Here is a 108,739-nt window from a genome sequence, read left to right as displayed (position 1 = left end):
CTCAGCCTCCTGAGTAGCTGGGACTGCAGGCATGCGCCACCACCCCCAGCTAATTTTGTATTTTTAGTAGAAATGGGGTTTCTCCATGTTGGTCAGGCTGGTCTCAAACTCTCGACTCCAGGTGATCCACCCACCTCGGACTCACAAAGTGCTGGGATTACAGGCGTGAGCCACTGAGCTTGGTCTGGTTATTACTTCTTACATTAAATGGTCAAACTTATGTTAAAGGTGTTATGGTCAGAATGGCATGTATTGGTTCGACAGCTGTCAAGTAGATCTGTAAATAGAATAGAGATTGCATAAACATATGTAGGTATTTGTTAGGACTTAATATATGACAAAGATGGCACTGTAATCATTGACAAACTATGGTTTATGTAATAAATAGTGTAACATAATTGGTTATGTATGTGAAAGTAAGAGGTTTCCTTCCTCATCCCATATAGATAGGTAAGTTTTATCTTTAAAATTCACTTAAAATGTAAAAACAAACCTATACAGATATATGAAAAAATGTAGAAAAGTATTTTTATAGCGTCATGGTGGAGTTGACCTTAAGCAATGTGGGAAATTCAGAAACAACAACTGAATGTTGGCAGAATTGACTACTATCTCATGTTTAAGAATTTATCCTATACGAAAAAGTCAGTTAACCATGACCAAAGAGTCCAGTCTTAAGGATGGATGAGAATAGGCTGGGCGCGGTGGCTCTTGCCTGTAAGTAATCCCGGCACTTTGGGAGGCCGAGGCGAGCGGATCACGAGGTCAGGAGATCGAGACCATCCTGGCTAACACGGTGAAACCCCGTCTCTACTAAAAATACAAAAAATTAGCCGGGCGTGGTGGCCGGCGCCTGTGATCCCAGCTACTTGGGAGGCTGAGGCAGGAGAATGGCGTGAACCTGGGAGGCGGAGCTTGCAGTGAGCCGAGATGGCGCCACTGCACTCCAGCCTGGGCAACAGGGCGAGACTGCATCTCAAAAAAAAAAAAAGAAGATGAATGAGAATAATGATTTGGATTCTGTTTAAGTCTGCTTAAACTAATAGTTACCTTGAAGTTCTATATAAGATAAAAATGCAAGTAGGTAGATGTGGTTTCCCATTGCCTCCTTTGTCTTTTTATGGAAAAGTCTCCAAAGGTCAGAGATGCTAACAATCAGTTGTTAGCATAGATATAGAATGACATGTCTGCCTGGTGAGAGAATCACAACAATGTAGGATTGAGGTCTTTTATATCCTCAAGAAGGTCAGCTCCCAAAATTATACTTACTATTGTAAAAAGTAACCATCCTTGGAAAGGCACATCATCCCTGAACCAAATGGCTGCATTCTAGAACATGTAATTCTTGCTGTATTTTCATTGAAACAATCTTTCCTCATCTGTTCTCGTGCGGAAGAATTTTTTTTTTTTTAATTTTCCTTATTTTGGGGCTTTCCATGGGCTACCCTCTCTTGGCCTAGCCAGCCAGTACATAATACACAAAAAATCCTGGCATAGTGACTGGTATACAATAAATGTTTGGTAACTTTTAGCATTATAATTAGACTTGTTACAGACAACATGCACTACTTTTGTAATTAGAAAAAAAGCTCCCTAAATAGAAAAATAGAGGAAAGAAATACTAAAAAATGTTTAATATGTTTGCACATTGACACTGTAATTCCAGTTCTAAAAATTTTTCTTCAGAAAGAATCACACAAGTACACAAAGATGTGCATAAAAGGTTGATTGTATCAGCATTGTTTGCTATAGGAAAAATTATAAACAGCCTAAAAGTTCAGGCATTGGTTAAATAACGTATAATATATTAATTATAGAGAATACAACATAATCTTATATATACACACTAAATGTGATATACTAAAGTAAAAAATATACATGCAGAACATTACTTTAATCATTTAATCAATGAATATTTATTGAATGATTACTATGCATTAGACACTGCCAAAAATTAGGGATATAGTGTTAGAGAAAACAGACAAACCCTCATGAAGCTTATGTATACATATCAACAGCAGTGGTGGCCTTTGCTTTGTAGAATTGGGGCTGGAAGGAAAGTGGATTTTGTAAATTTTTACTCTTTCTTTTTTTTTTTGAGATGGAGTCCCACTCTGTCACCCAGGCTGGAGTGCAGTGGTGTGACCTCAGCTCACTGCAACCTCTGCCTCCCCGGTTCAAGCGATTCTTCTGCCTCAGTCTCCTGAGTAGCTGGGACTACAGGTGTGCGCCACCACGCCCAGCTAATTTTTGTATTTTTAGTAGAGACTGGCCAGGCTGGTCTTGAACTCCTGAGCTTGTGGTCCGCCTGCGTTGGCCTTCCAAAGTACTTGGATTACAGGTGTGAACCACTGCGCCTGGCCATTTTTACTCTTTTTACTTTTTATTCTTAGCTTATACAACATTGTATCATAAGACATTTTCTAGAATGATTGTATAATTTAAAACCCAACAGATTTTTTTTTTTTTGAAACAGAGTTTTGCTCTATGGCCCAGGCTGGACTGCAGTGGCATGATCTCTGCTCACTGCAACCTCTGCCTCCTGGGTTCAAGCAATTCTCCTGCCTCAGCCTCCCGAGTAGCTGGGACTACAGGAACGAGCCACCATGCCTGGCTAATTTTTGTATTTTTATTAGAGATGGGGTTTCACCATGTTGGCCAGGCTTGTCCCAAACTCCTGACCTCAAGTCATCCGCCTGCCTTGGCCTCTCAAAGTGCTGGGATTATAGGCATGAGCCACGGTGCCTGGCCCCAGTAGACATATTTTTTAAAATTTTAGTTATTTCTGTCTAAGTCTGTCTGTGCTGCTATAACAGAATACTAAAAATGAGTAATTGATAAAGACTGTAAATTTCTTTCTTTCAGTTCCGAAGGTGGGAAAGTTCAAGATCAAGGCACCAGCATTGGTATCGTGTGAGGGCTGCTGTCTGCTCCTAAGACGTCACCATGTTGCTGTGTTCTCAAGTGGTGGAAGGCGGAAGAGCAAGAGAACAAAAAGGACCTAAGCTAGTTCCCTCCATTCATGAGGGCAGATCCCCCAGGACCTAATCACTTCCCAAGAGGTCCCAGCTCTTAATAGCACCACTATGTTTGAACATGCATTTTTGAGAGGACCCACATTCAAACCACAGCAATTCCTATCTAGTGGATTAAGATATCTATCTCACAGTTTGAGAATACTCATTAAAGAGGCTAGTTATTGTAAATGATGTTGTACCACACTTGAGTTCAAAGCTTTCTTAAAACAACCTTGTGAAGCCCATGGTGGGTCATGTGATAGCAGAGGTACACAATTGCTGCAAAAGAGACTGGTATGGTTTGGATCTGTGTCTCCACCAAATCTTGTTTCGACTTGTAGTTCCCAGTGTTGGAGGTGGGAGCTTGTTGGAGGTGTTTGGATCATGGGGGTAGAGTTCTCATGAATGGGTTAGCACCATCCCCTGGTGCTGTTCTTGTGATAGCAAGTGAGTTATTGTGAGATCTGGTTGTTTAAAAATGTGGAGCACCTCCTCACTCTCTCTGTTCTTCCTGCTCAGCCATGTGGGGTGCTTGCTTCCCCTTTGCCTTCTGCCATGATTGTAAGTTTCCTGAGGCCTCATCAAAAGCTGAGCAGAAGCTGTCATGTTTCCTGTACCGCCTGCCGAACCCTGAGCCAATTAAGCCTCTTTTCTTTATAAATTACCCAGTCTCAGGTATTTCTTTATAACAGTTCGAGAGCAGATTAATGCAGAGACCAATAAGCTGAATGACTCATTTTTCATAGGGATTAAAAATGAAAGCTCAGGTTTTTTATAGAGAAAAAAGAAAAAGAAATAAAATAAAACAAGGCTGGAGACAGAATGTGCAAAAACTAAAAGACATCGTGAGCAAATTCATGCTATGTTTCTCAAAGTGTCATCTTTGAACCACTAGTTTATCGTGCAGGAAATGTTAAAATGCAAATTCCCAGCCTCATCTCAGATCCTCAATGTCCTCCACCACACATAATACCTCCCCTGGGGCTGTGGGGAGCTGTATTGCAAACAAACACTTCCTGTGACACTGTTAAACAGTTCTGGGAGCTCGCACACATGGAAGAATGGCTCTGCCCTTTCTCAGTCAACCTTACTCTTTATTTATTTATTTATTCATTTATTTTCGTATCTTCAGAGCAATCAGGTATTTGGTGTCAATTAGTCTTTTTTTTTTTTTTTTTTTTACTTCTCTGAGGGGTTTATCGGTTCCTGTGAAATCTGTGAAGGCCACAAACACTCCATAGCCAGAGAATGACAACATATGATTTTCTTTTCAGTCTTGTAGTATCCACAGTAGTGATGTCTGTCCACGTACACGTGTCTGTCCAAACACCCATTAAATTCCATGCCTGCTCTGTGTGTCATGGGGACAGGGACAGAAGACAGATTCACTGGTGGTACTTTCAAACAACGCGGTAGGCCTTTCCTTTGGGGTCTGCCATGACAACGATACCCCAGGTGGCAATGCTGAGGCCGGTGACCATCTTCGTAATGGTCCATGGACTCGGGGGGTGTCCCATCTTCATGGGCTTCCGTGCCACCCAGTACACGTACCCGCCCGCCCCCATCAGCCCCAACCCAGAAAGCACGCGACAGCTCCAGCAGGTCTTCAACAGGCGGTGTTCCGCTGGGGAGGTCGGCGCTCCGGGTGTAGCTGGGGGCGCAGGCTTGGCGGGCGCGGCGGCGGTACCGGGAGGCTTAGCGATATTGAAGGACTCAAAAGGCTGAGACAACCGAGACCCCATGTTCTGGAACTCCTGGTGTCAATTAGTCTTATTCCCCTTATTCCAAAAGGTCTCTTGGCTGTCTTGTTACCTCCAACCACTTGACGGTTGGGGCTAAATTTCATGAAGAAGATACTGCAATTTCTGTTAACTACTACTAGTATTACTTCTTCTTCTCCTCCTCTTCTTTTGAGACAGGGTCTTGCTCTGTCACTCAGGGTAGAGTGCAATGTGCCATGACAATCATAAACCCACTGTAACCTTGAATTCCTGGGCTCAAGCAATCTTCCCACCTCAGCTTCCTAGTGGCTGGAACTACAGGCATGCCACTACCATGCCTGGCTGATTCTTTTATGTTTTGTAGAGGCAAGGTCTTGCTATATTGCCCAAACTCGTCTCAAACTCCTGACCTCAGGCCATCCTCCCTCCTTGGCCTCCCAAAGCACTGGGATTACAGATATGAACCACCACGCCTGGCCACTGGTAATTAATTTAAAAAAAAAAATTATTATGTTAAAACTTTTGTGGGTACATAGTAGCTGTATATATTTATGGGGTACATGACATAGGCATGCAATAAGCAATAATCACATTATGGAAAATGAGGTATCCATCCCCTCAAGCATTTATCCTTTGTATTACAGACAATCCAATTACACTCTTTTAGATATTTTTAAATGTACAATTAAATATCATTGACTATAATCACCCTTTCGTGCTATCAAATACTAGGTCTTACTCATTCTTTCTAACTGTATATACACTTTTTGTACCCACTAACCACCCGCAGGCTGGGCGGAGTGGCTCAAGCCTGTAATCCCAGCACTTTGGGAGGCCCAGGCAGGCAGATCACTTGAGGCCAATAATTCAAGACCAGCCTGGCCAACATGGCGAAATCCTGTCTCTGCTAAAAATACAAAAATTGGCAGGGTGTAGTGGTGGGTGCCTGTAACCCCAGCTACTTGGGACGCTGAGGCATGAGAACTGCTTGAACCTGGGAGGTGGAGGCTGCAGTGAGCCAACATCATGCCACTGCACTCCAGCCTGTGACAGTGTGTGATTCTGTCTCAAAACAAAAACTATCTCCGCTTACCCCCAACCCCTCACTACCCTTCCCAGCCTCTGGTAACTATCCTTCTACTCTCTATCTCCGTAAGTTCAATTGTACTGATTTTTAGCACCCACAAATAAATAAGAACATGTGAAGTTTGTCTTTCTGTGTTTGACTTATTTCACTTAAGATAATGATCCCCAGTTCCACACATGTTGTTACAAATGACAGAATCTCATTCTTTTCATGGCTGCACAGTACTCCATTGTATATATGTATCATATTTTCTTTATCCAGTGATATCTTGATGAACATTTAGGTTCCTTCCAAATCTTGGCTATTGTGAACAATGCTGCAACAAACATGGAGGTGATAGCTAATATACTGATTTCCTTTCTTTTGGGTATATACCCAGCAGTGGGATTGCTGGATGGCATGATAGCTCTATTTTTAGGGTTTTTTTGAGGAACCTCCAAACTGTTGTCTATAATGGCTGTACTAATTTATATACCCACCAACAGTGTATGAGGGTTCCCTTTCCTCCACATCCTCACCAACATTTGTTATTGCCTGTCTTTCAGAGATAAGCCATTTTAACTGGAGTGAAATGATATCTCACTGTAGTTTTGATTTGCATTTCTCTGATGATCAATGATGTTGAGCACATTTTTATATGCCTGTTTGCCATTTGCATGGCTTCTTTGGAGAAATGACTATTCAAATCTTTTGACCATTTTTAAATCAGATTATTAAATTTTTCCTACAGAGAGGTTTGAGCTCCTTATATATTCTGGTTATTAATCTCTTGTCAGATGAGTAGTTAGCAAATTTTTTTTCCCATTCTGTGGGTTGTCTCTTGACTTTGTTGATTGTTTCCTTGGCTGTGCAGAAGCTTTTTAACTCGATGTGATCCCATTTGTCCATTTTTGTTTGGTTGCCTATCCTTGTGGGGTATTACTCAAGAATTTTTTTGCCCAGACCAATGTCCTGGAGAGTTTCCTCAGTGTTTTCCTGTAGTAATTTCATAGTTTGAGGTCTTAAGATCAAGTCTTTAATCCATTTTAATTTGATTTTTTTATATGATGAGTGGTAGGGGTCTAGTTTTATTTTTCTGTATATGGATATCCAGTTTTCCCAGCACCATTTATTGAAGAGACTGTCCTTGCTCCAATGTATATTCTTGGCAACTTTGTCAAAAATGAGTTAACTGTAGGTGTGTAGATTTGTTTCTGGCTTCTTTATTCTGTTCAATTGGTCTTTGTGTCTGTTTTTATGCCAGTACCATGCTGTTTTGATTACTATAGCTTTGTAGTATAATTTGAAGTCAGGTAATGTGATTTCTCCAGTTTTGTTCTTTTTGCTCAGGATAGCTTTGGTGAATCTGGGTCTTTGTGGTCCCATATAAATTTTAGGGTTGTTTTCTCTATTCCTGTGAAGAATGTCATTGGTATTTTGATAGGGATTGTATTTAATCTGTAGACCACCTTGGTAGAATGGACATTTTAACAATAATGATTCTTCCAATACATGAATATGGAATATGTTTCTATTTTTAAGTGTCCTCTTCCACTCCTTTCGTCAGTGTTTTATAGTTTTTATTGTAGAGATCTTTCACATCTTTGGTTAACTCCTGGGTGTTTAATTTTATTTGTGGCTATTGTAAATGGGATTCCATTTCTGATTCTTTTTCAGATTGTTCACTGTTGGCATACAAAAATGCTGCAGATTTTTGTATGTTGATTTTGTATCCTGTAACTTTACTGAATTTGTTTATTAGTTCTAATAGTTTTTTGGTGGTCTTTAGGTTTTTTTTTTAATATAAGATCATATCATCTACATACAAGGATAATTTGACTTCTTTCTTTCCAATTTGGAGGCCGTTTATCTTTCTCTTGTTTAATTTTTCCATTTAGGACTTCCAGTACTTTCCATTGGTGAAAGTGGACATACTTGTTGTGCTCCAGATCTTAGAGAAAGGCTTTCAGTTTTTCCCCATTCAGTATGATACTAGCTGTGAGTCTGTCATATATGGCTTTTATTATATTGAGGTATGTTCCTTCTATTCCCACCTTTTGGAGGGTTTTTATCATGAAGGAATGTTGAATTCTATCTAATGCTTTCTCAGCATCAATTGAAATGACCACATGGTTTTTGTCTTTCATTCTGTTGATATGATGTGTTATATCACATTGATTGGTTTGCGTATGTTTGACCATTCTTGCATCCCTGGGATAAATCTTACTTCATCATGATGAATGAATAAGCCTTTTTAGTGTATTGCTGAATTAGCTTGCTCATATTTTTTTGAGAATTTTTGCAACAATATTCATTAGAGGTATTGGCCTGTAGTTTTCTTTTTTTGATGTGTCTTTGTCTGGTTTTGGTATCAGGATGATACTGGCCTTGTAGAATGAGTTTGGAAGTATTTCCCTGTCCTCTATTTTTTCAGTTCATTTTGAGGAGGATTGGTATTATTTCTTCTTTAAATGTTTGGCAGAATTCAGCAGAGAAGCTATTAGGTCCTGGGCTTCTCTTTGCTGGGAGACCTTTTAATTATGGCTTTGACCTCATTATTTGTTATTGGTCTGTTCAGGTTTTGGATTTCCTCATGGTTCAATCTTGGTAGGTAGGTTGTATGTGTCTAGGAATTTATCCATTTCCTCTAGATTTTCCAATGTGTTGGCATACAGTTGCTCATAGTAGCCACTAATGATCCATTGAATTTCTGTGATATCAGTTGTAATGCCTCCTTTTTCATCTCTGATTTTATTTATTTTTGTCTTCTTTCTTTTTATCTTTTAGTCTGGATAATGATTTGCCGATTTTATATTTTCAGAAAACCAACTTTTTGTTCTATAGATCTTTTGTATTTTTCCTTCATTTTAAATTCATTCATTTCTTCTTTGATCTTTTTTTTTTTTTTTTTCGAGATGGAGTCTGGCTCTGTCACTCAGGAGGCACAAAGGTGTGATTTTGGCTCACTGCAACCTCCACCTCCTGGGTTCAAGCTATTCTCCTGCCTCAGCCTCTTGTGTAGCTGGGATTACAAGTGCACGTCACCATACCCAGCCAATTTTTGTATTTTCAGTAGAGACTGGGTTTCACCATGTTGGCCAGGCTGGTCTTGAACTCCTGACCTCAGGTGATTTGCCTGCCTTGGCCTCCCAAAGTGCTGGGATTACAGACGTCAGCCACCACGCCCCATCTGCTCTGATCTTTATTATTTCTTTTCTTCTGCTAATTTTGAGTTTGGTTTGCTCTTGCTTTTGTAGTTCTTTAACACGTACCATTAGGTTATTTATGGTTATTAGATTAGTTTTTCTTCTTTTTAAATGTAGATACTTATAATTATAAAATTCCCTGTTAGTACTGCTTTTGCTGTATTCCATAGGTTTTGGTATGTTCTGTTTCCATTATCATTTGTTTCAACAAATTTTTCAATTTCCCTTTTAATTTCTTCATTGACCCACTGGTCATTCAGGAGCATATTGTTTAATTGCTGTGTATTTGTATAGCTTCCAAATCTCTAGTTTTGTTACATTGTGGTCAGAGAAGATGCCTGACATTATTTCAATTTTTTTGAATTTTTTAAAGCCTTTTTTTGTGACTTAACATATGGTCTATCCTTGAGAATTATCCATGTGCTGAGGAGAAGAATGTGTATTCTGCAGCCTTAGGATGAAATGATCTGTAAATATCTATTAGGTCCATTTGTTCTATAGTGCAGTTTAAGCCTGATGTTTCCTTGTTGATTTTCTGTCTAGAAGATCTGTCCATTGGTGAAAGCGGGATGTTACAGTCTCCAGAAATTATTGTACTGAGGGCTGTCTTTTTACCTTAAATAATATTTGCTGCTTCATATATCTGGATGCTCCAGTGTTGGGTGCATATATAATTGTTATATCCTCTTGCTAAACTGACTCCTTGATTATTATATAATGACCTTCTTTGTTTCTGCCTCCTATAGAGACAAAGAAGGTTATTATATAATGTTGAAAGAGTCCATTTTTTTGTTGTTGTTGTCATTTTTTGAGATGAAATCTCACTCTTTCACTCAGGCTGGAGTGCAGTGGCACAATCTTGGCTCACTGCAATCTCTGCCTCCTAGGTTGAAATGATTCCCCTGCCTCAGCCTCCCGAGTAGCTGGGACTACAGGTGCCCACTACCGCACTTGGCTAATTTTTGTATTTTTAGTAGAGACAGGGTTTTCACCATGTTGGCCAGGCTGGTCTCCAACTCCTCATATCAAGTGATCCATCTGTCTCAACCCCCCAAAGTGCTGGGATTACAGGCGTGAGCCACTGTGCCTGGCCCATTGTATGTTTTTCAATTTGGGGTTACCATGAGGCTTGCAACTACTGTTTCATAACCCATTGTTTCAAACTGATGACAACACTGATTGCATAAACAAACAAATAAGCAAAAAGAAAACTAATAAAAACTCTAACTTCATCTTCCTGCTTTTTAACTTTTTGTTGTTTTTCTTCATGTCTTATTGTACTGTCTGTCATGACAAATTGTTGTAGTTATTATTTTTGATTAGTTCATTGCTTAGTCTTTCTGCTCGAGTATTTGAACACCATAATTAAAGTGTTATAATATTCTATGTCTTTCTGTGTGCTATTACCAGTGAGTTTTGTACCTTCACGTGACTTCCTATTGCTCATCAATGTCCTTTTCTTTCAGATGTAAGAACTTTCTTTAGCATTTCTTTTTTTTTTTTTTTTTTTTTTTTTTTTTTGAGATGGAGTCTCACTCTTTTGCCCAGGCTGGAGTGCAGCGGCATGATCTCAGCTCACTGCAACCTCGGCCTCCCATGTTCAAGCAATTATCGTGCCTCAGCCTCCCAAGTAGTTGGGTCTCCAGGCATGCGCCACCACACCCGGCTAATTTTTGTATTTTTAGTAGAGACACCTGACCATGTTGGTCAGGCTGATCTGGAACTCCTGGCCTCAAGCAATCCACTCGCCTCAGCCTCACAAAGTGCTGGGATTACACGCATGAGCCACCACGCTTGGCCTCCTTTAGCATTTCTTATAGGACAGGTCTGGTGTTGATGAAAATCCCTTAGCTTTTGTTTGTCTGGGAAGGTCTTTATTTCCCCTTCATGCTTAAAAGATATTTTTTGCTGAATATATTATTCTAGGGTTAAAGTTTTTTTTTTCCCTTCAGCATTTAAAATACGTCATGCTAGTTTCTCCTGGCCTGTAAGGTTTCCACTGAAAAGTCTGAGGCCAGATGTATTGGATCTCTATTATATTTTATTTGTTTCTTTTCTCTTGCTGTTTTTAAGATCCTTTCTTTATCTTTGACCTTTGAGAGTCTGATTATTAAATGCCTTGAGGTTGTCTCTTTTGGATTAAATCTGCCTGTTGTTCTGTAACTTTCTTGTACTTGAATATTGATCTCTTTCTCTGGGTTTGGGAAGTTATTTGTTATTGTCCCTTTCAATAAACTTTCTATCCCCATCTCTTCCTCAACCTCCTCTTTTTGGCCAATAGCGCTTAGATTTGCCCTTTTAAGGCTGTTTTCTATATCTTGTAGGCATGCTTCACTGTTTTTTACTCTTTTTGTTTGTCTCCTCTGACTGTGGATTTTCAAATAGCCTGTCTTTAAGCTCATTAATTCTTTCTTCTGCTTGATCACTTCTGTTATTAAGCGACCCAGATGCATTCTTCAGCATGGCAGTTGTACTTTTCAACACTAGAATTTCATTTTTTTTTATAACTTCAATCTCTTTGTTAAATTTTTCTGATAGAATTCTGAATTCCTGGCCAGGCACAGTGGCTCACATCTGTAATGTCAGCACTTTGGGAGGCTGATCACTTGAGGTCAGGAGTTCAAGACCAGCCTAGCCAAAATGGCAAAACTCCATGTCTACTAAAAACACAAAAATTAGTTGGGTGTGGTGGCACACACCTGTAATTCCAGCTACTTAGGAGGCTGAGGTGGGAGGATCACTTGAACCTGGGAGGCAGAGGTTGCAGTGAGCCAAGATCGTACCACTGCACTCCAGCCTGGGCGTTCATCTCAAGAAAAAAAAAAAAAAGAATTCTGAATTTCTGTTTTGTGTTTCTTAGATTTCTTTGAGTTTCCTCAACACAGCTACTTTGAATTCTCTGTCTGAAAGGTCACATATCTGTTTCTCCAGGATTGGTCCCTGGTTCCTTATTTATTTTGTTTGGTGAGGTCATTTTCTCCTGGATGGTCTTGATGCTTGTAGATGTTCGCTAATGTCTGGGCATTGAAGAGTTAGGCGTTTATTGCAGTCTTCACAGTCTGGGCTTATTTGTGCCCATCCTTCTTGGAAAGGCTTTCCGGGTATTTTGAAGGAACTTGGGCCCCAAGTCCAATAATATTATGTTTCTTGCAGACTCATAGATGTACGGCTCTGGTAGTCTTGGATAAGATCTGGAAGAATTCTCTAGATTACCGGGCAGACACTTATTTTTTTCTCTTATTTTTTCACAAGCAGAGTCTCTCCCTGACTCTGCTGAGTCTCCTGGAACTGGAGGTGGAGGGACGCAAGTACGCTGTAGCCACCAGGACTGTGCTGGCTCAGACGTGAAACCAGCACAGCACTGGGCCCCACCCAAGGCCCGCTGTAACTACTATCTCGCTACCACCCAAGTTCACTCTAGGGCCTAGGGCTTTATGATCAGCATATGGCAAAGCCAGTCTGATTTATGTCCCTCCATTCAGGGCAGTGAGTTCCTCCAGACCTAGGTTGGTCCAGAAATGCTGTCTGAGAGCCAGGGATTTAAGTCAAAAACCTGAGAAATTTACCGGGTGTTCTACTCTACTGCAGCAAAGCTGGCGCTCAAACCGTAAGACAAATCCTTCCCACTTTTCTTTCCCTGTGGCCACCACCACAAGCACCCCACGAGAGGTTCTGCCAGGCTGCCGCTGATGTTCACTTAAAGCCCAAGGGCCCTTTTGTCAGCTTGTGATGAGTGCTGCCAGACCTGAGGCTCACTCTTCAGAGGAGTGGGCTCCCTTCTGGTCCATGGCAGGTCCAGAAATGCTAACCAAGAGCCTAGGCTTGGACTTGGGGACCTGAAGAGCCTGCTTATTGCTCCACCCTACTATGGCTGAGCTGGTACCCGAAGTGCAAGACAGAGTCCCCTTTACTTTCCCCTCTGTTTTTCTCAAACAGAAAGATCTTTCACTGTAGCCACCATGGCTGGGAATGTGCTGGGTCACACTTGAAGCCAGCATGCCTCAGAGCCCAAGGCCCATAGTGTATTACCTGGGTATGGCTGGTGGTTATTCAGGGCCTAGGGGCTCTTTTGTCAGCAGGAGATGAGTCCTGCCAGGTGTCCACTGTGAGAGGGCAGCACTAAGTTCAATGTAAAGTCCCCCGGTTGCTGTGCTCTCCGTCTCCCAAGTGCAAAGATTTCTCTGCACCACATCGCCACTGCTGGGGGGTGAGGGAAGGGTGACAAAAGCACCTTCCCAAGCCACCCCGGCTGGTGTCTCAGTAGGTTTCATGCCTGCCCAGTCCACTGGCTCTGAGCCCAGCTCAGCACTAGGACTTGCCTAGGAATTGCACTCCTTGTGACTGAGACTGACCCTTAAGTTCACTGAGTGCCCCAGAGCACTCCAGCCCAGGGTAATGAGGCTTGCTGGAACTCAAGCTCCCACCACTGGGATGGACAATTTCTCTCTGGCTAGAGCTGGGCCAAATGAACATCAGCTGAGTAGAGCCTGGTTCTGCTTTCCACTGTAACAGGGGAGCACAGGGCTCAATGCAAAGCCTCACAATTGCCGCACTCTCCCTCTCCCAAGCACCCAGATTCTCTGTGCCACGTGGCCGCTGCTGGGGGATGAAGGAGGGGTGGCGTCAGTGCTTCAACGCTTTCTTTCCTGCCCTCTTCAATGTCTCTTTCAGTGATATAAAGTTAAAATCAGGTGCTATGATTGCTCACCTGATTTTTGGTTCTTATGATGGTGCTTTTTGTGTGTAGTTAGTTGTTAAAATTTGGTGTTGCTATGTGGAGGATGAACAGTATAAGCCTCTATCAGCCGTCTTGCTCTACCCCATTCTCAGTTAATTTCTCAGGCACCAATAAGTGTATGTAACTGTAATATGTCCATTACCCAATGTGCACAGCAAGTCAATGTGCTGATACATTGGGTTGCAGCAGAGAAAGAGGTTTAATCGAAGGGTTGCTGAATGAGGAAATGGGAGTAAACCTAAAATCCATCTTCCTGAGGAATTTGGGGCTAGGGTTGTTAAGGGTTTTGGAGTTGGCTGAAGTGTGGAGATATTGATCGGTCGAAGAGTGCTGGGTGAAATCATGGGCCAGGGAGATGAAAAAACGTGTTCTCATGCTGATTCAGTTCTGCTGTGGGGGTCTTCAAACTGGTTGGCATCAGCCATTCCACTGGAATTCAGAGTCTTCTTAAGCAATTCTTAAACAAGTCTTATGAATCGAATGTCAGAAATCCTATCTATAGGAAAAACAGGGCTGCAAATGGCCAGTATCTAGTGCTATGTGACTTTTGGTTACAAAGAAGTGGGTCAAAATATAGCCTGATTAATGCTTAATTATAGCTATATTTCTGTCCAAAATTCTTATTAACCCTGTGAGAATGGCTTTATTAGTAATTGGTAAGTCAAGTCCGTGCTTTCTAGCAATAGCACTGGGTACTTCTACCCTAGTAGAAGGCACCCACATATAGCCAATGTCTTATCCTTGCTTCTCTGCTCTTCTATGTGTTGAATTAATTTTAGCTGGGCTGGGAACAGTGACCTTCAACATGGCTCCAATCACTTTATACTTACCAGGGAAGCTTTTTAAACATTTTATTCCTAGGCTTCAGTTTATATGTACGTAAGTCAAAGTTCCTGGAGGCAGTGGTCTAAAATCTGTATCTTTATCTTTATCTTCCTGAATAATTTTAGGACCATATTTAGCATTTGAAAACCTCTGGCATAGGCCATGCAAACAGAAACTCTCTTAACTAACCTCTACTTAACTGGCTTTTCAATTTTGCAAAATGTAAGAAATGAGGCTCACAGCATGTTGCTACCCTTCCTGTATTCTCTAGTGGTAATTATTGCTTAGTGTGTATTCTTTCAGGCCATTTCTAATGTACTTCAATGGATACATATGTGCTTATTAAATATATACAGTAGAAAATATGCTTTTAAGAAAATGGCATGCCTGATGAATCATTCTGCAACTTGCTTTTTACACCTACCAATGGAATTTGGAGATCTTCCCAGATTAGAATACATGGCTCCATCTCATCCTTATTAATAGCTGCCTAGTTTTGCAAAGATGGACATGGTTTATTTAGGTGGTCATTTATTGATGGACATTTTAAGCTTAACATTTCTTCCTATTTTAAACAATGGTCCAATGAATATGCTTATACATTTTTTCTTGTGTGCATGGAGGTTAAAATGCAGACATTGAGTGTGCATTTTAAACATTTCAGTAGAATCTGTCAAATTCCACTTACAGGTTACTGCACCAATATATATTCCCACCAGCAGAGCATGAAATATCTATTTTCTCCATGGTCTTGCCAATATTTGATAATACCAAACTTGATTATTTATTTATTTGACACAGGGTCTTGCTCTGTCGCCCAGGCTGGAGTGCAGTGGTGCGATCACTGCTCACTGCAGCCTCAACCTTCCAGGTTCAAGTGATCCTCCCACCTCAGCTTTCCAAGGAGCCGGGACTACAGGTATGCACCACTATGTCCAGCTAATTTTTGTATTTTTTTGTAGAGATGGGGTTTTGCTGTGTTGCCCAGGTTGGTCTCGAACTCCTCAGCTCAAGCAATCTGCCCACCTCAGCCTCCTAAAGTGTTGGGATTACAGGCATAAGCCACCGCATTTGGCCCAAACTTGATTTTTTTTTTCTTGCCAATATATCTAAAAAGTGTTACTTCATTTTAATAAAAATTTGCATTTTGCCATTTTTAATGAGGCTGTGTTTTCACATATGTTTATTGACCATTTCTATTTCCACTTTTTTAAACTGCCTGTTGATGCATTCTTATACATAATTGTGTCAGTAATATTTTTGTTTTTGAAAATTAAACTTTTCTCTTAATTTTTAATTTTTAAAAATGTACATTTGGGGCATATGTAATAATTTAATACATTTATATTATTTGTAAAGATCAAATCAGTGTAATTGAGATATCTATTACCTTAAATATTTGTCTTTTGTTTATGCTAGAAACACTTGCATTATTCTTTTCTAGCTATTTTGAAATATGCAATAAACTACTGAAAGCTATAGTTTACAAATATAGTCACTGTACTGATCTAGCAAACACTAGATCCTATTTCTTCTATCAGACTGTATATTTGTACCCATTAACCTACCTTTCTTCATTCCCCTCACCCTTCCTGGCCTCTGGTAATGACAAATTTATTTTCATCTTCATGAGATCCACTTTTTAAGCTCCCACACTGAAATGAGAACATGTGATATTTGCCTTTCTGTGCTTGGCTTATTTTGCTTAACATAGTAACCTCTAGTTCCATCCAAGCTCCTATAAATGACAGGATGTCATTCTGTTTTATAGATTAACAATATTCCATTGTGTATATATACCACATTTTCTTTATCCTTTTGCCCAATGAAGGGTACTTAGGTTGATTCCATAGTTTGGTTATTGTGAATAGTGCTCCAGTAAACATGAAAGTGCAGATATCTCTTTGACATATTGAATTTGCTTCTTTTGTATATATACCCAGTAGTGAAATTGCTGGATCATATAGCAGTTTTTAGTTACTTGAGAAACCTCTATATATTTTTCCATAATACCTGTACTAATTTACATTCTCACCACCAGTGTATGAGTGTTCCTCTTTCTCCACATTCTCAACAGAGTTTGATATTCCTTGTCTTTTTGATAAAAGCCATTTTAACCGACTTGTGATAACTCATTGTGGTTTTGATTTGCATTTCTCTGATAATGTGTGATGTTGAACATTTTTTTATATACCTGTTGGCTATATGTATGTATTTTTTTTGAGAAATGTCTATTCAGATTGTTTGCCCATTAAAACAATTGAATCATTTGTGTGGGTTTATTTATTTATTTTTTTTTTACCATTGAGTTGTTTGAGCTCCTTATATATTCTGGTTATTAATTTCTTGTTAGGTGGATAGTCGTAAATATTTTCTCCCATTCTGTGGGTTGTCTTTTTGCTCTGTTGCTTGTTTCTTTTGCTGTGCAGAAGCTTTTTAGCTTGATATAATCTCATTTGTCTGTTGTTGCTTTGGTTGCCTGTGTTCTTGAGGTCTTACACAAAAATCTTTGCCCTGACCAATATCTTGGAGAGTTTCCCCAATGTTTTCTTCCAGTAGTTTCATGTCTTGGATTTAAGTCTTTAATCTAGTTTGGTTAGTTCTGTTGTATACTGTAAGAAATAGCGGTCTAGTTTCATTCTTCTGCATGTGGTTGTCCAGTTTTCCCAGCACCATTTATTGAAGAGACTGTCCTTTACCCATGGTATGTTCTTGGTGCCTTTGTCAAAAATGAGTTGGCTGTAATGTGTGGATTTATATCTAGGTTCCCTATTTTATTCCACTGGTGTATGCGTTTGTTTCTATGCCAGTACTATGCTGATTTGGTTACTATAGCTCTGTAGTACATTTTGAAGTCACATAATGTGATGCCTCCAGCTTTGTTCTCTTTAATTAAAAAAAAAAAATTTAGAGGCAGGTTCTTGCTCTGTCACTCTGGCTGGAGTGCAGTGGTGCGATCATGGCTCACGGCAGCCTCAACCTTCTGTGCTGAAATACTCCTCCTGCCTTGGCCTGCCAAAGTGCTGAGATTACAGGTTCAAGCCATCACACCTGGCCTAGCTTTGGTTTATTTTGCTCACGACTGCTTTGCCTATGTAAGGTCTTTTGTGGTTTCATGTAAATTTTAGGATTTTGTTTCTATTTCTGTGAAGAATGTCATTAGTATTTTCATTGAGATTGCCTTGGATCTATAAATTGGAGTAGGATTATCATTTTCATAATATTAATGATTTCAATTCATGAGCCTGGAACATCTTTCCATTCTTTGTGTCCTCTTCAATTTCTTTAATCAGTACTTTATAGTTTTCCTTATATATATATCTTTAACTTCTGTGGATATATATGGATATATTGGTTACTAGATATTTTATATTCTTTGTAGCCATTGTAAATGAGATTGCTTTTTTGATTTGTTTTTCAGATTGTTATTGCCCACTTACAGTAGTTTATGTAAGTGCTACTGATTTTTGTATGTTGATTTTGTATCCCGCAATTTTACTGACTTTGTTATTTCTAACAATGTTTAGGTGAAGTCTTTAGGTTTTTCTAAGTATAAGATTATATTGGCTAGGCATAGTGGCTCATGCCTATAATCCTAGTACTTTGGGAGGCCAAAGTGGGTGGATCACTTGAACCCAGGAGTTCGAGACCAGCCTGGGCAACAAGGCAAAATCCCATCTCTACGAAAAATACAAAAATTAGCCAGACATAATGGTGTGTGCCTGTAGTCCCAACTACGCAGGAGGCTGAGGCAGGAGGATTGCTTGAGCCTGGGAGGTTGAGGCTGGAGTGCAGTTACACCACTGTACTCCAGCCTGGGTGAGACAGAGAGGGAGACCCTATCTCAAAAAAAAATAAAAATAAAAATAAAATAAAATTATGTCATCTGTGAACCAGACTGAGTTGACTTCTTCCTTTCCCATTTGGAAGCCCTTTATTTCTATCTCTTGCCTAATTGCTGTGGCCAAAATAAAACTGTTTTTAACCCTAGAGAAAACTGAGCAGCCATAGTCTACCAGTGAGTTAGGCTTTGGAGATGGTGTGTCCCGTGTTCCGAATATTTGCATCCCTCACCAAATCCAAATGTTGAAATCCTAATCCCTGAGGCAATGGTACTAGGCGGTCGAAGCCTTTAGGAGGTGATTATATTACAAAGGTTGAACCCTCACGAATGAGATTTGTGTCCTTATAAAATAGGCCTGAGACCCCTTACTTCCACCTTGTGAGGACACAGTGAGAAGTTTCCCTCCATTAGGAAGGTGGCCCTCAACCAGACACCAAATCTGCTGTTGCCTTGATCTTGGACTTCCCAGCTTCAGAACTGTGAGAAATAAAATTTCCGTTATCTATAAGCGACCCAGTTTATGATATTTTGTGATGGCAGCCTGAGTGAACTAAAACGGTGGGGTATGACATCTTTGAGCTCATAAGGATATGCTGTGGTATAGTTAAGAGGGATTGAATTTGTAACAGTAGGACTGATCCATTGATTACGTGGCCTACTGCAGTATGCAGAAAGACAAAGGGGTAGAATCCCTCACCTTACACTAATTAGTACCTGTCAGGGTTTAGTGCAGGAAAAAAGCTATTTTAATCAGGAAGGAACTTAACAGAGAAAGTTAGATGCTTATAAAACCATTGAAAGATGGTTTTGAAAGCAGCAAAAATTGGTGACTGTGACTAGGCTTTTGGCTTCAAGGTGATACACTGCCACTTCTGGGGTCCAGAGGTCAGGAAGCCACTGTGGCAGTAGAATAGGCAATGTATTGCCCGGCACTGCCCACATTCACATCGATTGGAGCCCACGTGTGCTCTTGCACCTCCACAGGAATACAATGGCCTCCACCTCTCTTCTGCTTTCTTTTCCTAACTTCATCCCTCCCTCCCTCCCTCCCTTCCTCCCTCCCCTCTTCCCCTTTCTTTCTTTCTTTTCTTTCTTTCTTCCTTCCTTCCTTCCTTCCTTCCTTCCTTCCTTCCTTCCTTCCTTCCTTCCTTCCTTCCTTCCTTCCTTTTCCTTCCTTTCTCTTTCCTTTCTTTCTTTCATCTCTTTCTTTCTCTCTCTCTCTCTCTGTCTTTCTTTCTTTCTCTTTTGACAAGGTCTCACTATGTTGCCAAGGCTGGTCTCAGACTCCTGAGTTCAAGTGATCTGCCTTCTTCAGCCTCCCAAAGTGTTAGGATTACAGGCATGAGCCACCGTGCCCAGCCTAGCCACTGTGCCTCACCTTTTTCTATTTTCAAATGTCATGTAACTGCCTCAAAGGCAGAGACTACATCTAAACTCCTAGCTGCAAGGAAGCCTGGATACTGTATTTTTAGCTGTCAATGCAAAAAACAGAGCATGTGAAGAGAATAGCAGTGGATGCCGAATATCAAAAGTCTCCATCCTTCCAAAATACAGTCATGTGCCACATAACCATGTTTTGGTCAATGACGAACCACATGTATGATGGTGGTACCATAAGATTATAATGGAGCACATATAGAAACCTGATACCTGGCACAAGATACTGGCACTGCACATTAAGTGGGGGAAATGATTGATATTCAATAATGGTGATAGGGCATTTAGTTTTCCATATGAAGAATATATATAAATAATAATATATATACCTTCTAGGTCTGTGGAAGTACACGCTATGATCTTTGCACAATGACAAAATCTAGTGATGCGTTTCTCAGAATGTGTCCCAGTTGTTAAGCTCCGCATGACTGTATTGAAACTTAAGTTGCCATCTGGCACTTATTAGGTGCCCACCTCCTGCAAAGCATTCTCATTTATCTAATAGATGAATGAATAATCACTTAATAGGTAGAATTTCCATTAAGTGTATCAAACTCTGCTGATAGACAGTACTCAGTATCTGTAGTACTCTGCAACTCTCCCCATTCCCCATTTAAGGTATCAGGGTCTGGCAGGTGCAGAAGTGAAATGGGAGGCAACAGAAGCTCTCTTAGTCCCTTCCTCTCTCAAATCAGATCCCTTTACAGCTGCTCATCTTCAGGTCAGAGGCACTGCAACTGTATAACTTGAAATCATGATAGTCTATTTTCTAACATTTTATTATCAGTAGATCATCTTTTCTTTACTCAAATACATTATGTGTAATAGCCCTCTTCTAGCCACTCTCATGGCATATTACTCTATGAAACACTTACATCAAAGATAAAATGTGACTCTTTTTGACATCTTGAAGGCATCTACCCCCAAAACGTATCTACAGCAAACATTTATTGTTGGTGAAATCTTTCTAGTAGATTACAGTTAATACATTATTGGTTTATTATCATCTGCATATGTATGAGCAACACTACGTTTTTTTAAAAAAGGCTAGCTTGGAACCCAGGCACCACACGCCATTACTGGCTTCCTGAGTACACATCCTTTAGATCTTACCTACAATTCTCTCCTAGAAATTATTGTTTGAATGCTGTGTCCAGAAGGTAACATATATATGTGTGTACACACACACATACACACACGTATGAAAAGCTAAATTGCTGCTTAGACATATAGGAAAGTTTTCCAAATTTCTGAATTCATAAAGTCTATCAACCTGATAGCATTTCTCAAAAAATTTATTCAATGGGTAGAGGACTTGTGCTTTTCTTTTTTTTTTTTTTTTTTTTTTTTTGAGACGGAGTCTCTCTCTGTCGCCCAGGCTGGAGTGCAGTGGCACAATCTCGGCTCACTGCAAGCTCCGCCTCCCGGGTTCACGCCATTCTCCTGCCTCAGCCTCTCCAAGTAGCTGGGACTACAGGCGCCCGCCACCACGCCCGGCTAATTTTTTTTTTTTGTATTTTTAGTAGAAACGGGGTTTCACCATGGTCTCGATCTCCTGACCTCGTGATCCGCCCGCCTCGGCCTCCCAAAGTGCTGGGATCACAAGCGTGAGCCACCGCGCCCGGCCACTTATGCTTTTCTTTTATTCTACTGAGAAATTCTCAAACCTCTAAGAAATTGTGCAAAGGAAATTGAAATCATATGAAGGACATAGTCAAAATGTGTAGCTACAAGAACTACGCATTTCAATTGTTGAGAAATAGTTTACTCTCAATAATTTGTGAATGTTTGTTTTAATCTGCCAAATTCTGAGGAAGATAGTGTAAAAAGATATGCTTTTTAAGGTATTTTTAATAAACCTGGTAACTTTTTGATCAGAGGACATTCAAATAAAATGTAGAGTATAGAGCAGAAATTCAGATGCAGTTTTTTAAAAAAAGTGATGTATGGGCCGGGCTTGGTGGCTCACACCTGTAATCCCAGCACTTTGGGAGGCTGAGGCAGGCTTATCACTTGAGGTCAGGAATTCAAGACCAGCCTGGCCAACACGGTGAAACCCCATCTCTACTAAAATACAAAAATTAGCTGGGCATGGTGGTGCGTGCCTGCAGTCCCAGCTACTCAGGAGGCAGAGTTGAGAGAATCGCTTGAAACCGGGAGGTTGCAGTGAGCTTAGATCACGCCATTGCACTCCAGACTGGGTGACAGAGCGAGACTTGGTCTCAAAAAAAAAAAAAAAAAAAAAAAAATGATACATGAAGGCCTAAGTGGATTTTGAGTTTATCTAATTTATTGTTCTCTAATAGGCCTAGAATCTAAAATAAAGAAATAGGATAATACTTTTTTTTTGTATTGCTTCTGAAGTGATACAAATGAAATTATATCTTCCTCAGACCTTCTCCAAGCTATAAAAATTCATAGACTATTTGAAAATAAGCCTTGCTACTAGTCTTATCAAAAACTTCAAAATGTTTCTACTTCTTTGAAGTGCAATTGGTGGCATGAAAAGAACCCAGAACTAGAAGATAAAGGGCACAACTGGGTTTTAGCCCAGACTTTTTTTTTTTTTTTCTTTTTCAAGATGGAGTTTCACTTTTGTTGCCCAGGCTGGAGTGCACGATCTTGGCTCACTGCAACCTCCACCTCCTGGGTTCAAGTGATTCTCCTGCCTCGGCCTCCTGAGTAGCTGGGATTACAGGCTCCCGCCATCACACCCAGCTAATTTTTGTGTTTTTGGTAGAGACAGGGTTTCACCATGTTGGCCAGGCTGGTCTCGAACTCCTGACCTCTCAGGTGATCCACCCACCTTGGCCTCCCAAAGTGTTGGGATTACAGGTGTGAGCCACTGCACCCGGCCTAGGCTAGCCCTGGCTTCTTTTCTTACAAGTTGTGTGTCCTTGGGCATTTACTTAACCTTTCTGATCTACAGTTTTCTTTATCTGTAAAGTCGACAATTGTAAAGATTAAATGAGATAACTTTTGAACAGTGCTTTTCAAACTAGAAAACACCGCAAATATTTGATTATGAGGTAGGTTTGTCCAAGTCCCAACAGCTGTGGGAGGACTGAAAATAAAAGATAAAATTTTTAAACTTTCAATTGTATGTGCTAAAGGAGGATGGCCAGGATGGTGAAGTGTGCAGTGACCTTGTGGTTAGAAATGTGCTTGAAGGAACTAAGACTGTTACTCTGAAGCCTGAACACTGGGGTTGCAGAGAGGAGAATCAATATTTACAGCCTGGCCTGGTGGGAGTCCTACTGTATGACTTGGCCTTCAGCAGTGTCAGATTTTTAAAAATACTCCTGTTTTATTTAGAAATGAGTTATCACCTCACCTTGCTCATTTTCCTCTCATCTTAACATTCCCTTAATCTAAAAACCAGGAAGGATGCAGGCTTAGGTCTTCAGATGTCTCAGGCTCATCTCTCTGTGCTTATAGAATCTTTTAAGGCCAGAGGAGAGGTAGGTGACACCTGGATGTAGTCGCAAACAAAGGTCAACATGCATATCTTGGTGGAAATCTGAAGGAAGTGGAACAGGAGGAAAACAAAGACACAACGTTGAAGCACATATGGATTGGAAGATGTCTAATGGAAGGTCTGGATGCCTCTCAGAATTCTCAGAGGATATACTTTTTAAGGTATAAGTGACTCACGACAGGAGGAGTGGAGAGCTGGTGACCAATGTGAAAATTGCTCAGGAATGCGGATTGACGTTTGGAACATCAATTTCCATACTTTATATACTTTTTACTATTCAATCAAATTAAGATTGATGTTTGGAACTCCAATTTCCACAGTTTCTATTGCTTCTCTTTTCTCATAGTAGTCTTTCTACCTCTTTTTATTTAACCAAGTAAGACACAGTGAGTTTAATTAATTTGGGTTTTTTTTCCCCAGTTGGGAAGATCTGTCGATATTTCATAGGCAGCAAAAAGAGGCACTAAAAGGGACCTATTAAAATATTTTAGTCACTTCTGAAGATCCAAAGACAGGTTCTTTTTTTGCAAAGCTTTATTCTCTTTTTATGTATTCCTCTTTTTGCTGATTTGTCTTTTATTTCTTTCCTTTTTTTTTTTTTTTGAGACAGAGTTTCACTCTGTCTCCCAGGCTTGAGTGCAGTCGCATGATCTCGGCTCACTGCAAGCTCCACTTCCCGGGTTCAAGCGGTTCTCCTGCCTCTGCTTCCTGAGTAGCTGGGACTACATGCATACACCACCGTGCCCAGCTAACTTTTGTTTTTTTTGTAGAAATGGGATTTCACCATGTCGGCCAGGCTGGTCTCGAATGCCTGACCTCAAGTAATCCACCTGCCTCGGCCTCCCAAAGCACTGGGATTACAGGCGTGAGCCGCCATGCCCAGCCTGATTTGTCTTTTGTGATTACTCAAAGATCAAACAGCTCATACAATGTACGTCAGTTTTACAGACCTGGCAAGGTAGCCCTTTGGCTTGCCTTCATAGTTGTGAACCTGCAATTAAGCCATCAAAAATTTTCAGCCTGCTACCTATTTACAATGTAAACAAGTGATTGCTAGTATCAAGATATTTGTGAATACAGAATTTTTTTTTTCTTTTTTTCAGAGGGAGTGTCGCTCTGTCGCCCAGGCTGGAGTGCAGTGGCACAATCTCGGCTCACTGCAACCTCCGCCTCCTGGGTTCAAGTGATTCTCCTGCCTCAGTCTCCATGGCTGGGACTACAGGCATGCACCACCACATCCGGCTAATTTTTTGTATTTTTAGTAGAGACGGGGTTTCACCATGTTAGCCAGGCTGGTCTCGAACTTCTAACCTCAAGCAATCCACCCACCTTGGCCTCCCAAAGTGCTGGGATTACAGGCGTGAGCCACCATGCCTGGCCTGAATACAGAATTTTTGAAACATTTCTTTGGCTAAAACAGCATTTTTAAATAAGGAAATTTGCAAAAGAATTGAGGTTTCATTAGAGACATGAAGATTTAGTTTGAGTTGTAATTTTTGACATAATAAAGAGTGAAGCAAAGTTTTTCAGAGATTTGAGCTATTTCATTGTGTTGACAGGTGTAATGATTATAGCATCATAATCTACATGGATGTGGCTTCACTAAACAGAAAATATAACATTTTGTATAATTAGAAGTTTGCTGTTTTGAGTACACCTTCTTCCATCTATTTATACCCACAAGTGTACCAGGGAAACACTTTCCCTCCAAATGCAGTGGGGTAGATATGAGTTGCTCTACATACTTGGGTGTATGAATTGTCACCTTATCTATATGTTCTAAAATTAGCTCTGATTCTTAACCTCCACTAGCCAAAGCAGTGAGAAAGTCCATTTCGGATATGTTTTGGGAAATTTCCCCCTTTTGTTACAGTCACCTAAAAATCCAAGTTGAAGACTCTACTTCCAGGTATCATTCTAGCGTTTATTACTGGAAAAGTTTCTCTAAATATGTAGATCACTGGAAGTAAGAGGAAGAACACGGTTCTCTGAGTGAAGATGGCTTTTGGAATTACTTGGCTGCAACTGTCATTTGCTACTTTAAGATTTTATTTATTGATTTTTTTTGAAACAGAGTCTCACTCTGTTGCCCAGTCTGGAGTGCAGTGGTGCGATCTCAGCTCACTGCAACCTCTGCCTCCGGGGTTCAAGCGATTCTCCTGCCATAGCCTCCTGAGTAGCTGGGACTACAGGCACACGCCACCACGCTTGGCTAATTTTGTATTTTAGTAGAGACAAGGTTTCAGCTGCTCTGCCTATGGAGTAGCCATCGTTTTATTCATTCACTTTAATAAACTTGCTTTTTTTTTTTAAAATGAAAACCGCTCTGTTGGCCAGGGTGGTCTTGAACTTCTAACCTTAAGTGTTGCACCTGCCTCAGTCTCTCAAAGTGCTGGAATTACAGGTGTGAGCCACTGTGCTCGGCCTGCCGTTTTCTATTGATAATTTTCTTCTCTTCCTTGGGGAGAGTAAGAGGGAGAGAACACAGTCTGAGTAGTTCCTGTTCAAAATAAGCTGGGGGCAGTGGCTCACGCCTGTAATCCCAGCAATTTGGGAGGCCGAGGACGGCAGAACACCTGAGGTCAGGAATTTGAGACCAGCCTGGTTAACATGGTGAAACCCCGTTTCTACTAAAAATTCAAAAAATTAGCTAGGCCTGGTGGCGCTTGCCTGTAATCCCATCTACTCGGGAGGCTGAAGCAGGAGAATTGCTTGAACCCAGGATGTGGAAGTTGCAGTGAGCTGAGATCGTGCCATTGCATTCCAGCTTGGGCAACAAGAGCAAAACTCCATCTCAAAATAAATAAATAAATACAGAAAAATAATCGAAGTTGGGAAGGGTCATTGTCCTGTTCAGCCAATGGGGTGGGGCCCAGTCTTAACTGGAAGCATTGGGTTTCGTTGCCTCAGTCTGTTCTACTACAGGGCTTTGCTACTCAAACCGGCCCTCCCTGCCCTTGGACAGGGATTCTTTCCGCAGGCTCAGGGACACTGTTCCCATGGTGTGTCCGGAATTGGTGGCTTCTTGGTCTGACTTCACGAATCAAGCCGCAGACCCTCACGGTGACTGTTACAGTTCTTAAACGTGGTGTGTCCGGAGGTTGTTCCTTCTGATGTTTGGACGTGTTCGAGTTTCTTCCTTCTGGTGGGTTCATGGTCCCGCTGGCTTCAGGAGTGAAGCTGCAGACATTCGCTGGGAGTGTTACACCTCTTAAGGCGGCACTGGAGTTGTTCATTCCTCCCAGTGGGTTCGTGATCTCACTAGCTTCAGGAGTGAAACTACATAACTTCACGTGAGTGTCACAGCTCATAAAGGCGGCAGGGACCCATAAAGTGAGCAGCAGCAAGTCTTATTGCAAAGAACAAATGAACAAAGCTTCCACAACATGGCAGAGGACCCAAGCAGATTGCTGCTACTGGCTCCGGCAGCCTGCTTTCATTCCCTTAGATCTGACTCCACCTACATCCCCTGATTCGCCCATTTTACAGAGAGCTGATTGGTCCATTTTACAAAGAGCTGATTGGTCTGTTTTACAGAGAGCTGATTGGTCCGTTTTGACAGGGTGCTGATTGGTGCGTTTGCAATCCCTGAGCTAGACACAGAGTGCTGATTGGTGTATTTACAATCCTCTAGCTAGACATAAAAGTTCTCTAAGTCCCTACTAGATTAGCTAGACACAGAGCACTGATTGGTGCATTTACAAACCTTGAGCTAGACACAGGGTGCTGATTGGTGCGTCCACGACCCCCCCACACCCCAGCTAGACACAGAATGCTCATTGGTGCATTTACAATCTTCCAGCTAGACAAAAAAGTTCTCCAAGTCCTCACTCCACTCAGGAACCCAGCTGGCTTCGCCTAGTGGATCCCGCCCCAGGGCTGCGGGCAGAGCGGCTCGCCAGTGCCCCGTGAGCGCCTGCACTCCTCAGCCCTTGGGCGATCGATGGGATCCGGCGCCTGGGAGCAGAGGGCGGGGAGGGGGCGGGGCGGCTGTACTCGGGCTCGGGGGCTCGGGGGCTCGGGCGCTCGGGCATGGCGGGCTGCCGGTCCGGAGCTATGCCTGGGGGGGAGGCAGCTGAGGCCGGACGAGCATTCGAGGGCGGACCCGGCGGGCAGGCACTGCTGGGGGACCCGGCGCACCCTCCGCAGCTGCTGGCCCGGGTGCTAAGCCCCTCACTGCCCGGTGCGGTGGCGCCGGCCGGCCGCTCCAAGTGCGGGGCCCGCCGAGCCCGCGCCCATCCGAAACTCGCGTTGGCCCACGAGCACCGGGCACAGCCCCGGTTCCCGCCTGCGCCTCTCCCTCCACACCTCCCTGCGAGCAGAAGGGTTCCTCAAGCGCGGCCAGAGTGGACACCGTGGCCTGAGGAGGTGCCGAGAGCGAGCGAGGGCTACTAGCACGTTGTCACCTCTCAGTGGGTCTCTCCACTGACCACTGCCTCAGCCCACGGACACCCTCGCTGTGGTTCCCAAGGTATTTGTGTCCCCAGCCTGGCTCTCTGGCTTCCTGAAGCCATGTCTTACTGGTGCTCCATGCATGCAAACCGTGGGCCTCTTATCACTCTCAGAGGCTCCTTCCTCTTCTCTTTCTCTGGTCTTGGAGAAATATCTCTTAAGTTTCAGCATCAGCTTCTTCTCTTTTCCCTTTATAGACTTCTATCTCACCCACCTACAAAAGAATAAACAGTGTGAGGGGCCCTGTTTTATCAGGCTTGGCAACAATAGCTGTTAGCGCAAATCTACCCATCCTAGCCCCCCACGTTCACTTAAGTAAGCCAGAGTGGAGCAGGAAATCTGGTCTACCTGGTGTAGGTATCAGGGAACAGAAATGTCACTCCTTACACCACGCCTCCTAAACAGAGAAGACAAAATATAAATGAGTGTCTCCCGTAATTGCCCCTCATACCAGTATTATTTTGCATCGTGTCTTTTTTTGTCAGAATCTGTGGGGTTTTTGTTTGTTTGAGATAAGTTCTCTCTCTGTCACCCAGGCTGGAGTACGGTGGCACAATCATGGCTTACTGCAGGTTCCACCCCCTGGTCTCAAGCAACCCTTCTGCCCCAGCCTCCCAAGTAGCTGGGACTATAGGTATGCGTCACCACACTTGGCTAGTGTTTAATTTTTTTTGTAGAGACAGCATCTCACTGTGTTGCCAAGGCTAGTCTTGAACTCCTGAGCTCAAGTGGTCCTCCTGCCTCAGCCTCCCAAGGTGCTTTTCCTACTAGATACCCTACATACCTTCCTGCTAGATCAAAAGCAGATCTAGTGGGAAAAAAGCTGGCTTCAGAGCTGTGAGTCCTCCCAGGGGCTGGGAAAACGTGGAAAGGGGAGAAACTGCTTAGCGGGTAAGGGATTTTACTTTGGTGAGATGAAGATGTTTCTGGAACTCGATAGAGGTGATGGTTGTACAATATTGCAAATGTACTCAATGCTACGGAATTGTTTACTTTTAAGTATTTATGTTATCTGAATTTTACCTCAATAACTTGTTAAAAAAGAAAAAGGCAATGAGTCCTCATGCTGGTGCCATGGGGCTTATTGGTACGAGAGCACACTGGGCTAAAAAGAGCACCCACCCGTCTCCCCCAGCTAGAAGCTAAATGACCTTGGTCCATTTCCCTAGCCCCAGTTTTCTCATATGTAAGCTGGGGATAATAATTTTCACTCGTCAAGGATGCTGTTAGGGCAAAATTAGGTCATTTGTGAGAAGCACCAGGCACAGTGCCTATCCCATTGAGGGGGTCACTTCTTCATAGCACCCGATCTCTGCTTCTTAGGCAGGTGATGTAGGTTCTGCCAATGCCTCACGTCTGGCCTGTTGGCTTTGGGGAATGAGTGGAAATGTCATCAGCTGAGGTCGAAAGAGAAAAAGGTTCTCATCAGGTGAGAACACTGGTTTGGGACATGCTGAATTTGAGATGATCGTGAGACATACTAGGTCGGAAGCTGGAGTCTGAGGCTGGCAGAGATGGCAGTCAGACTGGACATTGAGATTTCAGTCATCCAGTATATAGGCGGCCACTAGGACCCTGAAAAAGGACTTGGGCCAGGGGAGATTGGAGTGAACAGGTAGAGGGCTTGAGGTGAAAGACTGGGAAATATCATTTAAGGGTTAGGTGAATCCTGTACTCATGAGGGTTATTCAACCCTATCTGTCCCCAGGCTTACCTTGTACACCTCTCTGTCTCTGCTCACTCCATTCTAACTTACTCTGTTCTTTCATCTTTCCAGACTTCTATCTACAGAGCTTTTCCAGTCTTGACGTCTGCTTGGTTTGTTTCTCTGCCTCTTGACTCAGTGCTTCATTCTCTGGCTAGAGCACAAATTTACCCGTCCTGGTCCCCCAAGTTCCTTTCATCCAGCGTGGCATCAAGGAAGTCTGTTCATGATAACCAGGTCCAGTGCTCTCATAATTGATCTCCAAAGAGCAGTGCTTTCTAGATTAATTCTCAGCTGGGTCTTGTCTCTTCACACTTCACTTTTTTTTTTGAGATGGAGTCTCACTCTGTCACCCAGGATGCAGTGAAGTGGCGCAATCTTGGCTCATGGCAATCTCTGCTTCCCGAGTTCAAGCGATTCTCCTGCCTCAGCTTCCCAAGTAGCTGGGATTACAAGCACATGCCACCATGTCTTGCTAATTTTTGTATTTTTAGTAGAAATGGGGTTTCACCATGTTGGCCAGGTTGGCCACAACCTCCTGGCCTCAAGTGATCTGCCTGCCTCAGCCGCCCAAAGTGTTGGGATTACAGGTGTGAGCCACGATGCCCAGACTCTTTACACTTCATTTCTAACATGCCCAGTCCTACCCTCATCCTTGTTTACCTTGGCACCTGGATTTCCCTGATTTTGAACTGATTATTTGGCTCTTGATTCCTGGCCTTACTTTGTCTTTGTGGATATTTGCTTGTTCTGTCTGTTTTAATTCAGCAAATATTTATTGAGGGCCTACTATGTGCCAGGCCTTATTTTAGGGTCTAGGAATACAGCAGAAACAAAACAGAACAAAATCCCTATGTTTGTGGAAAGTAGGTGGGGAAAAAAAAGCGGGGAAGTGGGATAAGGAGTGAGTTACAAGTTTAACTAGGGTGGTCAGGGCATCCTCCCACTGAGAAGTTATCATTCAGGGCAGAGGAAAGAGCCAGTGAAAGGCCTTGAGGCAGGAGCATACCTGGAGTGTTTGGGAGCATCAAGGAGGCCAGGATGGCTACAGCAGAGAAAGTGCTAAGGCAGGTTGTCAAGGTGAGATCAGAACAGTACAGGTGGTGATGAGGACATTGTTTAGGGTCCTACAAGCCACTGTAAGAAAATCAGCATTTCCTATGAGTGATGGGGAGCCTCTGGAGCATTTTGGGGATCGGTCTGGCTTTGTGGAGACCCAGTCATCCAGCTTCCTACAGTCCACTTCTAGGCTTGCCTTCCCACTTTTTTTTGTTTGTTGTTTGGTTTTTATTCATGTCATTGTACCCAGAGAAAGTGTTTCAGCTGGACCCTGCTTCAGTTCTACTTCTAATAACGATGCCTCAATTCACGTGTCACTTGGAAAGTAAATGAAGATGTTATTACTGATTCAATCATCTGTCAAATAGACGTGTAATTATAAACTTAGAAAAGTGCTATCAAGAAAAATTGCATGAGGGCATACCAAGGAATGCCAAGAAGTGCTGGCAACCACCGGAAGCTGGGAGAGTTCAGGAATGATTCTTCCCTAGGGCCTTTGGAGAGAGTGTGGCCCTGCTAACACCTTGACTTCTAGCTCCAGAACTATGAGACAACACATTTCTGTGGTTTTAAGTCCCTCCACACCCACACCCAGAGAAGTACATGATGTTTGGCAGTGCATCATGGGGAAAGAGACTGGGTAAACAAGGCAGAGTCCCCTTGAGAAAGTACCTTGAAAAAAAAGATTTTACTAGTTTTTTAAGAGACAGGGTCTCAGACCGTCACCCAGGCTGGAGTGCAGTGGCATGATCATAGCTCACTGTAGCCTCAACCCTCTGAGTTCAAGTGATCCTCCCACTTCAGCCTCCTGAGTAGCTGGTAACCCAGGTGTGTCATCACACCCAGCTAATTTATTAAAAACAAGGTTTGAAGGATGAGTAGGAGTTAGGTAAGTGTGAATGGGGTCAGAGGCATATGTTTTTGCATGTAGACCAGTATCTACAAAGGCCCCAGAGCAAAGTGAGGCCAATTCCATTAAAGGAAGAAAGGCCAGTGTGAGGTTGAAGCACCAGGGTGGGAAGAGAGGCAAGAATTGAGCATGGGGAGGTGACACGATGTAAACAGTTGTGTTTTTAGCATTTGGCAGTGAATCTTTTAGCGTTAAATCTGTGAATATGTTTCCTGACTGTGACCGTAAATTTTTTGTGTCAACTTGACTGGGCCATGGGGTGCTCAGCTATTTGGTCCAGCTTGATTCTGGGTATGTCTGTGAGGGTGTTTCTGGATGTGATTAACATTTGAATTGGTAGAGTTAGTAAAGCAATTACCCTCCTCCAATGTGAGTGGGCCTCCTTCAATCCGGTGAAGGCCTGAATAGAATAAAAGGCTGAGTTAGAAAGGATGCTCTCTCTCTCCGCCTGTCTTTGGGCCAGGAAATTGGTTGTTTCCTGCCCTTGACCTCAGGCTCAGGCTGGATGTATACCGTCAGCTCTCCTGGATTTGGACTTCTCAGCCTCCATAACTGTGTGAGTCAATTCCTTATAACAAACAAATTTCTCTCTCTATCTCTATTTTTCTATGTCTCTGTATCCATACATCCTACTGATTCTGTCTCTCTGGAGAGCTCTGATTAATCCTGACCAATTGACATAAGCAAACAGAGAGATTATCAATCAAACCATATCAGTATCTTCTCACCCTACATGCAGGCTCTTCCCTTATCCAGACAGCACCTAGATATTTCTTTGGGGAACCTACTTCTCCCTGCCTAGGGAATTTGTAGTAGTCAAGTGCTTTGAGTAGTGTTGTGTTAGTCAATTTTGCATTGCTGAAAAAGAATACCTGAGATTGGGTAATTTATAAAGGAAAGAGGTGTATTTGGCTCATAGTTCTGCAGGCCGTACAGGCATGGCACCAGCAGCTGCTCAGCTTCTGGTGTGGCCTTAGGATGTTTTACTCGTGGCAGAAGGCTGATGGGGAGCAGGTGTGTCACATAGAAAGAAAGGGAACAAGAGAGAGAGGAGGAGGTACCAGTTTCCTTAAACGACCAGCTCTCATGTGAACTAATAGAGTGAAAACTCATTCATTACCTCAGGGCAGGCACCAAGCCATTCGTGAGGGATCCACCCCTGTGACCCAAACACCTCCCACCAGACTCCACCCGCAACACTAGGGATCACATTTCAACATGAGACTTGGAGAGAACAATTATCCAAACCATATCAAGTGTAGGCTATGCCTCCAGCCGTAAGCATAGGCTTTGATTGTTGGAAGTCAATCAATATTTTCTGGAGGCTTCACAGTGGTCCCTAGTAATGTCATCTCTTTTCTAACTAGATTCTGAACAATCAGTTGAGAGACAAACCAGAGTAATATGAAGGTCCCAAACAGCACTTTTATTGCCATAGAGGCCAGCTAGAGCACATGGTTCAAATCTGTTAAACAAGTGGACTCAACTCCAAATAATGCAGACCTAGGCACCCAGTCATAGGCCATGATGGACTTTGATGGGTCCTGCTACATGAATTAACAGAAGAGAACTCCTCTTCTCTGAGGGAAGTTCCCCAAATGGAATGGCGGTTCTGCCTTTCCAAAAGAAAACTATGTAGAGCATTCTCAGTTAAGTTTTACAAAATTATCAATCAGATGGGTTGATAGATCTTGCCAGAGCCAGAGAGGCTAGAGTTACACTAATTGAGACAACATTAGGCATGAGAAAGAAGCATTCTTCATAAAATATGCTATTTCATCCTTCTTGCCACAGTGATTGGTTCAAAGATAAGTAGTAACTCAGGTCCAAGCCCATAGAAATTCCCTATCCTGGCTGGGCACAGTGACTCATACCTGTAATCCTAGCACTTTGGGAGGCCAAGGCAGGAGAAACACTTGAGCCCAGGAGTTCAAGACCAGCCTGGGCAACATAGTGAGACAATCTCTACCAAAAATTTTAAAATTATCTGCACATGGTGGCACCTGCCTGTAGTCCCAGCTACTCAGGAGGCTGAGGAGGAAGGATCACTTGAGCCAGGGAGGCCAAGGCTACAGTGAGCTGTGATTGCACCACTGTACTCTAGCCTGGGTGATAGAGTGAGACCCTGTCAAGAGAAAGAAAGAAAGAGGGGAGGGGGAGGGAGGGAAAAGAAAAGAGAGAGAGAGAGAGTGGGGAAGGAAGGAAGGGAGGGAGGGAGGGAGCCGGGCATGGTGGCTCACACCTGTAATCCCAGCACTTTGGGAGGCCAAGGTGGATGGATCACCTGAGGTCGGGAGTTCGAGACCAGCCTGACCAACAGGGAGAAACCCCGTCTCTACTAAAAGTACAAAATTAGCCAGGCATGGTGGTGCATGCCTGTAATCCCAGCTTTTTGGGAGGCTGAGGCAGGAGAATCTCCTGAACCTGGGAGGTGGAGGTTGTGGTGAGCCGAGATCACGCCATTGCACTCCAGCCTGGGCAACAAGAGCGAAACTCCATCAAGAAGAAAGAAAGAAAGAGAGGGAGAGAGAGGGAGGGAGAGAGAGGGAGAGAGAGGGAGGGAGAAAGAGGGAGAGAGAGAGAGGGAACGGAGGGAGGGAGGGAGGAAGGAATTCCCTAGCCTCAGAGATTGGTCCAGATGGCCCCAATCAGAATGAAGTGCAAGTGTTTGATACTAGAAAGGGGCCTTTGGAGGGAAGACTTCTTGTAAACACTTTGCTTCCATGAGGTAAGTTAGCCTGAGGAGGAAGCTGACCTGTGGAGGAGAGCAGAGCTGTGAAAAAAAGGGAAATATAGGGTTGGAGTCCTGATCAAAACATGCCTGACATGTTCCTTGGGTTTTTTTTAGTTACATGAGCCAATAAATGTTCTTTACCATTTAAGCCAGTTTAAGTCAGGTTTTCTTTTACTGTAACCAAAATTATTCTAAAAGATACACTCATACCTCAACTGCTTTAAAACTAGACTCAAATCTCATCACCTCTAAGAATGTTTCCATAATCGATCCTATGTACCTTTATATTACACTTGCCTGGGGCTGAGAGTTCTAGGTTACCTAGTGTATACTGTAATTTTTTTGTACTATTATCACTTATTATTAGTGTTTTCATGGTATATATTTTCTCTTTTTTCTTTCAGTCTGTGTCCTTGGAGTTTCTTGTGAACAGCATATAGTTGAGTCTTGTTTTCGTTAAAATTTAGTTTGACAATTTCCACTGTGATGTTATTCCATTTACATTAAATTAGCTATAGATATGATTGGTTTAATGGTCCCTATATGTTCTTTGTTATTCCTTTCTTGCTTGTTTGCAAATTAAGTTAAGAAGAAGGAGAAGGAGAGGAGGAGGAGGAGGAGGAGGAAGAGGAAGAAGAATAAGAAGAAGTAGAAGGAGGAGGCGGTGGCAGCCGGGCATGGTGGCTCATGCCTGTAATCCCAGCACTTTGGGAGGCTGAGGTTGAAGGATTGTTTGAGGCCAAGAGTTTGCGACCAGCCTGGTCAATACAGCAAGACCCTGTCTCTATTAGAAAAAAAAAAAAAAAAAAGTTGGCTGGGCGCAGTGGCTCACACCTGTAATCCCAGCACTTTGGGAGGCCGAGGTGGGCAGATCACGAGGTCAGGAGATTGAGACCATCCTGGCTAACACAGTGAAACCCTGTCTCTACTAAAAATTACAAAAAAAAAATATTAGCCTGGTGTGGTGGCGGGTGCCTGTAGTCCCAGCTACTCAGGAGGCTGAGGCAGGAGAATGGCATGAACCCAGGTGGTGGAGCTTGCAGTGAGCCAAGATCACTCCACTGCACTCCAGCTTGGGCAACAGTGTCAGACTCTATCTCAAAAAAAAAAAAAAAAGTTTAAAAAAGTAAAAATTAAGAATTATTCACTATTCTGAATATATCAGTATTATATATTATATGTTATATAAGGATTTTTCAGTATTCATATATATGTGTGTCTGTATATATGTATATATAGATATCTATATATACGTATATATAGATATATACGTATATATAGATATCTATATATACGTATATATAGATATACATATACAGATTTTTCAGTATTCATATATATGTGTGTCTGTATATATGTATATATAGATATCTATATATACGTATATATAGATATATACGTATATATAGATATATACGTATATATAGATATCTATATATACGTATATATAGATATACATATACAGACACACATATATATGAATACTGAAAAATCCTTATATAACATATAATATATAATACTGATATATAGATATATATACACATATCTACACATATATACACATAGATATATACACACATATATATGTATATATAGATATATATATATATTAGAGATGGGGTTTCACTTTGTTGCCCAGGCTAGTCTCAAACCCCTGGTTTCAAGTGATCTGCCTACCTCAGCCTCCCAAAGCGCTGGAAGTATAGGCATGAGCCACTGTGCCCAGCCAGTATTCTATTTTATCTTACCTATTGTTTTTCTAGTAATATCTCTTGGTATTTTTTTAGTGGTTACTGAAGATTACAATATGTATCCTTAACTTTTCCTTATTTTATCATTTCATAAACAATGTAAGAAACTTACTACAGTATAATTTTATTACCCTTCTGCCATTGTGCAAATGTCATGTATTTTTTCATTAGCGATTATTTTGCTATTCTATTTGCTTTAAATGGTCAATAGTCTTCTAAAGAAAGTTTCTAAAGAGTACTTTATGTTTTTTCACATCTTTGCCCATTCTGGTGGCCTTCACAGATTCCTGGAGAAAAACTTTGTTGAGTGTTACTTATAATGCTGGTCTTCAAGTGACAATTTTTTCTGTTTCTGTTTTTATTTAGCTTTCATTTTTAAAGGGTGCTTTTAAAAGTATAGATTTCTAGGTTGACAGGTTTTTTTTTTTTTTTTCCCAGATGTCATTCCATTATTTTCTGGCTTCCGTTTTTTTTCTCCTGAGAAGTTAACCAACATTCTTATTTTTCTATTCATAAGCATAATAGATCCTTTCCCCTACCCTGGCTTCTTTTAAAATATCTCTAGGTATAGTTTGTTTTTTTTTTAAATCTAGCTTAGTGTTCACTGTGATTATTGGATATATGGGTTCATATCTTTCATCAATTTTATAAAATTCTTGGCCACTATCTTTTAAAATATTTATTTTGCCCCAGTTTCTCCTCTGTTCCTGGATTCCAATTACCTGTATGTTAGATCTATGGTTTGAATGTGTCCTCCAGAGTTCATGTATTGAAAACTTAATCCTTGACTGGGCACAGTGGCTAATGCCTGTAATCCCAGCACTTTAGGAGGCCAAGGTGGATGGATCACAAAGTCAGAAGTTTGAGACTAGACTGGCCAACATAGTGAAACCCTGTCTCTACTAAAAATACAAAAATTAGCTAGATGTGGCGGCACATGCCTGTAGTCCCAACTACTCAGGAGGATGGGGCAGGAGAATTGCTTGGACCTGGAAGGCGGAGGTTGCAGTGAGCCGAGACTGTGTCATTGCACTCCATCCTCCGTGACAGAGTGAGACTCTGTCTCAAAAAGAAAAAAAGAAAATAGAAAACTTAATCCCCAGTGCAACAATGTTGAGAGGTAGAATATTTAAGAGGTGATTAAGTCACAGGGGCTCTGCCCTTGTGAATGGACTAATATGATCATGGGAGTGGGTTTATTATAGTGAGAGTTAGTTTGTGAGGAAATCAATTTTAGCTCTCTCACTCTCTGTCATTCTCATGCATACACCTGCTCTCTTGCCCTTTCACCTTCTGTCATGAAATAACACAGCAAGAAGGCCCTCAACTCATGCAGGCCTTTCAGCCTTGAACTTCCCAGACTTCAGAAATGTAAGAAATAAATCTCTGTTATTTATACATTATGCAGTCATGGGTACTCTGTTATAGCAGCATAAAACAGGCTAAAAGACAACTCAAGTTGCCTAATACTGACTTTTAGGTCTCTGATTCTTTGTTCCCCATTTTTGTTTTCCTCATTCTTTTATTCTCTTTTCAATTTGAATAATTTTTACTGACCTATCCTGCAGTTCACTTATTCTTTTTTCTGCTATATTGACTTGTTATTAAACTTATACAATCAATACTTCATTTTAGATATTGTTATTTTTCAGTTCATTTTCTTATTTTAGCTGAGATGCTCTTGTCTCTTGTTTTACTCATCTTTTTATCTAAATTCTTTAACATACTTGTAATAGTTATTTGAAAATTTTTGTCTGCTAATTCTAACACTAGGGTTACCTGTGAGTCTGCTTTTATTGAGTTTTTTTTCTTTTCATTATGGGTCATATCCCCCCCCAGCTTTTTTTTTTTTTTTTTACATATTTTGCATTTCTTGTTTTAGACTTCCGTGTGCGTATGAGTATTTATAAATAATATTTACCACCACCGCCCCTGCTCCCCACTGCACCAAGATGATTGCCTTTCCTCTGTCAGGAAGCTAGCTTTGGTTGGGGGTAATCTCTTCAGTCTAATCAGAACTTGGGGTTGCCACTTTTGTTGATTTCAGTTCAATCCACTTATGGTATTGGATGCCTTAAGCATGATCCAGTTTCTTTTCTCTGATAGGGCTTTGAAATTTTAGCATCACGAGATCCTTATGCTTTCCAGCCCAGTCATCAGGTTCTTGTTTCACGAGAGTCAAGCAGGTAATTTTAACACGTGAAGTCAGCCACGTGGGGTCTATCGTGATCTGGAGGGCAGCGGGAACCACAAATCAACTCCATTCCATTGACACCATTCAAGAATTTGAGTCCTGGTTGTCAGATTTTCCTTTTCTTTTCTGAAAGAATCCTGAAATTCAGATCCTTATGTGAATTTCCCAATGGCTAATCATTTAAAAATCTTTCAAAGCACAGCTCAGGCCTGACAAAATATATCTTTCTCCTTAATTCAGTCCATAGACCACTAGTTCTCAGTCTCCAATGTCATCCAGCTGCATCATGTTAGGTAATAAGGCCCAAAAAGTACTTAACCTAACTCAGTTCAGAAAAGACAGCTTCCTACAAAAAATTAGCCAGGTGTGGTGGTGTGCACCTGTAATCCCAGCTACTTGGGAGGCTGAGGCATGAGAATCACTTGAACCTCAGAGGCAGAGGTTGCAGTGAGCCGAGATCGCGCCACTGCACTCCAGGATCCTGTGTGACAGAGCAAGACTCTGTATCAAAATAAATAAATAAGTAAATTAATTAAATTAAAAATAAATAAATAAAAAGAAAAGAGGACTTCCTGAAGGTAAGAAAAATCAATTCTTAAAAGTTAATACAATTTTAAATTTGATTGCCAGTTTATTATAAAACATTTTAATCAGATATTTTGCCAAAGTTAGAAAGGGCTAGGATCATGCCTGTAATCCGAACACTTTGGCAGCCCAAGGCGGGTGGATCACTTGAGGTCAGGAGTTTGAAACCGGCCTGGCCAACATGGTAAAACCCCATCTCTACTAAAAATATAAAAAAATTATCCAGGCATGGTGGTGGGCACCTGTAATCCCAGCTACTTGGGAGGTTGAGGCAGGAGAATCGCTTGAACCTAGGAGGCAGAGGTTGCAGTGAGCCGAGATTGTGCCATTTCACTCTAGCCTGGTTGACAGAGTGAGACGCCATCTCAAAAAAAGAAAAAAAAAAAAAGAAAGAAAAGAAAATATAAAAACAGTTCATCCAGTAGAATGAGACATGGTGGATTAATTTTAGAGGACAGTTATGTCTAAGTGTAGATTTTCCACTGCGAAGACAGACGTATTAGTATTATCTCCAGATAATTAAGGAAGTAGACAAATAAACATACAAGTTCTAATGTTTTTATCACACAAACATATACAAATTTTGCCCTGTATTCTTGGAGAAACACAACTATTTTCTCCCTACAACTTGCTTCTGTAGCAATAGGATCTGCCAGAGAATACAGCTATGAGTATGTTTTCCAGGAAAAATTTGTTGTATTTGAAATTGATGATTTTTTCATCTTTTCATATGAAAGTCTTGTTTGCTATTTATAGAGGCCTATTTATTTTAGCTGCCTACCTGGTTGGAGTGACAAAGAACCAGCTTTTCTTGCTGAAAACTGAACCAAACCATTTTAATACTCCTGCTTCCCCAGACAAACTTTTTCTAAATAAACATAATCATGGGTGCTGGGTGTTTTATTTTGTAATTAAAGCCTAAAATCATCCCTTGTCTTATATTCCTCTTCACATCTATACATATGCTCATCCTTTCCTACCTCCCTCATACACAGAACCACAAATTTACAACTGACTGAAGTGAATATCTTTTATGATGTATTTGTTTTTCTCTCCAAGCTCTGCAAGAAAAACTGGCTAGAAGCCAGTGACCATTAATAACTCCTTTCTTGCCAAGTAGCTACTGGTATTTGTTCAAAACATATTCATAGCTTGCCACTCTAACAACTTGGAAAGTAGTTTAAAATCACTACCATCCTTTTCCATCCTACAGCAGTTTTGCACTTCAGTGCTTCACTGGACATCTCAGGAATAATCAACAGGACTCAGATTTTCCTCTTAACTTGTAGGGTAGAACTTTGATTGGTAGGGATGTGAAATCTTGGAAGGTTTGACTAAACCCCACTTCCTTCTCCTTCCCCTCAATGTGGGCATCCCTAAGATTCTGTCCTTTTCTTGCTCTTAATTTTCTTCCTCAGAGCTCTCACCTCTCCCGTGGGATTAATGATTCCTTTCATAAAGATGGTTGGTAGAACTATCATCTTACTATGTTTGTGTTCTTGTATGTAACATTGTGTATTTTATATATAATATAAAATGTACTATTTTAGCCATTTTAAGCATACATTTCAGTGACATTATTATTGTGCAACCATCACCACCATCACCCATCTCCAGAACTTTTATCTTCCCAAACTGAAACTCCATCCCATTAAACAGTAACTCCCCATTCCTTCCTTCTCCAAGCCCTTGGCAACCACCATTCCACTTTTTGTCTCTATGATTTTTTTTTTTTTTTTTTTTTTTTTTTGCAGATAAGGTCTCACTCTGTCACCCAGGCTGGAGGGCAGTGGCGTGATCTCAGTTCACTGCAACTTCTGCCTCCTGGATTCAAGTGATTCTCCTGCTTCAGCCTCCCAGGTAGTTGGGATTACAGGTGGGCACCACCACATCTGGCTAACTTTTGTATTTTTATTTTATTTATTTATTTATTTTTGAGATGGTGTCTCACTCTGTTGCCCAAGCTGGAGTGCAGTGGCATGATCTCTGCTCACTGCAACTTCCACCTCCCGAGTTCAAGCGATTCTCCTGCCTCAGCCTCCAGAGTAGTTGGGATTACAGGCGCCTGCCACCACGCCCAGGTAATTTTTGTATTTTTAGTAGAGATGGGGTTTCATCATGTTGGCCAGGCTGATCTTGAATTCCTGACCTCAAGTGATCCGCATGCCTCGGCCTCCTAAAGTGCTGGGATTACAGGTGTGAGCCACTGTGCCTGGCCAAAGTATCTTTTCTAACATCTCGTATAAAGACTTCTCTTCTAAGCTCCATCTCCACATTTCCAGCTGTAGTGGATACTTTTCTTAGTTGTGCTATGGCTGATCAATCCTTCTGTATGAAGCCGCTACTCCTCAGTAACTCAGGCTTAAGAAATAAAAGGTAGCTTTTACTTTTCATCTCTTTTATGGTCATTATTCCAACTTAGACTCCTAATGTTTTTACCTCTACCTCCAACTCATACTGTTCTATCTTGCTAAACTAAACTTCTTAAAATATCTTCTGTCACTTTCCTTTCCAATACCCTCTAGCTTATTAAATAATTTGTAAAATTCTTAGCTAAATGTTAGAGGCCCTCTTAATCTATTCCTTACTCTTTGTTTGGAATACTATAACAAAATATCTTAGACTGGGTAAATTATAAATAAGAGAAATATATTTTTCCACAGTTCTGAAGCACTTTGGGTGATTCTCTTGAGCCCAGGAGTTCAAGACCAGTCTGGGCAACATGGTGAAACTTCATCTCTACAAAAAATACACACACACACAAAATAGCCAGGCCTGGTGGCATGTGCCTGTGATCCTAGCTACTTGGGAGGTTAAGGTGGGAGGATTGCTTGAGGCCAGGAGTTGGAGGCTGCAGTGAGCTATCATTGTTCCACTGCACTCCAGCCTGAGTGACAAAAAGAGATCCTGTCTCAAAAAAATAAATACATAAAAATAAATACATAAAATAAAAATATAACAAAAAGAGGATACTATTCAGGTAACACCCAGCACTCAAAAGAAAAGATGGTAAAACTTTTAAAGATTATGTTATCTTCCTTCCTTTCTTTCCTTTCCTTCCCTTCCCTTTCCTTCCTTCCTTCCTTCCTTCCTTCCTTCCTTCCTTCCTTCCTTCCTTCCTTCCTTCCTTCCTTCCTTCTTTCTTTCTTTCTTTCTTTCCCTGTGGCCCAGGCTGCAATCTACTCGGCTCCCTGCTGCCCGCGCCGCGGACTACCTGGGACTGCCAGCTCACGCCACCGCTGCCTGCTTTTTCTCCTTTGGCTGCAGGCACGCGTTCGCCATCTTGGCCACGCTGGTCGCCAGCTCCTGACCCCGAGTGCTCTGCCCGCCTCAGCCTCCCGAGGTACTGGGACTGCAGACGGAGTCTCGCTCACCCGGTGCTCGGTGTTACCCGGGCTGGAGTGCGGTGGCGTGGTCTGGCCTCGCGGCAGCCTCCGCCTCCCAGCCGCCTGCCTTGGCCTACCAGGGTGCTGGGATTGCAGCCCCTGCCCGGCCGCCGCCCCGTCTGGGAGGTGGGGAGCGTCTCTGCCCGGCCACCCATCGTCTGGGAAGTGAAGAGCGCCTCTGCCCGGCCACCCATCGTCTGGGAAGTGAGGAGCACCTCTGCCCGGCCACCCCGTCTGGGAAGTGAGGAGCGCCTCTGCCCGGCCACCTATCATCTGGGAAGTGAGGAGCGCCTCTGCCTGGCCACCCCGTCTGGGAAATGAGGAGCGCCTCTGCCCGGCCACCCACTGTCTCGGAAGTGAGGAGCGCCTCTGCCCGGCCACCCCGTCTGGGAAGTGAGGAGCGCCTCTGCCTGGCCACCCCGTCTGGGAAATGAGGAGCGCCTCTGCCCGGCCACCCCGTCTGGGAAGTGAGGAGCGCCTCTGCCCGACCACCCACCGTCTGGGAAGTGAGGAGCGCCTCTGCCCGGTCACCCACCGTCTGGGAAGTGAGGAGCGCCTCTGCCCGGCCTCCCACCGTCTGGGAAGTGAGGAGCGCCTCTGCCCGACCACCCATCTTCTGGGAAGTGAGGAGCGCCTCTGCCCGACCACCCATCTTCTGGGAAGTGAGGAGCGCCTCTGCCCGGCCACCCATCTTCTGGGAAGTGAGGAGCGCCTCTGCCCGGTCACCCACCGTCTGGGAAGTGAGGAGTGCCTCTGCCCGGCCACCCCGTCTGGGAAGTGAGGAGCGCCTCTGCCCGGCCACCCCGTCTGGGAAGTGAGGAGCGCCTCTGCCCGACCACCCACCGTCTGGGAAGTGAGGAGCGCCTCTGCCCGGCCACCCACCGTCTGGGAAGTGAGGAGCGCCTCTGCCCGGTCACTCACCGTCTGGGAAGTGAGGAGCGCCTCTGCCCGGCCTCCCACCGTCTGGGAAGTGAGGAGCGCCTCTGCCCGGCCTCCCACCGTCTGGGAAGTGAGGAGCGCCTCTGCCCGACCACCCATCTTCTGGGAAGTGAGGAGCGCCTCTGCCCGACCACCCATCTTCTGGGAAGTGAGGAGCGCCTCTGCCCGACCACCCATCTTCTGGGAAGTGAGGAGCGCCTCTGCCCGGTCACCCACCGTCTGGGAAGTGAGGAGTGCCTCTGCCCGGCCACTCCGTCTGGGAAGTGAGGAGCGCCTCTGCCCGGCCACCCCGTCTGGGAAATGAGGAGCGCCTCTGCCCGGCCGCCCCGTCTGGGAAGTGAGGAGCGCCTCTGCCCGGCCACCCATCGTCTGGGAAGTGAGGAGCGCCTCTGCCCGGTCACCCACCGTCTGGGAAGTGAGGAGCGCCTCTGCCCGGCCTCCCACCGTCTGGGAAGTGAGGAGCGCCTCTGCCCGACCACCCATCTTCTGGGAAGTGAGGAGCGCCTCTGCCCGACCACCCATCTTCTGGGAAGTGAGGAGCACCTCTGCCCGGCCACCTATCGTCTGGGAAGAAGTGAGGAGCGTCTCTGCCTGGCCGCCCCGTCTGGGAGGTCTACCACGGAGGCCAGAAGCAATGTGGGGGCTGGTCGTGGTGGCTCACGCCTGTGGTCCCGGCACTCTGGGGGGCGAGGCGGGTTGATCACTTCGGGCTAGGAGTTCGAGACCAGTCTGGCCAACTTGGCGAAACATGAAAAATACAACAGACAAACCAACCAACCAACTCAGTGACAACAAAACAGGTCTACCCTGGAGTCATACTCTAATTTTTTCTATTTTCCTCCCTTTCTGATCCTTTATCCCACTTTCTTTTTCTTCCTCTTCCTTCTCTCTCTTCTTTGTCAAATAGAGGATTGAGTTATTATCACTGATCCATATAAAGTCCCTCTCTCATTTATTTTAACTCCCACCCACCATTTCTATTCCCCGACTTCCCATGTGCAACCTTCCTAATATGTTTGACATGCATCTTTTTGTTTGTATGTATTTTTAGAAAATGTTTATTGTTTTTGTGTGCAAAAACATTAATTAAAAAAAAAAAGAAAATGCAGAGCAATAACCAGCAATAAAAAAAAAAAGATTATGTTATTTTTGATGGGGACATGTCTTAGTGCATTCCTGCTGCTGTAATAAAATGCCACAGACTGAGTAATTACAAATATTAGAAATTTATTTCTCCTAGTTTTAGAGACTGGGGAGTCCAAGTTCAAGGCTCAGACACATTTGGTGCCTTGTTGCCATATCCTCCAGAGAGGATGAATGCTATGTTCTTACCTGGTGGAAAGGATTGTAGGATAAAAGAAACTAAGATGCTGTCTTCAACCTTTTTTATAAGAACACTAATCTCATTCCTAAGGATGGAGTGCTTATGACTTAATTGCTTCCCAAAAGGCCCCCACCTCTTACTGTTATCACATTGGGTATTAGGTTCCAACATGAATTTTGGAGAAAAGCACACATTCAAATCACAGCCAAGTGGGAATCTTACATGTAGATATTTTCATTTCTCTTCCCTTCTCATAAGGTCCATACCTCAAAGCCTGCTGGATGTCGCTGATTTCATGTGTTAAAGAAGGAAAAACCTTTTCCTGCCTCTGAGGACTTTTGCCTAGAGTTCAGTTAATTAGGAAAGGGGAAAAACTAGTCTTGAGAATCTGCCCCTAATGGGATGACATCCCAGCCCTTTAATGCTGCATCTATGGTATTCCTCACCTGTACATCCAGTTAAATGAGACCATTTATTGCTTTATTCAACAGTTACTTGTTGAAGGTCTATTGTCTGCCAGAGGCTAAGAGTAAATCACTGTTAGTCCATTTGTGCTGCTATAACAAAATATTCAAAACTGGGTAATTTATAAACAAGAGATTTATTTCTTACCGTTCTAGAGGCTGAGAAGTCCAAGATTAAGGTACTGGCAGGGTCAATGCCTGGCGAGGGCCGCTGTCTGCTTTCGGATGGTGCCTTGTTGCCGTATCTTCCAGAGAGGATGAATACCATGTCTGCACATGGTGGAAGGACAAAAAAGGGGCTCTGGAACTCACTTGAGCTTTTTGTATAAGGAGATTTATCCTATTCATAGAGCCCTCATGACCTAATCACCTCCCCAAAGCCCCAAGTCTTTTTTTTTTTTTTTTTTTTGAGACAGGGTCTCACTCTGTCAACCAGGCTGGAATGCAGTGGCATGATCATGGCTCACCGCAGTCTCAAACCCAAACGATCCTCTTACCTCAATTTCCTGAGTAGCTGGGACTACAGATGTGCACCATTATACCTGGCTAATTAAAAAAAATTTTTTTTGTAGAGATGGGGGTCTCATTACATTGCCCAGGCTGGTCTTGAACTCCTGGGCTCAAGCAAACCTTCCACCTTGGCCTCCCAAAAAATGCTGGAATTACTGGCATGTGCCATCAAGCCTGGCCCAAGCCCCACCTGTTGATGTCATCACCTTAGGGGTTAAGTTCCAGCATGAATTTTGGAGGGACACATACATTCAAACCATAGCAATCACAGGAATGGTGTTTACCTTTTTGGAGCCGACACAGATAAAATAGAGTCACAAAAAAGAATTAATTAGAAACAGTGATAGGTTTTATCAAGGAAGCACAAACGTCAGCAACAGAGAAAAATTAGGTAGGACGTAGGACTCTCTGTGTTTGCTCAGAGAAGTGTATTCCAAGGAGGTGACATTAAAATTGGCAGAAAGATGAGGAAGAGCCAGGCAGCCTTAGAGTAGAGGGAGTGTCCCAGGAAAGAGAGAACTGTGTGTATGAGAGGGTCCCAGGATGGGGGGACAGGGAGAGAGGAGGGCTGGAGAGCACTAACCCCATCTAACTGGCAGGGATATGACATGGGAGTTAGCATAGACTCAGGAACCAGATTGACCGGGTTCAAGTCTCCTCTCTGCCTCTGCTAACGCTGTGATTTCATGTAAGCTTCAAGTTCCATTCTTCAGTTTTCTCATCTATAAAATGGAGGTTAAACATAATACTTCTCTCATAGGGTTTCAGGAGAAGCCATAAACCCACAATTTTACATGAACTCTCTCCCAATTTTTAAATTTTGGTCACTTATTTGGAAAGATTAAAAAAAAAAAATGAGTAAATTGGCCGGGCCCAGTGGCTCACGCCTGTAATCTCAGCACTTTGGGAGACAGAGGCGAGTGGATCCCTTGAGTTCAAGAGTTCATGATTAGCCTGGACAGCCAGGCACGGTGGCTCACGCCTGTAATCCCAGCGCTTTGGGAGGCCAAGGCAGGCAGATCATGAGGTCAGGACCTGCCTGGCCAGCATGGTGAAACCCCATCTCTACTAAAGATACAAAAAATTAGCTGGGCGTGGTGGTGCGCACCTACTCCCAGCTACTCGGGAGGCTGAGGCAGGAGAATCAGTTGAACCTGGGGCGACAGGGCAAGACTCCGTCTCAAAAAAAAAAAAAAAAAAATTAGCCTGGGCGACATGGCAAAACCCCGTCTCTACAAAAAATACAGAAATTAGCCAGGTGTGGTGGCATGTGCCTGTGGCTGCTGCTACTTGGGAGGATGAGGTGGGAGGATTGCTTGAGCCGGAGAGGTTGAGGCTGCAGTGAGCTATGATGGTGCCACTGCACTCAAGCCTGGGTGACAGAGTGAGACCCTGCCTTGAAAAAAAACAAAAACAAAAAAACCCAAACTGAGTATTTAACTCAATTTGTGAACTCCTTATGACTTGGCGGGTGGGGGTCACTAGTTTACAGTCTTTTATTTGGTGCCTCATATGGCCCATAGTTTGGATTTTTTCCCTCAAGTTTTATGGGAATTCATTGAGGTGACATAATCTGACCTATGTTTTAAAGATGATGTGACTGCAGACCAGAAAATGGATTAGAGAGGGCAACAGGGAAGCAGTAAGACTGTTAAGACTTGGATGCAATTTCTAGAATGACCCTAGAATGCTTTAATGACTCGGCTCTGCTGTTTAGTTACTTCCTTTTCCATTTGCTCCCACCCCCAAACTCTCATTAGTCCAGAGTCATTGTGAGACTTTCTTAAGGCTTCATCCACTTACATTTGGAAGCCTCTGCCCATATTATCTATGTATTTGTTCATTCATCCATTCATTCAACAGACACTTATTTAGTATTTTTCTCTGTGCCAGGTACTGTTCTAAGCACTTGACATTTACTTCTCGCAGTCTTCTAGAGGTAGGTACTATTATTATCCTTTTTTTTTTTTTTCCGAGACAGAGTCTTGCTCTGTCACCCAGGCTGGAGAGCAGTGGCACAATATCAGCTCATTGCAACCACCACCTCCCAGGTTCAGGTGATTCTTCTGCCTCAGCCTCCTGAGTAATGGGGACTACAGGCATGTGCCACCATTCCAGGCTAATTTTTGTATTTTTAGTAGAGATGGGGTTTCACTATGTTGGCCAGGCTGGTCTTGAATTCCTGACCTCATGATTCGCCCGCCTCAGTCTCCCGAAGTGCTGGGGTTACAGGCGTGACCCACCGCGCTGGGCCTCTTATCCCATTTTATAGGTGTCTTGTCCCAGTCAACACTGCTAGAATGAGGAAGAGCTTTTTTAACTGGGCAGTCAGACTCCAGAGTCTGATTAGAGTTTGCCTTTCATCGTGATCTTTTGCTGCCATGGCATCCTGCATTAAATAAAAGTACACATAAGTCTGTTAGGGAGAAATGGTGGGGATTGCTATGACTTTGCCTTTGAAAATATTTATTCCTGAATCTTACTAAATTTATGGCAGACCTTGAGTTTCTCAACAATCACCAGGTATGATACAAAAATCTTGCAATTCAAAAAATCTAACCTACAACTGATCTTCAAATGTGGTGAAATGTTTATGAACATTAATTAACAGTGGGCTGTGTGAAGTGGCTCATGCCTGTAATCCCAACACTTTGGGAGGCCGAGGCAAGAGAATTGCTTGAGCTGAGGAGTTCAAGACCAGCCTGGACAACATAGCAAGACTTTGTTCTCTACAAAAAAAATTTAAAAATTAGCCAGGTGTGGTAGCACACACCTGTAGTTCTAGCTACTAGGGAGGCTGAGGTGGGAAGATTGCTTGAACTCGGGAGGTGGAGGCTGCGGAGCTGTGATTGTACCACTGCATTCCATCCTGGGTGACAGAGTGAGACCCTGTCTCTTAAAAAAATAAAAATAGGTCGGGCTTGGTGGCTCATGCCTGTAATCTCAGCACTCTGGGAGGCTGAGACAGGTGGATAACAAGTCAGGAGTTCGAGACTAGCCTGGCCAATATGGTGAAACCCCGTCTCTACTAAAAATACAAAAATTAGCCGGGCGTGGTGGCAGGCATCTGTAGTCCCAGCTACTCAGGGGGCTGAGGCAGGAGAATCGCTTGAACCCAGGAGGCAGAGGTTGCAGTGAGCCAAGGTCACACCACTGCACTCCAGCCTGGGCAACAGAGCAAGACTCTGTCTCTAAATAAATAAATATAAATTAATAGTGGGTGAGTGTGGTGGCTCACACCTGTAATCCCAGCACTTTGGGGGGTCAAGGCGGGCAGATCACCTGAGGTCAGGAGTTCAAGACCAGCTTGACCAACATGTAGAAACCCTGTCTCTACTGAAAATACAAAAATTAGCCAGGCGAGGTAGTGGGCACTTGTAATCTCAGCTACTCGGGAGGCTGAGACAGGAGAGTTGCTTGAACCGGGGAGACAGAAGTTGCAGTGAGCTGAGATTGTGCCACTGCACTGCAGCCTGGGTGACAGAGCAAGACTCTGTCTCAAAAAATTAAAAATAAAATAAAATAAATTAATGAGTGACAGTGACATAATGCAATGTGTTGTAGACATTTAATTAACCATTTATTAATTTTGATTTTGCCAGTTAAAACTTGTTTCCATGTCTTAAATTACTTCCATGAAGCCTGGAACCCCTAAGTATCTAAAGTCCTGACCTCAGTGGCCTGAGGGATGGGCTGGCCTCACAGTGCTCCCAGTCTCTATCCTCTACCTCTGATCCTTTCCTGTCTGTATCTGGGATCCTGGCCCCTACTGGTTCAGGTCCTACCGACTGAAACCCTGCTCTAAATCCCTGCCCAGAATTGAGATCCTGCTGCTTTGCTTTCCTCTTGCCAGTCCTGCCATAGGGCACTGGAGTTTTGCCCTGCAGATCAGGGGATTGAGTTCCAGATCCCCTGGCCTCACCTGCCCTCTGTGTAGTGTCTGCAGCTGGATTCCCTCTCATTTAGCCTATCTGGATTGGAAGTCACAGGAGCTGACCATTTCTGAACAAAGCCCTGAGAGCCGAATCTGTTGTGTTTCTTGGACATTGTGCCAGCCCAGTCAGTACCTCATTAGGCAGCTCTGTCGTGCCAGCCTCCATTCCATCCTGGAACTCAGGGCGGGTGATGGATCCACTTTGTTGGTTTTTCTGCCTTTTCTCCCACTGTCTCTGATGGACCTTCTGGGTACTGAGTAGCACTTCCTTTACATCTGCTTATGTGATTATTTGGATTATTTATGTCTTCCTTGTTACTCATAAGTTCTGCAAAGGTGGGGCTCAACACTGATTTTACATAGCATTGTATCCCAGAATCTAACAGTGCCAGGCACTTAGATGGTGCTCCGCATATTTTTATTGGATAGATTGATGACACTGAGGTGCATTTTCTATTTACCCTTCCTGTTCTGTTCCCTTTTTTCTCTTCCCTTTTTCATTTTTTCCTAGTTCCTCTACTCTCTTGGCTTCTTCAAATTCTTAACCTTTTTATCTGATAAGAGATGGTTCTCCTTTCCCTGTTCATGTATTTTGCATCAAAGGGCTGCTATTTCCCATTTCCATCTTCATTTTCAAATGTGTGGTCACACAATGTTGTTCCAAATATATATATCTGGAAGACCAAGTTAAAGGCTCAGACAGATTTGGTGTCTTGTAGGGACCCTGTCTCTGTTTTCCAAGATGTTGCTTGGAAACAGCAGCCTTGTTGCTACATCCTCCAGAGGGAATGAACACTATGTTCTCATGTGGTGGAAGTGATGGTAGACAAAAGAGACTAGGGTGCTCTCTTCAACCTTTTTATTTTTGACAGAGTCTCCCTCAGTTGCCTAGGCTGAAATCTGAAGGCGTGATCTTGGCTCACTGTAACCTCCGTCTCCTGGGTTCAAGAGATTCTCCTGCCTTAGCCTCCCAAGTAGCTGGGATTACAGGCACCCGCCACCACACCAGGCTCATTTTTGTATTTTTAGTAGAGACAGGGTTTCACCATGTTGGCCAAGCTGGTCTCGAACTCCTGACCTCAAGTGATCTGCCTGCCTCCACCTCCCAAGGTGCTGGGATTACAGGTGTGAGCCACCATGCCCAGCCAGCTTTTTTTTTGTTGTTTTTTATGAGAACAATAATCCCATTCGTAAGGATGGATATGGCCAGGTGCAGTGGTGCATACCTATAGTCCCAGCTACTCAGAAGGCTGAGGCAGAAGGATCGTTCAAGCCCAGTAGTTGGAGACCCAGCCTGGGCAACAAAGCAAGAACCTGTCTCAAAACAACAACACAAAAAACAAGCGGCAGCTTCAGCAAATGGAATTATAAGGTGGATGTATAGTACTCTCAAACGCCATAACACTGAAAAAAAAAAATCAGAGGAAAAAGAGAACTAAACTCTGCACTGGGAAAAAGGCAGTAGGTGGTATTTTTCAAATGTCTTGACCTTCTAAGAAGTCTCTCAACAGTTAATAAATATGATCTTCTTTGGAAACTGCCTGTGAAATATTTTCATATTTAAGATTTGTTTTGGTTATTAAGCTTATGTAACGTGCCAAGGCAGAAATTAAGTTACAAAATTCTTGTCACAGTTGGATATGACAACAACCCATTAGTCTAGACCTTAAAATGAAACTATTTCATACAGTAATTTTTTTTTTTTTTTTTTTTTTTTTGAGACAGGATCTTGCTCTGTCATCCAGGCTGGAGTGCAGCATGCAATGCCAGCTTACTGCAACCTCTGCCTCCTGGGCTTAAGCCATCCTCTCACCTCAGCCTCCCGAGTAGCTGGGACTATAAGCGCATGCCACCACACCCAGCTAATTTTCCTTTTTTCTTTTTTTTTTTTTTGATGTTTTGTTGAGACAGGGTCTCACTACATTGCCCGGGCTGTTCTATAACTCCTGGGCTCAAATGATCCTCCTGCCTCGGCCTCTCAAAATGTTGCAATTACACGCGTGAGCCACCACAACCCACCCATAATAAATATTTCTAATTTCTACAATGCTTGTCATCTGCAGCCCTCCAATGACCAGCAAACACAAATAGTCTTAATTTCCTGTGGGTGAATACATTTCATAACACCTGGTAGCCAAGCTTACCCTCAGCCCCATGAGACAGGAAGGGAAGTATATGCTTAGATCAAGACACTTTGTATCTTGCAAGAAAAGAAATGGGTGCTAAAAAGTCAAGTGGCCTGACAATATTTCCTAGAGAAATGCATGAGGTATGGGGAACTCTGAGTAGAGCCCAGATTTTTCTTCTGGGAATCATCAGCTCTGAGGAATTAAGGGAAAGGTGAAATCATGGTTTGTCCTATGTTGAAAAGTTTAGTAATCTTTCAACTCACGTATCATACTGGACTATTCCCTTTTTTTAATTTTTTTATTTCTTATTTATTTATTTATTTTGAGACAGAGTTTCGCTCTTGTTGCCCAGGCTGGAGTGCAATGGCATGATCTTGGCTCACCACAACTTCCGCCTCCCAGGTTCAAGCAATTCACCTGCCTCAGCCTCCGGAGTAGCTAGGATTACAGGCATGCGCCACCACGCCGGGCTAATGTTTTGTATTTTTAGTAGAGACAGGGTTTCCCCATGTTGGTCAGGCTGGTTTTGAACTCCCGACCTCAGGTGATCCGCCCACCTCAGCCTCCGAAAGTGCTGAAATTACAGGCGTGAGCCACCACACCTGGCTTTTCTTTTCTTTTCTTTCTTTTTTTTTTTTGAAAGAGTCTCCTTTTGTCACCCAGGCAGGAGTACAGTGGCGTGATCTCTGCTCATTGCAACCTCTGCCTCCTGGGTTCAAGAGATTCTCCTGCCTCAGCCTCCCAAGTAGCTGGGGCTACAGGCATGCACCACCACGTGGGCTAATTTTTTGTATTTTTAGTGGAGACAGAGTTTCACCATGTTGGCCAGACTGATCTCGAACTCCTGACCTCAGGTGATCCGCCCCTCTCAGCCTCCCAAAGTGCTGGGATTACAGGTGTGAGCCATGGCGCCCAGCCAGTTCCCTACTTTTTTATACCATTAGGATATAAACAGACTGATTGATTTGCACATTTAGAACAGCTTTTCTGGTACTTAGTGTCTGTCAAAATGTGGAGAAAACAATGTAACAGAATCAGTGGTCAGCTGAGTTCACTTGAGTCCTGGCCCTGCCAACAAGTTAGCTATGTGCCCTTGGGCGTATCTCACTGTCAGACCTCAGAAGAGGAAGGAAGGGAGGGAGAGAGAGAGAGTGACAGAGAGAGAGAGAGGGAAGGAAGGAAGGAAGGAGGGAGGGAGGGAGGGAAGGAAGGAGGGAGGGAAGGAGGGAGGGAAGGAGGGACGGAGGGAGGGAGGGAAGGAAGGAAGGAAGGAAGGAAGGAAGGAAGGAAGGAAGGAAGGGCAAGAGAAAAAAGAGAAGAAGAGAGGGAAAGAAAGAGTGATGAAGGGAGAAAGGGAGTAAAGGAAAGAGGGAAGGAGGAAGAAAAGAAAGGGAGGGATGGAAAAAAGATGGAACAAAATGATTATGAAGCTCTATTTCAGTTGTAAGTCAAAACCATGATTCTTTTTTATTTCCTTTTCCTTTTTCTTCTTTACAACACAAGAGCAACTTCACAAGAAAAAATGTGGAGAAGCCGGAAGACCAGCGAGGAGACCATAGCACACTCCCAGGAAAGAGAGTGCGAGGGCTTGGGCCAGGATGGGGGCAGTGCGGGGGCTAAGGAGTGGCCAGATTCTGGGTGTACTTTGAAAGCAGAGCTGACGGCCTTTGCGGACAGTTGGGATGAGGGGTGAGAGAAAGGAGTGGAGGGTGACTCCAAGGGTTTGGACAGAGCGACTGCCATATTCAGCCTGGGCGACAAAAGCGAAACTACATCTCAAAAAAAAAAAAAAAAAAAAAAGTCTGCCAGGCGCAGTGGCTCACGCCTGTAATTTCAGCACTTTGGGAGGCCGAGGCGAGCGGATCATTTGAGGTCAGGAGTTCAAGACCAGCCTGACCAATGTTGTGAGGTCCTGTCTCTACTAAAGATACAGAAATTACTCTGGTGTGGTGGCAGGGGCCTGTAATCCCAGCTACTTGGGAGGCTGAGGCAGGAGAATCTCTCGAGCCCGGGAGGCAGAGGTTGCAGTGAGCTAAGATAGCACCGCTGCACTCCAGCCTGGGGAACAGAGGGAGACTCTCAAAAAAAAAAAAAAGTCGACAACACATAAGACTGAAGGAGACTTAAAGAGACCTAACTTCCTTCCTTCCTTCCTTGCTTTCTTGCTTTCTTGCTTTTCTTTCTTCCTTTCCTTTCCTTCCTTTTTCCTTTTGCCCTGCCCTGCCCTGCCCTGTCCTTTTCTTTCGACGGTCTCCCTCTGTTGCCCACGCTGGACTGCGACGCCGTGATCTCGCCTCACTGCAACCTCCCTGCCTCGGGCTCCCGTGATTCTCCTGCCTCGGCCTGCCGAATACCTGGGATTGCAGGCGCACACCACCACACCTGGCTGGTTTTTGTATTTTTGGTGGACACGGGGTTTCACCGTGTTGGCCAGGCTGGAGTGCAGTGGCGTGATCTTGGCTCGCTGCAACCTCTACCTCCCAGCCGCCTGCCTTGGCCTCCCAAAGTGCTAAGATTACAGCCTCTGCCCGGCCGCCACCCCGTCTAGGAAGTGAGGAGCATCTCTGCCTGGCCGCCCATCTTCTGGGATTTGAGGAGCGCCTCTGCCTGGCCGCCACCCCGTCTAGGAAGTGAGGAGCGTCTCTGCCCGGCCGCCCCGTCTGGGAAATGAGGAGCGCCTCTGCCTGGCCGCCCCGTCTGGGAAGGGAGGAGCGCCTCTGCCCGGCCGCCCATCGTCTGGGATGTGAGGAGCGCTTCTGCTCGGCCACCCATTGTCTGGGAAGTGAGGAGCACCTCTGCCCGGCTGCCACCCTGTATAGGAAGTGAGGAGCGCCTCTGCCCGGCCGCCCCGTCTGGGAAGTGAGGAGCGCTTCTGCCCGGCCGCCCCGTCTGGGATGTGAGGAGCGTCTGTGCCTGGCCGCCCCGTCTGGGAAGTGAGGAGCATCTCTGCCCGGCCGCCCATCGTCTGGGAAGTGAGGAGCGCCTCTGCCCGGCTGCCCCGTCTGGGATGTGAGGAGCGCTTCTGCCTGGCCGCCCCGTCTGGGATGTGAGGAGCGTCTCTGCCCAGCCACCCCATCTGGAAAGTGAGGAGCGTCTCTGCCCAGCCGCCCCGTCTGGGAAGTGAGGAGCGCCTCTGCCTGGCCACTGTGCAACCTTCCAAGTGTGAAGTGACAGCTTTTGTTGTAGAATGAATGAAGACACTGGCACTGATTATATAACACCTTGGCAGCTATCGCAAGTCGTTGATGGTGGAGGTATTGGAATTATAGAAGAAAGCAAACACACAAATTTGACTAAAGGCGATTTTGTGACTTCTTTCTATTGGTCCTGGCAAACCAAGGTTATTCTGGATGGAAATAACCTTGAAAAGGTGATATATATATGAACGTATCTGATTTTTTTTCCCCGTATAATTCTTACTTTGTGCATTTGATATTCAGTTGTGTTTGTAATCACGGAAAAATAAAAGCATATATTTTCTTTAAAAAAAAAAAAAAAAAGAGACCTGACAACCAAAAGTGACAAGTGATCCTGGGCCAGAAAAACCTAAAGGACTTTATTGGGACAATTGGTGAAATCTGAACTCGGACTGTAGATTCCAGTATGGAATTAATGTGAAACTTCCAGAAGGCCTTTGTTCTTAGGAAACACACTGAAGTATTGGTGGACTGGGGGGTGAAGGGACATCCCGTGTGCAAATTACTTACCAATGTTTCAGGAAAAAAATGTGTATAGGTATCTTCTTAAAAAAAAAAAAGAAAAGAAAAAATGCGAAGTCACAATTGATAGATAGACATGGCTTTCTCCCATCTGATTTTGGCAGGACATCCAATGATTCCTTTGTTCTAAAAAATTATTTAAAATCATAGATGATAAAAACAAATGGAAAAACATTCCATGCTCATGGACTGCAAGAATTAATATCATTTGAATGGCCATACTGCCCAAAGCAATCTACAGATTCAACACTATTCCTATCAAACTACCAATGTCATTTTTCACAGAATTAGAAAAAAACTATCCTAGAATTCTTTTTTTTTGAGACAGAGTCTCGCTCAGTGCAATGGTGTGATCTCGGCTCATTGCAACCTCTGCCTCCCAGGCTCAAGCAATTTTACTGCCTCAGCCTCCCATGTAGCTAGGATTATAGGCACCCACCAACATGCCCAGCTAATTTTTGTATTTTTAGTAGAGACGGGGTTTCACCATGTTGGCCAGGCTGGTGTCGAACTCCTGACCTCAGGTGATCCACCCACCTCGGCCTCTGAGGCTGAGGCACACTTACAGGTGTGAGACACTGTGCCCGGCCCTAAAATTCATATGGAACCAAAAAAAAAAAGGAAAAGAAAAAAAAGCTGGAATAGCTACAGCAATCCTAAGCAAAAAGAACAAAGCCAGAGACATCACATTATACAACTTCAAATTATACTATAAGGTTAAAAAGAACCAAAACAGCATGATACTGGTATAAAAACAGGCACACAGACCAATGGAACAGAATGAAAATAAAGCTGCACACCTACAGCCATCTGATCTTCAATAAAGTTGACAAAAACAACAATGGGGAGAGGATTCTCTATTTAATAAAATAAAAGGTGCTGGAATTACTGGCTAGCTATATGCAGAAGAATGAAACTGGATCCCTCCCTTTCACCATATACAAAAATTAACTCAAGATGGATTAAAAATTTAAGTGTAATACCTCAAACGATAAAAATCCCGGAAGAAAACCTAGGAAATACCATTCTGGACATTGGCCTTAGCAAAGAATTTTTGACTAAGTCCTCAAAGCAATTGCAATAAAAAAAACATTGACAAGTGGAACCTAACTAAACTAAAAAGGTTTTGCACAGCAAAGAAACTATCAACGGACTAAACAGATAACCCACAGAATGGGAGAAAATTTTTGCAAACTATGCATTTGACAAAAGTCTAATATCCAGAATCTGTGAGGAACTTAACAAGCAAAAAACAACCTCATTAAAAAATGAGCAAAGAACATGAATAGACACTTCCCAGAAGAAGACATACAAGTAGCCAACAAACATATGAAAAAATGCTCAAAACTACTAATCTTCAGAGAAATGCAAATCAAAATCACAATGAGATACCACCTTATACCAGTTAGAGTGGTTACTATTAAAAAGAAAAAAAATAACAGATGCTGGCTGGTTGCAGTGGCTTATGCCTGTAATCCTAGCACTTTGGGAGCCTGAGGCAGGCAGATCATCTGAAGTCGGGAGTTTGAGACCAGCCTGACCAACATGGAGAAACCCCATAAACACTAAAAATACAAAAATAGCCGGGCGTGGTGGTGCATGCCTGTAATCCCAGCTACCAGGGAGGCTGAAGCAGGAGAATCACTTGAACCAGGGAGGCAGAGGTTGTGGTGAGCCGAGATCATGCCATTGCACTCCAGCCTGGGCAACAAGAGCAAAACTCGGTCCCCAAAAATATAAAATAACAGATGCTGGAGAGGCTGTGGAGAAAAGGGAATGCTTATATACTGAAGGTGGGAATGTAAATTGGTTCAGCCTCTATGGAAAGCAGTTTGGAGATTTCTCAAAGAACTAAAAATAGAACTACCATTCCATCCAGCAATCTCATTACTGAGTATATACCCAAAAGAGAATAAATCGTTCTACCAAAAAGACACAGGCACTTGTATATTCATTACAGCACTATTCACAATAGCAAATATATGGAATCAACCTAGATACCCATCAGCAGTGAACTGGATAAAGCAAATGTGATGCATATACAGCATGGAATACAACACAGCCATAAAAAGAATGAAATCATGTCCTTTGTAGCAATATGGATGCAGATGGAGGCCATGATCCTAAGGAAGTTAACACAGGAGCAGAAAACCAAATACTGCATGTTTTCACTCTAAGTGGAAGCTAAACATTGAGTAGATATGGACATAAAGATGGGAACAGTAGACATTGACAACTGCTAGAAGAAGGAGAGACGGAGAGAGGCAAGGCCTGGAAAATGACCTCTAGGGCACTATGCTCACTACCCGGGTGATGGGACTATCTGGACCCCAAACCTCAGTGTCATGCAATATGTCAAGTAAGAAACCTACACATGTATCCCCTGAACATAAAATAAAAGTTGAAAAAATGCTTTGCGTTGTGTTTCCTCACAAGAAAGAAGCAGCTAACCAGTCTGGGTCATCAGAGAGTGCCTCTCCTACCCAGTGGAAGGAAATCCTTTTGCTCGGCTGGGGCAGAATTATTAGCTGGCAGGTACAGAAACTGCAGGGGCATCTGGACATTGCATTCTCTTATTTCATTTTTGCACTTTGCCTGTATTAACCAACTACCTAGACCTTCACTGCATACCACATGGACTGTGAATGGCTGCTTTCACTTGCTTTGCTGTTAAGTCATATTAATATATGTGTATCAAGTTTCTAGAAAATAATGTCTTTGCAGTATAGGGAATATGATGAAACCAATGGCACTGTCCCTACCCTAGTAAGCTTTGAATGGGCATAGAGAAATGTGCTCTTTCTCTTCAAGGCATGCAACTTGGTCTCCCCTTTCCTTCTCTTTGTTTGGATTCTTGTAGTTGCAAAGGCCAGAAAAACTCTATTAATAAAATTTCCCATAGCAAAATGGGGAACTGTACTGGCTTTTAACACAGACCAGTTTGCACACGGCCGGATTTCGGGATTCAATTATGTCACTGAGTCAGGTCCATCTGTTGGTTAGAATTTCCCTCATGTACACTTTACTCTCTGGAAGGTCCTTGTCAGAAAGGTGAAGGCCAGCAGAATAGCTGGCCTAATCTTCACAACTTTCATCCAGCAACAAAAAAAAATAATACCTCTTTTCTGGTCCCTTCAGCAATAGTTGTGGGATTGGTTCAGAGTGGGTCTGATTGGGTGGGTGCCATTCCTGAATCAGTCACTGTGGCTAAGGGAAGGGATGCTCCGATTGGTCTGGTCTTAGTTAACAGTCAACAAAAGGAGCTGAGAATGTGGTTGACCCCACTCACTCAGCTACAGGGACTGACAATGGGCAGGGGGTAAAATTTCCCAAGAGAAAGGAAGGACACCTTTACTTAACTCCAAGAAGAGTGAGTGAATACTGGCCAGGCTATGTGAACCAATATCCATATTATCCCATAACATGAATCTTCTGAATGTCTTCATTCAGAAGATGAGGGAGACTAAGCAGGCAGAGGGACGATGAGATCAACCAGGTTGAAGGTGGATACTTGACCAACCCCGGTATCATTTTATCCTTAGGACTAACTGAACCAAGTACTAAGTAGACTGCCCACTTCTCTGTTTATCTTTGTCATATCACAAGTTAGAATTCTTACAAATCCTTAGGAAAGCTGCTCCTTACAATGTACACAGAGTTTTGCTACATTATTGTTTAAATGTTGAAAAGGGTTTCTTTTTTCATCCCTCATTGCATTTTGGTTTTTCATAGTGTGCAATTTTCTGCACTTATAATCATTATGTACTTTGTTTCGGGAGAATGCATTTTGTCATAAAAGCTCTTCACACAGCAAGAGGAATGATCAGCTTCACGATCAATATCCCAGGACAACCTGTTTTTTTTTCCTCCCTAAAAATATTTAAAATAAGTTGTAAAACTATATGTATAGAAATTGAATAAAGAAACTGAAACCAATTTGATTTTTTAATCAAGAAATAAATAATGTGTGCATGACAATATTAGAATATTATTTTTAAAAGGCTGGATGTATTTCTTTCCCTTTTCCTTTCACAAAGTTGCCATTTAAATCTAGCTTTGTTTGTGATATAATAATGCAGCGCTTGTGAACAAAGTGCGACAAAACTAACAGACTTTTCTTATGAATAGGAAAAATGAATGTTTTTTTAATTTAAAGGAAACTGTATTTAAAATTCAATTTTTGGAAAATATAATAAAGTCAAATATAAATATTGTGAACAGATGTTTCTTAAGAAGCTTCTGAAATGAATAGTCACCATCTGGAACCATTTACAAGGAGAAGAAGGTAAGCACGCACCTGTTTCTTTCTTTAAAAAGATGTAATCTCTGTCCCAAATTATAAAGAAGTATGGCAGTTACCATCAAAATGTAATATTCAATTTGTCAAACTGTTTAGAAAAATATTGATAAGAATGTAGATGGTTTAGAAAAGTGTGCTTCTAAAAGGCTTAATCTGTTTTCAGATTTCTTTGTTTATAATTTTTTAAAGATAAAACTCTTTAAAGTGGATGCATGTTCTAAGTTTCAAAAAACATGCGCAAAACCTCAATGGACACTATCACTGCTGCTGCCACCACTATCATCCAAGGTATCTATTTGCCCATTATTACATTTTAGATACTCCACAACAAAAGGTGAACCCATGTACTCCTTCCGGTTAATGTGATTGATTGCATTCGTGGCTCTAGTTAATGCCCTTCCTGTATTCATGCCCTTTGCAACATGGTATTGCAGCCGCTTTCATCAAAAAGTGGAGTTTTTGGCCGGGCGTGGTGGCTCACGCTTGTAATCCTAGCACTTTGGGAGGCCGAGGCCGGTGGATCTCCCGAGGTCAGGAGTTCGAGACCAGCCTGGGCAACATGGCGAAACACCATCTCTACTAAAAATACAAAAATTAGCTAGGCGTGGTGGCAGGTGCCTATAATCCCAGCTGCTTGGGAGGCTGAGGCAGGAGAATCACTTGAACCTGGGGGGTGGAGGTGGCAGTGAGCTGAGATAGCGCCACTTCTCTCCAGCCTGAGGGAAAGAGTGAAACTCTGAAATGGAGTCTTGTTGCCCATCCTTTGTCTCTGAGCTGAACTTGTAACTTGCTTTGGCCAAGAGAATACAGGAGAAGAAATAGCATGCCAGTTCCAAGACTAGCTCTCAAGAGGTTTTGTACTTTCTCATTCTCCCTCGTGGAGCCTTGCTACTGCCATGTAAATAAACTTGGACTATTCTGCTGGAGGAGGAGAGATGACACGGGGGAGAGCCTTGCAAAGGCCAATCTTAGAGCAGTAAGACAGCAAGCCAAGATCAGCAGAGCAGCCTTACTTAGTTGTTTGCCTGCAGCAGGAGGCTTTTAATTTCTCCCTGTCTTAGGATTGAGAGGGTGATACAAAAGTTGCTAAAAGATTTTGGGAAAGGCCGGGCGCGGTGGCTCACGCTTGTAATCCCAGCACTTTGGGAGGCTGAGGCGGGCGGATCACGAGGTCAGGAGATCGAGACCACGGTGAAACCCCGTCTCTACTAAAAATACAAAAAATTAGCCGGGCGTGGTGGCGTGAACTTCTTTTTGGGAACTTCTAGCTACTGTCCTTGAACTGTAGGGAGGTAAGCACAGTTGCAGGGACATAGTGCAAAAGAGAAGATGCTGGGATTTACAGATAGATCTTGATTTGCAGATTGGAGGCTCTAAATAAACAAAATTGGAAAAACTCATGGGGTTTGTATAGAAATACAATTAACTTATTGAGGAGGATAATCTATTTTAAATAATTTTGGCATATTTTAATATAATTACAAATGAGGCTAATCTGTTTATCAAAACCCTTCCTATAAATGAATTCTTTTTGTTCAGTAGTTAGCTCCACATGCTATATGTTCTTCTAAAATACTCAACTACTTTATCTGTAAGTTAATTCAATTTGTTTCCTAGCTAATTCATCTTAATTAGAATACTTTTACCATAACTGAATTAATTGAGTTGTATTAACTCCGTTAGTAAATTTATCTGAAAGTTCTTGAAACAAAATTTCAAAGAGTGAAGCAATGAAGAGTTACTTTTCGCTGGGCGCGGTGGCTCCCGCCTATAATCCCAGAACTTTGGGAGGCTGAGGTGGGCAGATCACGAGATCAGGAATTCTACACCAGCCTGGCCAACATGGCAAAACCCCGTCTCTACTAAAAGTACAAAAAAATTAGCCCGGTGTGGTGGCAGGTGCCTGTAATCCTAGCTACTTGGGAGGCTGAGGCAGGAGAATCGCTTGAACCCGGAAGGTGGAGGTTGCAGTGAGCCAAGATCATGCCATTGCACTCCAGCCTAGGTGACAAGAGCAAGACTCTGTCTCAAAAAAAAAAAAAAAAGAAAAAGAAAAGTTATGTTTCATATTGGTAATGATCGTTTATTGGTTACTTCCCTGGCATCTATCTCCCAGTTTTCCCTTTACCTTTACTCCACAATGTGAAAACCTCCACAATGTAAAACCCTCATTCCTGGTCATGCGATTTGGGTGGAACCAACTTTACTGCAAATGACAGGGGTGGGCTCTGACTGGCTTATGTCCCATGGTCACTTGTGTTGGTTCTGGGGTGATATGCTGCACAGTCAGAGACAAGATGCAAGGAGATGTTTGTTGGCCTTCTGTTGTGGAAAAGCTGGGCAATTTCCCTGCATGGTATGAGAACTAGAATTGCGCCGGGCGCAGTGGCTCACGCCTGTAATCCCAGCACTTTGGGAGGTGGAGGTGGGCAGATCACAAGGTCAGGAGATCGAGACTGTCCTGGCTAACACAGTGAAACCCCGTCTCTACTAAAAATACAAAAATTAGCCCGGTGTGGCGGTGTGTGCCTGTAGTCTCAGCTGCTGGGGAGGCTGACGCAGGAGAATGGCGTGAACCCGGGAGGCGGAGCTTGCAGTGAGCTGAGATTGCACCACTGCACTCCAGCCTGGGTGAAAGAGCGAGACTCCGTCTCAAAAAAAAAAGAAAGAACTAGAATTATGGAAGTTTCCTTCCTTCCTTCCTTCCTTCCTTCCTTCCTTCCTTCCTTCCTTCCTTCCTTCCTTCCCTCCCTGCTTTTTTTCTTTCTCTCTTTCTCTCTTTCTTTCTTTCTTTCTTTCTTTCTTTCTTTCTTTCTTTCTTTCTTTCTTTCTTTCTTTCTTTCTTTCTTTTTGACTGAGTCTTGCTGTATCGCCCAGGCTGGAATGCAGTGGGACGATTTCGGCTCACTGCAACCTCCGCCTCCCGGATTCAAGCGATCCTCCTGCCTCAGCCTCCTGAGTAGCTGGGATTACAGGCAAGCACCACCATGCCCAGCTAATTTCTGTATTTTTTAGTAGAGATGGGATTTCACCATGTTGGCCAGGCTGGTCTTGAACTCCTGACCTCAGGTGACCTGCCCACCTTGGCCTCTCAAAGTGCTGGGATTAGAGGTGTGAACCACCAGGCCCAGCCAGAAGTCATTTTTCTATAAGCAGAGGAGAGGAGATCCTAGAGTTGCCAGAGAGCGGCAAAGTGGAGTCTAAGGGTAAAGCCAGAGCATAGAAAGCAGAAAAGAGACATATAGAAAAAAAATGGGTCCTTGGAAACATTATTCGAGCTGCTAGATACAGCCTTGCCTGAAGTTAACATTGCCTCTGGAGTTTTCGCTGATGTGACCGATAAATTTCTATTATTATTTAAACCAAATTGAGTTGCTTTCCTCACTTGCAAGCGAAAGATCACTGAAACAATCTGTACCTTAGTTTCCAGGTTTGCCTCGAGCACCCTAGTTCAGGCCCTCTTTCCTTTTGCCTGGACTACTGCACTGTCTTAACTACAGGCCCTATTTCAAGACTTTACCTTCAGATCTCTACTTCCCTACTGGGTTAATCTCTCTCTTTTTTTTTTTTTTTTTTTGAGACAGAGTCTCACTCTGTTGCCAAGGCTGGAGTGCAGTGATGCAATCTTTGCTCCTTGCAACCTCCGCCTCCTGGGTTCAAGCAATTCTTCTGCCTCAGCCTCCTGAGTAGCTGGGATTACAGGCACGCACCACCACGCCTAGCTAATTCCAGCTAATTTTTATATTTTTAGTAGAGACAAGGTTTCACCATATTGGCCAGGCTGGTCTTGAACTCCTGACCTTGTGATCCACCCGCCTCGGCCTCCCAAAGTGCTAGGATTACAGGCATGAGCCACTGTGCCAGCCCATGGGTTAATATCTCTTAAGCACATCTACAGTCATATCCCCTTGCTCAAAGACCTTCAGTGGGTCTCCAGTGCTGACTGGACTGTATTAAAAACAAACATCTTCTTTTGACATTCCAGGCCCACCTCCGTGTTTCCCAGCCATTCTCCTTAAGGCTTCCCATGATCTCCATTCAATGTTGGTAAGTCAGAAAATATCTTTTCACTTTTTCTTTTTCTTTTTTTGAGATGGAGTTTCATTCTTGTTGCCCAGGCTGGAGTGCGCTGGCGCGATCTCAACTCACTGCAACCTCTGCCTCCCGGGTTCAGGAGATTCTCCTGCCTCAGCCTTCCTGAGTAGCTGGGATTACAGGCATGTGCCACCATGCCTGGCTAATTTTGTATTTTTAGTAGAGACGGGGTTTCTCCATGTTGGTCTGGCTGGTCTTGAACTCCCGACCTCAGATGATCCACCTGCCTCGGCCTCTCACGCCTGGGATTACAGCGTGAGCCACCATGCCGGCCAACTTTTTCTTATTTGATAGCTCATTAGTGTTTCGCATTGTTGATGGCTCTCTACTAAGACATTCTCTTCCCTAGTGTCTGTAATACAGCACTCAGATTGTTCTTCTCTACACAAACATTAAATGTTGGACTTTTTCAAGTTTGTATTCTAGTATTGCTTTCTTCTGAGTACATACATCACATTTTCTGGACATCTCTCATCTATTCCTATGACTTAAAATTCCCCCCTTTTGTCTTTTCTTTCTTTTTCTTTTTTTTTTTTGAGACGAAGTTTCGCTCTTTGCTCTTTTTATCCAGGCTGGAGTGCAGTGGCACGATCTCAGATCACTGCAACCTCCGCCTCCCCAGTTCAAGCAATTCTCCTGCCTCAGCCTCCCGAGTAGCTGGGATTACAGGTGCACACCACCATGCCCAGCTAATTTTTTGTATTTTTAGTAGAGACAGGGTTTCACCATGTTGGCCAGGCTGGTCTCTAACTTCTGACCTCAAGTGATCTGCCCACCTTGGCCTCTCAAAGTGCTGAGATTACAGGCGTGAGCCATCGCACTTGCTTTTTTTTTTTTTTTGAGACAGAGTTTTGCTCTTGTTACCCAGGCTGGAGTGCAGTGGCACGATCTCAGATCGCTGCACCTCTGCCCCCCAGGTTCAAGAGATTCTCCTGCCTCAGCTTCCTGAGTAGCTGGGATTACAGGTGCCTGCCACCACACCCAGCTAATTTTTTGTATTTTTAGTAGAGAAGGGGTTTCATCATGTTGGCCAGACTGGTCTCGAACTCCAGACCTCAGGTGATCCACCCACCTCGGCTTCCCAAAGTGCTGGGATTACAGGCATGAGCCACCATGCCCAGACTTTTTTTTACAAAAAAAAAAAAAAAAAAAAAAAGATGAGGCCTCACTATGTTGCTTAGGCTGGTCTCAAACTCCTAGGCTAAAGTGATCCTCTTGCCCCTTGGCTTCTAGAGTCACTGGGACTGCAAGGTACACCACCACACCTGGCTAAAATACTTTTTAAATGCCAATGACTCCTAAATCCAAGGCTCCAGCTGAGACTTCTCCTCTAAGTTTCAAGTCCCAACATTCATGTTTTCCATTGGACATCCTCATCTCAGCCTTTCCACGTTACCCTTTCCTACTCCCATAGTTGTCACCACTTATCCGGGTGCTCATGCCAGAAATTTCTAAATTATGCTGGTCTCTTGAACCTTTTTAATTCTTCAAATCTAATCAAACACTAAATCCTCTCAATTCTACATGCTAAACATCTCTTGTCTTTGTTACTTCTCTCTGTTCCCTACCGTCACTCTCTAGGAAAAGCCAAAAATCACCCGTCCTGAACTATTCAATAGTCTCCTAACTGGTTTCCCAACTCCCACAATCTTTCAACATTTACTGGGGGACTTAATTAAAAATACTAAACACAAATTGGGCTGGACGCAGTGGCTTATGCCTATATTTACTTTTTTTTAATTTAAATTTAATTTCTTTTATTTTTTTAAACAGAAATTCACTCTGTCACCCAGGCTTGAGTGCAGTGGTGTGATCTTGGCTCACTGCAGCCTCTTCCTCCCAGGTTCAAGCAATTCTCCTGCCTCAGCTTCCTGAGTAGCTGGGATTACAGGCACACACCACCACCCCTGGCTAATTTTTGTATTTTTGGCAGAGATGGGGTTTTGCCATGTTTGACAAGCTGGTCTCAAACTCCTGGATTCAAGTGATCTGCCTGCCTTGGCCTCCCAAAGTGCTGAGATTACAGGCATGAGCCACCATAAAATACTTTTTAAAATTTTAAAAATACAGAAGGAGTCTCACTCTGCTGCCCAGACTGGTCTCAATCTCCTGGACTCAAGCAATCCTCCCATCTTGGCCTCCTAAAGTGCTGGGATTATAGTTGTGAGCCACTGTGGCAGCCTCATGTCTGTAATCCCAGCATTTTGGGAGACTGAAGTGGGAGGATTACTTGAGGCCAGGGGTTCAAGACTAGCCTGGGCAACATAGCCAGACCTTGTTTCTACAAAAACAAAAAACTATCCAGGTGTGGTGGCGCATGCATGTCATCCTAGCTACTCAGGAGGCTGAGGCGGGAAGATCGCTGGAGCCTAGGAATTGGAGGCTGCAGTAAGCTATGATTGCTGCCACTGCACTCCAGGCTGAGCAACAGTGAGACGCTGTCTCTTAAAAATAAATAAATAGCCGGGCGTGGTGGCTCACACCTGTAATCCCAGCACTTTGGGAGGCCGAGGTGGGCGGATCACAAGGTCAGGAGATCGAGACCACGGTGAAACCCCGTCTCTACTAAAAATACAAAAAAATTAGCCGGGCGTGGTGGCGGGCGCCTGTAGACCCAGCTACTCGGAGAGGCTGAGGCAGGAGAATGGCGTGAACCCGGGAGGAGGAGCTTGCAGTGAGCCGAGATCGCGCCACTGCACTCCAGCCTGGGTGACAGAGCGAAACTCCGTCTCAAAAAAAAAAAAATAATAAATAAATAAATAAATAAAACAAATACAAATTCTGTCTTTCCTTTTTAAAATGTCAGGCTTACATGTGCGTGAAGACTGAAAATAAATTAAAAAGGAAGGTAAATGTTTTGCATAAAATAAATTTCTCAAAGTATATTCCTAGCTTGTGAAATAAAGAAGCGGATACAGATGCCCCTTTTAAAATAATATTTTAAAACCATTATTTAAATAAGTCTCTTACAAAGGAGTATATTTGAGAAAGCAAAGAAGTAAAAACCCTCAAACCTCTTAGCATGTTTCTATCTTTGTATCTGTTTGCTACAGTGGAGAGAATTGCTGACAAAAAAAAAGTTAGGTACTATAGGTAATGTAAATAGGCAGTTGCTAATGACAATGTTATAAGCTAAAAATTTGAATTATAAACGTTGAATTAATTTTCATTGCATGTGGTTTCTTTTGATAAGATCCTTTTAAATGTAGTCTAAATTTTAATTTATTGCACTTAAAAATAAAATCAATGCCATTTATTAAAAGAAAATGTGGGCTGATTGTTAATTCAGCCTTTGTGTTTGGGGTAAATGAGTCAGAACCTCCTAGCATCTAAGCTTTTCTTAGGTGGTAAAGGGAAATTCTTGGAAACCTTTATTAACTTTTCCTAGCCATATGAACATGTTCAAAAAGCTACAGTTCGAAAGCTGTGCTAACAAAGAAGAATGCAGGGCCCGAACTCAAACTGATTGCACTGTTCAGTTCACTCAGTAAACAGTCATTTCCTACATTAGTCAGTTATCAGAGCTTTAGGAGATATGCCAAATACAGATAATTAGTTTTTGAAAACTTAGTACATAATAACTGCGTTTAAGGCCAAAAATATACTAAACATAATTTTAGGTATTTGTGAACTTAATTGATACTGTTCATAGCATTATGCTACATGCCCTGCATGCACAATCTCATTTAATCCTCCCAACAATTCAATGTGATATGTACTATTATTCTCTATTCCCTTTACACAATGGAGGCAATTGAGGCTCAGAGTGGTTAAGTAACTTGACCATAGCCACACAGCTAGAGGGAGCTAGAATTACGGGCCATGGAGCTGGGTGTGGTCGTGGGTGCCTATACTCCCAGATGGGAGGATCTCTTGGGCCCAGAAGCTTGAGGGCAGCCTGGGCAACAAAAATAAGACCCTGTCTCTGAAAAACAAAACAAAACAAGCCATGTTTTCTGACTCTGAAGCCAGTAGATTTAGTCACAATGGTGTACTACTTCTTTTTAGATTATAAATTTGAATATTCCTGTCCTGATAAGGTGTGGAAATGATAATACCAATTTCTGATTATACAATAATGAAAAGCTGAATTTGATGCCATATTTAATTTTTCAAATTTCTCACAGGAAATATATTTTTCTCACAGAGAGAGTTTCAGCAATCAAAAAACAGTTCTTCCGGGTAATGGGTGGACTTCTCTTATCTCAGGACACTTGGTGGCTTATCAGTATCAACTTGATTTCCCAATACTTGTTTTAGAGTAATTTAAATTCTATTAATGCTGATAAGCCCTGCCCATCTCCCTATCAGTTACAGGATGAGACATCTGGGAGGCAGGCTCTGTTTGATGAGGACAGCCCAGTGGGGATTTGCCTGGGGGAAGAGGAAATAAGTGCACCTTAAGCAGAGAATTGAGAAAACTAGAGTCCAGCTCACTGCAACAGTTTGTTTGTTTCTTGAGACAGGGTCTCACTCTGTTACCCAGGCTGGAGTGTGGTGGTGCAGTCACGGTTCACTGTAGCCTTGGCCTCCCTGGCTCAAGCAGTCCTCTCACCTCAGCCTCCCAAGTAGCTGGGACTACAGGCATACACCATACCTGACTAATTTTTGTATTTTTGGGGTTTCTCCATGTTGTCCAGGCTGGTCTCGAACTCCTGAGCTCAAGAAGTCCTCCTGCCTCAGCTTCTCAAAATGCTCAACAGTTATTAAATAAAGGTGGAGCATCCCTGACCTGAAAATCCAAAATCTGCAATGTTTCAGAATTTGAAAACTTTGAGCACTGACATTATGCCACAAGTGGAAATTCCACACCTGACCTCATGAGATAGGTAGCACAGATTATTTAAAATATTGTATAAAATTACCTTCAGGCTATGTGTAGAAAGTGCATATGAAACATAAATGAACTTTGTGTTTGGATGTGGGTCCCCTCCCCAAGGTATCTCATGATGTATATTCCAAAATCTGAAAAAATTCCAAATTCAAAACACTTTGGGCTGGGTGGGGTGGCTCATCCCTGTAATCCCAGCACTTTGGGAGGCCGAGGCAAGCAGATCACCTGAGATCGGGAGTTCGAGACCAGTCTGGCCAACATGGTGAAACCCCATCTCTACTAAAAATACAAAAATTAGCCAGGTGTGGTAGCACACGTCTGTAATCCCAGGTACTCGGGAGGCTGAGGTAGGAGAATCGCTTGAACCTGGGAGGTGGAGGTTGCAGTGAGCTGAGATTGTGCCACTGTATTCCAGCCTGGGTGACAGAGTGAGACTTCATCTCAAAAACAAAAACAACAACAACAACAACAAAAAACCCACTCCAGTACCAAGCATTTTGGATAAGGGAATAAGGGACACTCTACCTGTTCCTGTCATGTGTTAGGCACTGTGCTCCCCACTTTTATCTGGTAATATTGGCTTTTACAGTTGAGGAAACTGAGGCCCAGAAAGGTGTGACAGCCACAGTCACAGTAGTGCAGAACCCTAATGTGTCCGACTTTTATCCAACACTCTGCTCCGCAGTACTGTCGGGTGAAGGCATGCACAGAGGCTGGAATCCAGCACTCACTGCTTGTTCAGAGTCCCAGGACAGGGCAACTCCGAGCCAGCACTGTGAGGGCTGTGAGAAACATGGGACATTGCTGCCTGCCTTTCAGAACAATGCAGTTTCGCTTCCTCTGGGATCAAGTCCAACAACGATTGTACTTCCCAATCTCCTCTCCCAGTTTATTAACAGACTCAAGTTTTCTTTATCAAAAAAAAAATAAAAAACCTTTCCTTGACTTTGCTACACTTGGAAGCAACCCCCTTATCTTTCAGCTCTTCCTTGCTCAATCTCTCTTAAAAGGGGTTTACACCAAGGCCAGGCGCCGTGGCTTGAGCCTGTAATCCCAGCATTTTGGGAGGCCAAGATGGGCAGATTACTTGAGGTCAGGAGTTCGAGACCAGCCTGGCCAACATGGTGAAATGCCATCTCTACTAAAAATACAAAAATGAGCTAGGCATGGTGGCACACGCTTGTAATCCCAGCTACTAAGGAGGCTGAGGCAGGAGAATCACTTGAACTTGAGTGGTGGAGGTTGCACTGCACTCCAGCCTGGGTCACAGAGCAGACTCTGTCTCAAAAAAAAGGTGAGGCCGGGGGCGGGGTGGTTACACTAGCTGCCATGGGTAGGGTGGCCCTGGGTTACCCAGGACATAGGAGTTTCCTGAAATGTGTGACTTTCTGTGCTAAAAACGGGACAGTCCTAGACGCATTAGGACAGTTGGTGACGATAATACTAAGAGGATCCTCTCCTCACTCTGGGCTTATGTTCAGATTTAACCTTAGGAATCTGCCTTTCTCCTCCATCCACTGAAACCAACACTAACACCCAAACTCAGGGTGTTGTTGTGTTTTCTTAGTTCTGCAGCGTTTGACTGGTGAACTTTTCCTTCTCAAAATTCCTTGGTTTCTTTCTTCACCCTCACTAGCCCCATAACATTATAATTTTATTTCTTCTAGGTGGCTCACGCCTGTAATCCCAACACTTTGGGAGATTGAGGCGGGTGGATCACTTGAGGTCAGAAGTTCGAGACCAGCCTGGCCAACATGGCAAAACCGTGTCTCTACTAAAAATACAAAAATTGGCCAGGTATGGTGGGGTGCTTCTGTAATGGTATGGTGTACGGTATGGCCGGGTACGGTGGGGTGCTTCTGTAATGGTATGGTGTACGGTATGGCCGGGTACAGTGGGGTGCTTCTGTAATGGTAATGGTGTACGGTATGGCTGGGTATGGTGGGGTGTTTCTGTGCTACTCAGGAGGCTGAGACACAATAATTACTTGAACCTGGGAGGTGGAGGTTGCAGTAAGCTGATATCACACCACTGCACTCCAACCTGGATGACAGAGTGAGACTCTATCTCAAAATAAATAAATAAATAAATACAATAAATAAATAAACTAAGCTGGGTGCGGTAGCTCATGCCTGTAATCCCAGCCCTTTGGGAGGCCGAGATGGGTGGATCACGAGGTCAGGAGCTCGAGGGCAGCCTGGCCAATATAGTGAAACCCCGTCTCTACTAAAAATACAAAAAAAATTAGCCAGGCATGGTGGCACATGCCTTTAGTCCCAGCTACTAGGGAGGCTGAGACAGGAGAATCACTTGAACCCAGGAGACGGAGGTTGCAGTGAGCCAAGATTGTGCCACTGCACTCCAGCCTGGGCAACAGAACAAGACTCCGTCTCAAAAAAATAAAAATAAAATAAAATAAAATAAAAATAAATATATAATTTTCTTTCTCCTAACAGCTTCTTCTCTGTCTCATTGACTCCTTTGACTACTAAATTCTGACATCAAACTGCATGGGATCAGGTGGATCTGGGTTCAAGATCTAGTTCTTTACTTGTGAGTTCTGTGAACATGACAAGTTATTTAATTCCCCTGAACCTTAGCTTTCTGGTCTGCAATACTGAGTTAACAACACTTACTTACGCTGTACCATAACGACTGGGAGAGAAATATTTAGAATATTTAAGGCAGCTGTTGGAAGAAAGCAAGCCTTATTAAAAGGAAGTTACAGTTTTGACTGGTTCATCATATCTTAGGGCTTCAACTTTCATTTCCATGCAGCTTGACAGACGCAGCCTCAAGTACTCTTTCTACTTCTATGACCTAATTTCTAATTGCTGCCTTTCCCAGGTTGTCTTCCAGCTCTATCAGTGAAAAATACTAGAGGATGAAGTGGCTCACGTCTCTCATCCCAGCACTTTGGGAGGCCAAGGTGGAAGGATCCCTTGAGCTCAGGAGTTTGAGATTAGCCTGGGCAACATAATGAGACCTCATCTCTACAAAAAACTTAAAAATTAGCCAGGCATGGTGGCACACACCTGTTATTCCAGCTACTCGGGTGGATAGCAGGATTACATGAGCCCAGAAAGTTGAGGCTGCAGTGAGCTGTGATCATGCCACTGCATTCCAGTATGGGTGACAGAGTGAGTCCCTGTCTCAAAAACAAATTTAAAAAATTAAAATTAAAAGTATTTAAGGCCAGGCACAGTGGTTCACACCTGTGATCCATGTATTTTGGGAGGCCGAGGTGGGTGGCATCACCTGAGGTCAGGAGTTCCAGACTAGCCTGGCCAACATGGCAAAACCCCGTCTCTACTAAAAATGCAAAAAATTAGCTGAGTGTGGTGGTATGCACCTGTAATCGCAGCTACTTGGGAGGCTGAGGCAGGAGAATCACTTGAACCCAGGAGGTGGAGGTTGCAGTGAGCCGAGATCACGCCATTGAACTCCAGCCCAGGAGACAGAGCAAAACTCCATCTCGAGAAAAAAAAAAAAAAAAAAGCAATGTAAAAACCAAAGCCATCATCTTCCCCTCAAACGAAATCTAAGAAACAGTGTCTCCTCCTAGGTAACAGGAGTCTCAGGAATCCAGGTTGAAACACTCCTGGCTAGCTTTGACTTACTCTCTGATTCTTCTCTCTCCCCATCCATATCTAATCAGTTCCAAATCTGACTCATTTTCTGTGGTATGGTTGTTGATTTTCCTTCCTCTCGTATTGATTCCCAGTGCCACTGCTCTTCCCGCTTCTGCCCACCCCCTAACCCCCGGCGCCCACCTCAGTGTCTCATAAGCTCGTACCTGGGCTATTCCAGTAGTCTTTTTACTGACTCCTCAACCCACAAGATCTTTTGTGCCTGCTTTTGCCAGATTAATTTCCTAACGCAAGACTCAAAAAGACCTTCAGAAACAAATAAGGCACAAACTCATTAGTCCGACTTTCAAGGCTAAAGGCTCAAGACTTTCGAAAATGACTTAGCCCACATGATTTGATTGCTTAATAAGTGCTTCTTGAGTATTCAGATTCAAGCAATTCCTTGAGAAATACTATGATTGTTTCCTCAATTCAAATCAGGATTGGCTGGGCATGCCTGTAATCCCAACACTTTGGGAGGCCAAGACAGGGAGGACTGCTTGAGGCCAGGAGTTCAAGACCAGCCTTGGCAACATAGTGAGACCCCCCCCCATATCCGTAAACAATTAAAAATTAGTCACGTGTGGTGGTGCACCTGTAGACCCTGTTACTCTGGAGGCTGAGGCAGGAGGATAGCTTGAGCCCAAAATTTTGAGGCTACAGTGAGCCATGATTGCACCACTGCACTCCAGCCTTAGTGACAGACTGTCTCCAAAACATTAAAAAAATCAGGATTTTGTCCCCACCCTCCAATAACATTCCTGTTTGCAAGTTCACCTATAACCTTACACTCCCAAATCCAGTGCTACTCCTTTTTTTTTTTAGATGGAGCCTCATTCTGTCACCCAGGCTGGAGTGCAGTGGTGCAATCTCAGCTCACTGCAACCTCCGCCTCCCAGGTTCAAGTGATTCTCCTGCTCAGCCTCCTGAGTAGCAGGGATTATAGGTTCGAGCCACCATGCCTGGCTAATTTTTGTATTTTTAGTACAGATGGGGTTTCAACATATTGGCCAGATTGGTCAGGTGATCTGCATGCCATGGCCTCTCAAAGTGCTGGGATTACAGGCGTGAGCCACTGTGGCTGGCCCCAGTGCTACTCTTCTTTGCATTCATGCTATCCCACCTCTTGACTGTAGAGCCTCACCCTCCTTTACACATTTCCTCTCCTCTGCCACAAGGAGTGGATCAAGAATGGTTCCAAAGTATTTGATCTGAGCAACCAGAAGAATGCAGGTCTGAATATGGGAAGGAATGAATTGGAAATATAAAAATGGGATGCTTGATTGAGGCTATAGAAAAAGGCTTAAGAAAATGTTAAGAAAGACAAAATCCAGAGAGGGCCATGGGAGTGTATGGTTAAGATAGGGTAGAGACAAAATTATTAAAGGTGAGGAGATGAAGAAAATGAGCCGTGTGTGGTAGTACATCCCTGCTGTCCCAGCAACTCCAGGGGCTGAGGCAGGAGGATCCCTTGAGCCCAGGAGTTCAAACCCAGGGGTTTGAGGCCAGCCTGGACAACATAGCCAAGTTTCCACCTCTTAAAAAAAAAAAAAAAAGAAAGAAAGAAAGAACAGAAAAGAAAAAAAATGAGGCTGGAGGCTGGGTCCAGTGGCTCACACCTGTAATCCCAGCACTTTGGGAGGCTGAGGCAGGCAGATCAGTTGAGGTCAGGAGTTTGAGACCAGCCTGGCCAACATGGTGAAACTCCATCTCTACCAAAAAATACAAAAATCAGTTGGGCATGGTGGCATGTGCCTGTGCTCCTAGCTACTCGGGAGCTTGAGGTAGGAGGATCACTTGAGCCCCAGAGGTGGTGGTTGCAGTGAGCTGAAATTGCCCTGCTGCACACCAGCCCGAGTGACAGAGCAAGACTCCATCTCAAATAAATAAATAGGCTGGGTGCATGGCTCATGCCTGTAATCCCAGCACTTTGGGAGGCTGAGCTGGTAGATCACCTGAGGTCAGGAGTTCGAGACCAGCCTTGCTAATGTGGAGAAACCCGTGTCTATTAAAAATACACAAATTAACCAGGCATGGTAGCGGGCACCTGTAGTCATAGCTACTCAGAAGGCTGAGGCAGAAGAATCTCTTGGACCCGGGAGGCAGAGGTTGCAGTGAGCCAAAATCGCACCACTGCGCTCCAGCCTGGGTGACAGAGCGAGACTCCATCATCAGAAAAAAAAAAAAAAAGGTGAAATAAACATTAACATTGCTGGTATCTCATATTCACACCCCATTCAAGTTTTGCCACTTAGATCAAAAGGATTCAACTCCAAATCAAGCATTACATGTAGTTTATCATATTCCTTTAACCTACTCCATTATAGAAAGGTTCCTTGGTCAGCGCCTCTGCCCGGCCGCCAACCGTCTGGGAAGTGAGGAGCGCCTCTGCCTGGCTGCCAACCGTCTGGGAAGTGAGGAGCGCCTCTGCCTGGCTGCCAACCGTCTGGGAAGTGAGGAGCGCCTCTGCCTGGCCGCTGCCCCGTCTGGGAAGTTAGGAGCGCCTCTGCCTGGCCGCCAACCATCTGGGAAGCGAGGAGCGCCTCTGCCTGGCTGCCAACCGTCTGGGAAGTAAGGAGCACCTCTGCCCGGCCACCCCATCTGGGAAGTAAGGAGCGCCTCTGCCCGGCCGCCCCACCATCCGGGAAGTGAGGAGTGCCTCTGCCCGGCCGCCCCACCGTCTGGGAAGTGAGGAGCGCCTCTGCCCGGCCGCCCCACCGTCTGGGAATTGAGGAGCGCCTCTGCCCGGCCGCCCCACCGTCTGGGAAGTAAGGAGCGCCTCTGCCCGGCCACCCCGTCTGGGAAGTGAGGAGCGCCTCTGCCCGGCCGCCCCATCTGGGAAGTGAGGAGCGCCTCTGCCCGGCCGCCCCATCTGGGAAGTGAGGAGCGCCTCTGCCCGGCCGCCCCATCTGGGAAGTGAGGAGCCCCTCTGCCCGGCCGCTGTGCAACCTTCCAAGTGTGAAGTGACAGCCTTGTGTGTGATCTTTTCTGTCTTCCCCAAGTTTGCATTTTTGACATTAAAGTTTACTTTTTAATTAAAAGTTTTAAATTGGAGAATATATATATATAAAGGAAAGATTCCTTGGTCTTCTATTGACTTTTATGACCCTGATAATTTTGAAGCTTGTAGTTAGCTTATTTTGTAAAACGCCCTTCAATTTGGGTTTGTCTGATATTTCCTTGTGATTAGATTCATGTAGCAGGATGATCACAGAAGCGATGTCGTGTACTTCTCATTGTATGGTACCAATGGTGCACAGTTTTAATTTGTCCCATTACTGATGTCAAAAGACAAAATCATGAGTTTAGTTATAGACCTAATTGGCTTTTATTTGGAATTTATGAGTTAAGATAGCCTGTATTCTACAAAATAGAAGAATAGATTAGCAGGGGGCAAAAGAGAAGTGGGTTTTGTAAGGTGAGAACAAGGAAACAGAACGATAGAAATAAAGCTGATTGACCAATGTCAAGTTACTTCAGGTTACTTTTTTCCTTTTTCTTTTTTTTTTGAGACAAAGTCTCACTCTGTAGCCCAGCTGGAGTGCCGTGGCATGATCATGGCTCACTGCAACCTCCTCCTTCTGGGTTCCAGCGATTCTCCTGCCTCAGCCTCCACAGTAGCTGGGACTACAGGTGTGTGCCACCACACCCGGCTAATTTTTGTATTTTTAGTAGAGATGGGGTTTCACCATGTTGGCCGGGCTGGTCTCAAACTCCTGGTCTCAAACGATCCACCCACCTCGGCTTCCCAAAGTGCTGAAATTACAGGCGTGAGCCACCACACCCGGTCCAGGTTACCTTTTTGTAAGGGTTAAAGCAGAGGGGACTTCCTTATCATGCTGTATAAATCTGGCCTGTTTAGGGATTTGGCTATTTTTCTTTCCTGATTTCTTGGAAGGTCAGATAAACAACTTAGTTTTGGCTTGGTTTAACTCCATTTTGGTCTGTTAGGCCTAGGGTAGGAGCCCAGTCTAAACCAATGCCCTCCTATTAAGTTTTATTTAATTAACACTGATGATGTTCATCTTGTATAATTTTTTTAACGGACTCTAAGAAACCAGAATAATGTTGTTTTAGAGATAGGATCTTGCTCTGTCACTCAGGTTGGAGTCTAGTGACATGATCGCAGTTCACTGCAGGCTCAAACTCTTGGGCTCAAGCAATGATGATGTTCAGCTGGATCACATGATTACTGTGGTGTCTGCCCACTTCTTCACTGTAAAGAGAATCTCTTTTCCTTTATAATGAATACCTATGTAAATGTCCCATCCCTTCAAACTCTTAATTTACTCAGGTTTTAATGTACATCTGCATGGGCTCATGATTTCTATTTTAGCAAATAGATTATAATTTGTTACTATCATCCTTTAATGTTCAAATCCTGACCCCACCGGCCAGGGGAAGCCCATTCAAGTTCAGTTCTGTGTCCTTTGACAGATCCTCATGATTGTTGGAGTACCGTCTTGATTTCTGGTACAAGATGTTCCAGGCTCATCGTGTACATTCTCAGTCTTAACTCTAGAATCTGCCAGCTCTCCAAGAAGTCCTCATTCCTTTTAGTGAAAAACAATATTTAGAAACCAGATCTGAGCACTAGGTGTGTTCATTGCTCCTGGGGTGTCACTGCTCTCAGCACACGGATCTAGGGAATAGAAATGTATATGCATATATACACATTTAAAACTATATTATTTGTTGATCTCTATGTATGAAAAACTTTAAGTTTTCACCAACACATCTAATTCCAGTTCAACAATTCAGAATTTATCCTAGTTTTCTCTATTTCCATAGAGACCTGGCTGTCATTATTCTTATCACATTTATTTATTTGATCAATCCTCTGGAGTATGGCTAATCTCCCATCTCATTCTCCCATGTGACAGGCTTTCTCTCCTGTTTGAGTCCTGACTCCCCATGCCAGAAGCTGTCCTGCTTCATGGACAACTTGCTCACCTCTCCTGGGTGCTGACAGTCCACATCCCTTCACCTGGCATCCCACTTATGCATCCTGCCCAGGCTCTGCTTCCTCATGATGGGCCACTGTGGATTCCTCTGTCTCCCAACCTTGGAGGTCTACCATGCTCAATTTACTTAAAAAATAGAGGGAGGGGGAGAAGAGAGAAGGGAGGTAGAAGTGTAGGGAAGTGAGAAGTGGAAGGCAGATGAAGGAGGGAGGGGAGGGAAGAGAAGAGAAGTGGGGTGGGTAGAAGAAGAACGGAAGAGAGGAGGAAGAGGTGGGAAAAGAAAGAGAATGAAGAGGGAGGGAAGGATAAAGAGAAGGGTGGAAGAGAGGAAAGGTGAGGAAAAATGTGTAATTTTTAATCTCTTTAAAAAAGGCAATGGCTAGGCTGGGCATGGTGGCTCACGCCTGTAATCCCAGCACTTTGGGAAGCCAAGACAGGTGGATCACTTGAAGTCAAGAGTTCAAGACCAGCCTGTCCAACATGGTGAAACACTGTCTCTACTAAAAATACAAAAATTAGGTGGGCATGGTGATGCATGCCTGTAGTCCCAGCTACTCGAAAGGCTGAGGCAGGAGTATTGCTTGAACTAGGAAGGCGGAGGTTGCAGTGAGCCGAGATTGGGCCACTGCACTGCAGCCTGGGGGTGACAGAGTTAGACTCCGTCTCAAAAAAAAAGAAAGGCAATGTCCAGGTGGGATGGCTCATGCCTGTAATCCCAGCATATTGGGAGGCCAAGGTGGGAGGATCGCATGAGTTTAAGACCAGCCTGGGCAACATACTGAGACCCTGTCTTTACAAAAAAAATTTTTAATTAGCCAAACATGGTGGCATGAGCTTTAGTCCCAGCTAATTGGGAGGCTGAGGTGTGAGGATCCCTTGAGCTCAGAAGGTTGAGGCTGCAGTGAGCCATGTGGGCCACTGTACTCTAGCCTGGGTGATAAAGGGAGAGTCTGTCTCAATCAATCAGCCAATCAATAAAAATTAAAAAGGCAAAGGCAAATATGGTAAAATGTTAAATTTTGACAAAGGCTGGGTAATGGCTACATGAGTGTTTAGTGGGTTTTTTTCCTTTCTTTCTTTTTTTGTATCATCTGTGGTTTGCTTTTCATACTATGTGTGATAAGGTTTCCTTCTTCTTGAATTATTTCCGTGCCATTATGGACTGATACTCTTATAAATATACTAAAAATGAATAACTAGAAAAGTGAAATAGCAAACCAAAGACATGTAAAACATAGGCTCCCCGGTTTTTATTATTAGATTCAAGGGACGTAAGATTATTCTGTGAAAGCGCTATGAAATTTTCTAAATGCATTCTCTCAATTTCTTCGTTTCTCCATTGACCAGTAGTAAGAGCTGTGAGGAGCACTGTCTGTTAGCAACCCACAGTTTGAGTAACACTGTAGTCTAGATTTTTTCTTGCTCGACATATGACTTTTAAAAATCAGGTAAAAAAACAGGCCGGGTGCGGTGGCTCATACCTCTAGTCCCAGCACTTTGGGAGGCCAAGGTGGGCAGATCATGAGGTCAGGAGTTCAAGACCAGCCTGGCCAAGATGGTGAAACCCCGTCTCTACTAAAAATACAAAAATTAGCCAGGTGTAGTGGTGGGTGCCTGTAATCCCGCCTACTCGGGAGCCTGAGGCAGGAGAACTGCCTGAACCTGGGAGGCAGAGGTTGCAGTGAGCCAAGATGGTGTCACCGCACTCCAGCCTAGACGACAGAGTGAGACTCCGTCTCAAAAAAAAAAAAAAAAGATAAAAAACAAAGACTAAGAGCCTAGCTTCTGCTTCGAAAAGTCACAGCTGTGTTCATGAATCTGTGGGTGACTAGGTGGGGCCTTCTGCAGGCATTCATTCCACTGCCAAAGCATCCTGCCAAAATAATGGTGTTTAGGGACTGGTGAGCTGCCCTGACCTTGACTTCCTGGAACCTAGGGATGAAAGAAACGAAAGAGACAGAGAGTAGACTAGGAGAACCAAAGGGACAGAAGCCCAGGCAAACAGAAGCCCATTAGAAGGCTCCTTACAGAACACAAAAACTTCTAAGCAGAGAGAGGAGATGGGCAGGCCGTTGTAAAGAGATTACATTAAAAAAATTGCATCTGTGTTTCTGGATCTTCCCCAGACAAGGCAGTCTCCTTTCCCGTCATTCCTGGTCCATGAGCCTGAGTAACTTGGAGTGTTGGCAGCTACTCTGAACCACGCCTTTGGCTCCACGTTTTGCAGACAGTGACTACCCCCTGAGAGCCTTGTCTCCTGTCATCTGTGTGGAGATTCTGCAGTCCTCATTGTTCTGGGATCCTGTAAACAAAATCATAGTGGAAGAGGGGAGATAAGGAACAGATGTGACCAGCACATCTGAAATACAAAGCAAAGCACAACAGAAAACAAGGGCACTGCACAGTCTTCTCCACGGTGGGGATCAGGCTTCTACGGGGTTTGACTTCGCCTTGGCACAGGGCGCTCCCAGTGGGTAGTGGGCGTGCTCAGCACAGGAAGAAAGGGGCTCTCTGTGGTGTTCGTTTTGAAGGTTTATGTTTTTAGAGCAGCCATTTTGATTTGAAAAATGTGTCAGCTTAATGCCCTCTCCCCAGGGGCCTGAAAGACCATTTCTTTAAGTGTGAATTTCCCAGCAAAATATTTACTAGATTTTTGGGCTTTTTTTTTTTTTTTTAAGTACAGTTAACCTGGAATTTTCCCTAATAGTTAGAAGTGTTTTTTTTCTTTAAATAAACCCATTAGCACAGTCGTGTGGAAAATATTATTCTTCGTATTTCCTCTGCTAGAAGGCATTAGGTTGCATTTTCCTTCCGCCATGGCATTTTTATCCATGCCTGACAAGCCACTTTGACAGGTGGCCCTGGGAATTCTCTAGAGGCCAGGATGAGGTCTGGATACCATTCCTGGGTGGTCTGAGAGCGCAGTATTTAAAGTTAACTTTTCACATTCTGGGTCTGGAATTGTTTCTGAATCCATTCCTCAGAGGTCTGCTGCTTGTTCTATGAGACTTTTCCTTCCAGTGTATGAACTGGGATTTTGGCTGCATGTGCTCATTAAGAAAACCATGTCACTTGTCTGAAGTGTAAAAAGAGTGTTTCAAATGTTCCTGGAAAACTTTCAGCTGGTCTACCTCCATGCCTAGGTCCTTCTTATAATTTCCCGTATTCCTCCCTGCCCGGGTTGTCCATCGGAGTTATTTCTGAGGCAGAATGATTGCCGAGGTTGAGCAAGGCATACTGGCTGCCTGTAGGTGATGGGTAAAGTCATTGACTTGGATGACTGACTGACACTGTAGAGTTCCTTAGGGAAGGGGCTCAGGGGTGAGGGAGGTGTTCCTAGGCTGGATTTCTATTAGTGTGGCCAAGACATAAGATTTATAACAACCCTTCAAGGATTTAATACCCTTTTGTGGATATGATCCCAGAGGATCTTATTAATACAGAGGCTCATTCTGAAGAGAAGAAACTCAATAGACGTAAAAGCAGGAGGGAAAAAACCTAGCCTTTATTCCCAAACATTTACTTAGGATGGAATCTTTTTTCTTTTTCTTTGAGATGATGTCTCACTTTACTACCCAAGCTGGAGTGTAGTGGCGTGATCTTAGCTCACTGTAACCTCCGCCTCCCGGGTTCAGGCAGTTCTCTGCCTCAGCCTCCCAAGTAGCTGGGATTACAGGTGCCTGCCACCACGCCTGGCTAATTTTTATATTTTCAGTAGAGATGAGGTTTCACCATCTTGGCCAGGCTGGTCTCGAACTCCTCACCGCAGGTGATCCACCCACCTTGGCCTCCCAAAGTGCTGGGATTACAGGCATGAACCACCATGCCTGGCTAGGATGGAATTTTTTTTAATGAAGCCCCATTCACGGGTAATTTCTTAAATATTTTTGAGCCTATTTATCCTAATTATTTTATTTTCTCTTCTATTTTTTAATTGACAAATAAAAATTGTATATATTTATGGCATACAACATAATGTTTTGAAATTTGGAGTGGCTAAATCGAGCTAATTAGCATATGTATTACCTTATGTTATTTATTATAATTTTTAATTAAAAAAATGTTTGGTGTGATCCTTTTGCATTTGCTGTCAGCATCAGCATGGCTATGAACATACACAAGTAAGCACTTAGAGACTGTTCTGAGGTCTTCAGGATATTTTTTTCTGTTTTTTCCTTTCTTTTCTTTCTTTTTTTTTTTTTCTTTTGAGATGGCATCTCGCTGTTGCCGAGGCTAGAGTGCAGTGGTGCGATCTTGGCTCACTACAACCTCCGCCTCCCAGGTCCAAGTGATTCTCCTGCTTCAGCCTCCCAAGTAGCTGGGACTACAGATACTTGCTGCCACGCCTGGCTAATTTTTGTATTTTTAGTAGAGATGGGGTTTCACTATGCTGGCCAGGCTGGTCTTGAACTCCTGACCTCAAGTGATCCACCCGCCTCAGCCTCCCAAAGTGTAGGGTTTACAGGCATGAGCCACTCTGTTTTTTCCTTTCTCATCTATTTTGTGAAAGAAGGTAGTCCTAAAGCTATGGCACTGGGCAACACCAACCTCAGGGGATTAAGGACTATTAACCTGCATTCAAAACAATTTCACTCTTCTTCAAAATAAATAAACAAATAAATTGAAACAGGGTCTCACTCTGTTGCCCAGTTTGGAGTGCAGTGGCATGATCATGACTCACTGCAACCTAGACCTCCAGGGCTCAAGCAATTCTGCCGACTCAGCCTCCCGAGTAGTTGGGATTACAGGCGTGTGCCACCATGCCCGGCAAATTTTTGTTTTTTGTTTTTGTCTTTTTAAATTTTTTTTGGTAGAGACAGTTTTGCCATGTTGCCAAACGGGTCTTAAACACCTGGGCCCAAGCAATCCACCACCTCAGCCTCCCAAATTGCTGGGATTAGAGGTGTGTCTGGCCACAGTATGACTCTTAAGGGAATGAAAAGACAAGACTGTGAGAAATTCTTTGTAAAACATGTATCTGATAAAGAATTTAGGCCAGGCTCAGTGGCTCATGCCTGTAATCCCAGCACTTTGGGAGACCGAGGTGGGTGGGTCACGAGGTCAGGAGTTCAAGACCAGCCTGGCCAAGATGGTGAAACCCCATCTCTACTAAAAATACAAAAATTAGCCAGGTGTGGTGGTGGGTGTCTGTAATCCTAGCTACTTGGGAGGCTAAGGCAGGACAATTGCTTGAACCCAGGAGGTGGAGGTTGCAGTGAGCCGAGATCGTGTCACTCTACTCCAGTCTTGGCGACAGAGCAAGACTCCATCTCAAAACATATATATATATATATATATATATATATATATATATATATATATCTGATAAATAATTCATATCCAAAATATACCAAGAACCCTTAAAACTCAGCAATTAAAGATTTTAATTAAAAATGGGCAAAAGAGCTGAACAGACACCTCACCAAAAAAGATATGCAGATGGAACAAACGTGAAATGATGCAATACATTATATGCCATTAAGGAATTGCAAATTAAAACAACAATGAGATATCACTGCACATCTATTAGAATGGTAAAAATATATTAAAAAAACACTGACACCACCAAATGCCGGGTGAGGATGTGGAGCACCAGGAACTCTCATTCATTCCTGGTTGTAAATGCGAAATGGTACAACCATCTCGGAGGACAGTCTGGCAGTTTCTTACAAAGCTAAACAGTCTTGCTACATGATCTAGCAATTGTGCTCCTGGGTTTTTACCCAAATGAATTAAAAACTTATGTCTACTCAAAAAGTTGCACATTGATATTCATAGCAGCTTTATTCATAATTGCCCAAAACTGGAAACAATTAAGATGTCCTTTGAGAGGTGAATGAGGAAATGGTAGTACATCCATAAAATGGAGTGTTATTTGGTGATAAAAAGGAAATGAGCTATCAACTCATGAAAAGACATGGAGGAAACTCAAATGCATATTTCTAAAAGTAGCTAGTCTATAAAGACTACATATACATACTTTATAATTCCACATATACGACTTTCTGGAAAAGGAAAAGCTTAGAGGCAGTACAACGATCAGTGGTTGCCAGGGGTTGGGGAGGAGCGAGGGAGGAATGGATGTGGGTGAAGCATCACTATTCTGTGTGATATTACAATGGTGGATATATGATGGTATGCACTTGTCAAAACTCATAGAACTGTACAACACAAAGAGTGAATCCTAATATAAACTATGGCCTTGGCCAGGTGTAGTGGCTCACACTTGTAATCCCAGCATTTTGGGAGGCTGAGGCAGGAGAATCACTTGAGGTCAAGAGTTCGAGACCAGCCTGGCCAACATGGTGAAACTCTGTCTCTACTAAAAATACAAAAATTAATCAGGCATGGTGGCACACAACCTGTAATCCCAGCTACTTGGGAGGCTGAGGCAGGAGAATTGCTTGAGCCCAGAGGCAGAGGTTACAGTGAGCTGAGATCGCACCACTGCACTCCAGCCTGGGTGACAGAGCGAGTCTCCATTAAAAAAAACAAACAAAAAAAAAAACAAAAAACAACAACAAAAAAAAACTATGGCTTTTGTTAATAACAATATATTCATATTGGTTCATCAATTGTAACAAATGTACCACATTAATTCAAGATGTTAATAATAGGGAAAACTAGGGGAGGTGGGAGTATATAGAAACTCTTTGTACTATCTGCTCAATTTTTATGTAAACCTAAAACTCTAAAAAGTAAAGTCTAATAATTTTTTTTAAAAGAGACTCAAAATGATCAGTTTTCATGATGAAGGGAAACTCCATCTTCTACTATATCTCATATCTTTGCTGGTTCCTCAAGGGCCCTGGTCTAGCTTGTTCACCATCGTATCCCCAATGGCACATAGATGCTCAATGAAGACTGCTAAATCAGTATGTTCAAAAGGGTTAGCCATTAAAACCTGCTCTTGGCTGGGAGTGGTGGCTCACGCCTGTAATCCTAACACTTTGGGAGGCTGAGATGCGTGGATCGCTTGAGGTCAGGCATTGGAGACCAGCCTGGCCAACATGGTGAAACACCATCTCTACAAAAAAATACAAAAATTAGACAGCTGTGGTGGCAGCCACCTGCAGTCCCAGCTACTTGGGAGGCTGAGGTGGGAGGATTGCTTGTGCCCGAGAGTTCAAGGCTGTAGTGAGCTGTGATAACACCCTGATCAGCCTGGGTGATGAAGTGAGATCCTATCTCAAACAACAACAACAACACTTTTGTTCTTATCACTTTATACTCTGTTTGACAGACAGACCTTGACCAAGCACAAACCACTGAATTAATAGTTATTATGTATGGAACATTTAATGTGTATCAGCCATTTTTCTAGAATCTTGACATGTAGTACTTAATAATTCATTTACTCCTCATGAGAACCCCATTAAATGGTACTTGTTTTACAGATGAGGAAACTTGGCCATAAAGAGTTTAAATAGGCCGGGTGTGGTGGCTCACACTTATAATCCCAGCACTTTGGGAGTCTGAGGCAGGTTGATCACCTGAGTTAGGAGTTCAAGACCAACCTGGCCAACATGGTGAAACCCCATTTCTACTAAAACACACACACATACACACACACACACACACACCAAAAATTATCCAGGCATGGTGGTGCATGCCTGTAATCCCAGCTACTTGGGAAGCTGAAGCATGAGACTTGCTTGAGACCGGGAGGCAGAGGTTGCAATGAGTCGAGGTCACGCCACTGCCACTCTAGCCTGGTCGACAGAGCAAGACTCTGTCTCCAAAAAAAAAAAAAAAGAGTTTAAATAACGTGTTCAAGGTTACGGAATCTGTGAGTTATAGAGCCAGGATTCAAACCAGAAAGTCTAGCTCCAGAGGCCACACTCTTTGACAACTCACTACAATAAAGCTGTGAGAATAAAGACGTGTACCTCCTCACTTAAGGAGGTTTCAGTATACCAGGATGGTGAGGCATGAAGACTACAGACTATTGTACAGAGGGCTGATCTCTGTCCTCTGCAGGGCTCACCCAGCACAGCTCTAATGGATACACCTCAGCTGGGTGGCTTGTTTACCTACATCCTGAGCCTAGTTTTCCCTTCACACACTATCACAGTCGACATTACTTACTGATCCTTTCTTCTGTGTTCATCATTTCCTCCAATTAGACTCAGACTCCTTGAGGTCGGGGATGACTTCTTATAATTGGCTCTCTACCTGCATGGTGAATGGTTGTCTTAGTCAGTTCAGGTTGCTATAACAAAATACCTTAGACTGGGTAATTTATAAATAACAGAAATTTATTTTTCACAGTTCTAGAGGCTAAGAAGTCCAAGATCAAGGCACTGGCAGGATCCCTGTCTGGTGAGGGCTGCTGTCTGCTTCCAAGATGGCACCTTGTTGCTGCATCCTCACATGGTGAAAAGAGGGCAAAAGACCCAGGGAGCTTTCTGAAGCCTTTTCTATAAGGGTATTAATCATATTCATGAGGGCTCCATCCTCATGGCCTCCTCACCTCCTAAAGTCTCTAGCTCTTAATACTATCACATTGGCAATTAAGTTTTGACATATGAATTTTGGGGGACATCTTCAGACCCTAGTAGTTGTTAATAAATACTTTTGGGTTGATTCACTGTTGGGAGCACCTGACCTGAACACCTGACCTCAAGTGATCCGCCCGTTTCGGCCTCCCAAAGTGCTGGGATTACAGGCATAAGCCACTGCACCCAGCCCATTTCATATTCTTGTAGATATTTGTTCTTAGCAAACGGCAGGCTTATGGTAAGCAACATAGAAACTAGGTTGAATGAGTGAATGAATGAATGAAGGAGTAAATGAATGGATGGAAACCCACAAAAATGAAGAGAATGGAAACCCAGGAATAGAGTGTGATTCCATATGCCTGTTATTTTTGCTTGAAATTAATTCTTAGATCTTCTCTGCTGGGATCTTGGCTGACATGCATTTGCTGGAGTTGACTGGATTATGTAATTGCTGTTTTCTGTCTCTACTGTGATTGTGACTGAAACAGTGGATACATTTACGGTGCTACATAAATAATAATTATTTTAATTATGGTTTGACCTGTACAACATATTCTAGCAACGTAGCTGACTGTGCATTTGTGTATGTGCTCCCTTGAGGGTCCTGGAGAAGACTCCTATTATGAGGATACAAAGGAATCTCCCCTCTATGCACATGGTAATTTTACAATTATAACATGGAGAATTACAATACCACTGTAATTATAGCAAGTTTTCAGAACAAAATGGCTTTGAAATAATATATAATCTAACTGTATTGTACATATGTAGTATAAAATTTAACAATGTTTTATTTTTGGTGCCAGGAAAAAATGGATGTATGGCCATTTTTCAGGCTTCCTGTAAGAGTACAAAAGTGACTTATAAATTTTAAGTGAGACTTAAGCAACATGATTTGTGTAACATGCTTAACTAAATGCCCAGCATGTAGTAAGTGCTCAATAAGTATTAGGTAACTGAACTGAACTAACAACAATGATTAAAAAAATAGGTATCATTTGGTCATAGTGTATCTAAGTAAGCATTTGATATAAATGATGGTGTCTCTGCATTTTAAAAATGATCCTGGGGAACTCAGATTTGGTCCACATGCCACCTGTAGGCCCTCATCAATTCAGTGAACTTTTTTTTTTATCCCACTTGTAGTGCATAGGGGACCATGTTAGACACTGGAGGTGTTGAAGAATGGTTTAGGCCCATGGAGCCCATGGGTAGGCCACAAAGGTAAATATGATAATAACTGCTGCTATGAAACTGACAATGTAGTGAAAGAGACAAGACGGCCATGGAATAATAGAATTCCCACTGAGCACTTACATGTCAGGCAGTGCTCTATGATTTTACTCATGAAAAATCATTTAATCTTCACAGAGATGAGGAAACGGAGGCATAGAGAGTTAAATAGGGTGTTACAGATAAGCAGCAGTTGAGATTCCAACTCAGGCTGTCTGATCAGAGTCTACACTCTTGACTGCTACATTATGTTTTCCCCTTTACACCTCACACCTTTAGTGTGCAAATAGCAGTTATATAAATATAATTTGCAGAGAGAGGTAAGAGAACTACTGTGGGAACATTACAGCCAAGATATTGGGACTACTTCTCCAAGGAGTGGCATTGAGTAAGAAAGAACAGCTGCCTAGAGGTTTTGACTGACACTCCCCATTTCCACCAAGTCTGGGGTAGACTACTCCTATGGGATCCCACAACAACTGTAATTACCCCTATTGGAGCCCTAAGTACATTTTACTGCAATTGCCTGTTTATCTGTCTCTTGGCCATTAAATATATAAGCTCTTTGACCTGCTTGGACATATTTGTATCCTGAGCATCCAGGAGGCCCTCAAGAGTTCACTGAGGGCTGGGCAGAGTGGCTTGCACCTGTAATCCCAGCACTTTGGGTGGCCCGGGCGGGAGGACCTGAAGTCCAGAAGGTTGAGGCTGCAGTGAGATACGACCATGCCACTGTACTCCAGCCTGGATGACAGAATGAGACCCTGTCTCTTAAAAGAAAAAAATTTACTGATATGAACTGTCACCATTTTTTCCCCTGAAATAGATATTTTACACAATAAAACGAATACATTTAATTTAAAAGACCAGATGCCTTGCAGAAATGCTCATTTATATAGTGCTAAGATTTGTTGAGCATGTAGCTCAGGATTTGAAACAGTTTTGTGGCTAAAAATCAGTAGGATTATTGGAGCCAAAGTAAACCTTTTAAATGCATATGTCATGGAGGAGGAATGTTTCCCAATTATCTGGAAAGTTACTATGGCGTTTTAAATGAAATAACAATAAATCCTGCTCCTGCTCTCATTTGAATGCTCTGTGCTTTTCTATTCTATTCATACATAGAGAATGTTCAGCCTTTCCAGTCCAGTAGGAAATACATATCCATGATCGTCAGATGGGTGCTATTTAATTGAGTAGACAATAGAGGGAAACCAGGTTCACACAAGAGAGGATGACCATATTTCAGAAATGAACGAAATTAACAATTTATGATAATTAATGTATTCTCAAATTCCTTCCAAGGAATACTATTTTTCATGTTATCAAATTCTGTCTCCATTGTTATTGAAAGGTTAGAATATTAGAAGCATATTCTTTCTCACACCAAAGTTACTGGCTTCAGGATCTGAGCCAGCTGATTTCTTTTTTTTTTTTTTGAGATGGAGTCTCGCTCTGCTGCCCAGGCTGGAGTGCAGTGGTGCAATCTCGGCTCACTGCAAGCTCTGCCTCACGGGTTCATGCCATTCTCCTGCCTCAGCCTCTCTGAGTAGCTGGGACTAAAGGGGTCCGCCACCACGCCCGGCTAATTTTTTGTATTTTTAGTAGAGACGGGGTTTCACCGTAGTCTCAATCTCCCGACCTCGTGATCCGCCCGCCTCGGCCTCCCAAAGTGCTGAGATTACAAGCATGAGCCACCGCGCCCGGCCAAGCCAGCTGATTTCTAAGGGCACTCTCTCCTGGAAAACATTAGGGTGCTTTTGGGAGACATGGAGGGCTATGTGTTTATTTTTAAAAATTCATTTCCTAGGCCAGGTGTGGTGGCTCACACCTGGAATCCTAGCACTTTGGGAGGCTGAGGCAAGTTGATCATCTGAGGTCAGGAGTACGAGACCAGCCTGGCCAGTATCGTGAAACCCTGTGTCTACTAAAAAAATACAAAAAATAGCTTTGTGTGGTGGTGCACACCTGTAATCCCAGCTACCTGGGAGGCAGAGGTAGGAGAATCCCTTGAACTCGGGAGGTGGAGGTTGCAGTGAGCCGAGATTGCACCACTGCACTCCATCCCCAGTAACAGCGTTAAGACTCTGGCTAAAACAAACAAACAAACAAAAAATTTATTTCCTAGAAAACCCAAACCCTCCCCCAGGACTTAAGCCATACTCTGCTTCTTCAAGAACCCTCTTTGGGTTTCCCCTGATGCTTTTTTCTCAAGGCTCCTGGCTCACAGACAAGCTCTGAGCTGCCTGTCTATGCATTGCTTGGCCTGCCACTCAGGCCCTTACCATGTCCACTTTTGGCCATGTTTCTCATGCATCTTCAGTGAGTGTCAAAACTCCATCCCCAAAGATGATATTTGACATTATTTTGGCTGGGCACGGTGGCTCACACCTGTAATCCCAGCACTTTAGGAAGCTGAGGAGGAAGGATCCCCTGAGGTCAGGAGTTTGAGACCAGCCTGGAGAACACAGTGAGACTCCCGTTTCTACAAAAAAAAAAATAGTAATAATAAATATTAGCTGGGCATGATGGTTGGTGCCCATAGTCTCAACTACTAGGGAAGCTAAGGCAAGAGGATCGCTTGAGCCCAGGAGGTCAAGGCTGCAGCAAGCCAGGACCACACCACTGCACTCCAGCTTGGGCAACAGAGCAAGGCCCTATCTCAAAAAAAAAAAAAGAAAGAAAGAAAAATATATATTATGCATTGTCTGAAATAGACTTGATTCATTCATTCATTCCTTCAAAAAACATTTAATGAATGCCCAGTATATGCCAAGCACTGTCTGGCAGGCACAGGTACTAGGCTGGCTTATGAAGTAGTGAGGCTCCTTGTTTTCATGAACTTTGTACTCTAAAGAGAGGAACAAACAAAAAAACCAAGCAGATGAATATGTACCTATAAACTGTGATCAGTGCCATGTGGTAGCCCTATGATGAGAATAAGAACAGGAAGGAGGGGTCCGGAGCTTCCTTCGTAAGGACAGACATTAAATCTGAGACAGGAGGGGTAGGGAGGAAGGCTAGCGAAGGGGTGGGAGAGAAGGTGAATGGAGAAAAGTTTTCCAGGCAGAGGAAAGCAGTGTGCAGATCCAGAGGTGGGAAAGAGCTTGATGGATTTTAAGAAGGAAAAGACCATTGTAGAAAGGAAAAAGAGTGGTATGAGATGACATTGGAGAAGGTAGGCAGAGCTACGTTTAGGTGTCTGGGTTTTGTTTTAAATTCAATGGGAAGCCATCGAAGGCCACTAAGTAGGAAGTGACACTAATCAGATTTACGAAAGAGCGCGCTGCCCATGAGAAGGCTAAGATTAAAAAGATATCAAGTGTTGGCCAAAATACAGAGCAAATGGAACATTCATATCTTTCCAGTAAGAGTATAAACTGGTATAACTACTTGGGAAATTGGCAATATCTACTTAAGTATGCATATCCCATGCCCAACAATTTCATTCCTAGGTTTATTTCAACAGAAATGCATGCATACACTCACCAGAAGAAAGGCATGAGAATGCTCATGGCAATATTATTCATAATAGTCAAAAACTATTTGAAAACTACTCAAGTATCCATCAACAGTAGAATGGGTAAATAAATTGTGGTAAATTCATACAATGAAATACTTCCCAGGAATAAGACTAAACAATCTACAACTATAAGCAACAACATGGGTGAATTTCATCAACACAATGTTGAATAAAAGATGCCAGGTACAGAAGAGGATGCATGGGATGATTCTACTTACATAAAGTTTTAAAGCAGGCCGGGCGCGGTGGCTCACGCTTGTAATCCCAGCACTTTGGGAGGCCGAGGCGGGCGGATCACGAGGTCAAGAGATCGAGACCACGGTGAAACCCTGTCTCTACTAAAAATACAAAAAATTAGCCGGGCGTGGTGGCAGGCGCCTGTAGTCCCAGCTACTCGGAGAGGCTGAGGCAGCAGAATGGCGTGAACCCGGGAGGCAGAGCTTGCAGTGAGCCGAGATTGCTCCACTGCACTCCAGCCTGGGCGACAGAGCGAGACTCCGTCTCAAAAAAAAAAAAAAAAAGTTTTAAAGCAAGAAAAACCAATCTTACGGTGTTGGAAGTTAAGATAGTGGTTCCCCAACCCAAATGCTCATCAATGACAGACTGAATAAAGAAAATGTGGCACATATACACCATGGAATACTATGCAGCCATAAGAAATGGTGAGTTCATGTCCTTTGCAGGGACATGGATGAAGCTGGAAACCATCATTCTCAGCAAACTAACACAGGAATAGAAAGCCAAACACCACATGTTCTCACTCATAAGTGGGAGTTGAACAATGCGAACACATGGACACAAGGAGGGGAACATTACACACTAAGGCCTGTTGGGGTTTGGGGAGCTAGGGGAGGGATAGCATTAGGAGAAATGCCCAATGTGGATGACGGGTTGATGGGTGCAGCAAACCACCATGGCACATGTATACATATGTAACAAACCTGCGCATTCTGCACATGTACCCCAGAACTTAAAGTATAATAATAATAATAATAAAAAGATAGTGGTTCCTTTGGAAGGAGGGAGTGTGGAAGGGGCGTGAGTGGATGTCTGGGATGCTGGTCATGTCTTATGTATTGATCTGGCATTGGTCACATGAGTATGCTCTTTTATGTAAAACCACTGAGTTATACAATATGGTTTGTGTTTCTTTGTATATATGTTATATTTCAATAACATACATATAACTTGCATAAAAAATAAGACTTTTTTTGGGGGGGATGGAGTTTCACTCTTATTGCTCAGGCTGGAGTGCAATGGCGCAATCTGGGCTCACTGCAACCTCCACCTACTGGGTTCAAGCAATACTTCTGCCTCAGCCTCCCGAGTAGCTGAGATTTCAGGTGTGCACCACCATGCCCAGATAATTTTTGTATTTTTAGTAGAGACGGGGTTTCAACATGTTGGTCAGGCTGGCCTTGAACTCCTGACCTCAGGTGATCCATCTACTTCAGCCTCCCAAAGTGCTGGGATTACAGGCATGAGCCATCACACCTGGCCAAAAATAAGACTTTATGTTTTAATAAGGGTACCCTGATTGCTGTGTGGAGAATGAATTGACAAAGGCAGGAGTTGATGTAGGTGAGCAATTGGAAGGTGATTCCTTGAGAGAGGAACCTCTTGAGATTAGGTGGACACTGTGGAGCAACAGAGGAGTGGACAGATTTGAGAGACTCTTGGAAAGTAAAAATCAATAAAACTCGCTATTGACCGGGCACGGTGGCTCACGCCTATAGTCCCAGCACTTTGGGAGGCCAAGGCAGGTGGATTGCTTGAGGTCAGGAGTTCGAGACCAGCCTGACCAACATGGTGAAACCCAGTCTCTACTAAAAACACAAAAATTAGCCAGGCATGGTGGTGCACGCCTGTAGTCCCAGCTACTTGGGAGACCGAGGCAGGAGAATTGCTTGAAGCCAGGAGGTGGCAGTTGCAATGAGCCAAGATCATGCCATTGCACTCCAGCCTGGGCCACAGAGTGAGAATCCGTCTCACACAAAAAATTAAAAATTAAGGCCAGGCGCGGTGGCTCACACCTGTAATCCTAGCACTTTGGGAGGCTGAGGCAGGCGGATCATGAGGTCAGGAGATCAAGACCATCCTGGCTAACACAGTGAAACCCCGTCTCTACTAAAAAATACAAAAAATTAGCCAGGCATGGTGGCGGGCGCCTGTAGTCTCAGCTACTTGGGAGGCTGAGGCAGGAGAATGGCTTGAACCCGGGATGTGGAGCTTGCAGTGAGCCAAGATCGCGCCACTGCACTCCAGCCTGGGCGACAGAGCGAGACTCTGTCTCAAAAAAAAAAAAAAAAAAAAAAATTAAAAATTTAAAAAAATTAAAGCTTGCTATTGGCCTGAATGGGAGGGAGTTAAGAGAAAAGGCAGAAGAAAGTAAACTACTAGATCTGGGGCCTGGGCTACTGAGTGGTGGTGTTATCATTTGAGATGGGAAAGTCTAGGGGAGAATCAAGGTTGGGTAAAAATCTACAGTTCAGGACTCAAGGCTTCCCATCATGTCTATTGGTGCAAGGCTGATTTTAGAGGAAATGGAGAAAATCAGAATGACTCAGAACACCTATAGCTTTGCCAGCGTTGACAAGGACTCTCTGAACAAAAAGAGGAAACATTCACATTCAAAAGAATTTTTTTCCCAGGATTTCACAGTCTCTCCTCCAACTCTTCTCCACTCCTTTAGCTCTGGATCTGACAAGCAAACTCCTGCCACCAGAAAAGTGGTGAGGATATCCTTGCATTCCTCTCTCTGCCAGAAAGTGGAAAAATCCCATGTCTTCTTTTTAGGTCAGGGAGTGTTGCAATTAAAGAAAAGACTTTTCCTAGGATAAGAAGGAAAGGAAACAAAAGTATCAACCAGAGAACACAAAGTGGAGGGAAAACGAAGAGTGTTTTCTGAGCTGCCTGGGTTCTGACCCAAACAACACGATGTTGAAAGAGCTGCGATGCTGGAGCTGCAGGGTGCAGGCGGGGGTGTCCAGGGAGAGGCAGGAGAGGGCGTCGGGGGTCCTATATTATATGGTAGGCATGGTAGGCTCTGCAGAGGATTCCGGCACTCAAGCTTATAGTCATTGAACAACTTTGAATAACACAGTGTGGTCTGCATTTCAGAAGGATCCTTATGGTAGGATTGTGGGGGGTGAGGAGAAGAGGTGAAGATTGGAGTTGGGAGATGCAGTTAGGAGGCTGTGACCACAGTCTGGACAAGAGAAGGCAAGGACTTGAACTAAGGCCCAGGAGGCAAGAAGGAATGAAAGAAATACTTGGTGCCAAGAATGATTTGGGAGGTCAATCTGGAGATTTCCCAGTTTAGGGAACTGGGCAGATTCTGATGCGGAGGGGGATGGGCTAGTCAAGGACAACGTCCAGGCTGAAAGGACCCTTGGAACTGTGACATCAACAACTGAGATAATACAGGACAAGAAGGAGGTTTACAGGAGCTTGAATAGGATTTGTTGACTCCTATGATCTGGTAAGAGCCTAAATCCTGTTTCTGCAAAAGTCGTCATTGTTCTGGTGAATCGATGCCCCACCCAGGCACTGAGTCACTGGTTCCATGCATTTGTTCATATGCTAATGTGTTCATAAACTTCTGGGAAATTACTTTCTACTTCTTATCTCCTTGCTGTTTCTTCCTGGTCACCAAATACTCAGCCTTGCACGTAGAAGGTACTGTATCCAAATTACCTTTTGAATTTAGTGGCTTTTATACAGTGTGAACCATAATGCTAGGAAAAAGACACAGGAGGCCAGGCATGGTGGCTCACGCCTGTAATCCCAGCACTTTGGGAAGTGGAGGCCAGCAGATTGCTTGAGCTCAGGAGGTAGAGACCAGCCTGGGCAACATGGCCAGACCCCATGTCTACAAAAAATACAAAAATTAGCCAGGTGTAGTGGCACACGCCTGTGGTTCCAACTACCCAAGAGGCTGAGGTTAGATGATCGCTTGAGCCCGGGGATTGAGGCTGCAGTAAACTGTGATTGCGCCACTGCACTCCGGCCTGGGTGACAGAGCGATACCTTGTCTCAAAAAGAAAAAAAAAGACAAAGGAACACTAAAGCCCACTCCATTTAGATGAGAGGAGAAAAAGAATGTTTTCCTTTGAGTTCTTTGGTTAGCAACTCTGTCCCCATTATGTGCACATCAATTATTTCAAATGGCAGAGAGCACAATGATGTTTGAGGTATCATTGCTGGGAGCCAGGAGGGTCCTCGTTCTTGCCTTATCTGAGTATGATAGTAGCTTGAGTAAATCAGTGACCTCTCCTATTCTTTTTTTTTTTTTTTTTTTTTTTTGGAGACTGAGTCTTGCTCCATCACCAGGCTGGAGTGCAGTGGTGCCATCTGGGCTCACTGCAACCTCTGCCTCCCAGGTTCAAGAGATTCTCATGCCTCAGCCTCTTGAGTAGCTGGGATTACAGGTGTACACCGCCATGCCAGGCGAATTTTTTTTTTTAAATTTTAGTAGAGACAGGGTTTCACCCTGTTAGCCAGGCTGGTCTTGAACTCTTGGCTTCAAGTGATCTGCCCACCTCAGCCTCCCAAAGTGCTGGGACCACAGGTATGAGCCAATATGCCCGACCTTCTACTCAGTTTCTGTGTGCAAATGGTGATAGATTGCTACCCTTTCTTTCAGTGGCTGTGAGGAGTATCAAATAAGCTCATATATTTAGATATGCTTTGGAAGGAGTAAAATGGCATTGGAAATACCGGGCCATATAAAATGGAATAGCAAAACTAAACTGAAAGGAAATGACCTGTATACTTCTATTGGTCCATCTGGATTTTAGAAGTATCAGGGTAATTGAAATATTTATTTTTCATTCAACTTTCAGGTAAAATGTAGACCCAGCTGGTGTTTATCCTCTAGGTGGTGTGTGTGATTGCACGTGTGACACAAGGATGAGCTATTTGTCACACAGTGACAAATTTTAGAATGAAACTTGAAAAGGTCACAGAGAGGGCTCTGAATTTTAAGCTGTGCTCCAAAACGGAGTACTAAGCAGCACCTATCAGAAAAGCTCTTCCTTTGTCCTCCAGGTGGGGTGAAGAGGGAACTCTTGAATCTCCAATGCCACTTTCTCAGGTTCTCTATTGGTGGCTTTAGTGAAAGCAAACAAGACTCAGACAGGCAGATAAGATAACCACTATCTGAAGTGTGAGCCTGCAGTTTTAAATTGCCTTTTATTTGGAAATACCTTCAATCTCATTTGGATGCTAAGGGCAAAACTTAAATCTATCACACACAGCCCTAGACAACTTGTTTATTAAATGTGCAGAATAAAGATTTGATGCGAACTTCTATGGCAATAAACTAGGTTCATGGGTGGGTATCAGGGTAAACCAAACGAATCGCTGACATTCAAGGGATTTTTGGCTGCAACAGTTACATAGGCCAGAACTGCCTAATCTAATCCAGGTTCTGTCACTGGCAAATTCGAATCACCTACAGGAACCTTTGACGGAATTTATATTAGTCATTCCTTACTTTTTGTGTGTGTGATAGTCTGGTGTGTCTCTAATTATCTCAAAAAGTATTGAAGTATATCTTAAATCAAGTTTACTTTCATGTATCTTTACGAATAAAAATATGCCATTGCACTCTTATTTAGTACAATATGTGTTAGTGTTAGAGAATGAACACAAAGCTTGGAAATCATCATGATCACGCCTGAATTTGACCAGAATAGAGACAGGCATTAAATCTGAATTATCAATATCGTGTGTGTGTGTGTGTGTGTGTGTGTGTGTGTGTGTGTGTGTGTGTGTGTGGTGCTACTGGTGTCTGTAGCAACATAACTCAACCACGAATACATGAATCTTGTAGTTGGATAAATCATTTTGGTTCAGCCAACCTTTATTTTCTCAAGTGAACAAAATGCGGCTTCCCTCCATAATATCAGGTTTTTCACAGGGCTGCCATAGGATATTATTTGATAATAAATATTTTCTGTAACGCACGCTTGTTTTAGAATGTTGTTTTTATGGAAGAGCCTCAGAAAGTTAAACCTTTTAATTCCACAACAAAGGCTAGTCTGTCAAAATACTGTTTTTGTGATAATAAATGCAAAACCTACTATGCCATTTCTTACCAGCAGCCAAGAATTTTTTTTTTTAATGTTTGAGAATTTCAGCAGTTGATGCAAAGTGGACATTATGAGCTACGGATCTGTGTTACAGGAGCCAATTTTAGACATTTTAATTGAGTGGAATTTAAGTTCAGGTCCTCCCTTACCTCTTTGAAGTTGCTGGGGCCCTGTTGCATTTTAAATCTACTCAAAAGTGCCCATAGGAGCAAGACTCACCAGTCGCAGCCACTGATGGAGTTCACGGCCACCCCTCTCCCTGCTCCTGTCCCTATGCCTTTGTTCAGGCAGATCCCTCTAGAAGAAACACACCTCTGGTCGTTCTTCTCTCTCTCTCTCTCTCTTTTCTTTTGAGACGGAGTCTCACTCTGTCGCCCAGTCTGGAGTGCAGTGAAACGATCTCGGCTCACTGCAACTTCCATCTCCCAGGTTCAAGCGATTCTTGTGCCACAGCCTCCCAAGTAGCTGGGACTACAGGCATGCGACACCACGCCTGGCTAATTTTTATATATTTAGTAGAGACGGGGTTTCTGCATGTTGGCCAGCCTGGTCTCGAACTCCTGGCCTCAAGTCCTGGCCTCAAGTGATTTGCCTGCCTCGGCCTCCCAAAGTGCTGGGAATACAGATGTGAGCCACTGCGCCCGGCCAGTTCTTCTTACTTTTTTTTTTTTTTTTGAGATGGAGTCTCCCTCTGTTGCCAGGCTGGAATGCTGTGGCTCGATCTCTGCTCACTGCAACCTCTGACTCCCTGGTTCAAGCGATTCTCCTGCCTCAGCTTCTCAAGCAGCTGGGATTACAGGCACGCGCTAGCACGTCCAGCTAATTTTTGTGTTTTTAATAGAGACGGGGTTTCACCATATTGGCCAGGATGGTCTCGAACTCGTGACCTCGTGATCCGCCCACCTCGGCCTCGCAAAGTGCTGGGATAACAGGCGTGAGCCACCGCGCCTAGCCCAGTTCTTCTTACTCTTAAAGACGGCTCAGACAGCAGCCCAAGAAGCCCCCCGCCCCGCTCCCCAAATCTCTTAGTTTGGGTAAAGCGCCCCGATTCTGTGTGGTCATGGCTTTATATTTGTCCCTCTTCCTGTTCAAATAACTTGTGCGCCTATATAGGGCCTGCCCGCGGTGGAATGGACGCGGCTGCAGCTGGAATCGCATCACTCCCTCCTCCCCTCCCCCAGCACTGACATACGAGCCCCAGTGTCCTGAGGATGACTCCAAACAGCGTCGGACCTTCAAGTGGAACCTCAGGCTTGTTGACGAGTGGCCTGGAACTGCACCAGATTTTAGGGGTGCTTGGGGAGGCTTAGAGATGGGAGACGCCCTGACTTGGTTTCTTTCCAGAACATTTGGGAACACTTGGCTTGGTTTCAGTTACCAAATGCGGACTCGTCCAGGGTGGACTTAGTTCTGAGGTGGCCTCTTGCTCCCTCTAGTGGTTTAGAAATCACTGCAGGCGGGTCAAAGACGGGTCTGGTTTTTCTCCGAGGAGGAATCCGCATTAACCATTTAGACATCTACTGCGCAGTGAAGTCAATTCATGACTACGTTTCTGAGCAATCCAATAATTAACCAAATGCACACACAATAAGGACTTTGGACCGTCTTGTGGATCCTTGGAGGACCTTGGGTTCATTTTATAGTGCAAACCTAACAGGCTGTAAGTACCCAAGGGATAATTGAAAATATGCTTTAATCAAAGGCAATCACCCTGGCATTGTCAGCCTGTGAAACATTAGCTCGTGGAGCGGGATGACAGCACGCAGTTCTCTTATCGCTCCAAGATAACTCCACCAGGATGACAGAAAAGCATCAGATTTGGAGATGTCACCAGTCTGGAGTCTCAGTTACATTCAAATTTCATGATAGCCTATCCTTGGGAAACTGAATTGTCTCTTTTGAACAAAGACAATTTCTTTGTTGAGTGAGTTCAGTCATTTTGTGATTCAATATCAGATCATTACAGTTCCTTTGGGACATAAAAACTATCGTTTCCAGAGACAGAGGAGTGTACTTTGCTATGTTTGTACCTGCCCTACACATAAACTTCTTAATGCGACATACATTTTCTGAATGACTTAAAAATAATAGCTGAATATGGCATCTTTCTTCAGAATTGCACGAAGCTTTAAATATCACCTACTGTGGGGTGCAGCGACGCATGCCTGTAATCCCAGCACTGGTAAGGCTGTAGTGGGAGAATTAGGCTTGATTTTCGGAGTTTGAAACCAGCTTGGGCAACATAGGGAGACACTGTCTCAATTATAAATGAATAAATATCACCTCCTCAGAGAAGATTTCCTGAGGCACCAGACCAGCTTGGGCCTCCCACAGTGACGATGGCCTCCCACAGCACTGGGTGACCACAGAGCACTAGTCACGCCTGCCATTTAATGAGGGCCTGGTTTGTTTTCCGTCTGTCTCCTCTGTCCAAAGCTGAGCTCCATGGTTGGTTGGTTGTCCATGACAGCCTCCCAGAGTCTAGCACAGTGCCTGGTATAGGAGGTGCTGAATAAATATTTGTCAACTGATACAATCTAGGGGGGTAAATGCTGAGGAGACAGACAGCAGAGGAGAGCTGGTGCTGTTTGTTGTTTTTTGTTTTTTTTTGAGACAGGGTCTCACTCTGTCACCCAGGCTGAAGTGCAGTGATGCCATCTCGGCTCACTGCAACCTCCGCTTCCCAGGCTCAAGCGATTCTCCTGCCTCAGGCTCCCAAATAGCTGGGATTGCAGGGGGTCACCACCACACCTGGCTAATTTTTGTATTTTTAGTAGAGACGGGGTCTCACCATGTTGGTCAGGCTGGTCTCGAACTCCTGACCTCAGGTAATCCACCCGCCTCCCAAAGTGCTAGGACTACAGGCGTGAGCTACCGTGCCTGGCCTGATTCTTATCTTAGGGCTGTGAGGGAACACTTCATTCAAATTATGGGCAGAAAAAAAATACCTGATTAAAGACTCAGGAATAGTGAGGTGAAGGACTGAGATTAGCACCCAGGTGGGCAGTGCACATCTGTAACCTCAGTGCAGCGAAGAGGAGAGAAGCCCAGAATTCTCCCACTCAACTCCCAAGTCAATCAGGAATCACCATCTCCTGGCTCGTGGAGCTGCATTTCTTTGCCAACGGCCTGACGGAAACTGGCCTAAGCTCTGGGGGATGGTTTACCAGCAGGACTGTCCTGTTATCTTACTATGTGTAAGATGTTTACCTTTCCAAAGGCATTTTTTTTTTTAAACAGGCTGGAGTGCAGTGACATGATCTCAGCTCACTGCAACCTCAGCCTCCCGGACTCAAGAGATTCTCCTGCCTCAGCCTCCCGAGTAGCAGAGATGGCAGGTACATGCCACCACACCCAGCTAATTTCTCTACTTGTAGGTGAAACGGAGTTTCAACATATTGGCCAGGGTGGTCTTGAACTCCTGACCTCAAGTGATCCACCCTCCTTGGCCTCCTAAAGTACTGGGATTACAGGTGTGAGCCACTATGCCTGGCCTCTAAAGGCATAGTTTTAAAGCACTGAAAATTAAACAATAACAAAATACCTGGAAGCTCTGGAGGCAACAAGGACCTACAAGGCCAAAAGTGTGCAGACTGTAAGAATAGAATACAGAGTAAGGGTAAGACTATAAAGAGGAATGAAAATATGAGGCCAAGAGAAAAGATACGGAAAAGAGAACGAATGTGTTCCTTCTTGTGTGTCCTTCAGCTTTCCTTCTGTATCACTGACTATCCAAAGAGAAATTTAGTTAAACAGGCAGCAAGTGTGAATTGAATGCTGGGAAAGACACACATACAATTAAAATCCCACAGGAAAATTATAAATGTGAGTAGGTCAGCAGGGAGGCACCCAGCCTTGGTAGGCCTCCTGGGATGTCATGTAGCTGGGTGTGTGTTTTCAGCCCTGCTATACCCCAGATTTCATTTTTGAATGAGGGTGATTATATTTGGAGTTAGAATGAGTCAACCCTTTTTGACTTTATTAGTTAGGATTGTTAAAGGTTTGCTGTAAGTTAATAGAAAAAAAAATCAAAATAAGTGGCTTAACAAGTGAGAGAGAAGGTAGAATTTTAGGCCAGGCACTGGCCTAAATTTGTGGCTCACACCTGTAATCCAAGCACTTTGGGATGCCAAAGCAGGAGCCCAGGAGGTTGAGGCTGCAGTGAACCATGATTTCACCAAGGCACTCCAGCCTGAGCAACAGAGTGAAACCCGGTCTCAAAAAAAAAAAAAAAAAAAAAGGGGCTGGGTGCAGTAGCTCATGCCTGTAATCCCAGCACTTTGGGAGGCCGAGGTGAGTGGATCACCTGAGGTCAGGTGTTTGAGACCAGCCTGACCAACGTGGAGCAACCCCATCTCTACTAAAAATACACAAAAATTAGCCGGGGGGTGGTGGTGTGTGCCTGTAATCCCAGCTACTCAGGAGGCTGAGGCAGGAGAATTGCTTGAACCCGAGAGGCGGAGGTTGCAGTGAGCCGAGATTGCGCCATTGCACTCCAGCTTGGGCGACAAGAGCGAGACTCCATGTCAAAAAAAAAAAAAAAAAAAGACAATTTTCTCTCTGCTGGCGTGGCCGACTCACGAGGGCATCTCAGAAAAACAAGAAGCCCAAGAGGTCAACCTGGAAGTTTAATGTGGACCTTACTTATCCAGCAGAAGATGGAATTTTTTTTTTTTTGAGACAGAGTCTTGCTCTGTCGCCCAGGCTGGAGTGCAGTGGCGCAATCTCGGCTCACTGCAAGCTCCGCCTCCCGGGTTCACGCCATTCTCCTGCCTCAGCCTCTCCGAGTAGCTGGGACTACAGGCGCCCGCCACCACGCCCGGCTAATTTTTTTGTATTTTTAGTAGAGATGGGGTTTCACCGTGGTCTTGATCTCCTGATCTCGTGATCCACCCGCCTTGGCCTCCCAAAGTGCTGGGATTATAAGCGTGAGCCACCGCGCCCGGCCGAAGATGGAATTTTTGATTCTGGAAATTTTGAACAATTTCTTCAGGAGAAGGTTAAAGTCAATGGCAAAACTGGATATCTTGGGAATGTTGTTCACATTGAATGCTTCAAGGTAAAATCACAGTTCTTTCTGAGAAACAGTTCTCTAAAAGGTATTTGAAATACCTCACCAAGAAATACCTTAAGAAGAGCAATCTTCATGATTGGCTTCGAGTGGTTGCATCTGACAGGAGACTTAGGAACTTTGTTACTTCCAAATTAGTCAAGAAGATGAATCGGAGTCGGAGGACTAGGGAAAGGCTTCCCTTATAGGGCTTTGCTGATTAATAAAATAAATGAAGTCTATGTGAGAAATACCAAGAAATTGGCTTTTAGTTTATCAGTGAATAAAAAAAATTGCACTCTTAAAAAAAAGAGAGACAATTTTATTTCTGCTACATTTTCAAGAAGGCAGGAGGTAGCTTTTCAAGGTTTGTTTGGGGCTTAAGGGTGAGGGGTCTTCTACTTGATAGTACCACAGTGCGCAGTTTCCCTTTTCAAGGCAGCCTCATAGTCTAAGTTGGCTGCTGAGGACCCACTCACACACCTGCTTTCTACTCAGCAAAAAAGACCAGACTGAGAAGGATGCATCCTTTATTTTAAAGACGCTTTTTAGCAGTTGCACCCACAACTTGTGCTTACCTCCTTTTGGCCAGGACTTTTCTTCATGACACATCGACCTGCAAAAAAGTTGGTGAAAGGAAGACTTTTGTTCCAGGGGGGGAAAAACAAACTAAAATTAAAAATCAAGGACTCTATTACTGAGAAGGAAAGGAGAATGATTACTGGAGGACAATATGCGATACGCGATCTTCTTCACTGGAATCGAATGTATTTTTTTTGTTCCTGAAAATGAGTCCTGCCTCAGTCTCCCCAGGGCATGGTGAGGGGTGGGAGTGGTAGCTGGTAGAAAGCTAGTGTCCTTAAGACAAGGATTGGCTTTAATCCTGCTTTGGGGTCTTTGGGTGATCTGAAATCCAAATGTGGATACAAATGTCTACTTTTTTTGTTTGTTTGATTTTGAGACAGGGTCTCACTCTGTCACCCAGGCTGGAGTGCAGTGGCATGATCTCGGCTTACTGCAGCCTTGACCTCCTGGGCTTGGGTGATTCTTCCACCTCAGCCTCCCCGAGTAGTTGGGACTACAGGCGCCCGCCACCATGCCCAGCTAATTTTTTGTATTTTCAGTAGAGATGGGGTTTCACTATGTCATCCAGGCTGGTCTCGAACACCTGGACTCAAGCAATCCACCCGCCTCAGCCTCCCAGAGTGCTGGGATTACCGGCATGAGCCACTGTACCTGGCCACAAAAGTCTATTTAAGAGTACAAATGAGGGAAAAATAATCTAGTTTTGCCAATTATATTATCACTAAAGCTCTTACGTTGTTGTAAAAAGTCACCAGACATGTTGTGTAATGTCACATCTTTCTTTCTTTCTTTTTTCTTTTCTTTCTTTCTTTCTTTCTTTCTTTCTTTCTTTCTTTCTTGCTTGCTTGCTTGCTTGCTTGCTTGCTTGCTTGCTTGCTTGCTTTCTTCCTCTCTCTCCTTCCTTCCTTCTTTTTTTCTTCCTTTCCTCCCTCCCTCCTTCCCTCCTTCCTTCCTTCTCTCTCTCTCTCTCTCTTTCTCTTTAGAGACAGGGTCTTACTCTGTCACCCAGGCTGGAGTGCAGTGGTGTGATCATAGCTCACTGCAGCCTTGAACTCCTGGGCTTAAGCCTCCTCCTGCTTCAGTTTCCCAGATAATGTTGAATTTAGATGATAAGTTTACACATGTCTTTAAATTCAACCAACTCTCATCCTATGGATTCAGAGACAACAGCTGACTATCCAGGAGATACAGATTCCTGGCTGTTCCTTCTCACAATCTTCTTTGCTTATTGGAAAATGCTGGAGTTACCCCAAATTCTGTCCTGTTTTTTTTTTTCTTTCTCTCATTTTAATCCTTCTTGAGCTTTTTCAAATGTGTCATGTTTAAAAGTGGACTCATCCTTTCTTTTCTTTTTTTCTTTCTTTCTTTTCTTTTTTTCTTTCTTTCTTTTCTTTTTTTTTGAGATGAAGTTTCGCTCTTGTTGCCCAGGCTGGAGTGCAATGGCGCGATCTTGGCTCACTGCAACCTCCCCGTCCTGGGTTCAAGATATTCTCCTGCCTCAGCCTCCCAAGTAGCTGGTATTACAGGCTACAGGCTAATTTTGTATTTTTAGTAGAGACGGGGTTTCTCCATGTTGGTCAGGCTGGTCTCCAACTCCCAACCTCAGGTGATCCGCTTGCCTCAGCCTCCCAAAGTGCTGGGATTACAGGCATGAGCCACCATGCCCAGCCCATCCTTTCCTTTCTAACCCAGTTCCTGGTTGTCCCCCTGCTGAGCAGACAGCACCAGCCATGGCCTCAGCCAGGCACCCCACTCTCCCTCACAGTTCACATTTTCAGTGAGTGCTAGGCTTTCTACTTCCTTCTCTCTAATTCACATTTCACTTTCTCCAAACTCCTGCCATCCCCCAGGAACAGGGAAGCATCCTCTCTTGCTAGATTATAGCAGGAGCCTCCCTATCTCCTCAGATCATCCAGGCTGATCTTGCTAAACGTTCAACTCTGTTCCTGTCTTGCCCCTCTTTAAACCATATATTTCCATAGAATTAAGCCCAGGTTCTTTTGTCAATTGTTTTCCTTTTTATTAATTAGTTACTTTTTTGAGATTGAATCTCGCTCTGTTGCCCAGGCTGGAGTGCAGCGGCGCAATCTCGGCTCTCCACAACCTCCGCCTCCTGGGTTCAAGTGATTCTCCTGCCTCAGCCTCCTGAGTAGCTGGGACTATGGGCACACGCCACCATGCCTGGCTAATTTTTGTACTTTTAGTAAAGACGGGGTTTCAGTGTTGGCCAGGCTGGTCTTGAACTCCTGACCTCGTGATCTCCCCACCTCAGCCTCCCAAAGTGCTGGGATTACAGGTGTGAGCCACCGCACCCAGCCTTATTAATTTATTTTTTAGAGATGGTGTCTTGCTGTGTCTCCCAGGCTGGAGCGCAGTGGTGTGATCATAGCTTACCTCAGCCTCGAACTCTTGGGTTCATGCAATCCTCCTGCCTCAGCCTCCTGAGTAGCTGGGAATACAGGCATGCACCACCACGTCTGGTCAATTTTTAAATTTTTTGTAGAGATGGAGTCTCACTATGTTGTCCATGCTGGTTTTGAACTCCTGGCCTGGAAGCTTCCATCGATCCTCCCATCTCTGCAAGCCCAGACATTTAACATGGTCTTGAAGGCTTCCATGAGCTCCATCTCACCTCTTTTTTGCTGCTTCCCCTCTGGACCTTTACAAGTTGCGGCCATTCCAAACTCCTTTCACTTCTGATTATCTCATGTTCTCTCTCACCTCCCCGCCCATGAAATGAGGTTCCTCCCCAACTAGATTCTTATTCCTCTTAGATTCTCAGAGAAGCCTTTCCTGAAAGAAGCCGTCTCCCACCTCCCAGATTGCGTTAGGCTTCTCCTGTGTGCTGACTTCGTTGTCTGTCTCCAACATTGCTTAGAATGCTAAGTTGCAAATTTATGTCTAATTGATTGCTCCACTAGTCCATAAAATCTAGGAGGAAAGGGCTGTATTCTTAGCCCTTGACACAGGGCCTTGTACATCTTAAGTTTGCGTATGAACCGCTTTATTTACCTGGGATATTATCTTATTTAATCCCCAAGACAACCCTATAGGTTGTGCATGATTATTCCCATTGTTGTCATTGCTGTTATTTTATTTTATTTTATTTTATTTTATTTATTTATTTTGAGATGGAGTCTCGCTCTGTCGCCCAGGCTGGAGTGCAGTGGCGCAATCTCGGCTCACTGCAAGCTCCGCCTCCCAGGTTCACGCCATTCTCCTGCCTCAGCCTCCGGAGTAGCTGGGACTACAGGCGCCCGCCACCATGCCCGGCTAATTTTTTTTTTTTTTTTTTTTTTTTTTTTTGTATTTTTAGTAGAGACGGAGTTTCACCGTGGTCTCGATCTCCTGACCTCGTGATCGGCCTCCCAAAGTGCTGGGATTACAAGCATGAGCCACCGCGCCCGGCGTTTGCTGTTATTTTAAATAGAGATGGGGGCTCACTATGTTACCCAGGCTGGTCTTAAACTCCTGGGCTCAGGTGATCCTTTCACCTTGGCCTCCTAAAGTGTTAGGATTATAGGCATGAGCCACCATGCCTAGTCAATTATCCCCCTTTTAATGGATGAGCAAAGAGTCGAGGTTCCACTGGTGTTCCACTGCAGTGTCTCCGCTGAAGGATTAAAAAAAAAAATCACAGGGCTGTGCTGGACTCCTGGGACTTCCAGAGGACAAGGCCCTCTCTTCAGTGAGGCTGACCTACACAGAGCCAGCCCTCCCTCCCCTCCCAGCCACAGCTGTGTGTTGGAAAGCTGGAGGCCTGGGCCCCTAATAAATAGCAGACCTCCCAATCTCCTCGTTCCCTCCCCCTCCCCTCATATGGTTTTTCAAATTAAAAGCAACTAAAACCAAAGACCTAAGGAGCAGGAGAGGGCGGAGGCACAACAACATCCCTAAACTGAGGAAGGGGGCTCTCTCGCGAGGGAAGGGGTATCCAAAAGCCAGATCCAGAGGGTTCCAGTCCTACCAGTCTGTCCCAGGATCTAAGGAGTGTATGGCCCACCCGGCTGGGCTGGACCAGGAAACAAGCTCTTGTCCTCAGGTCTGTAAACAGGCTGCGGTGTTAGGAATCCTCTGCTTCTATTTCTTCCTGAAGAGCAAGCCCCCCAAACCCAGAAGAGAGGCTGCACCTTGAGATCCAGTCAGCAAGGTGGGTGCAGAGTCCTGGGGAGGGTAACTTTCACCTCAAGCTGCACAGACCCATCTCGATCTTTTTGGAGAATTCCTCCTTTTCCAAGACTAGTGCCGTTCTGAATTCTGAGCGTGCAAAGAGACTCCTTAGAGCTAGCTTCCGAGCCTCAGCTGGGGCAGACCAGAGGCCAAGGCGTCTCTCTCTCTCTGCGGGGACCCCCCACATCTGTGCATCACCTCCACCACCTCCGGGCAAAGGACCCTTCCTCGCTGGGCCCAGGGAGGCGGCTATTCCAGATGCAGCCAAGGGTTAAAGGGGGTGGGAGAAGGAGCAGTTAGCACCGTTTTCTTTTGCAAACCACCAAATGGGCCCTTCATTTTCAAATTGTGAAGCCAGAAACATCCCCCATTCCCTTGCCCCGCCCATCACCATTTGAAAAAAATAATTCCCAAGTTTAAACGTGATTTTCACAACTAACGGCTTTGATAACTGTTAAATTCGTATGGCTTCTAGAGCAAACGGACCTGAATTCTTCGAGGAAAGTAGAATTGGGGGTGGAGCTGGGGGGCAGAGGAGGAGAAGACACAAAAAGCCAACTCAGTGGGAAGCGCCCTCAAAGCCAAAGGTGTGGCGCTCGGAGCTGCGGCCGCTCTTGCCCGGGAGTCGGGGCCAGGAGAACGGGCCCTGGAGGCAGGGCAGGGCACGCGAGATTTTGCTTTTGTTTTTAGTGACCGTTTTGATCTGGTTGTAAAAAGTTTACGAGGCCCTCTTTTTGAAGGTCAGCTCATCGACTGCACCTTTTTATACCCTTGCCCCCAATTTCATGTCGCCTGCTGGCCTAGACGCGCAAGGCCGAGGACAGAACTGTCACAGTCCCTACCCTTTTCTCCCAACTTCCCGGCCCGGCTCAATTCGGGAGTTGGGCCTCCTTCCTCTCGGCTCGCAGCCTCCCCGACTCCCACTTTGGGGAGAAAACCCACATTCTTAACCCCTTGATAATCCCTCAAGGAAAAAACAAAAACAAAAAAAACCCCAAGAGGTTGAAAATTAGAATCCGGGCGCGGGTTGAGATCTGCGCAGAGCTGCCCAGGCCGGTGCATGTCGCTCCTCTCCTCCGGGTACATATGGTGGCCTGATCCCCTCCCCCTCACCCCCCACACTGTGCCCAGTGAGAAGCACAAGAAGGGGAGAAAAGACCCGCAGCCCGCCTCAGAAGGGCAAGGTTTCTCGCCCCCCCGGGGCTCCGGGACCACCCAGGACCCGGGGCGTCGAGGGACCGATCTCGAAGGATCTTAGAACACTGGGAGAGCGCGGCAAGAACTCGCTCCACCTTCCCCCGACGCCCCGGGCTGACTGCCTGGCGCAGACCCGACTTCTCCCGAACCAGCCTCGGACCAGCCTTAGAAGGTGGAAAACAGGATTCAAACCAGCCTATGAGCAGTGGTAGGGGCGGGGGCTGTGGGGGCAGGACTCAGTTTAAGGAACCAACCGCCTCGGTTCGAGGGCCTCCTGTCCGGAGGTTGCTCCTGACCACTGGGTTTATTTTGCTTTTGCAGAGGAGGCAGATGTTGACCTCTCTTCTTTGCAGTCTCTCCGCGAAATCTTCCCCCAACCATTTGCTTTCTTGCGCCACCCCCCACCGGGGCACTATCCCTGGAGTCAGCTTCTCAGGCCTTTAAACCTTCCAGAATGTCACACATGGAAACCTTTAGCAAATGTTTGTTAATGATCATGACAAAGGCATCATTCAAATTAGGCAGGTAATTACTACCAGAAGGACAACTGGGTGCTCGCTTGCTCATCCATTGCTTTCTGCTTTAAACTCCCGAGGAGTCGCTGCCTGGAGACACTCCCGCCCGGGCTGCTTTTCGGGCCCCATTAAACGGCTCTGAAATGAACTGTGAAGTTACCATTTGTGGGCGGAGAGCGCTGGGGCCCTGCGGACGGAAGACCCTGGCTTGACCGGGCTAGCAGTGTCGCCGAAGCAAAGCAGCCCCTCTGGGTAGGCTGTCTGTCTCGCCTCCTACCCTCTGGGGTAACTAGCCTAAAAACCCAGTTCTCAACTTAACAGCATGTGGCCCAGCACCCGCTTTTGCCTTTTATTCCGCACTCTGATTTTTGGGGGGATCGTTCGTGCCGCTCATTTTCTACAAACATTACGGTATCCTGTTAGCATTCCGAACAAGGGGCTGTTCATATATTTGCCTTCAATGATTTCCTGAAGGAACATGTGGAAGTAATAGCGAGCGGTGCAGTCACCCAAGCTGAAGATGCAGAAGAGCGGGTCGCGTAGAAGAGCTGGGGCAATGGGGCCCCCAGCGCAGCCCCAGGTGCCCTATTTTCGAGGCTGACACCCCAAGATCCTGTCCTGGTTAGGCACAGCACCGCGCCCATTGGAGTACTTCTCTGTGACTCTCCTCTGTCCACTGCAGTGTCCACCCTCCTGGTAAAGGAGACGGCTGTTGGACATGCCAGTCCCAACCTGGCCACTTTGGCCATTTTCAGAGTGCGTGTGTGGGGGTGGGGTTGAAGGAGAAGGATGAAGGATGACCCCCAACCCCAACAGGAGAATTCAAAAATCAGAGAGCGAGGAAGGTGAACGCGCTCCCCTCCCCCGCTGTCGCTGGGAAGCCCCACTCTGCCCACGTCTGGTTCCTGGAGCATCAGCGCC

At 44.1% G+C, this 108,739-nt stretch overlaps 1 protein-coding gene and 1 pseudogene across 1 annotated transcript; one reads left to right on the top strand and one right to left on the bottom strand.

Moving 5' to 3' along the window:
- Positions 1 to 4,178: 4,178 nt before the first annotated feature.
- Positions 4,179 to 4,764, bottom strand: LOC129491028 (distal membrane-arm assembly complex protein 1-like). Its single transcript, XM_055294737.2, has one exon. The coding sequence runs from the start codon at positions 4,757 to 4,759 to the stop codon at positions 4,418 to 4,420; it is 342 nt and encodes a 113-aa protein (XP_055150712.1). The 5' UTR covers positions 4,760 to 4,764; the 3' UTR covers positions 4,179 to 4,417.
- A 48,166-nt stretch (positions 4,765 to 52,930) lies between these two features.
- LOC129491633 (ribosomal protein eL22-like) lies at positions 52,931 to 101,556 on the top strand (annotated as a pseudogene).
- Positions 101,557 to 108,739: the final 7,183 nt, after the last annotated feature.

This window comes from Symphalangus syndactylus, chromosome 10, assembly GCF_028878055.3.
Source record: "Symphalangus syndactylus isolate Jambi chromosome 10, NHGRI_mSymSyn1-v2.1_pri, whole genome shotgun sequence".
In the NCBI taxonomy this organism is placed as follows: Eukaryota; Metazoa; Chordata; class Mammalia; order Primates; family Hylobatidae; genus Symphalangus; species Symphalangus syndactylus.
Note: the sequence above shows the minus strand (reverse complement) of the source record. Positions and strands in the feature narration are given on the sequence as shown.

Bases quoted from the DNA above. Each gene is read 5' to 3' on its own strand.
- LOC129491028 (XM_055294737.2), bottom strand. From the start codon at position 4,759: ATGGGGTCTCGGTTGTCTCAGCCTTTTGAGTCCTTCAATATCGCTAAG.